The sequence below is a fragment of the Thunnus albacares genome, chromosome 3 (assembly GCF_914725855.1).
Source record: "Thunnus albacares chromosome 3, fThuAlb1.1, whole genome shotgun sequence".
NCBI lineage: Eukaryota > Metazoa > Chordata > Actinopteri > Scombriformes > Scombridae > Thunnus > Thunnus albacares.
This window is the reverse complement of record NC_058108.1, coordinates 3,888,419-4,021,336: the sequence shown is the minus strand read 5'-3', so window position 1 is coordinate 4,021,336 and position 132,918 is coordinate 3,888,419. Positions and strand designations below refer to the sequence as shown.

General features: G+C 40.2%; 7 protein-coding genes and 1 non-coding gene across 16 annotated transcripts in view; 4 read left to right on the top strand and 4 right to left on the bottom strand.

The window, feature by feature from the left end:
- Positions 1–3,594: 3,594 nt before the first annotated feature.
- On the bottom strand, positions 3,595–10,497 carry LOC122979836 (ras guanine nucleotide exchange factor L-like). Of its 2 annotated transcripts, none has more exons than XM_044347600.1 (5): positions 9,966–10,497; positions 8,599–9,258; positions 7,472–7,558; positions 6,952–7,143; positions 3,595–6,012 (listed from the first exon to the last, which is right to left on the bottom strand). In XM_044347600.1, the coding sequence occupies exons 1-5, from the start codon at positions 10,036–10,038 to the stop codon at positions 5,825–5,827; spliced, it is 1,200 nt and encodes a 399-aa protein (XP_044203535.1). In that variant the 5' UTR covers positions 10,039–10,497; the 3' UTR covers positions 3,595–5,824. The 2 variants fall into 2 exon arrangements, with proteins under 2 accessions (XP_044203535.1, XP_044203537.1); XM_044347602.1 differs by having other exon boundaries at positions 8,695–9,258.
- Positions 10,498–12,228: 1,731 nt separating this feature from the next.
- trnar-ccg lies at positions 12,229–12,301 on the bottom strand. The gene has a single exon. It is a non-coding gene; the product is annotated as a tRNA-Arg (tRNA).
- A 278-nt stretch (positions 12,302–12,579) lies between these two features.
- LOC122979150 (importin subunit alpha-1-like) lies at positions 12,580–21,831 on the top strand. Its single transcript, XM_044346380.1, has 11 exons — positions 12,580–12,676; positions 13,029–13,138; positions 13,250–13,390; positions 14,721–14,809; positions 14,967–15,235; positions 15,463–15,557; positions 18,007–18,270; positions 19,012–19,245; positions 19,654–19,836; positions 20,595–20,744; positions 21,576–21,831. Exons 2-11 carry the CDS (start codon positions 13,073–13,075, stop codon positions 21,666–21,668), a joined length of 1,584 nt encoding a protein of 527 aa, XP_044202315.1. The 5' UTR covers positions 12,580–12,676; positions 13,029–13,072; the 3' UTR covers positions 21,669–21,831.
- Positions 21,832–23,591: 1,760 nt separating this feature from the next.
- Positions 23,592–88,946, top strand: LOC122978848 (E3 ubiquitin-protein ligase SMURF2-like). Of its 4 annotated transcripts, XM_044345877.1 has the most exons (21): positions 23,592–23,714; positions 23,815–24,041; positions 50,677–50,715; positions 52,196–52,304; positions 57,554–57,687; positions 61,780–61,845; positions 62,650–62,734; positions 64,203–64,286; positions 66,003–66,214; positions 68,900–68,984; positions 70,457–70,615; positions 72,867–72,923; positions 80,407–80,620; positions 82,776–82,879; positions 82,999–83,113; positions 83,520–83,698; positions 84,180–84,317; positions 84,527–84,647; positions 84,844–85,045; positions 85,210–85,285; positions 85,515–88,946. In XM_044345877.1, exons 2-21 carry the CDS (start codon positions 23,990–23,992, stop codon positions 85,612–85,614), a joined length of 2,331 nt encoding a protein of 776 aa, XP_044201812.1. In that variant the 5' UTR covers positions 23,592–23,714; positions 23,815–23,989; the 3' UTR covers positions 85,615–88,946. The 4 variants fall into 4 exon arrangements, with proteins under 4 accessions (XP_044201812.1, XP_044201813.1, XP_044201811.1 ...); XM_044345878.1 differs by having other exon boundaries at positions 23,592–24,041; positions 72,870–72,923; XM_044345876.1 differs by having other exon boundaries at positions 23,592–24,041.
- Positions 88,947–93,238: 4,292 nt separating this feature from the next.
- Positions 93,239–96,796, top strand: LOC122979266. 2 transcript variants are annotated; one of them, XM_044346588.1, is made up of 4 exons: positions 93,239–93,698; positions 95,641–95,695; positions 96,122–96,167; positions 96,401–96,796. In XM_044346588.1, the coding sequence occupies exons 1-4, from the start codon at positions 93,303–93,305 to the stop codon at positions 96,783–96,785; spliced, it is 882 nt and encodes a 293-aa protein (XP_044202523.1). In that variant the 5' UTR covers positions 93,239–93,302; the 3' UTR covers positions 96,786–96,796. The 2 variants fall into 2 exon arrangements, with proteins under 2 accessions (XP_044202523.1, XP_044202524.1); XM_044346589.1 differs by lacking the exon at positions 93,239–93,698 and adding an exon at positions 94,144–94,576.
- Positions 96,797–98,464: 1,668 nt separating this feature from the next.
- LOC122978843 (centrosomal protein of 95 kDa-like) lies at positions 98,465–119,161 on the top strand. Its single transcript, XM_044345871.1, has 21 exons — positions 98,465–98,676; positions 99,890–100,018; positions 100,616–100,723; positions 100,874–100,984; positions 102,142–102,262; positions 103,397–103,515; positions 103,699–103,931; positions 104,920–104,989; positions 105,171–105,238; positions 105,628–105,827; positions 105,970–106,078; positions 106,310–106,427; positions 106,742–106,947; positions 107,158–107,253; positions 108,133–108,280; positions 115,020–115,189; positions 115,538–115,612; positions 115,697–115,849; positions 116,296–116,442; positions 117,377–117,448; positions 117,894–119,161. The coding sequence occupies exons 1-21, from the start codon at positions 98,652–98,654 to the stop codon at positions 118,068–118,070; spliced, it is 2,655 nt and encodes an 884-aa protein (XP_044201806.1). The 5' UTR covers positions 98,465–98,651; the 3' UTR covers positions 118,071–119,161.
- Positions 108,895–114,578, bottom strand: LOC122978844. 4 transcript variants are annotated; one of them, XR_006402752.1, is made up of 5 exons: positions 114,244–114,578; positions 112,970–113,109; positions 111,347–111,401; positions 110,663–110,708; positions 108,895–110,429 (listed from the first exon to the last, which is right to left on the bottom strand). XR_006402752.1 is itself a non-coding variant. In XM_044345873.1 (4 exons), exons 1-4 carry the CDS (start codon positions 114,316–114,318, stop codon positions 110,063–110,065), a joined length of 543 nt encoding a protein of 180 aa, XP_044201808.1. In that variant the 5' UTR covers positions 114,319–114,563; the 3' UTR covers positions 108,895–110,062. The 4 variants fall into 4 exon arrangements, 2 of the variants coding, with proteins under 2 accessions (XP_044201808.1, XP_044201807.1); XR_006402753.1 differs by lacking the exon at positions 114,244–114,578 and adding an exon at positions 113,356–113,426; XM_044345873.1 differs by lacking the exon at positions 112,970–113,109 and having other exon boundaries at positions 114,244–114,563.
- A 13,362-nt stretch (positions 119,162–132,523) lies between the features above and the next one.
- LOC122979512 (CD209 antigen-like protein E) overlaps positions 132,524–132,918 on the bottom strand; it is a 12,556-nt gene continuing 12,161 nt past the window's right edge. Inside the window, exon 6 of the mRNA XM_044347014.1 lies at positions 132,524–132,918. This exon is cut by the window's right edge and continues 431 nt beyond it. The gene's annotated coding sequence lies outside the window, so the exon portion shown is untranslated.

Below are 132,918 nucleotides of genomic sequence, written 5' to 3'. Positions count from 1 at the left end.
CTACAACTGTCGAGACAGGATGAAATAAAAGCCTGAATAATCATCTCCATCTTGGCTTGAGACATAATGGAACTGAGTTTCACAATAAAAAACAGGAACAAATCAAACACATTACATGGTCAAGTGACACCTGGATTTTTGAGGGAAGATGTAACCACTGAGATTTAAAGAGATTAGGCTGTCAAATAAAATCTGTAGTATGGTAACATTATGAATCTTAAGTGAGATGTATAATTGAATATCATGCATAGCAGTGATGGGAGACACCTTTAAAATGCTCATGGGGAAGCGTATTCAAGGCAAACAGAATAGGATCCAGGACAGAACCTTGGAGCACACCACAATACAGACTAAATGGTGTCTTGCTTACTTTCTATTGGCATCACCAATTCATATCACTTTGCATAAGTAGCACAGTTTAAGATTGTATAATTACAGTATTTTTGCTTCATTCATGTGTTTTTCATTTTTATTCTTAATTTTTGAGAGATCATTTGTCAGGGAATAACTGCATGGTAACAAGGCTAGATTACCAAACAGACAAAGTATGGGATTGCCCCCAGGGTTCCATACCCTCAGGGGGGCTGAAGAGTCCGGGATCACAGTGTGGCCTACTAAGCCATCCACCAACTCTCAAAATACCATCTTTCAAGCACTGGATTGAGTTTGTATATGTGGCTTGTCTGTTTCACATTCTGTCCCTTTTCGAGGCTGGAAATAATCAGATCTTGTCAAAGGAAAAGATTCCCAGAGGAGTTTTCCAGCCTCCGAAAGGGACAGAATGTGAAACGGACAAGCCAAATATACAAACTCAATCCAGTGCTCAAAGATGGTATTTTGAGAGTCAGTGGACAGCTTAGTAGGGCAGCTATGCCTGGAGAGTCAAAGCATCCAGTCATACTGGCCAAAGATCTACATATCTCCAACATCATCCTAAGATAAGTGCATAAGGAAGTAGGTCACAGTGGCAGAACCCACATGATGGCAAGGCTATACCAGGAGTATTGGTTTCCTGGCGCCGGGGTGGCTATAAGAAAGATCTTAGCAAAATGTGTTGTACGTCAACAGGTACAAGGATCTCCAGGCAGCCAACAGATGGCAGATTTGCCATGCAATAGGATATCTCCAGATAAACCACCATTTACCTCAGTGGGAGTAGATTGTTTTGGTCCATTTGATGTGAAATTTGAAAGAAGTCAAGTGGTATGGAGTAATGTTTACATGCTTAGCTTTAAGAGCTGTGCATATCAAAGTAGCAGCATCAGTGGATACTGATTCCTTCATCAATGCCTTTATAGCAAGATGAGGACAAGTCAAAGAACTCCGCTCAGACAATAGGACCAACTTTGTCAGTGCCAATCGAGAGTTGAGGAGGTCTACTGAACAATGGAATCATTCTCAGATCCATGAGGAACTCCTACAGAGAAGTATTAGGTGGACATTTAATCCCCCAACTGGTTCCCATCATGGAGGAGCATGGGAGAGACTAATTCACTCCATTAGGAAGGTCCTCAACTCTATTTTAAGGGTGAAAAACTATTGATGAGGAAGGTCTCCATACAGTGCTCTGTGAAGTAGAAGCTATTCTTAATAGCAGACCAATAACAAAGGCATCCACAGATCCTAGTAACCTAGAGGCTCTGACTCCCAACCACCTTCTGCTTCTGCTGTCCGCAGATGTAGACAAGTGCAGGATATGTCCAATTTGTTTTGGAAGAGATGGATGAGGGAGTACTTACTGCAGCTTCAGGAACATCAAAAGTGGATCAGAGTCAAGCACAATTTAATTCCTGGAGACATTGTACTCATCGTGGATGACTCAACTCTTGGATCATGGGGAGAGTTATTGAAGCTGTTCCAGATAAGAGAGGACTTTTATGGCAAGCAAAGATCAAGACCAGGACAAGCTGTCTGGATGGGCCTGTCAAAAAGATTTGTCTTCTTCAGGAAGCCAGGGAGTCCTGATGGATACTTTCTGACATGACTTGTTTTGACATGACCGACTTTGGATGTGACTTTAAAAGTGGAGGTAAAGATCACTCTCAACTGACTATGTGCTGGTAACTTTTTACCCAGAGAAGCTTGAAGACCTTGGAGTGAAGGACATTGGAATTGAACTGTTCACCTTGATCATATGTACTCTACACAAATTATTCTGTAATTATTGTTAGAATAATTAGGGGCCGGAATGTAGGAGCAAGAGATGTATTTGGGTTGCACACCCACTCACTCACTCAATCACCAATGGTATTTGTGTGTGTGTGTCAACGAGGTGTACCTGCACCTGCTTGTTATCAGTTTAGTTTGTAACAGAGAGAGGGTGAGTAGCTGATATTTTCTATTGACCGCTATCCTTTTTGTCCACTTTTGCCACAACATCTATGCAGAGCATCTTGTATCATAAAAGTATTTTTATATGTTTGTCAATAAACAACAAAAATGCAGCCACGGACTGCTTTTGCTTGGACGCAGCGTGTGAGACAGACCTCCCTACATTAGCCCTCTCAGCGGCTAATTGTTATGTTTTGATAGTTGTTACAACAGGTGATAATTTAATTTAATTTGTTTTTAATACTGTATGCACTCCTAAAGCACATGAATTCTTAAGGCCCGATCTTGTGCATGTACCTTTAATGCCTTTATATCCTGTGCTTACTTGGTGCGTGCAGACACAATGCACAGAGTGAGTCTGGGAGAAAAAAGGGGAATCAATGAGGGCCCACAACTGGTTTTTGCTCCAGGGTCCCTTAGTGAGTTAATCTGGCTGTGCATGGCAAATTGAAATCCGTAGCTTAACTCTCGACAATTATCTGGAGCTTTCAGGAAAGCTACTTGTGAGCATTGAAAGACAAGGTCATGACCCCGACACGCTCATACAAACGCTTACTGTGATCAAATTACCAACAGTACACATAAGAGCCACCATCAAGGTTGACCTTTCACTCTCCTCTCTCAACCCTCTCCGCCCACCTCCCTGTCTTAAACCCCCCGAGAGGAATCCAAAGTGTTTCATGGACGCTGAAAGCACCGCAGAAAAACCCAAAGTGGTTTCAATCCACCACCCTTGTCTCTTTCTGTCTCACTCACCCCTTGTGGCTTGGGGGCTATCACACAGGAAGCAACTTGGAGATATCCCCCCTTCTCTCCCTCCTCCTCCTCCTTTACATCCTCTGCGATGAGGAATGTCCTCCCGCTGCGATAGTACCCAAGATGTGGAGCAGGCTCCTGTTTCCTGCCCGCCTGCATCTGCTCCCTCCAGCGCTGATCCCAGATAGAGGCTTCTTCGAGCCTGGGAACCGAGCAGCCAAGCTGACAGACGGACAAGAGGGGGAAAAAAGAGGCTCAGCCCTGCCCCTGCCTCAACATCCAAGTTCTCAAGTCAGCCTCTCTTCCCAGAGGCCAGATGGAGACCACGGTTGTTAAACTCTAATTAGAGTGTCTTACTTACTTGCAGGCTTTTCTCATGCAATCACTGGGAAAGAAAATGAGGAACAATGTTGAAGATATCCTCCCAGTCTGTGGGCAGATGTATAGTGATAGCGTGAGTGGAGGAGTTGTTTTAAAGACAAATAAATTTCTCACGGGGTCGTTGAGTACAAAACAAATACACATTTTTATTGGGTTCATGAATAGTAAAGCAATGTCAGCGTTCAGTGCAAATCTTTTCCCTTTCATAAAAAGCATGAGCTCAGGGTTGAACTGCAATCAAGCCAGGGATTTCTGATTAAATAAGAAGCTATCCCTTTGGGAACAGAAAGACAGATCCAACACCCCTCTTTTCTCCCTTTGTCATTTTATATAACCCTCTTTAATCCTCGTCCACCTTCCCCCACCTCCCTCTTCCTCTGATTCTGCCTTGAAATTCCCCTTTTCAGCTTTGGCCTTCCCAGAGGACTACGTGTCTGTGTGTAAGCAAGAAAACAAGAGCCATCCCAAAGAGGAGCTATGACGGAGGCACTTTTCCGAGTCATGTATCCAGGTGTGGAGAGGATCAGATTCCTGTGATTAGATTTATGGCTTAGTCCCTACAACAACTCACCCCCTCCTCATTCAGCAAGGCCCCTTTTGATGTCGCAGTCTACTCAGGCAGACATTTCATCGTGGACACATAATTAAAGTTAAAAAAATAAGTCGCTCTCCTGACAAACAAAGGTCCTATGCGTTCTCTCTCTCTCCCTTTTCCTCCTTCCTCCCTCCTCCTCCTCCTCCTCCTCCACTGTGGTTTGTTGCTGCTCCTTTTTCAGACTCTTCATTCCCTCCCTTTGGTCCTTTAAACACTAATAGTGCATTTCCTGCTAACCAACAGCAACCACAGTGACAAAATGCGCCAGACTGGGTGTTGCAAAACAATTCAGTGCAATACAACATTTTGTATTCATATCAATTTAAATGCATCATATATTCATCAAAGGAATCAACTAGATTTAAGATTCTGAATATGTACGATCACAGCGGAGGCTCCCACGTTTCATGAAATTATTTGCGATTATTTCAAAAAGCCAATTTGTTTATACGGAAAATAAGTTTCTCCTCTTTAGTGTGTAAAAGAGCTTCCTGGATTATAGTGCTGATACAGAGGCTGGATCTGACCATGTTTCTGGCTCAGGACAAATATAAGCTTGATTCATGCACATTAATAACTGAATGCTGGTAAATGAAGTGCATTAAACCTGCAGTGCGTAACTTTTGTCTTCCTGACTTCTTCCTGTCTTCTGGCAGTAAGAGTAATTACCAAAACACTATCGTCACGTCACGTACATACGTCATAGGCTCCTCTGTACTCCATCGCTACTGTTGTGGCTGTAAAACCGTGGATAAATTGTTTTGAGCATCACGCAACCCCCTGAAATGACTCATTTCACTATCAAAATTTGATCCTTTCAGTTCAATAACATTTGGAAAGTCTAGAAGAACCGCACGATTTAATTATTTTATTCCTGTTCAAGTTAGCAGAGAGCTAACCAGAAGTTAGTCAGCTTTGCTGGCGGAAGTCTCTGGTGCGCTTGCTCTGCCCATAGAGCATGAGCAGTAAGCATTCATCCCGCCAGTGCAGGAACGTCCAGACTTAAAAACCCTGCTATACTGACAAATACAGATTTATCTGGCAGTGAGGTTTAATCAGTATTGTGTGAACTCATTTGGCGAGGGCTTGAATGTAACGGAAGTTCGTTTATATGTAAAAGTCCCACACTATGGCTTTAACATAGCGCTTTCGTCTCTAAGTGCTTTACAATGTGCCTCTCATTTGCCCATTCACATGCCAATAGCGCTTCTATACAAGGCACTTGCCTAAACATCAGGAGCCACAGCTGCTTAATGCTCATGCAAGATAATAAGATGTTACATTTCTATAAATTAATTTCATGCTAAAAAGAAAAATGTGCTACAGATAAGCCAGATTTCCCTTTTGATGTGTGCCAATTTGATGCCTTTTTAAGGGAATTCATGTACCTGCCATGAATGAATGAACGAATGAGGAGTTCGAGTGGAGTTGTCAATATCAGTGATTTTGAGAAAATGATATTGGACTGAGGAGACACCCTTGTTTGATGCCCCAAACATTACATCAATGGAAACTCCCTTTGTTTTCGATCAAAGAGACCCCAAGATAGGTAGGTTTTTTTTTTGTCAATTTTACAGTTGAGTAAAAAAAGATGAACATGGGTTATGATACATCATCGCAGTCCATATGAAAGTAAATCCATTCCTTTTCGCAAAATGTCTTCCTTCCTGCACAATACTGAGGGGGCTGGTTATGATCAGTTCACATAAGCTGCAATGTCTCTTCCCCTGCAGCAGGGGGCGATATAGTCTCATGTTGGGTTCACCTACACCTGGAGCGGGTGGCCTCCAGGGCTTTCTGATGCCTCCGTTTGTTGAATCTCTTCACGTAGTTGTTGCTTCTCAGGAGTCCATCCCCAGGCTTCAGTTTACCCCCCAGCAGATTCAGGAGATCGTTAGGAAGATGGCGCCTCCGGTGGTAGATCTGACCCATTACGATGTATCTGGTTCCTTGGGAACAAACATAAGGAATGTTGGAGTGAAAATGGGGTAAGTCAAACAATCTCATGTTTGCACAAAATGAGGTAGATGTTACTGCTTCTGCTGATATAAGAATACTTACACAGAGATATTTGTTATAGACTTTATAATTTATAGGTCTTGAGGGCTGTTTGTACGTATTTTATGATTGATTCAACTCTGCATTCATGTCCCATAATATGTAACTTTTGTCTTAAAGGACCAGTGTGTAGAATTTAGTGGCATCTAGTGGTGAGGTTGCAGATTGCAACCAACTGAATACCCCTCCCCTCCCCCTCCCCTTCAAAGCATGTAGGAGAACCTACAGTGGCCACGAAACTCATGAAAAACGTGAAAGGTCCTCTCTAGAGCCAGTGTTTGGTTTGTCCATTCTGTGCTACTGTAGAAACATAGCAGTGTAAATGGCGGCCTCCGTAGAAGGGGACCCACTCTCTATGTAGGTATAAAGGGCTCATTGTGAGGTAATGAAAAACAGTTCTTATTTTCATGGGATTATACACTAATTAAACCAAACTTATGAATATCATATTCCATTTCTGCCAAGTCTGTTCCATTAGATGCCACTAAATTCTACACACTGGTCCTTTAAATAAAATCTTGGAAAGCATCCATAGATGGGTCCAGTGATATTAACAGCTAAACTCTAAAAATATGACCATCGATCAAATTATATTTTTTTCTTTTTATTCATTAATTAACCACACAAGTTAACCAACAACAAAGTAATATAATTAATATGTACACAGTAATTATTATTAGCCATGGAGAGCTAAAACTGCACAACAAAGCCTTCCATGGACTTAACACTCAAAAGTTATTCTTTTACATTCTGTGTTCAAATTGGCAACCTTTAAAATGAAGTCAGATGTTATGTTTTACGAGGCTCCAGAGCTTCACTGCTAAACTCACCCAGTTTGATATCCGGGCAGGGCTTGCTGCATTTGTAGGTGTCCAAGACCAGAAGGCGAACTTTGAAGAAGAAGCTGTCCGGGGTCACATAGAGACGACTCATCTTGTAGAAGCCGTCGCTGCTCACCATCAGTGTAATGAGGCGTATTCCTTTACGCAACATGTCGATGTCATGAACAATCCCATTGACAGCTGTTTGGGGGACATGAAAAACATTGCAGACATCACAATGTTGGAAATTCATTCCATCATAACTGTGGATTTAGAAATAAATGCGATCAATTAAAGTCTGGGTAAACAATTTTTAAGATTTGTGGCTAAAATATGTTCTCAGAACTCTCATAACCCATTATTAGTATTATTATTCAAGTGTTTGCTTGGTTATAAAAGTAAACAATAATGACTTTATTGAGTAAAATGTGTAAAATTGCTATTGAACTTCCATATACATACATACATTACATCAAACTCTAATAATTAATCTTAATCTGTTGATCAGTCTCTCTCATTGGGTACATACCAAACTCACTGTAGCAGTAATACTCTCTCTCCTCCTTCTCCTTCCTGCATTCACTCATGCAGAAGGCATCATGTGTGAAGTCGGGCTCTGCAGAGACGACAAGCAGAGGACAGGATAGAGGGATGAGAAGAAAAGAGAGTGACTGTCTGCTGTGCCCCTACGGAGCCAGACTCTCATTCCAGCGTCATTAGAAAGGACAAGGTTGTCATTACAAAACCTGGGCGTCGCATTCCTCTGCAGGGGACTGGAGGAGGAGTATGTGATGGGATCACATCTCTGTGTTATATTTTCCATCTAAATTCCATCTAAACCATCACTGTCATTATAACTCTCCAATGTAGTGTGTGAACTACTGTGTGTCAGTATATATGATGTCATTGTATGGCTTTTGTGGAGAGTGATGAGATGTGTGAAGAGAGATGAGGGAGGATATGCAACAAGGGCCCCTGTCTGAAGTCGAACCTTCTTAAACCCCTAGGCCAGTGGTTCTCAAAGTGGGTTCTGGGGATCCCCATGGGTCCTTGAGGGGGTTCCAGGGGTTTCCCAGCAAAAAGGGGAATACTTTATCTTCACTATAATTCCATCCATGAGTAACACAATGAGAGGATGCATTCTATCTATTTTGGTCATGGCCTTCATAAACTTTCTATAATAAAACTTCTAAAATCAAAAATCTTATCAGATGGGGGTCTGTGGTCTAATTTGTGTCAGTCCAGGGGTCCTTGGTGTGAAAAAGTTTGAGAACCACTGCCCTAGGCCACCAAGACACCCTTTTAAATTTGACTTTTGAGTAGTTTTTACTTTTTGACTTTGCAGCAAGTACATGTTACATTTGACAAAATTAAATCCAAATGCAGCTTTTTTTTCAGTCTGTAACTAATACAAAAATGTTGTTTTTGTCTCTGTGATTATGTCACATAGTATTTTAAAGGCCACAAAGCACAGATTATTGTACTGTGATACTGAAAGATTTTCCCAGCTGGCCAAACTCTTGCATGATTTCAATCTTATCTGAGATATAGCCTACTGGAGTTTAGAAAATGATACGGCTCAACCATAAAGCTCATTAGTCAATATTAATACGCAGGTCAAATTCCAGGGACAGGATACAACAAATCCTCCCGTACCTCGCCTCAGGATGTCGAACTGGTAAAGCAGGCTGGAGGAGCGCCGGTTGAAGATGACAGATGGGCGGCTGTTGTTCCGGGGTGCTGCACCGATACCTGACTGGTAGAGGCTGGACTTCCCCGGGCGGTTCTCCTCTGGGTCCAGCCGTCGGTTGGGGGGATCTCTGCGTGGAGAAGGGGCCGGCTGGTGTGGCTGAGCAGGCTGCGGGTGTGGTGGACCCCTGGGTCTGGAGTTGGGGTGTCCCTCTGGCTCAGTCTGCTGAGGGGGACTGATGCTCGACTGGGTGTCCTGGCTGGTCCTCTGCACGGTGCGGTTGGCGGCGGTGGCTGTAGCTCCTGTCAGCAGGGTTTTGGGAAGCAGACCAGCAACTTCTCCTCTGGTTTTCTCACTGTTGAGCTCTACCAGACGGTCGCTCTTGAGGCCCTTCTTGCTCTTGTTGTGGGGACTGTGGTGGCGAGGGATGGGAGCCAGGTCACTGTGCTTGGGCCAAACGGCAGAGGGTAGAGGATGGAGGTTGAACTTTGACTCGCCGGTCCTGCTGCTCTTCTCTAGAAGTTCATTGATGGGCAGAGAGGGCTCTTTAACCACCAGCCTGCTCTGGTTGCTCGAAGCTGGATCTACAAAGCTGCTTTGACCCTTTTCTATAAGAGTGTACAACTCTGGAGTTAAAACAAACAAAAAATTGCACTTTAGTTGGACATATTCTACATTTTTATATATTATCTTGCAGTATCAAGCCTCTCTTCTTTTCTACAGTAGGTTGAATCATTTAACTTACATAATAACTGAGGATATTCCTAGAAACTTACATATCTTGGTCAAGGATCTCACTTTTTATTAGTGCCTCAAATGGAGGTTTATCATTGACTTTCATCATGAGAACATGGCACTTTATTCTACAATATGACTCACATTAACTTCAGTATGCGTGGGTTGGAAAATAATAACTTGATAAGAATCTACAGCTTTAAAGTGAACCAAAGTCATAAAAAACCCCAGTCCATCAAAATGACCAACAAGTCAACTGTTACTTAATCATTGTTTTAGCATGTAAAGTTTCCGTATGGGAATTAAGCCAACAAAATAGTTTAGTTTGTGGTTTTTAAAGAAATATGTCAGACACATAACAGAATAAAACTAATATAATAGATATTGTATTAATGAGGGAAAAATCAGAAAATAATAAACTACATCAGAGAATGCTGTAGTGATAATTTCCATCATTTACCTCGTTTAAAAAGCCACAAGTACATTAACAAGTGAGCACGTAGGTGTAGGAAAATCAGCTTTTCCTTCAACACATAAAAATGTCACTGCAATTATTTAAAAAAAAAAAAAAGAAAGAAAGAAAAGTTTTTACACTCACCGTTAACGACATGCTCCTCTGTCTTATAAAGAGGAAACACCAGAAACAAGAGGAAGAGAGTAATCCCAGTCATCCTGGAGGTTTTCTGTGGGGACAAGCTCAGAGGTCTGCTTCAGAACTGGGATCCCTGCGATTTTTATACAGCCCGTATAGGAATGAGATGGGATGGGATGCAGAGGGAGGTGGGACGTCCCAAACACAGAAATAAACACTGTGACATGACACTCCTTTCATTCATAAATGCGTTCTAGATTAAAACAAAGCTCATATTGCTGTTTATAATAAAAGAGGAGGAATGTTGCTCTGTGCAGATATTTTTCTCAAAGTAGGATTTAATGTCTGAACTTCGGTATTTTGTGTCTGACAGACTGTTTAAAATCCTCTGCAGTCATTATAGTTTACTTACTTGGTTTCGGAAATTTGAATTTTTCGTGTAAAATATTTAAGAAAACACAATTCGTCAGGTGTAGCCAAGCGACTGCAGATCAGTTTATCTGCTGATGTGTAAAGTAGATGAACGTATTAAAGAAATCATTCATCTCTACTCTATTTAATCATGAGTCTTCACTGCCATCCAGTGGTCACAGTGACGAACTGCAGCACAACATTCAATTCGTCAAATCAGCGTCAATGCAAATATGACCGCATACTAACACTTCCGGTAAATATTTTAACAAATATAGTCAAGTCAATTTATTTACAGAGCACATCTAAAAACAACAAAAGTCGACCAAAGTGCTTCACTAGACTGAGAAATACGATCAAATAATAACTGATTCAATCAAATAATAATATAGTGACCAGACAGCTCTAAAAACAACAGAAATGAACGTGAAATGATTGTGTTAATTGTTCCTAAGTGGTCTCAGTTTTTATCGTTTATTGCAACAATTAGAACATAAATTGGAACAGCCAGACAACATATATGTAAGTATGATGAATATTACAACTTAAAAACAGTATTCAACATCATAATATTGCAAAGTGTTGAAGAAAGAGAAGAAAATACTTAAAATAAATAGACACAACAAAAACAAAATAAAAATACAACTAGTAGTGACAGGTTGATATTCGTAATAAAACATACTTTTAAAAAACTAAGTACTTTGAGACTACAATGACCAAACTGAAGCAAACAGAAACCCATTGTAGTACAACAGACACACCTTTCATTTTCAGCAATCCATACTGAGGCTTTTATTACTATTATATCTCTTCAGCTTTACATAAAAAACATGAAAGCTTTATGTGCTGGTATGTTGCTGCCCTCTACAGGATTGGAGAGCTGAATCCCCCCAGAATGATGCTGCAGCTGCATTTTTATTTTAATGTAACGTCTTTAGTAGTTTTGCACCATATTTTATGCACCGTATAGTGCAAACAAACCTATAATCCTATAGGATTATAAATTATAATCATTTATAGTCAATCCCATAGGAGTATAACATTTTGGAACTCATGATCCTTTTGGACTTTTATAAGATTTAATCCTATAGGACATTCTTATAGGATTTTTGTAGATTAATCATATATAAATCCGATAGGACTGGTTCCACAATCAAGTAGAATCTTTAATTGAAAATTCCTTTTGCAATCCTATTGGACTTTTTGACGAGGGGCTCCTCTCATTTTTCATTTTGTTTAGACTTTTCCATTTTTTTCCTCACAACAACACAGAATAGGGGAATCAGACAAAACTGCACGCCCTAGAATCGTGACAAAAAGCAGAGACATTGTGTTCTAACCAAATACAATTCATGTATTTTGTGGCTACTCGTACGCAAAATAAGCGCCTTAATAGAAGTTAAACGTCGGACAGAATTGTTCAGCTTTACTGCCGTTTGCGTTTTACTTGACCTCAGTTATCATGGATAGTTGAGACTCAAATCATAAAGAGCCCATTTTGCTTGGCTGTTACACAGACCTTGGACTTTCTGTTCAGGAAGGCTTTGTTATTTTCTTTATGTTGTATGTTACATGTTTTAACGCCGTAGCATGTAGCACATTGAGATTCAGTGCGAATAACAGGTGAAATACAAATTAAATGTTAAATTAAATTATTATTTCACGGTTTCATACATAATAATCCAGCGGGAATGCCGGGTGAAAAAACGCTGCTAAGGTATCTATTCACTTTGTGACCGACACAGTGTAACCAACCTTCACTGCTACCAGAATTTTGCAAGACATTTCAATTATTCATCGTGGACATTTCTTTTGACGACACGACTCCTATTTTGACCCCTGAAAAGGAAGTTAAATGCGACCCAGATGGGACTCGAACCCACAATCCCCAGCTCCGGAGGCTGATGCCTTATCCATTAGGCCACTGGGTCATTACGTCGCTAGAAAAGAAAAACACGTGTTATCACTGTTAAAATCAGTACTAAGCTTCGCATCTACGCATCTTAGATTGAATATATACTTTGTTACGTAAAATAAATGTTCGCCACGGTACAATAGGTGTGTCAAATATACACCAAATCGCCTGAAATGAGAACCAGCCAGCCTACAAGATGTGGTCGTATTATCTCGCGATATTGAAGGCGGTTGCCTTTGACAACGGCTTTGTTGTTTGATGCGTTCTTTTAATGGTGGGCAATGGGGGTGGTGCTTATAGTCCAAGTGACCAATCAAAAGTCAGAGAAAAATAGGGCGGTATATACATGACGTCACGGCTGTTGTAGAAAAAAATACAAGAAATCTGTAAGGTAAGCACGCAGCACATGCTCTGTCGCGAAATGTATATTTGAAACTGATTTTAATTACTGTAATTGTTTCCGGTAATTGTTTTTACTCATCATTTCAGGGTATAGTCTTTGTTTCTATGAGTTTCAGCCGGTTTTTGGGGTGTGGGTTTAACAGACGGGCTCCGGGGAGCCTCCGTGTGCTGTAACGTTATGGGCCACATGGTGTTAGATAACCGGCTTGGCTTCTCGACGAGCGGCCGGTTAACTGAAGCTAATACACCGCCTGCTAGCCAGCTAACATAACATTAACCAGAGAAGGCAGCCGTTGGCTCGACCGTTTTATTCCTAACGTTAAATTATCGTCTTTTTACAGGAATTGTTTATAGTGGAATCGATTGTCTTGCTCAACGGTCAGGAATGTCAGCTGGCAACGACAGCGGAGCTCGACTCAACCAGTTCAAAAACAAGGGGAAAGATGCCAACGTAAGCCCAGGCGTTCACAATACCATTTGCCAGTGTCGACCACCAGGCATTAGAAAAACTGATTGTGTGATTAATTGTGTCTCATGTTTTTATGGGCTTCGACTGTTTCAGGAGCTACGGCGCAGAAGAGCGGAAGTCAACGTGGAGCTCCGGAAAGCAAAGAAGGATGACCAGATCCTCAAGAGGAGAAATGTCCACAGCCTTCTGGACGAGCCGACCTCTCCTCTCCAAGAGCAGGATCCAAACGCACAGGTAACGTTAGACAGCCGCTGATGAGCTCTTGGTCATTTTTCTACTGCCCGTCTCACACACTAGCTACTTTATTTTGGCTGGGGAGAGTAAACAGGACGCACTTGAAAGAAATACATGAAAGAAATACCGGTGGTTTCCATGTGTTTTCCATGCCTAAAACATTTGATCATATAATTTAGTGCTGGTGTAGATGCTGGTGTAGATGAGCTACACCAGCATCTACACCAACACCTGATACTACGTCGAGAGGAAGAGTCAGTCAAATTGAAACCTTAACGCCTATATGAAAGGAGGTCAACTCTGTTTGCATACAGCGGCTGAAGGTCAATGATAAACTTGGGGCAAACTCAAGTGTCTGCCTAGTGATAACAGTTTGAAGGTTTTCAGTTTCAGTTTCAAATACTCATAGATGACTCGACAAAGATTTATCTTCAGTAGACTTTACTACTGTAATGGTGTCTTTGCTGGTCTCGCCAAAAAATTGATCAGACAGCAGCAGCTGATTCAGAACACTGCTGTTCGAATCCTCACTAAGACTAAGAAAGTGTATCATGTCACTCCAGTTCTCAGATCTTTACACTTGCTTCCTGTCTGTCAAAGAAATACTGCTGCTCTCAGAATTCTGCTGTTTAGGGTTTAGGGCTGAAAAACATTTCTGATCTACTGCTACTGCTGCCATCCAGACCTTTTAGGTTGTCTGGGACTGGTCTGCTTTCTGTCCCCAGAGAAAAAACTGAGCATGGAGAAGCAGTTTTCAGTTTTTATGCTCCACATATCTGGAACAAACTCCCAGAAAACTGCAGGTCTGCTGCAAATCTCAGTTCTTTTAAATCACAGCTGAAGACTTTTCTGTTTGCCGCAGCCTTTTATTGAACCAAATTTGAGGGGGTTAACATCTTACACTGCACTGTAGCTTGTATCTAAATGTCTCTTTACATTTCCTTGTGTTGCTTTTATATTCTGTCTATAAAAGATGCCTTTTTATGCTCTCTATAAAGCACTTTGAATTGCCTTGTTGTTGAACTGTGCTACACAAATAAACTTGCCTAGCTCAAGAAGAGTCACTTTATGGGAGTCACAGAATTAATGATCTACCATGTTTTAAAGGCTTTGAATTTGAGTACGTGATAGTCTCAACAACCAGGAAATATTAGGTCAAGTCTGTGTAGAATTTCCTTTTTGCAATTGATCTGCCTTGCCCTGACTCTGTAACTCCCACCTAAATATATTCAAGGTATGTTCCAGTGTTGTGTTGAGTTATTCTTAACTTCTGTTTGACCTTGGTTTGTAAGGCAATTCAAGTAATCCTCTTCTGTTTCCATGTCCGTAGCCTCCTCAGCACTGGTCTGTAGAGGAGATTGTAGCAGGCGTAAACAGCCAGAATATAGATCATCAGCTGCAGGCCACACAGGCAGCCAGGTAAAATAATAATAGTTTTTAATATGTTCATGTAATAAACGTGTTTCATCACACACATTCCGGACAGCCAAAGGTGATGTCACTCTGATTTTCATTCCAGGAAGTTACTTTACCTTCATTAACTTTCCATCTGTGTTTTTCCCCACCTGATATACAGAAAACTCCTCTCCAGAGAAAAGCACCCACCCATTGACAGCATCATTGCTGCCAGCCTTATTCCAAAGTTTGTTAAATTTCTGGCATTGACCGAATGCCCTCCCATCCAGTTTGAGGCAGCTTGGGCTCTAACCAATATCGCGTCAGGCACCTCAGACCAGACCACTGCTGTAGTGGAAGGAGGGGCCATTCCAGCCTTTATCGGCCTGGTCACATCACCCCACCCGCACATTAGCGAGCAAGCCATTTGGGCCCTTGGTAACATTGCAGGTACTGTAGGCTGACAATACTCAATAACTCTGAGTGTGTGAAATACTTTTTAATTTTTCTTTCAACGTAAGGTTACCTCTGAAATGCTCAACCAAATGATACATTTTCATGTTAACCACTTACTAATGTTCTAATGTAATGTTCATGATGTAAAACATTTTGTTGCTATTTACTGTCTCCTGTTCTATAATAGCACTGCTGACAATGTCTTTCTACCCCAAACGTAGGTGATGGATCCAACTACAGAGACCTAGTGATTAAACATGGTGCTCTCCAGCCACTCCTAGCCTTGCTGGCAACCCCTAACCTGTCTGTCTTTCCTGTGAGTTTCCATCAAACATCATTTGCACTGCTGGGTTTAACCTTCCTAATGTTTAGAAAATGGTTTACACCTTTAGTGTTTGCCGGTTAAATTTGACCCGTGTTTGAATTGATTAACAAGCACTGAAAAAAAAACATTAATTATCATCCAGTAGAATGTTTTATCTGCTAAGTGAATTATTATTCATCAATAACCATTTTATATATATATACATATATACTTTCTTTGATATTTTATGCATCTTAGACCACATTTAACTTAAATGTACAAATAGTTTTTAGTTTAAAATAGGCACATCTATTTAACATCTATTTTATTTCTTATGATGAACAGATCAGGCAAGTAAGACCTTGAGATGATCTGATAAACAAAATAATTCCCAAAATAACTTGTTTATATTTTCTTATATGTTAAAAATGAGCAATTATGAGCAATTATTGTTACATCTGTTGTGTTATGGGTAAAAATTGACCGCATATACTCCCTATGAAAAAAGGAGAAAAGTCCATTTGATTTCCAAAAAAATAATTTAATTTGGTCAGTCACACAACAAGTGTCATCTCTGGCATGGTGTGTGTGTGTGTGTGTGTGTGTGTGTGTGTGTGTGTGTATTGTGAGATGTGAGAAATAAAGTACGAGAAAGCTGCAGCCTATATACTGCTATAGAAATTTCAAACTAAAGACCAGGTAATTGGGGATGGCTTGTCCAACAACAGCTGTGTCTCCAGTTGGTAAAAAGCAGATTTTTGGGTCAATGGTTATGGTTAGATTTGTCCCAAAAAGTCACCTAGGTCAACGTGTGTGTGTGTGTGTGTGTGTGTGTGTGTGCCAGGTGTGGGGTGAGATGTGAGAAATAAAGTGCGAGAAAGCCGCAGCCTATATACTGCTGTACAGCTGGGGGACAGGAGATGTGTGTGTGTGTGTGTGTGTGTGTGTGTGTCTGTCTGTCTGTCTGTGTTGTGTTAGTGAAATAGAGAGTGGGTGTGTGTGCATGGGATCATATTTGCTGCGTGCCACTCTACAATTGAATTCAAGTCAATATGCTTTCTTGGCATGAAACATAATTTTAATATTATTACACAATATTATTATACTATTTTTTTAATAGGATTTCATTACTATTATTTTTGTTATTCATGATGGTTTGGCAACATTTATTATGTATTTCTCTGCATAAACAACCCATAATTACAACTGGGTCAAGTTTGACCCATAACACAACAGATGTAACCATTTTTTTATAGGCATTAAAAAACCGAAAAATTATCAAAATGTGTTTTATTGTATTCAGTAGGCCATTGTAGAGGATTTAATGAAGCCTTGTTTTGATCAGATAAAATTAAAAGTATGTTTCACACATCTAAACTTGAAAATGGGTCAAATTTTACCCAAACACAGTGGGAGGGTTAAGAGATGTTTTTATGTGACATGGCACTACAGCCCTGCTAAGACCTAGTATGCTCTATCTGGATACATCCACACTGTCGAGGTCCAGTTGACACCAGTTCACACTTAGCATCAAATTGTGTCTCAGAGTCTCGAGTGTCTATGTTTGATTAGATTTTTCTTCTCTCTAATCATATATTTTAGGGGGACTATAAAGATGTCGGTGTATTACCATGCCTCTAGTACAGACTAGACTTATCTAGTGTACACAAATAAACTGGTTCAAGTTCCTCATTAAATTGCCAACAAGGAAGTGAACATGTATAGCACACTTTGCAACTTAAAAAACCCATTTAAAGATAACAAATATTTTTAAATGTATGATAAAAACATGTAAATTTAGTATTGACAGGATTGTAATGATCATTTACTTTGACTTTAGAATAGGTGTAATAAGCTGCCTAAACCTTTTATGTCTGTAAAAAAAATATTTTGTGCTGTTTGTAGTTTGTTGTGGTTTTATTGAGATTGATAACCTCTCTAGTGGTTTGCTAGTTGCTTTTCCAGTTATCAACAGCCCAAAGTCAATTTCAGTTCAACTGAAACACGTTTTAGCACCAAGTGTCAACAAGGCATATCAGTGTGGAGTGAAGCTATTTACACATTTTGATAAGTTAATGTACTGTTGAGAAGCCTTTTGAACAAAGCAGAGAGGTCGGTACTTTGATTTTGCTTATGCACCTTTTGCAATATCACTCAGTAATTTGGACAGTGCAATTATTTACTAGGGGAACCCTCCATGCACAAATTGCACAATAACTCCCACTGTAAATTTTTTATTGAGAATTTATTTAAAGTGCAGTTGTAGGATTTTTTTTAATTCCAAGTCATTGGTGTTTTAGGGTTAATGTTAAAACTGGTTGAAAACAGAACTCACTCTGTTTGGCTTTCTGTCTTTAAATAAACTTGAGTCTCGTCAGTATCATAGTTACTCTTAACAACTTACATGTTATGACATTTTAATGATCTAAAATAACACTCGACTTTCAATCCACCCTACCAGTCTGGCTACCTGCGTAATATCACCTGGACGCTGTCCAACCTGTGTCGAAACAAGAACCCAGCACCTCCTTTGACAGCGGTGCAACAGCTGCTTCCAGCCCTGGTACGCCTCCTGCACCATGATGACAGGGAGGTCCTGGCTGACACTTGTTGGGCTGTGTCCTACCTGACTGATGGCTCCAATGAGAGGATAGAGGTTGTGGTGCAGGCTGGCCTGGTGCCCCGCCTGGTACAGCTGCTAGCCTGTGGAGAGATTTCCATCGTGGTATGTGGTGATAGATACTTCTATTTGTGACATCTAAAATGTGCATCTAGTGAGGTTTTTACTGTCTCATAGCATAAAATCTATATATGTGCTTGGGCTGATTCTGGACATTGCAACTACCTGTGTGTAATACACCACAATCTACAGTCTACCATCCTCATATTCAGTTAGTACAACATGAACATTTCAAAGGAATCACTAAAGCAGATTACCTTCATCTATCAGGAAGTAGCTGCTCTCTGTTCTATTTTTGCCATCACAATAGAGGTTGATGAAAGTTTTAGTGCCACTTTATATGGTGCTCATTACTGAAATACCCTCTCTCATCAAGACAGTCCTCACACCCCAATCTATCCAACCGTATTAGATTTGTCTAGTTCAGACTTATAAAGTTGAAGGAAAACCTTTCTGCCTCCTCCTCAGGTCTTTCTTTAAACTTTTTGTTCTCTTTACTTTTCTATTATCTAATCTTACATAATAGGAATTAAGGCTTTTAAGAATTTCTTCACTTCTGCACAGCTGGAAATGTGTTGGACAGATGAGTGTTTAAAGGTGGACTGAAAACTGCTGTTGCCCTCATTGTTAGTAGCTTCAGATAGGTGTGCCAAACTGTAACATCAAATGTGGATAATGATGACTTAAATTATCGTCATCATTGTCATTGTTGTCATCTCTTACTATATTATTTTTCTTTAATTGTGAATAATCCAAGTAACTGACCCGCTCTCCCTCACCTCCCAGACGCCATCCCTGCGGTCTCTGGGTAACATCGTGACCGGGACGGACGAGCAGACCCAGTGCGTGCTGAATGCGGGTGCCCTGTCGATGATGCCCGGCCTGCTTCGCCACCACAAAGCCAACATCCAGAAAGAAGCAGCCTGGACTGTGTCCAACATCACTGCTGGCAAGGACTGCCAGATCCAGGAAGTTATCAATGCAGGCCTGATTCCCATCTTGGTGGAGATCCTCCAACAGGTCAGAGCGCAAGAGCTGATAAAATATAGCTGACTTGTTACATGAGTCCAGATAAGATTTATTCATTCATTATAGGTAGAGTTATATTTTATTGATCAGTGTGGGCAATATTGACCTCTTTATTTTGAACAATTGAACAGCCACAGGGCAACACCTGCGCACTGACTTGGGCAAGGGCATATCGCTAATATGGAACATGCACATACCACCATTCAAGGGATTTACAAGCCAGTCATACAAATACAACTAAGCAGCTTCCTTATTTTATGCTAAATTTAAATAATTTTCTGAGGTACTAATCTATGATGATTTTATGCTTTGTTTATTCATGAGCACTTTTATATGTTTTCAGTATCTCTAGTATATCTCTGTACTTTTCTCTGGCCTAAAGATGTATTTTCTGCTTAGGGAGACTACAAGACCCAGAAGGAGGCAGTTTGGGCTGTCACTAATTATACCAGCGGTGGTACCGTGGAGCAGGTGGCTTACCTGGTCCATTGCAATGTGCTGGAGCCTCTACTCAACTTACTGACAGCCAAAGACTGCAAGATCATCCTGGTCATCTTGGATGCAATCTACAATATTTTACAGGTATATCGCCCAGAGTATAAAAAAGTCACAAAATACCGTACGTTATTTAACACTCAAAATGTCTGTATATCTGCTTAAAACTACTTTTCATCAAGCATATGTTAGAAAACTGTTGGCAGTAATATCGCAGAAACAAGCACACCAAATCACTACACTCTGTATTTTTTATCTTGAGATAAGAGAAGACGAGTTTTGAGTCCAAACTGTTCGAGTTCACTCATCAAGTATGACGAGAGACGAGCAAATTGATGAGCGAACCTGAAAAACAGTTATATTAGATTTGAAGTAAATTGGATAAAAAAAATGTGAGAACACTGGCACAGTCTTTTTAGGAACAAAAGGGACAACTGTGGTGAACTGCAAATGTTTTGGCAAGTGAAGGAAAAGACAGTAAAATTCAAACTGTCTCCAGGGAGCCAGGCTGTGTCAGGGTCTAAGAACTAATGGTAGATAATGTCCAAGAACTGCAAGAATGAAAGGAATGTATGAGATTGAAGACAAAATAGCCTTAACATGAACCCTCCCACACTCTTCTACCAGCAGACATCTGTATTTAGTTCACAGGTGAAAAGTGAGATTTATAATGTGGGTTTCTGAGATTAGGGAACATGGTGATGTGCAGAATTTAATCTCTGCAGCATTATACATTAAATTATCTTGACAGTCACGGAGATTAAATTGAATGGTCACAGGTTCATCTCTTGTGCGAGGGAACCATTAGCCTTAATATTTTTTTTTTTTCCTCCCTTTCTCCACAGATGGCGTACAAAACTGGCGAGAGTGAGAAAATGTGCCTAATGATCGAGGAGTTGGGTGGTTTGGACAAGATCGAAGCGCTGCAGTCGCATGATAATGAGGCTGTCTACAAGGCCTCTCTCAACATTATAGACAGATTCTTCTCTGAAGAGGTAAGTGTTACTGATAACAGGGGTCCTTTCACACCAGCCTCACAGAATCCTGCCTAAATTTTGATAGATTAGTCTAATACCTTTTTTAAAAGTAGACCAGTCAGTCAGTGAATGTTGGAGAGAGGCGGAGATGATGAGAGTGATCAGCGCCACAGTTGAAAACACCCTAGAGACTAGAAATTCAAGAACTTGAATTTTAAAAATCTTAAATGACAAAAGTGACTTCATTTGAGGTGTTAAGAGTTCATTTATTTTCTATATCTGTTCATCTTCGCTCGTGTCATCTTCAAAATGTGTGTATGAGCTGAATTTTGACTGTTGTGTGGTGCGATTGGATGTCTTTGTTACAACTGAAATACTAACCACTTCTTTCTGTACGTGTGCTCTGCTTGAGTTGCTGAATAAAGAGTGGCGGAAGTAGTAAGAACATATTGTTAATTATATGAGTCATCCACAGATTAAATGACGGGTCTTTGCAGAGCCAGCAGGGTGGCAGTGTGTGATTACTCCTCTTATCTTTCTACTTACTGTAGCCAAAGAATGAATGTGGGGGTTGCAACACACAGTAGTCTGAGCTAGATGTTGGCTGGTTTCTGCGAGACTACCTTCAGTCTATCGGCCCAATGTTCATTTTAATGTTTAAATATAACATCATTTTCCTTACCGCCTTTGATGTCACTCAATTCACAACAGACTCCATCCTGGCTGACAGAAATGGCCCTAGTCTGCAGAATTTTTCCCTAATCCATGTCTATGAAACCATCCCCGAAACATGCTAAGACTTGGTTAATCCTCTAAAGCGTCTCTCCCTCTGTTCCTTTTGTCTTTCAGAATGAAGATGATGATGAGTCTGTGGTTCCTGAGGCCACTACAGATGGCTATGCCTTCCAGATCCCTGAAAACAAAAGCACTTTCCAGTTTTAACACGTCCAATTTGCTCTTTGTAACATAAAAAAAAAGAAAATTCCTACCTTGTTGATATTTTGTATTTTTTTTTAGTCATTTCATTCTTGTACAAAACAGTACAAAGACAAAATATCCCTGTTTGAAAACAAGATTTGTAAATAAATTTTATTCATACATAAGAGTTTCTTTCTTGATGTTTAAGGTAAAGCTGGACATGAACATGATTTATTTGATGAAATGATATCTATGCAGGAGTTGATGTATGAAGGAGTGGAGAAATGGGATGTGACCACTAGGTGACACTGTGCCTCTTCTGTTTGCTTGTCTTGAGCCTACATGTTGTAGGGACCCCTTTCTATAGAACATTGTAAATATTTTATGAATGAAAGCTGTGTGTAGTAATGCAGTTCAAACTATATGGCCAAGGAGCAGAACTATGCCCGGAGACTTGATATCAGAGTTCTCATTGGAGACCAGCATCTACAATATCTACCCTCAGGGAAAATCATATCACGCTTATTTTGACTTATCGGTTGAACGTCAAGTTTGTAACACGGTTTTTGGCACCTGGTGGCTGTATCGTGTATACTAGAGACACTTTCATGAGTGCAGATTTGCATAGTACAATATCGAAACTGTAGCTGTCGATTCCCTGCTATAACAGTGCGTAAATGAACCCTAATGCTCATTACTGCGTGTCCCCTTCTCCTAAAGGATGCAACTCTTATTGGTTAGTATTAATCCAGTGTGGATAGTCAGTATAGATGTGCATCGACTAGAAATGTGAACCACTCAAAATCTAACTGTATTCACATGAAATGTTTGGCTTGTTCATATCGAAACTAGCTGCATCAAACTATTTAAATTAAGGCCGGAAACAGGCGTCTTAGCTTCAAAATAAAATCACTGGCTCATTTGAACCGCTATAACCGACCAAAAGTATTTTTGTGATCATGTACCTAGTATTGTTTTGTTGCTGGAGATGGATTTTTACCCTACTGGGACCAGCACTGATTAACCAGTTCAACAAATGTTTTGCCCCAGTTATGACATTTGTGGAGGATCTTTAAGAAAACATTTTGTCCAGCCAGTGTAGTATTTGGTAATTTATGTAATTTAGAGATAATGTGCATTCAGGCAGCCTTATAAACAGGCCATATAATCGATAGACCTAAGTGTAGCTGAATATGAATACATATGGATGAGCTTATGAGTGGAGAACAAATGCATTTTTATTTGTAATGGAGTTGTAATTAAACATGTCATGCATATCAACAAGAAATAAGCTGGTAAGTATTTAGAAAAAACAACAACAACAACAAAATATTGTTAAATTCCCCCATCACTCAAAAATATTTTTTTCTTCTTGTTCCTTCAGTTGGATGTTTGAGCTTCATTGTGCAGCTTGATGTCTGTGCAGGGTTTGACACTAGAAGGCTGTTTTCACATTCATCTGCTGAAAGTGGAAAGTTTCTCTGCTCTCACTGAAAATCTGATTTTAAAGGCCTACCAGCATGATCTGAGAAATCACAACTAGTTTGGAAGCCAACACTGGTCCAGTATGCAGTAAAGTAGAAGAGATCTTGTGTCCAACAGTTAAACTTCTGAAATACATTTATAGACTCTGGAATTTTTAATGAGGGAGAAGGAGTTTATGCCATTTTTTAGGATATTAACGAGATAATTACACTTTTTTGTGGAAAAACCATATCAGACACACATTATTGTTCCAAGCAGAGTATTTTATATGTCCTAATACATGTCTGGAGGGGATAATAATAATAATAATAATATCACTCCCATTCTGCCATCAACCTCCTAACTTTTTAACCCGATAATTGACATTCTGGTCTGAGCTGTTTAAATAGTCTGCTGATTTTTATCTTGAAGGTTAGTGGCGGATGTGCTGCTGTATCTTCATCTTTCAGTCGCCTGCCTGCAGTAGCTCAGTCTCATCATCACGACCAACTTCAAGCAGCACGGACAGAGATGGAGGGGAAACCAAACCTCTCACTTGATTTGTGTCAGTGTCCGTGGGTCGCGGCATGAACGGCATTTGGGAATGTAGTTATTTGCATTTTCTTTTAAATGTACGGAACAGGAGCTGAAGAGGGGAGTGTTATTCCAGCGATGTGAAGATTTATGACACCCTTTTCTGTTGCAGAGACCCAGTCAGCGTGATCCGCTCCTGCTATGCTGATACTACGAGCTAACACGAAGCTAGCAGATTTGATTGTTTTGGGAGATACATATTTGAAAAACTCCTACGTTGACACATGAATTAGACACTTTTTGTTGTTGTTGTTGTTAATTTTCATCAAGCTGGAACACAAAGGGGAATGTCTAACCAAGGAGTTAGGAGGAATGGCCCAGTGAAGCTGCGGTTGACAGGTAAGCGAGTTTAAACCTCCTCCTCGGCAAACGTTAGCACGTTAGCCTGCTAGCCAACCAGGCTAACAGACATCTGTAGCGAAAATTTCAACTCATGTTGTCTTAAATTGTGTTTCTGTTTACCTGCTTTTAATTCTAACTGAATGTTACTCTGATTAACGCACTAAGCTGCTCAGCAGGACTAATGCAAGGCAGTCAATGAGCCTCGCTCGTTAGCAAACATTAGCTGTGTCTATGTTTATTAACCTAGCTGGGTAACGTTACTCTTCACAGGTTATCGCTTTAGCATCGTTACTGTCAGGAGTTTCACCTCCTAAAAGTTATCTTAGATAAAATACTTCAGCATGATACCTTGCGCTAATGTCCATCTACTCCTTTTGTGGTTATTTTTAGCCATTGTTTATCAGTGTCGTCATTAAAACACTACTACATTGAATCTAATTTTAATAGGACTTTGACCTCTTTACAGTCATGTTTTAAGTAAATGTGATGAGGTGGAGGACATGCAGTGTGTGGCTTCATACTCGGGCTTATAGCGGATGTGGAGTCACATATCAGAGTTGTTTCAATATACATACGAAAAAGCAAACATCACATGACAAATTATGGTGCTATTACTCACTGGTATTGATGTGTTTGGATAATGTCTTTGAATACGATCTTTAAAGAGGAATTGTGGGACTGTATGCATGACAGATACCACTATACTTATACGTGTTATATGTGCTGTAATATATCCATTCATTTGCAGTGTGTGAATTTTGTGACATTTTGTGGTTCACCCTGAAGAACTGTGGTCTAATTAAGAAAGAGATGGCATTTGTAGCGTTTGTATGTGTCACCTGCATCAATGGATTCATGCAGGAGCCAGACTCCCAGCATTTCATCCCCATCATCTCCTGCTGGCAGCTAAAATAAATTTGATGATGTTCAGCATGCATGACTGTTGAACTGAAGGAAAGATCAGAGAACCCAAGGTTGTCTGATGAAATATTTTTTGTAACTGGTGATAAACCATGATCACAATTCTTGGTTTTTTTGTTGAGACTCACCATAGAGCTGCGTAACTTTGAATTCCCACAGCATAGCATAGCATAATGACAGGTGTTCTGTCATGGTATGAGTTACATGTCTTCTCATTCAGTGTGCTTCAGAAAGGTGGCACAATAGAAAGGTAGAGTAAAACTGTAAATAGAAACAAACTCTCAAATGGCAAAGACCTACCCAGCTGTCTTTCCTGCTCGCCTGCCCTAGGTCTCTCTTTTTTTCCCCCCCTCCATATGGGGAACGGTTTTAAATGGGCTGCAGTAGTCTTCAGACGGAATCCCAGGAATGTGAAACCTCAGAGAGGAAATGTGAGTCTTTGCCGATCATAGACACATCCTCTGTCTGTCCTTCACCAGAGAGAAAGGTCTAAGGAAGACTGAATGTGTGTGAGAGGAGTTGGGGTTCATATGGCGGAGAGCGACCAGAATTGCTGCTAAGGCACTGAGGATCCCTGATGCTGAGTCTACATTTAGACTCGGGCCTTCATTGCAAGTTCTGTGTTTAGTTGTGGCCACACTTGATTTATGTGTCTGAGGATGTGTGCATTTAGACCTAACATTGCATACCAAAGGGAGTCCACTTTTACTCTGTCGGCTCTGTGGTCTCAAAGTTTGCATATATTTTCTGTGTCAGAGAGCAGAGGAATTAGCTAAACCAGAAGCCTGGACCTAAAGAAGTTAAAGTATTTGGAACTTTAGTCATGCTTTATAATTGTTTTTGGTTTGAGTTTTATTTTAATAGAGCAAGTTATTTGATAAGAAACAGGAACAGGCTTATTCTCTCAGCCCAAACTCTACCATACTGGGTTTCATTCCCAATATCTCTACAAAGAATTATTGACAAGAAGAGTTCATATAGTCAGCAGTTATTGGTACTGCTGAAGCAAACTGTAGCTCATTTCTAGTCAATGATTATTCTGGCTGTTTTCCTCACAATAATATAAAATCAGGCTTGTTTTGTTCTTGAAATTCTGCTCCACCTAAATTAAGTTTTTTCTTGATAGGAGCCATAGAGACGACTGAACTTGAATTGTACTTTTAGTTTGCCTCCCTCACTGGGATCTCCTCCTGACACACCCTTGGATTAGTTTGCGTAGGGTGGGCTTACACACCCTGCAGCTTTTGACCGGATTCATCCCCAGTTTTAGTCATCCCACACTGCAGTGAAATCCCACCTTCTAGTTTCTCACAAGTTCTTTTTAGAGCTCCTGCTTACGTCTAGAACATGTATCTGGGACAGCTGTTCTTTGATGCTTAAATTAATAAAAAAAAAAAAAAAAAAACCATCCTAGTTTGAGTTTGCTGGTAGGTGGTGTGTCGTCTTGTCCCTGCAGAGCTTGCTGCCAAGTTTGTAAAGGAGAGCAATCTTGGATTTCGAGAGCTGTTATTTCGCACGCTGCGGGGAGCCGACAATTGGTGTAGTTCCCCCTCTGACTCCGGCGCAGCGAGAGCTGGTGTATGATTTACTGAAATTGAACAAGAACAAGGTGTTTTTTCTTCACTTTCCTTCACTGGATGGAATCTGGAGTTTCTCAAAGGTGAATGACATGAGATGTACGAGGGGATGCATCCATCTCTCATCCCCTTTCAAATATGGCCTCTTGGCTGCACTATGCTGTTGCTGCCTCTGCTGTGAGGGAGGGAGCCTGTCTATGTGATCCATTTCCTCCATTAGCCTCCAGTTGGCATGCAGCAAGCAGGGAAGGACTGGAAGAATCATCTCAGGATTCTTCCTGTTCTGTGTGAGCGTGAGACACTCACGCAAGCAAGGAAACCCACATGTACATTTTTCATCTACTGTCGTGCTTTGTGTGTGTTTGGGGGTGTGTGTGTGTGTGTGTGTATGCCCACCCCCCCTCATTCTAAAATTTTGGGAAGCTGGTGCTGGAGCTTATATGTGTGTTGAAGGGGCCAGAAAAAAGCCAGGAAGCTGGTGATTTAGATAAAGATCCAGCCTCCGTCCCAAGCCCAGCATTAGCACCAGGGCAGAGTGCATTTTAGGGAATTTATCAGGGACCACTGTCTCAGCATTCACTTGTCAGCTCTCAGAAAGTACAGCTGTGTGTGTCAGCTTGTTTGTATGTGCAAGCACAATGTTTGTGTTCTCAAAACAGAAGACACATGCACACAGACGAACTCCTATAAAGTCGAGCTTCCACAGGATGTTCTGTCAGCACGCGATGCCGAGCTAAATTGGGCCTGTCGGCTTCCTAAAGTAAGGAGTTAATGGTACAAAGAGAGCACACAATGGTGATAGTGAGAAACCAACCAGGAGTTACAAATAAAGTTATGATGCTCACATGGGGTTGCAGGATAATTATGCATTACGGATATGCTTTATTTGCATTAAAATGCTATGACAAATTAAATGACAAAACATGTATTTATCTTGTTAAATGGTAAATATTTACTGCCTTTTTGGATTATTTGCTTAAGTGGATAAAGCAGTCTGAATTGAGTGGAAATAGAATTACATTTTGTGGAGATAAAGCTCTGTGTAAGTATGAATCTCTTCATATTTAGTAACTTAAAAACAGTTTCACTACCATTTCTGACTCGCTTTTTCCTCCTAGTGATAATAATAATAATAATATAATAATAGAGTAATTTGGTAGTATTCTTTCTGCTTGCCAGTCTTGCTTGCCTCCCCATATGATTTGAATGAAAGCTGATTACATAGCGACGGTCACATTTGATCAACACATTGTGGGCTGCTGGTACTGCGGCAACTTGGACTATCCATGTGCCGGCGGTGTAATTTATTTTGTTACATCTAAGCTGTTTCATTTCCAAGTGGCTCTTTTTCCCCTTCAAACAATACAGAGGTTTGACAGTTGAAATATGGACCAGAGTTAGTTATTATGAGTCATCAGCACACAATGGATGTGAGTCATACAACGCTTTTGTTACTGTGTGGTTTATGTATCCTTGGCACAAGCTTAATTTAGGAACAAGCAAAGCTCTGGCAGAAAGTGCAGTTTTTGACCCAGTTATAAGGCAATTAAAAGGCACTGCTCAAAATTCCTGATTGCTGCAGAAATCGTCTCAAAAGATACCAGGCTGATTTTCACCAAATATATATATATATATACACATTTTTGATAACCCACACACACACGTGGGAATAAAATGTTTGAAGAATCTGCCTTGAAAATATAGGCTGCAGCAACATAGATAATAGCCTAAGGAATGATGAGAGCGATCTGCAAATGTGATGTAGAGTCTTAAGTCAAAGCATTAGGAATGATCCATGTGTTTATAAGACTAAGCTAACCAGACACTTGGATAAATAAGCCTTAGCTGTTTTGCATGCAGCTATCTTTACTTCACCACACTGTAAAAGCAGTATCTGGTGGTCAGTGGGCAACTTGTCTTTGCATTCCACTGCCTTTCTTGTCTTAGTCTCAGGTTGAATGGCTTTTGCTGTATGATGTGTTCAAGTTTACATGCTCATTTCCATACTGCTTACCTCTGGCTTTCCTCTTTCTGGAATTAGACACTTCCTCTTTGACTTGTCTCCTTGTGTTTTTGTTTTTTTTTTTTTTTTTCTGAGTCCGTCTGTCACTGTAATTTCCGAACATGCAGGGCAAAGCAAAGCAAGTTTATTTATATAGCACATTTCAGCAACAAGGGAATTCAAGGTGCTTTACATAAAACATTGAAAGCATCGAGACAAAGTGCAAAAGACATACACAATAAAAGGACACTTATATACAATTAAAAACAGTCATTAAAAAGCCAAGAGAATATAGAACAAAAACAAACTAAAATAGAATAAGACAGGTATAAAATACAAGAATAAAGCTTGCAGTGCAGCGTAAGAAATGAATTCGATTCAATAAAAGGCAGCAGCAAACAGAAAGGTCTTCAGCTTTGATTTAAAAGAAGTGAGATTTGCAGCAGACCTGCAGTTTTCTGGGAGTTTGTTCCAGATATGTGAAGCATAAAAACTGAAAGCTGCTTCTCCATGTTTAGTTTTGACTCTGGGAACAGAAAGCAGACCAGTCCCAGACGACCTGAGAGGTCTAGATGATTCATAACGTAACAGCATATTAGAAATGTTTTTTGGCCCTAAACCATACAGCGCTTTATAAACCAACAACAGTATTTTGAAATCAATTCTTTGACAGACAGTAAGCCAGTGTAAAGATGTGAGAACTGGAGCGATGTGATCCACTTTCCTGGTCTTAGTGAGAACTCGAGGAGCAGCGTTTTTGAATCAACTGCAGCTGTCTGATCAATTTTTTTTATTTTAGGGAGACCTGTAAAGACACCATTGCTGTAGTCAAGTCTACTGAAGATAAATGCATGGACAAGTTTTCCCAAATCCTGCTGAGACATAAGTCCTTTAATCCTGGATATAGTCTCTAGATGATTTTGTAATTTTCTTAATGTGGATGTTGAAATTCAGGTCTGAGTCCATGACTACACCAAGATCTCTGGCTTGGTTTGAGGTTTTTAAGTCAAGTTGAACGCTGACTTTTGATTGTTCTTTTGGATTCTGGCACATCCAGTCGTTGATTTGTTCAATGCACTTACTCAGCGCTTGTATTGGACCACAGTTATGTAAATTAGTGTGTCGTCTGCATAATTATGGTAACATATTTTGTTGTTTTCCATAATAAGGTAGAGAAGAACAACGTGTTAGTCTTGTGTTGGTGTGCAAGAGTGTATGTGGGCACAGACGTGTGAGTGTAAGAGAATAGATGTGTGTGTGTGTGTGTACATTCTTGCTTGGTGGCCTGTGTGTGTTTATGAGCTTCAGCTCAAACATTTTACATTTGATTTGCTAAGACGAGAGCAGCCCATATGGGGCGGCGCCCCTCTGCTGCTATCAGCCCTTCACTCGTCATCACCTCATCTCATGTTCATTCTTTTCTCATATCTCCTACTCTCTTTCCTCACATTTTCTCCTCTGTTAAAATCCTCTCTCATTCTTTGCCTCCTAGAACATGTCTTTCTCTGTCTCACTACTGCCAAATTTCTTTTTTTCATTATTGCCTCGTTCCCTGTGAAGCACTGACTGCTTATTTTAAAAGTGCCAGCTTTCTGACCGCCTAGATCCGAAGCCCAAGTTGTCAGTCAAAATATTTTGAGTCCTTTCTGTGCATGTAGGTTATGAATGACTTCCATTAAGCTGAAGTCTTTCTAGAGGTTGTCCAGAAGTGGTGCAGTGGAAGTATAAGCTGGATATACTCAAACTGGATTTTTGAGGTAGATATTAATATTTTAGTTTAAAAATGTGTGCCTTATTATGAAACACTTAGTGGAACCTCTTTCAAAATTTATAGTCTATACAAATACATATATACTGATGCAGTTTTACAAAAGCCTAGAAAATGCTCAGAGTTTCATTTTACGTAGATACATAAAAATATGTTGCTTGAATTCATCTTGTAGTTGGATCACCCAGGTTAAAGCATCCAAAATGTTAACAGACAAAAACATGAAAAATCCCCTTCTGGAAAGGTCCACAGGCAGGGTCCCACCGTGTGATGTCCGTTGCTTACAATAAACTGCTGTATATGGTGTCATTTTTGCCCCAGAGTGTAATCTCATCAGCACTGTTAACTTGATAGTTACCCATTTCAACATGCCACTAGTGCTCCCATCTAACTATAAAGGAAGGAGCATCTTCTTGACAACTGTTCATCTAATCTACTTCACACTTGGCTGGTGAAATAGCTGGGGACCCAAGGAAGTGCAGCGTTGGCTGTGAAGTTGTTTGGATGAGAAATGTTAAAGATATCATTAAAAGAAAATATTTAACAGATCTTGACCTCTCCAATATGGCGGCCGTGCAGATGCATAGCTGCAACTTACAGCAGCCAAAGGAGCCTCTGTCTGTCTGTCCGTCTGTCCTTTGGTTTTTTTGACAAACCGTTTATCTGATCGACTTCACGCTTGGCGGGCGTATTGCTGAGGACCCAAGGAAGTGCAGTGTCGAGCGTGAAGTTGTTTGAATGAGCAGTTCTTGAAAGCTGCAGGCAGCAATACTGTAGGCCAAACGATAAGGCATTTGAACAGGCACAATTTGAGCAGGTTCTGCAACTAGTGTTTAGTATTAAAGCGTGCAGCAGATAACTTAGATGCTTAGAAACAGTCGACTTGCAGGAGCGAACCTATCAGCTTCTTGTTCAGCTTAGCATGTCCTAGCAGAGCTGTCAGAGCTGCAGAGCAGTTCATTGTCACCAACCATGATGTTTTATGGAATAGTATTGGATGGATGTATTTAATATGTGTGGATGTGTATGATCAAGGGCTGAAACTAATGATTATTTTCATTATCGATGTGGTCTGCAGAATGTCTGAAAATGGTGAAAAACATCAGTCACTTTTTCCCAAAGCCCAAGGTGACATCCTCAGATACCTTCTTTTGTCCCAGTCCACAGCACAAAGATATTCAGTTTACTATTATAGAAGACCAAAGAAGAAGAAGACTACATTTTAAAAGGTGGAATCAGTAAATTTGGACATTGTTTTCTTAAATGACTTAAAACAATTAATTGAATATCAAAATAGTTTGCCGATCAATTTTCTGGACATCTGAGACAGAAATGTATGCAAGAAAGAATTGTGAAGCAGTTGTAGTTCATTGGCTGCATGAGAAAGAGTGAAACGCGTAGTCTGCAACAAGAGCTAGTTTTAATTTTAACTGGGCTAATAAACAACCTGTGTTTCATCTGTAGTGAGGGACTCATCTGACCACAGATGTTGTGATGATGTGAAACTTCCTCTCACATTATATATTCAGTGCTATAGATTAGTCAGTGTTTACAGTCTTTGTCAGGAAAGAGATGACAGTCCTGTATGTGTGCGCGACGCTTGTGTGTCTGCACGTCTGCACGATGTTGCCTCTAGCAATTGGGGTTACTGTGTTGTGGTTAGGTTTTGTAGTGCAATAAAGAGCTCGATACCCAAACTTCTTCCAGCTCTGTTTAGTCTGCCTCGCTAGCATATACTTCAGTTGACCACACACACACACACACACACTACAAAGGTTATATACACCCATTCAGTGTTCACGTGGCCCCTCCTCATCATATGGAAACGTTCACTTTGTGATGCAACTGTTCCAGCTGTATTTGTTCCAGCTGTATTTATCCCGTCTGTTATCTGTGCATCTAAAAGGAAAATACAGGACACAACAGCTCTCAGATGCAGCAGACCAGACAAAATGACGAGGCTCACATTGCGTAATTTGTGGTCAAAACATGAAACATTCTCGCTGCACATGTGGTAATCCCAAAGAACAAATGACCTAACTAATCAACTCAAAGCTGAATTTACGGTCATGTGCCATTTTACCTCCCCAGGATTAGGGAAACTTTTTTTTTTGTTTGTTTGTTTTCATAATAAACTATGTAAGTATATTGCAATGGAAATACAAACCTTCTGCTGTGGGCTGTCTGGAGAATTTCTGTAGAAATTGTACTTACGTGCTCACTCTCTCTTTCCTGCTATATGATTTTACAGATAAGGTTATCTCGATTCATAGGTCTAGTAGTCTAGACTTTTACATCCTAGTTGCTTTAATGCTGAATTTAACTGTATGTGACACACTGCCTTGACAATACTAATCATCAGAAAATAATGTAAATAATCAATGCATGAGTGTTTATGTTTATGGCTAGGGCACCTTATAAAATTCTACTCGGTGTTGGCTGAATTGCTCAGGCTATAAGTGTTGTGACACTCTCAGCCAACATCCAACTACTTAATTGTTCAGCTGATTGTTAGTTTGCTCAGATACCGCTGTGATGACTGCACATGAAACACTGTCTTTGATTTTTATCTCCGGGTAACAGCAGGTAGAAATTACACCATTATCTCAGTAAGCAACACATTCTTCTTCAATCCGCTGCCCTTTTCATCTAAACTCTGATGGAGCTTTAATGAGTTGTTGAAGATAATTGATTTTTCAACATATGCTGTGTGTTTTGGTATGAAGCTGGAATGATGCCTTCCTGTAAATCTAGAGGAAAAAAAAATCTTTCATCTCTGTGCTGACATTGCTCTTAGAAATGAAAATCCTTTTGCTTCGCCAATTAATGATTGTTTTCTCTAAGTTTTCTTTGACGAGTAGCTTTAGCAATCTCTCTTCAGCGACCTTGAATCCATGGATTAATGGAAGACCACCCTTTTCTCTTTTGCTTACCCTGTTCATCTTCAAATCGCCCCAAGAAATAAAGTTCTCGGTATGCTTTTTTTGTTTTAGACTTTGGCACTAGTGATGCTGATTTATGGGGATGTAATTCCACAATGCGGATGGAAAGGGGACATGAAGCTCCACGCCATTTGTGGTCATCTCATTTCCCCCCTTTGTGCTCATATGTCACGCTGTGGGGGGAACCCCCGGCTTTCTGGTGTGTTGACTTATATCCCGCGCTTTCATTGATACATTTGTTTTCATTTGACTTGCGGATTTTTCCTATTAGTTTTAGCACATTTAACACAACCACAGCAAAGCAGACATCGAGGAGAATCAGAGAGATGGAGATCAGCTGTGCGCAGCCGGTCAATCCTCCGTTAACACGGGATGGATGCTACTTGATATCCGATCGGGTCGTAATGATTTGTTTTGAAACATTGCTTCGAAAAATGACTCATTTAAGCTGGCGTAGCATTTCCAGGCACTGCATGTGTACCTCAACACCGCACTGTGTTTTGGAAGAATTTGGTATGACTATGACTCAGTATGAAATCTCACAGGGCACTGCCAGTCTCATAATTCAGCTGTGCTGTTCTCCACTCATGACCTGAGTTTTACCACGTAACTCACTAGAAGCTTACGTGCTCTCTGCTGGACTAAAACCCTTTTTTGTGCATAGGATTTCTGGCTGAAAACTGAGCTCGGGGAAAACGTATTGTGTCGTTATGGCAACAAACTAGTCCATTACAAAGCATAAGTATGATTGTTAATACATATCTTATCCTTTTTTATAGGTATGTTAATACATCACAAGATGTCCTACAATATTGTTTTTCTCTAGATAGCTTTGTAAAACTTTGTTCGTAGCCTTCGGTTGTTCCAGTCAAACCCTAGTATTATCTGCTTTTCAAATTACTTTTGAACTTGGTGGCATCAGCGTGCTTCTGAGCAGGAAAATGGAAAGACTGAACACCTCAGTATTGCATAACAGCCTCTTACTGGAGAGGAGGTGGGCTTCAATATGCAGAATACATTAAACTTTCCAAGTGCTTCAGGAGGATTTTCCTGCTGAATATGGCGGAGAAATCTCACCTTATTTTTTTTTCTTATGGCTAGAATAAGACTTCAACCAATGATTATTTTCATTAGTGATTAAACTGCAGATTATTTTCTAGATTAATTATTTTGTCTGCACAATATCAGAAAATAGTGAAAAACATTGTTTCCCAAAACCCAAAGTGACATCTTCAAATATCTTGTTTTGTCTGATGACCAATCAAAAAGTCTTTGTTATCATGTATGACAAAGAAAACCAGATTGCTGATTAATTTGCTGTTGATGGACTAGTAGATGAATCATCTTTTTTGGACAAGTAGCTGCAGCTCTTGGCTGGAGCGCAGGTTTCTGATAGCCTTTGAGAATAATTATTGGAGGCAGAAACCTGAGTCTTAAAAACTGAATATGGGACATGTGAAAGTGCAGGTAATTGGTCTACAAATGTGATTTTTCTGTAGTCTTGCTTCTGCACTTTACTGCATCCTGCCTGTCTCTCTTCCTCTCACTGTCTGAACTCTCTACCTCCTCACTACAGCCTCTCATCATGTGTCTCTATATCCTGCATATTTCTCTTCAGTCTCTTACTCTCTCTTTTCTTCTTGAACAGGATGTCCCTCATCTCTCTGTCATTTCTCTTTCTTCCTTCCTCCTTCTCTCACCCCCGGATCTAGTCCAGACAGTTGACAGACGACTCTGCCGGTGCGGCTCCAGCTTGTTGTATTTTTTTGTCTTTATCTGTTCTCAACTTGTGATGAACGCACACGCGCGCGCACACACACACACACACACACACACACACACACACACACACACTTCCTGTCCTGGTCCCTCAACACAGTACAGTACTTAGTGTTTGTCAAAGTGTTGTTTGGGTGCCCTAAGGAGTCTGATAGGGGATTCCAGGGATGCCCAGCAAGAGTAAAACATTTATTCTAATTGACATAAATGCATAAAAACAACTTATTATGATAGTATAATATATAATATAATTTAATACCAAATAAATAATTTATTTTTACATGTTTTGCTCTCCTTGTAGGTTTCTCCTTGATTCTCATAAAAAGGAAAAATGACAACGTGTAATGTTAGAGCGTCCACCGATCTGTCACCGTTGTCAGGCTAGAGTCATAAATATTATCTAGTTTTTGCCAGTGAATAAAGAAAAGACTTTTCACTTTTCCGTTTTTTTTTTGTCTTGTTTTTGTTTTAAAAAACCCAGTAGTAAGCGGGAAGGCAGATTAGACCGTAGGGATCACACTTTTCCTCCCCCTCACTGTTCTCCTGCTACTGTTTCTGTGGTCAGACTGCCCACCACTGTGTGTGTGTGAGTGTGTGTGTGTCTGGTAGACCACTCAGCATGTCTACTGTACGGACACAAACACACACACACGTGCACGCTCACACACACACACACACACTGCCACTCAAATCGCATCCCCCTCTCTCTCTCTCTCTCTCTCTCCGAGACTGTTTTCAGTTTCAGTGTGGGAGAGAGACAGTTGGAGGATGTGAGGGATGCAGTTTTATATTTTTTTTGTCGTCGAGATGAGGATCAAGTAGCTAGGACGGCGCCGGTGTTCCACATCATCCCACTCCGCTCTTAACATAATCACAACAGCAGGACTTCCCACCTGTTCATGATGATTCAGAAGTGAAGAAAGATGATTCCTCTTTTTGCTTACTATAATGCGTTACCAATAAGGAATTTGACCCCTCGTTTTATTAACAACAGACGTGTTTCTGCATGAGAGAGAAAAGTGCTCTCACACTAATTATAAATAGACATCGAGGGTCTGCTTTTGCAGGCCACTTTGAAGTGCATTGTTGCATTATTAAAGGCACTTTGTCATATTAGTGATTGTCAGAGATTTCACAACATTTTGCAGCATATATGGCAATCTAGCTGCTTGATGACAAATTTACTATTTGCATCTGTTTCTCAATATAGCTGTATAAACAACAGCCCAAAGCAGAGTGTTTTATTGAGTGTCCCAGAGACGGCCACAAGGGAAAAGCACTGTGCAACATAACATCATAATGATTGAAAATGAAATCTGGGGGAAAAAAAACTTGTGGAGGTCAATTACTAAGCTCTGATCCATTGGATGAAAATGATAAAAAAGTATAAATACGGTAGTTTTAATCAAACTATGATAACCCACGCTTACTTAACAAGTTAAGGCTGAAACATGCTTCCCTGAGCTTCACGTAGACGTTTGCTTGGCTTTTTCTTATCAACCAATCAGCTCACTTGATGCACCGGTTGACACAACCTATTGTTGAGATTTGGGACATATTAACATGTATTTTTTGCTAAAGCATAAATCCACCATATTGAAGAATCCCAGTAGTTGGTAGATGGCCATTAAGATAAATATGGTCAGTGTCAGGCTCATGCTGTGTTGTTACAGATGCCTCCACCCAAAAACAACAAAAAAAGCCCCAGACTCCACCATCAAAGTCTGCCAGGCTCAACTGAATATCTTTATTAACACAGAGACGAGTGCAGCCTCAAGTAACCTCTCTTGTGTGTCATTCACACTCAGAGCGCCAGAGAACATGGCACTGCCCCGTCTCTCTCTCTCTCTGTTGCTCTTTCTCACTGTCTGTCACTTTTACCTCCGACGTCACAGTAGCTTCCTCTTCTGGCTCTGTAAACACCATAGCTACGTACATAGATAGATGCTTTGTACAACTTGTTATTAAGACATTGACAGAGTCTAATGACTTGGCCTTTACCCAGTGGCCATATTGTCTGTGGGTGGTGGGCCTGTGGGTGACTGGTGACATATGGTCAGTCATATGGCCCCAATGTATAAGAGAAGACGATGGCACATCATTTGTTTGAGATAGAAGACTATTACTGGTTCAGTTTCTTTCCATTGGAGTCTAACTCACAGTTGGGCCATTTTCACACTGTGACTGTTTGTTTGATTTTGAACCAGATTTCAATTCCCCCCCCGCCCACCACCACCACCCCCTTCTGGTCTGCTTTGCACCTGTTCATATTTGTTGTGATTGAACAAAAGAACTTCTGAGAGTGATTATAATTACGGTATATATCTGGTACCTCATCTGACTACGTGCATAATATCACTCTGCTATAACTGCCAAAAATCCTAACATCTGCACCTTACATCAGCATCTGTGGACAACATGGATTTGTGGGTGAATTTTAATTAATTTGATACTTGACAGCTGAAGAATGACTTAATCTGTAAAAGAAGAGGATGATTCAAAGACAGGAAGAGCATGAGCCTTTTTAAAACTAGAGTTTTAGTAACTTGAACAAGTTCCAGTAAATGTTGACAATAAACCAGATTTAACTGTCAGACATAACACAGGATGCTGAAAGGATGCAAAAGGATGTGGTTAAGCAATGGGGATCTTTTTTTTCTGTTGTTGGCAGAGGATAAAATAGCTTTTTAAAACACTATCAAAGCAGGAGTTTGCTTAGATTAATCCAAAAAGTATTTACCGTCCAGTAATAAACAAGAGGTCGTGCCCTCTGCCTTGCATCTAGCCTCATCATTGTGGCATTTCTTGAAATCAAGCTATGAAATCTAACGTCTGTGTCTGTGTGCATGCTGTCCCTTGTCGTCGTCGGGTTTGCTCCTATCTCATCTTTCAGCCTTCTTCTGTCTTATTCGTCTCTATCACCTCATCCATCACTGCAGTTCTCTGTATTGTTCTCCTCTCTTCCTCCTCTTAGTGCTCTCACCACCTCAGCGTTTGAATACTGTGTTCCACTTCATAATCATGGTCGTCATCCCCCTCTGCCCCTGTCTTTTCTCATTCCCTTGTTTCTAACGTCTAATATTTCCTACCGAGAGAGTTAGCAAATGAATTCTGGCGTCCATATTGGGCTGAATACACACACACACACACACCAACACACACAAACAAACAAATGTAGCACGGTCTGTTATTTTCATGCACAGATACACACTGTACTCCTGGAGGACTGATATAGCAGTTTGTTGTTTGAAGCAAGGAGATAAGCTGTGACGCCTGCTAGTAGAGCATCCTCTCAGCTATTGTTGTTTTTAAGATTATGTAATTATCACAAGGACAAAAAAAAAAAAGTTTATTCACTCTGCAAGCCATGTTTCCAACTGGTTGCAAATTAAAACCAAAGCATAAAAAGTTAAGATTAATGTAACCGAGAAACCAAGATGGTCTAAATCGACATTTTAAAATTGTTTGCACCTGTGAACTTTGGTAGGTGAAGAGCTGCAGGCAGTGATTGCAGCTCGGGTGAATATCAAACAAACCTCCAACGCACATAATCACAATACACACGCTTTCCGTGTCATCGCTGTCTTCTCCTGTAACCCTCTCGCAGTCCCAAACCCACACAGTTCGACCTTGTGTGATTCATATTCAAGGATCTCTTACTATCAACCGCTGACAGGAATTGTCGTGCTGCATTCCTGAGACAATTGTTGCATGAATCATATACAGTACGGTCAGTCGGACAAACTTCAATCTGTTAAAACATGTGCAGCTATTGCGCAGCCATAAGTATACCTAATGAGCTATGACTTTGAAGTGGTGTGATATTACACCTGTCTGTACCCGATTCAAGCTGAATGCTTCCTGTGTGAGTATTGCATATACTTTGTGACTCAGTCTTTAGATCAGCTCGACTCCTTCAGACTTATTTCCTCCTCCTTAATGCTTTTATTTCCTTATCCATGCCTGGATCTTTTTCTCTCTGCTCCACGTCACCTTTCTTCCTTACTTTCTTTCCTACCATCCAAACTCTCCTATAATCTGTTCCATTATGTGGCTGCTTGCCTCCACCTTAAAACTCAGCTAGGGCTACACATCACCTCCTATCCATCTCTGGACATTTTTGTTGATACATTCTCAGGATACTATGCCAGCTTCTTAGTCAGTGAGCTGAGGGCAAAGACCGGGCAACTTTGTACATTTTACCCTTGGCTGACGATGTTATTGCTGCCAAGTTTTAAAGGCCCCATTTACGGATGCATATATGTATTTCAGAGAGGCATACGTATTGGTTGATGAGATTGCTTTAGATATTGCAGAGCATGAAAATAATACAAACACAGCTGACCAGAGTTGAAATGGTTGAACTTTTTATGGACAGCAGGTAAATGTCAGCCAGCGAGACACCCTCCTAATAATGCAATCTGGGTGACTGGCGGGCTTGTAAGTGAACTGACAAATGCTAGATTTCCTGTGTGCTCACCATAATTTCCAAACTAAATTCTGGTCTATTTTGTTCATTTGTTGCATCCCCGCTCTTCTCTCCTCTGTCATCTCCTCTTATCTCTCCTCACCATCCCTGCTACTCCTCCCTCAGTGTTTCCAACCGTTGCCAGAACGTCATCACTGTCAAAATTCCCTGGTGCAAATTAACTTCTCCCCTTTCTTTCACTCCCTCCGCTTTCTCATATTTTCTCCCTCTCTCCTCCTCTACTGTCTGCGTTCCACAGATTTGTGACTCTAGATAGACCTCTCTCCTCCCCACCTCACATTCCTCCCTCCTTCTCCATTCCACTGTAGATTTCTGTCTGCAGATGAACATTTCTTCTTTACCTTCTCACCCTCTCCACCACACAACCCTCCTCCCCTGTATAGTGACTACACGCTCCACTCCAGATTCCTGACTCCAGATTGTTGGCGTCTCCTTGGGGAGCGGGAGAGGAGGTAAAGGGGGGGGGGAGTGTCAGCTGTAGACTGCTGGCCTCTCAAATGAATGACATAATTGGCATCCCGAGCATTTACTGGGCTGGAGAGAGAGGGAGGTTGGGAAATCTAGTAATGGCTTTTCAGAGGAAAATGTAGCTTAGATCCCTACTTTGGCAATATTGTCTAGTTTTGGAGGCCCATAAATGCTAATCTATACCACACCATCATTATATTTTGCAGTGTGTAGTTGTTGCAGGAATGTCAAGTTGGTCACGTTGCCTCTGAGTACTCGTGCTTGACATTTTGCCAACACGTAAAGATTGTTTGAGGTACCAGAGGCAATGAAATACGATCTAGGAAGTTGGAGTTACTGATTAATTTGTTTAAGGACTTATCAGAAGAACACCACACAGCAGTTTGTAATACTCACAGACTGGATTTTACAACTCTGGAAAGTTATCACGGCGGCAACTGTTTTATCTTTTCTTATGATGATCATGAGGTAAAAAAAAGCCAAATATATTGTTCATGTCACATACCAAGAATGTGCTGTTACATGCATGTGATTGGTCAATGTGGCTGATGTCAGGTTGCATTCCGGCAAAAGCTGAGCTTGGTTCAACTTTTGGCCGGACATCCGCTGCAGTTTTTTTGCTGAGCCCTACGCAGTCCCCCCCCGCTCCCATTGCGGAAACGCACTGCCCCCGTTCAAATGAATGTGAAGGCTGCCATTTTTCACGCATTGCCTGATTTGGTCTGAACGCAGCCTCGGTGAATGAGGCTGCCAGGGAGGCGTGAGGAAGGGGAGAGGAAGTGTTTTGTTTAATTGTCGAACAATGCTGTGAATGAGACAGCATGGTGCTGTAACAAGATTCATAAGAGGGGCAAAAGCGAAGGATGTCGGCCTTCTTATTTCAATCTGAATGACTCATTAATGACTCTTAGGATGTCAGCGGGTGTATTAGGAGCACTTTTTGCTTTTTTTTTTTTATTAATTGCCAAATCAATTAGTAAAGAGATTTGCTGAAATGTATATGTATACAGAGAAATGTGTATATATTGCAAGGGATTTAACAATTTCAGGCCTTGATATGCTTGGAAACTGCTCAAAGAAAACAGCATTTTTCACATTCTCATCTATATTTCTCTACATTTATCTCGTTACATACATTTCGTTCTTATAGGCCTACATACTAAACATTATTACTTTTAGTTTTTTTCTTCAATACAACCTCCTCTGAGGAATATTTTTCATGTCTCCGCCCAGTTACTGTACCTCCTCAACCCTCACATAGCCAACATGTTTTTCTTGTAAGAACTAGTGTTTTAATGCTGTTCATTGTTTGTGATGTGAAAATGTCAGGTTTCTACACATAGAAATAGAAATAAAATAGGAAGGACATTTTGAATATTGAAATTATAGGACTCCTGTGAAATAGCTCAGAGTGCACATTGGCTGGCATCAGTTGAAGTGTGTGTTAAGGTAAGTGGAATCAATTTCTGGCTTTGGGCCACATGCACATTTCATGACTTGGTAACTTAGATTTTGGAGAAGTAAGGATGTTTCTTTCAAGGATGACTTTTTCTCTGTATTATTAATCTTCCCACTTTGATGGTGTTTTGGTACAATTCTCTGTTAGTAAAACTACCTGAGGTCCAAAACATTGTTATCATAAATAACCGCATACTGCATACTTAGAGAGGCATGTAATTTTTAGGTCATTGCATGCTTCAAGGAAGGAAAGATTCATGTTCAAGATCAACTTGTTCGTAGACAACCACATCCCCCCACTGTCATCCTACACTTCAATGTTGTCAGCTTGTTGTATTGGCTTGATTGCTCTCCATTACAGGGAGCTTTAAAATGATTTAGTTAGATGTAGTCAAACTTGACACCACACCGTCAAAGATGTCTCAAAGGCTCATAACTTACATTTAACACCTTCTTCACTCTGGTTGGGTTGCATTTAATTGCACTCCACCAGGTTATATTCCAGTTCCTGTTACGAGGTGGTGACAGCAAGGTCACTGAACCTTTCTGTTTACTATGGTCTCTTATTGTCTTGTTGCAGATTAGTTTACTCTTATTTGCCTGTCAGAAAGAATTTTAAAAAGAAACAGGTTTTCCAAAACAATTTTCAAGAATCTTTTTTAACTCTTAAAGATGTTGTCCTAAGGGGGGTTTTAGCTGTGAAACTTGAGCCTTTTTCAGGCTTTCTATGCAACCTAACTCACTCTTCACTGTTGAAGATTTACTTTTAAACAACCCTCAACCACACTGTCGGCCATGCTAATATTTGGTAACACTTCACATGTATGAGTGTAATGTTGTATTGATTAAATACCAGCATAACAATTAACAAACATCTTAATTTATTGAATCATGCTAATGATTTGGCTTTGAAACTCACTGCCACTAGAAGGTTGGTTACCTTGTAAGATTCAAAATTGCATCATTATTAACTTGTTCCAAAAGAGGTAAAGGAGCATTTCCTCTTTATGATTCTAAGTAGAAGCAGGATGTGGGTTGAGTAGTTTAATGACACAAAGGTGAAATGTTGACAGATGCAAGCATGCACAGTGTTTTGAACCTTGTTCACTTCAATCTGCTGTGCTTGCAGGTGGAAAATATGAAAAGTGAAAATTGGCTTGTTCCCCCTTACATTAAACGTGTGAATTGAGGTACACGTAATGTTCACTGGAAGCAGCTGCATTGTGTTCATGCTTTGCTGAGCCTGCTGGAGCAGATCACAGCCATCCAATGTACTGTACATATATTTAGTGTATTCATAGATTCAAAGTCCACTAGACATGCAAAGTTATCAGAAGCCTTTTGCAGTGTTTGGCTCATACACTGAGTAAGCACTTTATTAGGTACACCTGTGCAATCCCATTGAACATTTATCACGTAGTTTAAACACATAACTTACTACTTCTTTTATAACTTGTCCTTATGAAATACTTGCCAGACGCACTAGAATCAAATGTGCACTAAAACTGAGGATGAAATAGAAAGATCCTAGGACCAATGCTACTTTAAAACGGTGTTCTTCAAAACAGCATCAGCCCCCAAACCCCAGTAACTGGATGCTGATGCTCTTGTGCGAGTTGACTGTCATGTCCTGGTAGTGCTGCCAGAGAATTAATTGAACCAATGGACCACAAAATGGCTGTACTTGACCATGGAGCTGGCACTGAACAATCGCGCAATCGTCTACTGGAGTTACTGACCCCAAACCCTTCGGTCTAGGGCAGAGCAGCCCAGCTCTGTGGTTTGATAATGTTAACACAGTGCAAGAGGCTAGAGCCACTGTTGTGAAATTAAATACAGCTCACGTCCCTAGTCTTGTTATCCCCTTTCTTTAGAAACAAAATATTAACTTCCCACAATGATTTACAGTGCAAGGATCTTCAGTCAATGATTGTCTTTTGATTGGCTTTTATCCTCACTCAAATCACACTCCTACATTAGCAAACACTATCACAAAAGTAGTTTTTCTAAAAAAATACAATGATTTAAAAAAAAAAAAAAAGTATAAAAAGAGTTCAAGTATACCTTACAATGAAAATTTAGCTGTGAACCTTCTGCTTTTGCTGCAAATGTTTACACAGCTCCCACAGTTCTGATCTCTTAATCAGAGTGAATAAAAGCAAATGAATGAATCACAGATTCATACCACTCAGAGTTAAGTGTCTTCAGAAATGTGCATTTGTTCATTTTGAGCATTGTGCTGCTCTTTTACATCTGTAAAAGCAGTATCAGTCTAAATTACGGTCAGTTTCCAAAGAGAGCTCCCTGTTGGGTTTAAAGGATCCACCCCCCAACCCTTTGTCCCAATGAATAAAGTGATGCTTTAAGCAGCCATTGCAAATGGCAGCTTGGAGACTCCCTTGAGAAAACAAGTGGGATTCCCCTGTCACCCCCTCTCCCCCTGCCTGTTTACAGACTCTCACCTTTTGACCAGAACTAATGCCAACCTTCAGCCTGACCTTTGTATTCAGACAGATGGAGACGTTACAGAGCTCCCGCCACACTAACCGCCGCCCTTTGTTGTCAGAGGCACACTGTGCATGTTTTGTAATGAATAATAAGAGACTAGCTTTATGTAATACACGATGCAATTATTATGTATCACTGATCAGTGATTTATGTAAATTGCACCAGTTGGACTCTGTTTATGTTTAGTATACATTATGTCCTATTGCAGAGTGTTGTTTTTTTTGCACTACAAAACACGAGTGCATAGTATTACACTACATTACATCACATGTATTTAGGGTTAACATTCAGCAACAGGGCAAGCATGGTATCCACACAATAAGATGACTTTTTTTTTTTTTTGAAAAACATTGACACATAATAACTTAAGGTACTGAGACACCAAACCAAAAAAGCAGTGTGTTTACTTTTATATCCTTGTTTTTATGCTCTTCAAATGAAGGTTTGCAAGTTTAATGAAGGTGTAGGTTTAAGTGATATACTGCCAGTTCCCCTGGGGATGAGAAGCTACGGTTGACCTCTGAAACCTAAAAACATATTGTTCACAAAGACAGACCACTGTCTGTCTTCACGTCCCTCAGCCAGACGGTGGTAAAGGTATTATCCCCATATGTTAATTGCTTAGATGGATAGGCTTGGTTTGGTGTGACTGTTAGTTTGATTTATGGCTTGTGTCAGACTGTGGAATGGGGTGTCTCACCTACAAATGGTCCCAAAACAGCAGCTGTTTCAAATCCTTCTAATAAACAATGGAGCACAGTGGACCCCTATTTGACCTTTTAACTACTATCACAGCTTGGTTTAAAATGAGGGCAATTGTGGGTGGTCGAGTGATTAAATCACTTAATATTCACTAAAAAACTGTAATTAATCTGAGTTTTCTTCTCTTCTCGAAGCTGATTTTTGTTTTTGATTAATGCTCACAGCAATGGACTGTGAATATGAGTACTATTAGATTTTGACCAAATACTGAGAAATATGTGGGTTTTATTTAATTAAAGAAATATGTCATTTTATTGTTGCACTAAAACGCCTTATATGTAGGTCTCAGCCTTGATGTTTGAAAATGAGAACATGATGTGAACCTGTGGTAGTTCTGGGCTGGGGTCAGTGCCCTTTTAGCAACAAGCCAGACCCCCTTGTAGCCTCCCTAAGTCAGTCAGGACTCCCCCACTGTACAAAATAGTTATCACTGTCATATTAATAAATCTTCCCAGATTTTTCATTGAGTTTCCTGATATGGAGGAAACAATGCAGTGAGCCTGTACAGTAAATCTGCCACTAGTCGCGTGTGAGAATTTCTTTGTTCTTTGTTTTTAAGCTGTGTTGTATAATGAGCTTAAAGTAACTAGAACACTGTGGGCTTTGTAGGTTACTTTTTGAATGTATGTGTGTATGCATATACTGTAGATAACAGTGTGTAAGTCATGTATTTGATACATGCATTCATACTTGTTGATGTGAACATAAACTTTTAGATCTGTGAGTTGTTTTTAGTCAATATCTCTAACCTGGTGGGTAGATCAGCTACCTAGACCTACCTGTCTGTGGCAAACCACGTTTCAACTGCAGGAACTTACCCCAGGTAGGTACTAAGAGCCTTTTGAAGAACTCAGTTCCTCTACCTGTGTTTCCACTGGAAGGATCAGCGTCTAAATTAAGTTCCAGGAAGATTGTTTTATCCCCCCAAAAAGTCCCCGCTCGGGGGGGGAAGTACTTTGCAAAAGTACAGGAACTTTTGAGGTGGGGCTTTCAGGGATGACGTCACTGATTGGTCAAACACACACAGCACGGCTCCTACATCTTATGTACCGCTTCATTCATAAAACATGGAAGTACTCTTATATCAATTTAGGACCAGTTTAGGACAAGGGGAGGACATTTCTCTTAGTTTTTTAACGTTAAAAGAAAAGTAGGGCATTGTTGTTGGCTTCCCAACTCATTTTTAAAAAAGTGAATGAGACAATAAAATGTTATTTTCTGATTGTTTCACGACAGTTTCGTTTTGAAGAAGAAATGATTAACCTTCAAACATTCAACAGATGTTTTACCGTGGAGACACACGCTCTTAGTTTCAGTTTCATTTTTCTCCTCTGCATTTCTCCTTCTCATTCATTCATTACATCCAACTCATGCAGCAGTAAATAAAAACAACAGGACAAATCTGTGTCTGTTGTTTCCTCATATACTGCATGTCTAATTGCTGTCATCATTTTTAAATTCCTAATGGTTCTAATTTGCATGATTTAGTTTAGTCCCTGAGGTTAGTTCCTCTGGGTCCAAAGTACCTGGAACTTTTGGTGGAAACAGGGCTTTAGTTGTGAGACTATGCCACTTAAGGTTTGCTTGTAATTAGTAACCAACAGATTTGATTTTAACTCTGGGATATGGATCAGCCATATTATTTTAGCCCTTTGGTTTTTGTACAAGATTGTGGTTCACTCACAACAGTCACTCTGACGTTCTCATGAACCTCGTCCATCTAAAACAGGGAATTAATTACCACATTTTTATCTAAGAGTTGTCATTAGAGATAATGGATTGGCAGCATCCCACCCCAAAAATGTTTAGAAGAGTCCCTGGTGATGTAACACCAATTGATGGGGGTTGACATCTGGTTCTCTGGGTATTTGTTTGCACACTGGTGTGCAGCTAGATTTATTGTCCCTACTCTTACTGTTAAAGTGAGGGGTTGTGGTGGGGATGATGATCCATGGACAGCACCGAGGGCAGCTTCACCCCAGGGTTGCCTGATCGTTTACTGATTCCTAGTTGACCTATCTTTCCATGATAGGATCTGAATCAGTCTGGTTCTTTGCCAGCCCTGGGTCACCATGGTCTGCCTGCTCACGTGGCAGCTATTCAACACTGCTGGATCCCCTCAGGGTGCTAAGAGGAGCTTTGATTCCTCAGTGATGCTAGGGTCCACAGTGGTAGAGTCTGCATAAGCCCAGACACGAGTTGAAATGGCTTTACCTTGCGCCTAGCGTCTTTTGTCCACTGAACAGTGTGAGAGAAATACTGAATTTTAATGTGAAACTGCTTTATTCAGTGTTTTTACTGGTTTTAATCACCGGGTTTGTTTGTTTTGGAGAGGAGGAGACCTCTGCAGATAATTTGACTCCCAGTAAAAACCTCCTAAACGATGAACACTGAAAGAATCCTAACCGGGAGAGACTGATTGTTTAACAATGAAGGCAACAACTCCCATGATCCTGCACTACTTCATAATGTCATCAAACTCTTTCGTTTGTCATAGTTTTGATTGAGAGACTCCTCACGGCAGAAGTTACATATTGTGTGTTTAAGTCATTTTTGTCAACTTGTTCAGATCAATTTTGATCACCCTTAGCCCATTCATAGACTTTATTACCTACCTATTACCTACTTTACTTACCAATACCTACTGGTAGTACCTCTGAACCTTTTCATCATCATGTGGCAGCACAGTTGTTGGGAGGCTATTGATAATAGTGAGAGGCTTTTCCCTCTGTGGTCATTGTGGCAGAGACACTGGGGCAGTGTGCAGGTAAATCCCTTAATCTTCATTAGCATAGTTTGTTAACCAGAGTGCCAAGTCTCTGTTAGTGCTCTACATACTTAGTTAAACCTACAAGCAACTTTCCTAAAACAAGTCCAGTTGCTCTTGACTCTTGACTTTCCAGTTTTGCCTCCTCCGCAGTGGAGAGCACCCACTACAAGTCAATTTCTACCAGATGCACATTGTTCAAAACATATTGGAGTAATTTATTAGCATGATTCCAGAGAAACTGCCCCATAAATACACTGGTCTAGGGTAGTTGGTCATTACCCGGAGCCTCTGGTTGTTACAGATTATATCGGAAATGAACTAAAGCCAGGGATAGTTGTGTTCAGTATTAAGAATTAATAAATCCACACCAATAAATAGAAAGAAGTTTGCCACTAAACCTCTACTGCCAATACCCTGGAACACATATGCTTGAAATAGGATTATTCATACATCTTTAAGGCAAGGGTTTAGGCGTAGGATGATGACCCACTTAAACTTTGGTGGCTGACTTTGTCCCCGAGTCGGATTCTCTGTCCACATGCCAGCATTTCAGGCCTCTGTTTCTCCTGTTCTTCTTCTGTCTGCCGACAACATGGTGTCCGTTTGTCCCACAGGAGGCTTTCCTGGATTCCTCTGATTTGGCCTGCTCCCATACTGTCGGTTTTGGCAGTGTAATTTCCCATGACAAGCTGATGGTTAGTGTTCATCCAGTCAGCCCAGTCATTGTAATTTGGTATGTGTTGAGATTGTCCGTTCCCATGTTGTGATTCTGTCTGATTTGTTTGGCCGTGTCATTTTGGTCACTGTCAAGGTCTCCGCATTGAATGGGTGTAATGCTAGGTTGGTTTCCCAGGCCTGTCTATATCTTTTTCGGAAGTGGTGCTTTTTCTCATTCGTGGCGGGTTCACACACTCTGACACAATCTATTGTGTAATCCATGTACATGTCTTGAACACAACACTGTTATGGCATAGGGGTCTTTGTGCTTGAAAGCTGGAGTAATAACCAAACCTCTGATCAAAGCAGATTTTGATGAATTGTCTTTATAAGACACAAAATTTAAATTTGGATAATGCCTTTTACAATGTAGGCTTAAGTAAGATTTCTATTTGCTGACATGTTTCTTTAATGAAGAAGGAGGTCAGTGTTTGACAAAACAAGACATTGTAGGTTGCATCTTGGGCTTTGGGAATGAGTGATCAACATTTTTCACCATTTTCTGACGTTTTATAGATTAAATGACTAATTGGTTTATCAATTAATTGATAATGAAAACAATCATAAGTTGCAGCCCCATTTTTATGCTGGCAGTCAGACTACTTTATCCCTACATCACGATACCTTTCTGTGTTAAACATCTGAAATTGTCCAAAAAAAAAAAAAAAATTGCACCAGCTCTGTTAGTTAACTACACAGGAATTGTCCTTTAAGCTACCCAGTGTGTTCATAGCTGAGGTTATTTTCTAAATGAGCCAAGTGCATGCCTACAGCAACATGCAGCAGCATTTCCACTACAGACTTTACATTTCCATAGATGTTGGACAACATTCCCTTTTTAGGCCTCCTCTGTCTGGTTATCAGTAATAATAGATTGCATCTGAGGCGGGGTAGAGCAGAATATCTAATCTTATGGGATTTATTTCTGCTTTATTAAGCAAAAGTAGAGGGGAAAGTGGCAGAAAATATTGCATCAAAGGACAAAGAAGATGACAAGGATGTGATTTGTATTTATACCTCCAGTTTTCGGGCAGATGTTATATGCCTTTATAGCCCATTGAGCTGCCAGGGCACTGCAGAAGATCTACTTCTTTTGTTTAATTTATACATAAATCTTGTAGTTCCAGATTAAGTGAGGCAGTTGCCCTTGTGCTCAGAGACTAAGGTTGGAAAAGAGAGGTGTCACCTGTATGTGTATTAATGAAGTGAAAGTGACTGTCCATGACCATAAATAGAAAGAAGTGGATACAGATAATGGATGAATGAGTTGGAGGGCTTGCAAAGAAACTTAACAGTGTTTGTGTAAGTTATTACACTGCTTTATTTTTCTGCCTTTTTGCTTAGTGTTAAGCATCATCTACATGGAGAGACGAGTGATTTGGATGTTGGACTGTTCCTTGGTAGTCTGTGATGCTTATTTAACTCCTTTTTTTATGTTCATTTTTGTTTTTACTACATTTATCTTCTTAGTTTTCTCAGTCACTGCTCTTAATTGTTGATGCTTAGCCTGCTTTGTCTCGCACTAGATTGCCACAGGATTGTCTAGCCAGCTCCAAACAAAGCATTGGCCTGCTTCCTTTCACTTTGGCCCTCCAACACACCAGGAGAGAGACTTTTAAGGACAGTTATAAAAAAAAAAAAAAGACAGTGAAAAAAGGAGCACCTCATCAGGACAAAGCCAAACACAGTCCTACTCTCTTAGTTTCTCTGTCTCTGTCGAAAGCTATTGTATGTTGTCTCTGATGCAAACCCCCAAGGACTTGCTTCATACAGGAAAGAGTGCTTGTCTGCTTAATATTTTATGAAGAGAAACTCTTAAAACTGGTCTCCTGGCCTGTAATGGGACAGTGAGGATGGACAAACCATATGTAGGCAATAAGACAGCAGTAATTACTTAAAGGAAACTGTGTCAAGTTTTACAGCTAAGACGGAAATTGATGAATAATGAAGTGTTTGGGTTAGCAAAGCGCTTGCTAAAAGTGTTGAGAGAAGTACAGTTAGCCTAATCAAAATGTTGCTAAATATGCTCACCAACTGTAATTTATAAATGTAGCAAATATTAAATTGTTGAATCTTCGTGATAGTTGGTAATATCACAAGCAGGGTGAGAGATATTAAAGACAAATTAAAGGCTAATGATGCACCAACATTATGCAAAACATATGATGATGATGAGAAAAGACTGAGACAAATTTGCTGCTGTGCTGTGTTTCAAGAATAAATGAAGATGTAAGATCAGCCTCTCTTGGAGCGCTGCTTATGTCTTTGTTAATTTCAATATATCCTATCAGTGACCCTTTGGAAAAATGACTTAAAGCTGACTATACACCATATTTGGTGAAAGCAAAGGTTTTTGTGCAAACAATGATTTGTCCTATTCTTTGTGTATTTATTTTTTCTCTGTTTGTAATTCGTGCCCATCTGGTTTTTAACCTGACATTAACATCTCTTTTGTATTTCTTCTCTTCCAGTCCTGTGTGCAAAGAACCTGGCAAAGAAAGACTTCTTCCGTAAGTAGAGCTTTTTTTGACGTGTTGCTATTCTTGTCCCATTCCCTCCCTCGTGCATTAGAATGGGCTTTGTCTGCAGTGGCAGCTTGCTAGCTTTTGAAGCCTTGCTGTAAATGAAGTCCCTCAGGAGCTGCCTGTCTGTTCTACAGACCAGGAGGCCTGGCACGCACAAGGAGCCACTGCTAACCTAACTTCTAGTAATAGATATTGGGTCCACTAGTACGGAAGCACTAGACTCAATTAAAAACACGTCTTGTAGTCCAGCCCAGGACCAATCCCTAATGGCAGTTACATGAAGAAAAAGTGTAGACAAAAAGACATTTCATCCAGTGATTTTTGCATTTTTCTTGTTAAAATGTGTCACATTTCATATCAAATCATACTAATTTTGTATAGAGGAAAATAAAGAGTTGAATACTTTTATAGGTGGTACAAGCAAACCCTGCCTAGCCATGCTTTATCTTTACTGGGACACAAGCTAATGACACTATATAGAAATTAAAGAGACCCAAACCAGAATAGTGAGATGGGACTTTGAAGGGATAAAACACAAATGCACGTGAACTCTCAGCGGCTGAAATCCTGACTGCTAGAGGGCATTGGAGGGAGGAAGTTGCACAATGTTTTCTCTATGGCTTCTAACTTACTGTTAGTTAACATTTAGCTTTAGGCCTTTTCGTCAACCTCTGTTTAGGCTATCAGGATAGAAAGCCATTCCCTGCCACTAATGTAAGTGGAGATGTATTATTAAGTTCCACTGATGAGACAGTTTTTACAAAAGAATAGCCTTAAGCAGCCCACATCTTTTACCTTAATTGCTGGTTAAAATTACTGAGTTGCATGTGGAGCCAGTAGGTTGGTTCTCCATTAACAGTGAAGTCATCGATACAGACAATAGCTGATTCACATCTTCTAACATGCACACATACACCTAAACACACAACCACAAAGAAGGAAGTCCCAAGAAAGCACAAGAGTGACCTAACAGGTTTGACTTGAGGGAAGTATCGGTGCCCAGAGGTGTATACACTAACAATTGTAAAATACACATACTCTCATGCACAGTCACACAGAGAACGCTTGATAAACACACCGTGAAGAGTCCCTTATCAGATTTCCAGTTGAGTAAGATATGGTGGAAAGACTTGTCTTATACTGTAGCCGTTCCACATATTGCAGCACATGCACTCCCAAGGATTCACATAGTAGAGAGTCTTCTATTTATTTGCCATGTTGTTATTTATTAAAAGAGTTGGAAAAACACTTACAGCTCACAAAACACTTTGTTTAAGCTACCTGACCAGCAAGATAAATAGTATGTATGTATTTTTCTGTCATTTTAAGGTTAAGAGAAATGTGAATGTCATATAAATGGGCCGTCACACAGTTTCCTCCATGAAAGAGGTATCGGTGACCTCACGAGGTTTGTACAGTTGCTAAACAAAACCTTGCATCTGTCTCCTCTGCTTTGGTTTAACAGGGTTGCCGGATCCCTTTGCCAAAGTGGTGGTGGATGGCTCAGGACAATGCCACTCTACAGACACTGTGAGAAATACGCTGGACCCAAAATGGAATCAACATTATGATCTGTAAGTACACAGGAGCGCCGATCTGATGTGTTTTGCCGTGCCCCACTAATGCCTCATTAGGAAACAAATGTTGTATTATTAAATGAGTGTGTGTGTGTGTGTGTGTGTGTGTGTTTAAAATTGATTCTTGTAAGAGGTCATGCACCATCTGAAATTTGAAACCGTGCAGAATCTATTGTTCTTGAAACACTGATATGACAAGTGTTTCAGCAACGTCTCTTCTCGTCTCTTTTCTATGTGCAGAAACGCCCATCTGTAAACCTTTTGAGCTGTTTTACATGGTAACAAAACATCCAGTAGAGTGAGATTTTAGACATTCCATACCACAGGCATCACCAAAGACATATTCACACAGTATGAGATTTTTTTTTTTGGGAGGAGAAAAGAAAACTCACTGATATGAATTCTTGCATTCTCAAATAACAGATTCTGCCTTTTTTGGATATTAGAAGATGGGGTTTGCTAAATAGTTTTGCACACCATGACTTATTTCTGAACAGTGTCCTCTGTGAATTAGAGTTTGTCTAATTCATTATTTTTCTGCCAATCGTGGCTATATAAAGGCTGACACATCATTTAGAGTGTTTCTTTTCTTACTTTACTGTAGTAATCTCTTTCAGGTTTAGCCTTTTGTGAATCTATATAACTTAATTCTTGAAACCTAATTTTCTTTTTTTTTCTATCAAGGACGCTCTCATTCCACTTTCTGTCAGTCTTAGAAATGTAAATGCAAATCATTGGTATTTCAAATAAACTCTATGAATAATGTAATAGTCAAAGAAAACCAAAACGGATGCAGGAAAAAAAAAAAAAGCTCCTCATTTTCTGGCCACATTGCCTAGTAAAGTTACAACAACATATGGTCATTATATTCTCCGTTGACCTCAGAGGCCGTGGACTACAGAAAGACTAGAACAAGATGACCATTACACTCCACAAATGCCCCTATGAAACTATGTGCCTGACTCAGTGGCAGGAGGAGCTGTTTTCACTGGGGCCGTGTGTGTGCTGTGAGTGTTCCCTGTACAGAGGTCTGTGTCGACGGTCTGTTACAAGGAGTGATCACCCCAAAGGACCCTAAGGACCAACTGGCAACCAAGCCATAGGCATTGGTGCAAGATGGAGGGGAAAAGGTGGTAGAAGAAGAAGGAATGAGGGGAAAGAAAGCCTCATTTTAAGAGTTGGGAACAGTAGAGAGAAAGAAAGAAAGCCATGAAGGGGAATGCAGGTAAAAGGGTTGCACTGGAGAATCAGATGATAGTTATATGGTGAAAATATGCATGACAATAGGTATGTTGGCGTAGGGCCACTCTAAGCGGATCAATTACAAAATAAAGTTAGTGTTAATCATTTGGGTGGAAAAAGCAGTAAATATGACATTATAATTGGAGCTGCCACAATAAGTCGATTAACAAATCAGTTCATGGACAGAAATTAAGTACATTGTCAATTAATTAATTAAAATTATCTGGGTTTTTTTTGTCTTTTGTGATGGTAAACTAGAAATCTTTGGGTTTTGGACTGCTGGTCATACAAATCAAGAAATTTTGAAGACGTCACCTTTGAATCTGGGCACTTGTGATGGGCATTTTTCACAATTTTTCTACATTTTGTAGACCAGATAAATGGATAATGAAAATAATTGTTAATTTCAGCTAGTTCATTAGAATTATAATGAAACCCAGTTATGTTTCTGAATTTTGCGAGCGTTCATGCACACGTCGACGGTGCCTTTTATCCTTTGCCGATAACCACAAATACATATGGCCTTTCTAGACGCACGCTTTCATTTTAAAACACACACCTGTTTCCTAATGCGTCTTCAGCCCTGTCAACATCAGCCTCAGATCCCCTCCTTCTTTTACATAATTCTGTTCCCTCTTCTGGATCCCCACCCTCTTGGAGGAGTGTGTTCCCTGCCAGCGACCCCTGGCCTCTTCCTCTGCTTCAGGAAATGGCTAACATGCCACAGAAAGCAGATGGGAGTGTGGGCTTGGCAGAATTCCACCTCGCCACACCCCCATATCCAGCCCCTTCAGCTTTTAGGAGGTGGGGTTTATTCCCACATGACACTGACGCTGCCAGGGGCCACGCTGTCCTATATTACGTATCATAAGAACCTTGAAAACATTATATGTCTGTTTTTAAACTACAAATGATCCTCTGTGATTTATTTTGGTCTCCTGGGCAAAAAACAGTTTAGGACATAAAGACCAAGCCAATTTATTGAGAACATTTTGAAGGGTCGAAAGTTGATGAACTCACAGTAGGACGTAGGTCTGATTTTGGCAAGTTGCCTCCTTTTGCTGGGGCTCCAATTTTCAGCCTTTTTAGTGCAAGATTTCACATTGCTTTGGTTAGAAGGTCAGATTCGCTCTCCGCTCCCTCTGCCTTTATTCTATATTAAATTCTGTACATGTTGGGCTGTCCATACGCTCTCCCCTCATGAGAGCCTGTGATACCTTACTGGTTTTCACACATTCTGCCTGAGCGGGACTTGGTTTGTCCCCAGTAATAAAATGCAGAACATACCGATGGCACTAGCACTGCTACAGCAGTTTTTTTACACTCCTTATGGCCTTCCATATTAAGAATACAATGGCAGTAGTTGCCAAGTTGACTCTTTTCATCCCATTGATCACAAGTCTTGGAGGTCTATATGGCACACGGACCCATCTACGGTATAAACAAACATTGATCGGTAATGGTTTCAACTCTTTGCTTCATTCCTATCTGTAGTGAGTTGGACAGAAAGTACGTTTTTTTTCTCTCTTTGTCTGGAAAGGGGCATAGATTTGGTTGTATATGCAATAAGTTATTTGTCTTTCTCAATCTTGAACTGACAGTAAAGGTTCAGCCATCTTTAAAAAGCACTTATGCCACGTGTGCTTGCACTGCACCCAGAACTTAATGTACTTTGTAAGAGATATTATTGCTTAATTATTCACAATTTTCTATTAAGAGAATGAGGGGAAAAGTCTGTGGAAGAAGACGATGAGGAGAATTGAAGCGGAGTGGTTGGGTCAGAGTAACAGTAAGGTAACTGTATGTTTTGAGGGAATCTAAGAAGAATGCTTTGGCATCGACTCAATATACATAAATCAGATCAGGTTACTTGATATGGTGAGCCAGAGCTGTAGAATCTCCACTCTGATTTATTTTTGTCTTTACAGATGTTGACAACTGAAGGCTGTCCAACATTAATATAAAATATATCCAATCTGGAAAGAAATCTTATTTTTGATTTCCCAATGTAATGTATGTTCCTTGGCAAGAACAGCTTTGGGAAGTCCTGCAGGTCTGGATTTAGTATGTAGCCTGGAAAGCTAATCTGGATTTGACCCAAGAACATTTTTCCCCTCCACTGCTGTTGTCTGTAGGATTAGGAGTGCTAACTCTTATTTTTGTTGTTGCTGTAACCACCTAATTGTGTGTGTGTGCATGTGTTATTGTTTCTAACAGAGTTTAACTCGGTGTTCGACCACCAACGTTTATTAGTTTGCTATACCAGGTGAATCTTTTATAGTGTTCAAGAATAAAATAAATGTATTTCATTCTTAATTAAGAATTAATGTTATCTATTATATCGCATTTTCCTCAAATGTATTATTTTAATGGTTCTTATCACATACTTTAACCATGTTTGACATAATCTTTTTTCATTAATTACAGTATTCTGGCATATTATCGTCATCATTATTGTTGTCATTATGTGGCAGTTATTACGTTATCACTTGAATTAATCTTTATAATTTAAGAAATATAAAAAGAAAATACCATTCATATTTTGTCTTTTCCTTGCAAATGGTTGAGAAATAATAGTGCAGCACATAAAAACAGGTGTGTTTTTATGTGTATTATAAACATTATATTCTACCTGTTCTCTGATCCTCGGACACTCAGCTATTTCAGTTCTTTGCTTCAAGAGTGCCTTGCACATACACCTCTGCATCACATTGCTCTGTTAATCTAACAACACTGTGTGAAGGGAAGAACCAGAGATTAAATTTAGAATGATATACTATACTATTAGTCCTCAGAGAGCCAATTTGTGTTGGACCACAGCGCACAAAACGCAGGGAACCAAAGCGAAACATTAACAGTACATTGCTTTGTACATTTGTTGTTCTAAGATTAGAAGAACATCCCAATAAGGATGAGCTTAGTCAAAAAAACCTCCTCCTTATTTACAACCCAACCTTTATATTCCGATGTGACAGAAGCCTTTTCTAAGACAGAGGGTTTGGAACAGCTTACCTCCAGTGATTTCTTGTCCATCCATCCAGTTCTTGGCAAATAGACTTTTAATTAACTCACAACTCAAAATTTAAACTTTCATAGCAAAAAAACAGTGTATTCTTTCATTCATTTGTCATTTAAAAAGTGTTAAACAGCTGGAGTGAGATCATAATTAATAACCCAAGACACATCAGCACCTGCCCCAAGAGAAACAATTTAAGATGCTAACCACTGCTGCTGCATCCTGATCAGATTTTCAGGTAGTTACTGGAAACTAAATCACTGGACACTTAAAAAAAGATCCATAACCCACAAGGGTTGTAATTTCATTTCAGTGCAACGATGGTTGAGATTTGGCTTCCATACTTAACTTAAACTTTTTGATGTGTTTAGTAGGGAAACCCCTCACCTTGCCAGTGATATACCGCATAATATAGAGCTTGGCATCACAGCTGGCTGCTAGGCTGTAATTAGATGTGTGTGTGTCAGCGATTTGTGATTATGTATTTGAATGTTGAACTCAATGTGAGCGTATGTTTACTGTAAGAGCTGTCTGGAGCTCAGACAGCGGTGGAGCACATCACGGGGACTTCCTCTGTTTCTCGACCACGACTAGACTGGCTTCAGCTGCGCTAAATCTGAACAGACACACACAAGCACATACTCACAGGTTACTTTAAAATCTACTAATCGGCCTCATTACACAGTCTGAAGGTCTACGCCGCGAACACGGTGTGCATTGTTTTCTTTCCGTCAAGGAGAAGTAGTTGGGTGAGATGCAAAATACAAATTTAGTGGGTTTTTTTCTGTGTTAATGACATTTGTGTTTCGGAGAGTTTTCTTGAGTACAAAGATGACTTAACTTCCCCTGAAACGCACGCACAATGTCTCATTGGTTCTTGTGAATTTCGAAGCGTCATGCCAGAATTGTAAACACATTTTCATTATGTCATCATTCCCCTTTTCTGTCTTATGGATCTGTTTTCTTTCACTCTTTCTTCCCCTGTCAGATACATTGGAAAGGCAGATTCCATCACCATCAGTGTATGGAACCACAAGAAGATCCACAAAAAGCAGGGAGCAGGTTTTCTAGGCTGTGTCCGCCTCCTGTCCAACGCCATCAACAGACTCAAAGATACAGGCTGTAAGTACCCGTTTGTGTGTGCAGAAGTGTGTTCTCTGTGTCTCTTAACACACTGAAAACAGGTCACTGGCGTCTGCTCTGTCTGCATGCCTCACAGTGGCCTTACCCTAAGGTACCAGTCTGGTTTGTTAGTGAAGGGTGAAAGGGAGGCCAAACAGTGATTGGGTGAGGCATGTGAGACAGCTAACCTTTTTTCACACATGTATGCACACATATCCTGCACACATAGTCAGACAGGGAAATGTGGGGAACCAGGGTGACTGTCTTTCCTGTCCTTTCCTGTCTTTGCCTGTTTTATCTGGCTGCAGCAGTTAGATAGTTAGCTAGCCTGTCGCTACATGTGGAGCTCTTTCAACAGTGTCACTGTCTCATCTCCAGCTTGCAGCCTGATGCTGCTGCTCCTGTGCTGGCCATTCATTGCCATAGATTTATGGCTATGATACACAGCAGCTCCTTCAGGCAACACATATCAGAAATATTGTCTGCTGTAGACATCTGGCACCTGGGACCAAATCAATAGCCACAATTCATTATACAGCAATGGAGCTTGTCTTGATGTAGGGTCAACTTAAAATGTTTCTGTCAAGGAAACAATTAACTTTTTCCTGGAAGCATAGTCCTGCTGATGTATTTGTTGTCACTGTGTGGAACAAGATGTAAAAAAGAGGAAGAGTTATGCCGTGTGGGGATAGTTGTGTGACATTTAGCCTGAATAGCCCTTTAGTTTACCAGCAAGTAAATCCCACGTTAACATATGAATGAAACTTAAATGTTTTCGCACAGACACACACATTCTCATATAGATAATTTCCCATCAGCTTGGTTTCAGATTGTTGCCCTTGTGTTGTCACCTTTGCTTTACAACAGATTCAGTCTGTGCAGTCCGCATAGCCACATACCCGTTAGCTCTGTATGCCTCGTTGGCAGTACCAGTCAGTTGATACTGACACATGTACGCTTAACCTTAGTCCATACTGTCAAATTAACATTCCTTCCACTCGTTCTCCTTCTCTCTTTCAATCCATCTTCCTGACCTCTCTTGAACACAGACAGTCAGGCAGACATGTATTGGCATCACCACACTGAGTTACATTTTCCCCATTTTTTTTTTTAAGTATCCGGCATTATTATTTCCATTCATCTGATCTAAAGAGTCACACCCCACAACTTGTCTGTCTGAATATAATTGCCATTTATTGCACGCTTTTTTTTTTTTTTATCCAAACTGCATAGTTGGATACTTCCATGAATGCATGCAGTTATAGTTTGGTTGTAACAGCATCTTACGCCAACTCCAAACTGTCAAGCTAAATACTTCACGTAAGAGTTCAGAATAGTGCTAAATGGCACTTTTGGCTCATAAAGTCCACCCCGTAATCAACCGAAAACCACAACATCATCAGTGTTGCCATAAAAGAGACCCTTACAGCTATAGTAGCCCGGTGCCATACTCTACACCACTCTGTGCCAGAGGACATGCCCTTAGATTTACCCACAACTTCTAGAAACAGACAATATAGGCTCCAGTTAGGCTCCAGACTTGCCACTTACTGTTGAGCCAACATGCAGAAATTATACTCTCACAGCCACAGGAAGTGGACAGAGAGACATGATCTATGACAAGACACCAGTCCTCCAAAATTCCCTTTGTCCTTGTCCTGTGTGCAGCAGACTCATGAACTGTGCCCAGTCTGTGGTCTGACCAGGATGCACACAGACACAAACATAAAACACACACACACACACACACACACACACACACACACACACACACACACGACTTTACTGGAATTGTCTTGGTTCCTAGAAGTCATATTCATACACATACATCACTTTGTCATCCAACGCAAACACATATTCGCACAAAGCTGTTTCACTTCTGCACACACACACACACACACACACACACACACACACACACCCACTCTTGCAAACCAAACAGGGACTCAGAGTGATTGTTTTGTATTTGCTAGAAGTCCGTCTGGCTGCACACTGAGCTCCACTTCCTGTAGCATTGCAGACACAAACCTCTAAGTCATCTGCCCCACTTCTGAACCCACAAACTCACTAACACACACACCACCACTTTTTCAAAATGACTTGACTGACTACACATGTTAGTCTGCCTCGCTTTGAACCCAGTCGTTTATTTATACATAGTATTTATAGTGTTGACGTAATTTCTAATCATTTTTACTGATTTGCTGATTGCGATGCTGCTGCAGCATGCATGCATTTTGTACATTTTTCACATATGCATAAAGACATTAACACACACACGGAGAGACGGATGTGCATGAGCTAAATGAACAAATACATAAACACCGTCACTCCTACACTTATCGGTTTACATGCACACAGTGACACACACACATAGTTAGTTTATTGCAACACACATTTTTCATAGCTCTGAGGAATTGAATGGTGCGGTGAGAGCTTGTGGTTTAAGGTCTCTAAATGTTCTGTCTCTCTCTGTTTCCCTCTTATTTAAGAGAAAAATCTGCTTACTATTCCAGCCATGTAAGGCTTAGGCCATCCCTGTTTAGTCTAGACACGTATCCGGAACAGATGCACACACACACACACACACACACACACACACACACAAGTCTGGAAACAAGCTATAGGGTTGTTTAGATCTGCTTAGTCTATACAGACACGCCATGTCATGCGCATACAAATTCATACAGGAAAAGCAAAGACATGACAAATCCAAATCCAGTCTGACTTCAGTTTTAGTTTTAGTGCATGGAAAACTGGGGCATCTCTTCATCTTGCTTTCTCTCTCTCTCTCTCTCTCCCTCTCGCTCTCTCTCTCTCTCTCTCTCTCTGCCTCTTTCTGTCTCTTTGCATATTTCCCTTCCTCTCCCCCCCTCTCGCCTACTGTACAATCACGTTTTATGTCTGATTATGTTTTGTGTTTTTTTTTTTTTTGTGCTTGTTTTGTTTTTTTATATTTAAGTAAGCCAAAGCCCCTGCAGGACTCCAACACACATGCACACACACACACACACACAAATAAACGGGTTGTATTGTTAATAGGTACCGATTAATTTAACTCCCCTGCTGGTCAGCCGGACTGGTCATGCACTAGTTTTCCTGTGGGATTTAGTATGTGTGTGTGAGAGAGAGAGAGAGAGAGAGAGAGAGAGAGAGAGAGAGAGAGAGAGAGAGAGAGAGAGAGAGAGAGAGAGAGAGAGACTGCTGAGTGTGTCTGGATCTTGTTCAGAGTCTTCCTGGGTTATGTTTCTGTGCTGTCTGTGTCTGGCTGCGCTGTCCTGTGCTGAGCAGACAATGAGTCCTTACTTATCCAGAAACAACAAGACTGCTAACAAATTTTATCCAGATTTTGTGATATTTTGTTTCTCCAAATTTAAATCTTTTTTTTTTTTTTTTTTAACACAAAATGGTTGAAGCTGCAGAGCCCTTTCATCTGCAGGGTAGACTGTTGCATTTTACATTTTATAACATGCATACACGGCACACATGCATATACACCTTATTTAGTTATTTGGCTACTTCAGCATGCCTCCTCATGTATAAGAAAAAATAACAGGGGTCCTGTGGGTTTCAGGATTGTGTGAAGAACATTATAAATTGATGAATTTTCAAAAAAAATTATTTATCTCAGCTTGACAATATTGATGTTTTGTACAAAATCCCACTGCTAAATACATGTATACTACTCAAAACACATCTTAAACCTGGCTCCACTTTTGCCACAATGCGATATGAAGTTATCCAGCGATGCCTTGTTTTGGCCTATCAAATATATGTGCACATTCCTGGCGATCATCGCAACGATCACTCTGATAACTTTCCAAGGTTGTGACATCCTCTCATTGTATTATAAACCTCTGTGCAGTGTCTTAGCATCTGATAACCCGTCAATGCAATGTCACGGATCTGTTACTCAAGTCGGCCTTCCTGGATACTGTTTCATCATTTCAACAGCAAGCAACACGCCCAGTCAAACACAGCCCAGTAACTCCCAGTTAACTCTGTGTAAAATTTGAAAGTCACACCTTAGGTTGTTAATGGGAACAGATGCTGAACCAATGGTTGTGTGTTTTATTTCTTTTTTCCCTGCAGATCAGAGACTGGACCTGAATAAACTGGGCCCCAATGATAATGATACTGTGAGAGGACAGATAGTTGGTAAGAAACGCACATACACTCACAGTTTGAAGTTGCATAGATGTACTGTATGTGTGTACACACTTCTGTCAGCCTGTGCCTCGGCTTTAAGTAAAACCACAGTGGCGGTATTGCATTTTAAGCCTCATCGTACTCTAGACAACGTTGAATGTTCAATCACAATTTCTGGTGGACACTTTCAGTCACATCTCAGAGCTTAACTGCACATTTGCTATCTGAAAACACTGAACCAATTAACTGCTGGAAGACAGTGTTGGCACCAGTCCCTAGTGGTTCACTGAATACAGAATATAAATGAATAGAAAATTAATCCTCAATCAACTGTATCCATAGGTAGGAACATACCACACATTTTTCAGCATTTGAAATGATGAGGCCAAATGTTGAACACATCTCTGCATGTCTGGATGTCTCAATGCATTGTGTTACTCAAACTGTAGAAAACACAGCTTGACCCAGACTGCTTCGTCTGTCTCAATACTCTGACTCAGTTCATTACCTAACCACTGAACCACAGAGTGGAATTTTAGTTTTTTTTTTTTCTCTGGCATTATAATACAAAAACACAGGGATATATTTATATATTTAATATCTGTTACCTGAAAACAAAGTCTTTGCAAATTCTTATTTTTGATTTCCTCTGTATTGATGTCATATGAGGATGAAAAAATGGGGGGAAAAAAAAAGCATTGTTGGAACTTGAATCCACATGCCATAGAGCACATTAGTCATCATTATTTGGGCAATATGGATAGTAACATGTCACTGATGTATCATCTTCCTTTGTCTTTATGAACTGTGTAGTAAGTCTTCAGTCCAGGGATCGCATCGGTACAGGAGGACCGGTGGTGGACTGCAGTCGCCTGTTCGACAACGACTTACCTGATGGGTCAGTATCATCGCAGGTTTCCTCCATGAGCTATCCCAGTAGTCCACACGTTACTTTGCTTTTGCTTGAAGTTTCCCATATTTCTAGAGCTATTTTGATCGAACAATGTCAGAGACACAAATAGGGTTGTTGCAATAACCGCAATATTGCAATATTGCAATATTGCGCTATAGACAAGCCAACCGTGGTGGATGGCAAAGAACCGCCACAACCACGCAATATTCATGTTTTTCCTTTTTTTTTTTATGAAGCTAAGCCATTCTTATTTTACACTTAAAAACACATGTAAGTTGGGTGGTCCCCTGGTCCAGCTGCTCCAGAGGATCCCGCCTGCCACATGCAGCATCTTGCACGCTGAGAGCCAGCTAACCTGGTGCCTCGCCCTCATAACAGCCGGGCTCGCAGTGCTGATGCTTGGTAGTTAAAAACACGTCTGTATGAATATTTTGTTTTTTTTTTTATATGTTGGGGTCGGTGCTGAGCAAAACACGATGCCGTGTGTAAAGTGTAAAATTATTAATTGAAAGTGCAGAGCAGCTACAGAGTTGCACCAGAGTCCTGCTTTCTGCTGTAAACACACACAGCTGTTAGTGAGCAGCTGCTCTCATGTCTCGGCAGAAACTCTCCCGCTCTCATTCTGCTCTCTGACGGTAGGTGGGTTGCTCCAGTAGCTGCAGCCTCATCGCCACACAAACGCTCTCTCTCTCTCTCGACTGCAAACTGGCTGCACACTGAGCGATTCCTTACGTTACTTGTAGAACACGTTTTAGTTTAGAAAACATCTTAAAATACATTTTTAAAAATAATCCCTGATGCTTAGGCCTGGCAGGGGGTCAACTCAGGCCGGGCTCATAGTAGACTGGCAGAAACCCTGCAGGTGCGTCCAGCCAGACTTGTTTCATAAATCCCAGGTTTAAGGAGACTCGATACATGATATTAAGTGTTTTCCGAGTTCGTCAGGTACTGCTGCTCCATTCTATTAACACATAATAAGACTAACATAACTTGATTTTCACAATAAAAAAAAAAAAGGTGCTAATCTTCATAGACTGCATGCAGTGCTGTTGAGCCACCCTGAATCACCGCAGGGGAAATTCCTTCACCACGACAACCCTCGACACAAATGGCCTGGGTGAAGAAGCAAAAAAATAATTAGTTTAGAGCTGTGCATTAGGGCAGGGGGCTGGTTTCTCTCTAATGCCTGTGTCCAGTAGTTGTTTGAGACTTCTGTCTGGTTTATTAGGTGAGACCATTAACCTTCTGTTAATTCTTAAATTTTTTTTCCTATGCAATCCTTAATGTGTTGAAAAACATTTAGAAGGGTGCACATATGAAGGATACACTGTTGACAACACTGTAAGATGAGCACCATCAGGTGGATAAAAGTGTATTTTAAATGTTTTATATTGCCTGATGTAAGAAAGATGCATATTTCTTATTTGTTTGTCTTATTTTGTGCATAAAACAGATGGGAAGAGAGGAGGACAGCCTCAGGAAGGATACAGTACCTGAATCACATCACACGCACCACCCAATGGGAGAGACCCACCAGGTACATCTGCACACATACTGCACATATTTTCAATTTCAACATTGAACCATATAGAATTAAAAAAAAAAAAACTGAGCCATGTTAAAATTGAAGCTTTGCCATGATCTTCAATACAACACTGCCTTCCTTTAGCACAGTCATACTGATGTAATGCACAACAAACTTGACCTTTAACAGAAAAGCAGAGGGGAAGGGGGGGGGGGGGGGTCTATTTAAATGGCATTACTTCCCCCCCACTTCTCTTTTTCTGGAAAAAAAAAAAACTTCCACTTAGCTCCATCACACTCACAACACAACAATGACAATCTGTTGGTAATGAGTGAATTGCTGTCAATTTCCTTGACCCCCCCGCCCTCACCCGCCCCCCCCCCCCCCCCCCCCCCGCAACTCACACGCACAGTCACACACACCCATAAATAAACTAGCCAGCCACTCAGGCTGCCAGGTTTTACTTGGCCCCTGTTCCTGCAGGAACAACTGTCGCCTTCCTATTTGGCCCATATCAGTGGAGCCGTTAGGGGAGTAAGCAAACAAATATGACCACAACCCACTGCCTCACCCACTCACCCACTACACTAGTTTCTCTAGTACCCCCCCCCCCCCCCACCCACCCCCAGGCAGCATAGCGAAACGAGGTTAGACGGACAGGAAATGGTGAAGAAAAGGTTAAGTTGTGGAGCATGGAGGGAGGTGGAAATGGTGAGTTGGAGGAGAAAGATGCAGGAGGAAGAGGAAGACAGAGTGATTTAATGAAACGGGTTGATGATGAAGAGGATAAGGTGAGTGGAAAGGAGAAATGGCAGTTAAGAGAGGAAGTGTAGAAAGAGGAATGAGGTAGTTAGATCAATTTTTTTCTCCATTTTTGCTTTCAATATGCAACAGCAGGTGTAGCAAATACCATTTAAGTTTTTTACTTTTTATTTGTAAACTTAAGCACATTTCTTTAACCAGCAAGTATGTTACACATTAACCAAACAAGTTACAAAAAGGAATACTGTAAAATTGTCTGTGTCTCCTCCAGCTCCAGACTTTGGTTGTGGGTGGTATCTTTTCCGAACCTTGTCACCGCTCCCGCCTGGAAATTAATGTAATCTGGTCCATGAGCTAGTCGTGCAAGGACACATTTGAGGAATACTGTAGACGACTGACACTTGGAAGAAGAGTGATACTGTAATGGAAGGACAAGGGAATAAGGAGGGAGAGGTGGTACATAAGTGAGGGGTGGGGGGGAAGAGGAAATGGGAGGGAGGAGGTGGGTTGACAGACGAGGGTCCAAGGTTTTAGATAGCCAAGGCGTCAGTAACTCTGGACAGCCAGACAGCGGTCAGACTTGTTACACACACACACACACACACACATGCAGTAAGTGTCAGTAAGCCAGCCTGTCTGTGTTTGTGTTTGCTTATCAGATATCTGCTTTCAAAGTCCTGCTCTTAAGTAGCACACAAACACACTAAAGAGTCTACTGGAGTGTAGAATCTTTCTGTTTGCTTTTATGCAACCCATAATCCTTCATATCACTTTAATCTTAACCATAACCATGAAATACATTTCTGTTCTTGAGTACTGATGACACAGGCTGGTTTCCAATAATTACACTCCGCATGTGTGTATGTCTAGACATCACTAGAACAAATAAACCTGCTATGCTTAACACTTAACCCATAACACACCTACAGTATAACACATGCAAACTAACTCTCTGCTCTCTTCCAGGCCAGCTTCGGAGTACTCCAGCCCATCAGGGCGTCCTCTGAGCTGCGTGGTGGACGAGAACACGCCGGTGATGACACCCGTTAACGGGGCAGAGGCCAGCGGCCCGCCAGGTGAACAGAGGCTCCAGGAGAGACGGGTTAGATCGCAGCGGCACCGTAACTACATGAGTCGAACACACCTGCATACACCGCCTGACCTGCCTGAGGGTTATGGTGAGAAACAGCAAAGACACACACACACACACACACACACATACACACACACACACACATTCCTTCCGCCAACTGAAGAGCTGTTAGAATTGCACTTTTAAAAGAGTTCAGAATTCAATCTTTAAAAGTAGGAAAATATTATTATTTTTGCATCTATTTTGAGCTCTAAAAATATTGTGGGGAAGAAAAGTGGTCTATGATATCACATGACATCATGCTGTTGTGATCATGAGATTAGCTGCAAGGCGCATGTCTGCTGTTTCAGAGCTAACCGTCTGCTAATGTTTCAGAGGCATGCTAATGTTCATCTGGAATTGGGATTCTCTTTGGATTATTTTGTATATTTAGTGATATTCATCAATGTACTGCATGATGTCTGTAAATAGATAATGCTGCTGTAGATATGTAAAAACACAGCATCGTTGACCCATGTAAAATTAAGTTACTTCATAACAATGCAGGATGAGAAGGAGGAGGAGGAGGAATGGGAGGAGGAAGTAGCCGGGGTGAGTGATGGTTGAAACACTTCCGGGGGGAAAAAACTATAGTGTATTAGTGCCTCCAGCAGCAGGTCAGGCTTTCTAGTCAGGGGATGGTTTACACCTGGGACGCCAGGTGAATGTTGTTAACTCGCTGATAGATTAGATAGCAAGCTGAGGTGAAGTCCCAGCCCACAATAATACAAGATACAGAGATCAAAGGCACGGTGAGCCTGTTGTTGGGCTGAATCTTTTTTTGTAGCCTAGAGGCAGTGATGCTTTGAACGTTTTTATTCCTCCGTGCCAACGACAGCTGTGGCTGAATTAGAGTTATTATTATTATTTTAGAATTTGTATCTTCTTTGCAGCAACATCCATCTCTGAAGCATCGTCTACTGTCATGGCTACAACTTTGTGTTCTATCAGAATCAGCGTTATTGGCCAAGCATGTGAACACATACAAGGAAAACACACTTAATACCTTTATTAAATTCCTTCAAAGTCTTCACTATAAATATTATATGAGTCTGGAAAAACATGGATGTTAACTGCAACTTGATGGCGGAGGCACACAACCACGAGGCTGTATTTCTAGTTTCTCCCTGTGATGAGAATAAAATTCAAATGCCCTTTGTATCACCTTTTCTTGTTTTCACATTCTGTCTGTCTGCCTGCTTTGTCCTTGGGCTCCCTCACACTTTCTCTAATACCCCCCCCCCCCCTCCTCCTGGCTCCCTCCTTTCCACAACACTACATAATGACAACTGCAATCAACACTGGCTGTGTATTAATACCCTTCCTCTCCTCTCGTCTCCTCTCCGCTCCGCACCGCTTCTCTCCTCTCCTCTCCTCTCCTCTCTTGTCCTCTCCTCTTCGCTCCGCTCCGCTTCTCTCCTCTCCTCTCTGCAAATACCTCCCAATGGAATGATTTGGATTTGCTGACTGATATTCCCGCAGTGAAAGGAAGGAGGGAAGCGGGGTATTCATAGCACAGTGTTTAGCTCAGGTTATTGGCTTTAGGTTATAGGCTATTTTTTATGTCTGTAATTCTTTAACTGGCCGGCATGCAAACACAGGAAAATAATGCAGAAGCTGCACAAGTACAGACACACTAAACTTTCCAACATCTGAAAGATTCTTCCAGAAAAAGTACACTTTTCACAGTCGACCATAATGCACCCCACAATACCCACAGAGTCTGTAAAATAAATTATTATTTTAAGTGCGGTGCTGTATGCCAGCGATTTAGAATGGCACTGTTGGACCTGTGCCCCCTTTGAAATGTCCTGCTGCGTCTGAGGCTCGCCGAGGTCGGACAAAGTGAGTCACTGATGCCCAACAACCAGTGGGCTTTCTTCCTCAGCTGAACCCTCTGAACTGCTGGCTGGGTGTGGTGAGAGCGTGAGAGAGAATGAGAGAAAGAAAGAGGGAATGTGTGAGGAGGGGGCGGGGAGGGGGTAAAGGAGAGGGAGAGGTGGGTAGGAAATGAGTTGTGCCAGTAGGAAGCTGGGGTGGGGGTGTAGTGATGGATTAGTGGGTGAATACACACACATACCCGTGCAGCGCACACACTTTGTGCCAACATTCACACACTCGCCCTCCATTCATCCATGAGCTGGATGGAACCGAAGACCCAACAAGCCAGTGACGGATTACAAATGAGAACCACTCTACTCAGATTCCTACTTGGTGTCCTCGGTTCCCTTATTTGTTTACAATATATTATATTAGTGGTTTTGGCATAAGTGACAGCATTTTCCTTTCCATTTCCTCTGGTTTGGGAGATTGATAGGGGTGGATGATTTTCAGAGTACACACCAACCTTTAGGAGAAAACAAGTCAACTAAGATGCAGCGAATAACTCTCTGCAAGGAAAAACACTCATGGAAGTCTTTGATAAATTTCCTTCATATTTTAATTTCCCCATCCTCTTTGGATAGGCCTATTGGAGACTGGAGAGGAACTAATTGATTACATTGGCGCACACCTTAAGAAACTCTTAGGTCAACAGTGTCCCTGCTGTTTGCCTGTCACATCAATTATAAACAGACTTCCCCTTCTCCAAAATACACAAACTCACTATTCGTGCTCTTGCCCACAAGGATTTACAGATCAGCAGTCCCTGCAACAGTTCCAGACTTGTTTCAGTGCTGTTTTTGTGCCTTTTTTGACACATTAATTCTAATTCGTTTTCTTTCTTTTTTAGAGCAAAGAACAACTCAGCAGGGCCAGGTCTACTTCCTCCACACACAGACTGGAGTCAGCACCTGGCATGACCCCCGGGTACCCAGGTAACTCCGTTTTATTTGTATTTTTCCATCTTTATTGTCTATATTTTTAGCTGTTTGCAAAGCATTTTATAAGTCTCTTTTGATAAATGTTAATAGCTATTAATATGATCATAATTACTTTGAATTTAATAGCACATTAACTTAAAGGAATGATAAATGCACTGAAGTGCTGACAGCCTGTATTGTTTTAATCCTAATATAAATCCTGACACATATTCCCAAAGACCAAACAGGACTTGAATGGGTTGAATCAGACCTAATTTCTTATTTAATTGCTCAGAGTTGTGTTCCAAAACAGTCTTATTAGTCAAATTTCAGATTTAAGTTAGGGTCAGCCAAACTAATGACCCCTGAGTCTGATCCGGACTTGGAAGTAAAATTTTTGGACAGATGTTCAGCTGAACACACCAAAGGCCAGTGGTTCTGCACTCAATCATACTGTTTCACCAACTCTCAATAGCCCACTAGTTAATGCATCGGAGACTGCGAGCAGCGCTATTGCGTTACATTTTTGGCTACGTCTCGGTGTAGCTGCCGATCAGTGACGAAACACATGCGTATATCTTCCAACTCACAGCAGCAACCTCTGGGTTTGGTCATTTTGGACAGAGATGCTAAAATGACCCAGTATGTTGTGATGAGTGCAGCGAGGCATGTGTTTGGTGTCCCTGGCTGATGTGTCCTCACTTCACACAAGGACAGAGCATGAACGCGTACAGACAAATACAAGTCGTCCTCAGGCTCTGGTGTCAGGAGACAGGAACGTCAGTGTAAGTGTACAGGAGAGAAGAAGGATCAAGAAATTGGAGCAAGTACTTTTTCAGAGGGATCATGTTAATGTGACGAGGCTCTCGAGAGCCTGTCGAGAGCCCTGGTTGTGTCTTCTGATTGGCCGAGTCTTGTAAAGCTTCTGTATTATAAATAAAGTCCCTGACTACACACTAGTTCATGTAAAGGTTAATGCCAACCTATATTTAATTACTTATACCGGTTATATCTCTGTATTTGTTGATGAAAGGATAACATTTAATTACACTTTAATTAAAAGCAATGACTTACCAAAGAAGTTTAGAAATACAGTTAACAATGCATCACACCTAACAACAGCAGTAAACATGTAAAACCACAGTAGAACAAGGCTTCTTGTTTAATTTTGGGCTTCAGAAAAAAATGTTAACTCCACCAGAGACACAGGTTTAAGCAGCTCTGTTAGGAATCAACACCTAAGGAGTTAATTACATAATTACTCAATTATCCGTGTTAGAAGGAACATTCCTCCCACCTAAAGTGGCCATCAATTACATAGAATTGCTTTATATTCCTAAAATACTTAAGCTAGTCAAAGTGTAATGATCAGAGCTGTTTGGTCTGAAAGTTTGTTTTATGCAGTATGTGTTTATAGTTTAATTTAGAATTTGATTTAATTTGTAGAATCATATTTGCTAATGATTTTTATTTTTTTTTATGTTAAGGGACTTGAGCAATGTGAACTGTGAGGAGCTCGGCCCTCTGCCACCGGGCTGGGAGATCAGAAACACCGCCACCGGCCGCGTCTACTTTGTCGACCACAACAACCGAACGACACAGTTCACAGACCCGCGACTGTCTGCTAACCTGCATCTAGTACTCAAGTAAGTGTATCAATCATTGGTCCAGGTCAGAATATTGAAGGACATTACCTTGGCTGTGCTTTGAATTTGTGTTTTCTTTGTGGTACATTTTTGCCCGCCTTTTCTTACATTGTCAATAAAGGTCAACCAGTAGTAGATTTTTAAAGGCCGATATAATAATAGTTTGGAGTAGGAAATAGCCGATTAATCAGCCAATATCAACCCCATGAAAAAATTTTGCACCGTTGGAAATGAACAATCTTTGACTTTATTAGAAACTGGATAACAGTTGAACTGAACCTCTAAGTCAAAGTAATAAATACCTAAAACCTGCTAATCCTCCCAACGTCAGGGCGAGGCCACTAACCAGCTGTATGTGAGGATTCACACTCTTGTCGACCCGGTTCTTTATCAATACTATTACTGTTTTTTTTTTTTTTTAATTAAATAAATTCAGAACAGGATTGGAATTGATTTCTGCTTTTAAATACAACTAAATGCTGTTTGTAGAGTCACTATATAAACTCAATAATATCTCACTGGAAACAAATCTAAAATGTCAATAAAGTGAATAATATTTCTGAGATCAAAATACTGAATGAAGAACACAGACATCAGTCCCTATCAGTCGTCCGTCCTGTCCTCTGTCCTCTGTCCTCCTCCCTCTGCTGCTGGTGTAGATACAGCTGGTAGAGAGAGGAGGGAGCTGCTGTCTCAGCCAGTAGCTGAGTTTACAAGAATTTGCCAAATTTTAAGATTCATGGCAAAGATAAACACAAACAACTTTCATTTTAGCTTGTTTGTAACGATTCGCTATTAGCTTAACAAGCGCGCTGTGGTTGTGTAAAACATACCGGGAGACAGAGCGAGTGGAAATATCGTAAAATATAATAAAGTACTTATTGGCTTTTTAGTTGCAAAGGTTTTATTGCATTTACAGTAACGAGTGTAGTTGTCATCAACTTGAGTGTCCACCGCAGCCTCTCTGCTCTGCTCTGTGTGTCAAACACAGAGAGCAGAGGAGAGGACAGAGAAAACGTGGTAGAGAACTCTCAGTATAGCTCTTTTCTGTTCATTCAGCTTAAGCGCTGAATGAAAAAACACTAAGACACTGCGCTGAGTCTTATAACGGAAGGGAAAACCCTGATTACCTTGACTTCGTGTATGGAGCCTCCATGTAAATTGGTGACGTACATCCCCTCCTGACCAGTGGAGGCTGCGCAGCCATCGATCGCTATCGGAGCCAAGTTACACAAATTCCAATAGTTTGTAAAACGTCCTATCGACACCGATTAATCGATTGACCTGTAATTGCCGCAGTAGCAGTGTCCTTTAACACAACTGTCAAAATCGTCCAAACCAGAACCAGTCAAATATATTGCTGCATGCAAATTTACAGCTGCTTTGTATTGTGAATGATACCCTCTACCTTGAATACATATACAATAGTTTCAGTGAAACAACACGATCATAAAAGACACAAGACACCCTCAAACAAGCTCAAGCAAATAAAAGAGAACTGGAAAAGAAAATTCCTAAAGGAAGCACAATAAATCATCTATTTTGTCCGTCCAGTGAGCGGCGTTCATGTTATGTCAGTGTAATGCATCTTTTATATGTTACGGCCAGACTTTAAAGTCAAACATGCAGAGCTGAAAAAGAGCGAGATTCGCACACATAACATAACATCCCGTTTCCAGGACTTTTATTTTCTGCTACGTGACGTTTCAAGCACAAGGCTCTTTTATCAGATCGCTCCTGATACGTACAGAGAGCCGCCATTGTTTTATTTCACTAGAGACACACAACTCGGTTACAGAATAAACTTTTGGCTTCATTCATCTCACTTCTCATCATATTCATTCATCTCATCTTATTTTTGTTCTCTTCCTCTTGTCCCTTCCGCCTTGTTTCTGCCAATGGTCTTTTCCCTTCCTCTTCTTTCTCACTGACTCTCCTGTGTTTTCATCCGTTTCCTCTCCTCTGTATTTGTTCATGTTTTGGACCTCGTCACTATTTTTATGTCTCCCTCTTCTGCTTATTTCCTCGTTCTCTTTGTTCTCTCTCGTCCTTTAACTTGTCTCCTCTGTGTTGCTCTTTTTTTCTTTGTCCTATCCGTCCTGTGTCACGGTTCCTTTTTTCATCCTGTCCCCTGTTGTTTTCTATGCTCCAATCCTCTTTTCTGTCATTCACCTTTTCTCTTATGCCCTTTTTTCCCTCCTTTGTCTTTCTCTCTCTCTTTTCCTCCCTTCTCCTCTCCTGTTTTCTCCAGCAGCCCAAGTCCAAATGGTTCCCGTGTGGCCATGGACAGCCAAAACACTAACCTCAGGTAACCCAAATACACACACAAACACTCACACACACACACACACACATACCACATTTGCGCAGACACATGTGCGCCTGCAACATACTTGGATGCAGACATGCATGTGAACAATGCGATCAGCACACGCAGGTTGACGGGACATTTTCATACACTCACCCCAGCTGTTTGTGTAAAGCAGTTTCAGCAGCCAGTCACTCAAAGCTTCACACACAAACACACTGTTACACTATCATAAGAGGAAACGCTGACTGTGATGCTTTTCCACAGGGGGAATGTCCAGTATATATGCGCACGTTTTGTTTAACCTTCCTCAGGGTTGACTTTCATGTGGATGTCATTCAAGTTCAACACACGCTCTGGCTGGCTGTCTGCATCAGGGGGCTGTCAGTCCATCTCTCAGTGTATTTGTGCTCTCTGTCAGCAGTCTGTCTCTGCTGAAGCTCAGATCGTAGCCAGCTAAGCCAGCGGAGAGGCCTGGTGAAGCTGACCCCACACGGGAAAATAATACTAAACACGTGTTAGCACAGCAGCTGTTAGCTTAGCAGGCATTCTCATATCCTTGCTGAGCACACATTGGCTAAACACTACAGTACTGTGTTAGTTCTTCAAACTTAATAACTTAGTGAAAATGATAACAAGGGAAGTTGTCAGTGATATTCATGTGGAAGAAACCTGTGAGTTGTATGAGTCACAAATGAAAACTAGTATGATAAACTGAATTCTAGGATAGTTTTTCAGGTATTTTGGCTGTCTGGTAGCCCTTTACTTGCCAGCCTGTGATGCAGGAATCAATAGAACAAGAGGAACATAGAAAGATGTGGATAGTTTTCCCCTTTGCTTTTTTAGTACAAATTCTCAGTCAGAACTTCTTGCAATAACAGCGGCTGGCACGATAGACATGTTTGGGAAATCAACATCTGGTCATTTGGTCAAATAGTATCCATATGTGTCAGAACAGCCTCTGGTTGTGAGTTGAAGCTTAGCTATGTTATCCAGTCAGCATCATTAGCTGCTTGTCTGACTCCTTATTAGGAGAGATTTTAGAGAGTCCAGACAAAGTTTAAGGACTTTGAGAAGATCAAAATTAACAAGCACTAATTTCTAATACAGCTTCTCGTGATTCGTAGTGATTAATGAAAACAAAATTAAAATACAGTCTATATACAGTTCGTGTCACAGCATTAGATGTGCAGTGCTCGACACTGTCGGAACGTGAGGATAAATATATATAAAGATTAGCAGCACTTGCACTTTATTTGGCTGGTTTCATATGGTCACAGCAGACCTAACCAAATTTGGACTTTTTTGTATAACAGATTCTTGAAATAAGCCCAAGCAGATCAGATTTTTATTTTGGCTTTAAGACTTTAATCAGCCAAATAAGCTGCATTTCAAGCGGTGCAAAAGTAGAACTTGACATGTGATGTTCTACTGGTATGCTGTGTAATTGGGGTCAAAAAAACAATTTTGTTATTTTATCTCAAGAACAATTTTTATCACCCATAACCAAAAAAATGACAACATTTCTTCTGCCTTAATATTCGTCTTTTGTATTATTATCATTGTACCAGCGGAGATAAGTTTCAGTCGCAAGAAAAGTAACTTCAGTTCACTGTCGAAATGACTCTGACAGTGTTACAGCGTGTCTACACAGAAAGCACCTCATCTCACGCGCATCTGATTGTACAGATACACTCATTTGAATCAATGCAACAGTCTACGCAGGCCGTGTATTGGCACTCACACGCTTCACATCTATTTTCTTCCGTTTTATGCGTAGGATTGTGTGTCGGGCTCTTACCGAAACGCAGGTGACCTACGCTTGACGCTGTACTTAATGCATCCGTGCATGTAGACACTGATGGGGGACAGAAGCTGCTGCTTTGCTAATGTGCTGTTTTTGTTCTACAGGCTGTGTAGACATTGTGTTAAAACAGATCAGTGTAGTGATTTTTTTCTGCAAACAAAATTATTTTCATTCCAGCTTCTTCTCAGCTTTGACTATGAAACAATAAATTCTATTGGGTGTGCTAAAAAGCCTCAACAACAGAGACATAATGTTGGATTATTTACTGGGCGACATTAAACTTTAAATGCCCCGAGTGACTGACTACAGGCTCAACAACAACAACAGGCAGAAATACAGAGGCCACATGGTGAAGCACACATACACACATACCCGATGTGTGAGAATCTGATCATTTGACAATTTTTTATGGAGTGTTAACCTCGTTAGACCTTCTTGTCAGGTCTGCCGAAGCCTTTTAGAGAAAAAAGAGAAACCAGTACAACCAGTCAAACCACTCTCATACTCTGCTTTTACTACTATTTCATCTCTCCTCTTTCCCACTGTCCTTGTTCTTTTTTTATCCTCTCATCTGTACACCTCCCCCTCCTGTCATCTCCTCTGTCCTCTGTCCTCACTCACTCTCTCCGCTGCTCCCCGCCCTCTGCTGCGCTCCAAAAACTGTTAAAGTTATCAGCCTCTCTGCTGGCTCAGTGTCAGGACATCTGTCTTTTATCAACGCCAGGATTTAAGAATATTTCACCCAACGTCCTTATAGGTCCACCACACACACACACACACACACACACACACACACACACACACACACACACACACACACACACACACACACACACACACCATGCTATGATGCAGCACTGCATTGACCTGTTTCCATATAGGGAGATTGAAGGTGGTTGGTTGATGGGGTTGCATGTCAGGACCAGCTGAGTGCATGTTACCTCGTGCTGGTGTGTGGGGTTTAAGCAAAAATGCATCTTTGTTTTCTTTAGATATCTACACAGTTGCACAGATAGCGCAAGTCTCTGATTTCTTTCAGTGGAAAGGGGTTGCAAAGGAAAGTATGCATACTGCAGAGAGAGAGTGCAAAGGGAAATTTATCTTGCACGCTGGTTAGAACAGCATTAAGCTGTTGTGGCTCTGTTTCCCTCATACCACTGGAAGATGTTTTCATTATTGTTGGGGTGCATCTTTCTCTCTTTAATATCATGTTCTTTTTTTTTTTCTGGCAGACAGACTGAAAACGAAATACAAAAATAAGATAGAAGTCAGAGATGGTCAGTCAAACAAATTTAATCGCTACAGGGAAGAGACTTGCTTTAATTAAATTGTGAGAGACTGAAAAAAGCCATGTGTTGACTTAACTAAATAAAAACCCGACTGCAAGCCCAGCTGTCAGCCTCGACCTGAAAAGAGAGTGATGACAAATAACAATAAAATAATGAAAGTCTGTTTTCATCAGAGGGGGGAAAAAAAAGAGCTGTCAGACAAGATGGCTGATTTGTGTTTCAGGGTTACATCAAAGTGTGCCTGCTGTTTTGTCAAGCAGTGTTGTCACTATGTCCTAGATTTTTGTTCAAATCAGGCAAAAACTATACCTTTTTGTGTTATTATATCAAATTAAATCGTCATGTCTTTGGGAAATCTTCTGGTTTAGAGTACTTTTAAACAGTAGGTGTTCTCTTTAATGACACCTATGAAACCTCTCAAATTAACGGGTTTGACTACAGCAGCCTCATTTTTTTTTTTTTAAATCACATATCAAGCTTGCAGACTCTTGGCACTATTGTGGCTTGAAATGCAAATGGTATTTTTTTAAAGGCGTTTTTCATAATGTTCCCTCCGGCGACACAAACTGCAGACCCATATTTGTTGGCTTGCTATTGCGGATTTACTCTGCATTTCTACACCCATTAGTTGTTCAGCGGATATATTTTTTTTACCCCAAATATCCAGTTTCTGTGGAGATAAGGGAGCCATGAATAGATTCGATATTACCGCATTGAGAGTTTGTACCTCGGCCGTCTGATGCACCAAGACACATCTCGGTTTAAATGTGACTCAGACGGCCCCGTTGCCGTCGACCTCAGACTGATGAAGGCCTTGAATTGTCAGACAGTCAGACACAGCTACATTACTGTGGTCTGCCACACTGTCTCTCACATACTTAGCTTCCTCACTTGCACCAGCACATAGTATATGTCTGAAAGATTACATCATTGTGTGCCGAAGGTATTTTTAGTCGCCCCTGGATTTAGATTTAGTGGGCATCAGCAGGTATTTTCCAAACCAAGTTATAAATCTTCATGACATTTATGTCAATATTTGCGTTGATGTTTCAAGAAGTGATGATTATATTTGGTACATTGTGTGTGTGCGTGTGCGTATATTTAACCTGTGAAGGATAAATATAAGTGCAGATTATTCGGTTAGCATTAAATCTGATGTATATATCTACAGTATTTGACATTTTCTACTGTGCTTTTCTAGCCGCACATGTGTCTTGATGGTACAAAGAATGCCAGTGGTCTAAACAGTAAACAGTATATAGAAGGGTAAGTGTGTGGTGCATTAAAGGGCTGTCTGTATAGTAGTTAATAGAAGAGGACAGGACCTTGGTCAGGCTGGTGGAAAGCTTAAGTCCATTCAAACAGAAGAATTTCACTCTTACTCTCACTCACTTCTGTTTTATTCACACACACATACGAGGTACAGCACTCTGTAGTCAGCATGTATATATGTATATATGTGCTATATGAAAGCAGAAAGCATTTTTCATGTGTTGCTCTCTGAATATGTTTTCAAATGCAGCATATCTTAGCCAGTGGGCAGTCTCATCGCTGCAGTCTGTCTGTCGCTGGTTTCCTGTGCGTTTTGGAGCAGGTAGAAGCGTGCAGATGTTGCAGCTTTGGCAGGTGGGAAGAAAAGTTAAAGGTCACACTGGCAAAAACACTCCTATCATAAGCAAGTAAATAATTCCGTAAACACACATGCACACACTCGACTCTACGTGCCGCAGAGTCTGTCAGCAGTGGCGTTGTTTGGCCAACCTTTCTGTCCTCTCCCTGCTTTTTAGGCAGTAGGTGTAAAGAGCATGGCCCCAGCTGATACTCATAAAGGGTCCTTTGATTCTCTGGGCTGGGTGGGGGGTAGAATGGGTGTGTTGGGGTGGCTGGTGCGGCTTTAACACCACTACACCTACTCAGCACTCATTACAGCCCACCTGTGCCACACGCCTTGGAAAATAAGCAAGTAGACTTTCTCTTACACACACAAACACACAGACTTGCATTCTTGTGCATGCACTCTCTCACCCAACACACACACACACACACACACACACCCAGTCTGCCTCCCTGCAAACACAGAAAGAGGATGGAGCCCTATCATGACTCTGCAGGTTCAGGTGCAGGTGATCCAGTTCTGGCAAATGTTCATTCCTTCATTTCTTGACTCCAGCTCTTTTCCCCCTGCTCCTTCCACCTTGGAATAACAATAATAAAATCCTTTGGCTCTTATATTGAATTTGAAAGTTTATATTTCTCCCCAATCGTCATATTTCACCCAAGCTGTCACAGCAATAGGAACCATTTCTCTCTTTTGGCTCGGCAGATTTTCAGCTTTGCTGTGCTGGTATTTTCTATATTTACCATCAAATATGCAGAGCTCGCCCCCTTTGGAAACCAGAGACGATGAAATATGTCGAAACGTATTTTTAATTACACTGTGCCCTCAGAAGAAAAAAAAAAAAAGTGAGCTGAAATTATGCTTTATTATATGGTTCTGAAGCCTCCCAGCCAAAAGCAACTCATTCCATTTTGTTTTAAGGCCATCTTTTCTTCCCTTCCTCCTTCCTAAAGTGGTTTTCAGGACTGCTCTGCTGCAGTCTTACCCTTTCTTTGACATGCTAGGAGCCCCAGCGCTTGCCAATAAAATAAATAGCAGCGGACTTGATTATACAGGGATAGACTGGCGAAACACTGCACCCGTTTAGTTTGGAAAGTCCAAATAGATGAGGCCTTTTTCAACCCACTGAACCAGAGAACCCAAGTGTACAAGGAGTGTTGGAATAAGTGGGTGGCTATGTGCTGCTACCTTAGAAGGCCTCCCCTTCCTTTATATACCAATTCAGGCCTCATGGTGCGCCGCCTTTGTTTGACCAGCCTCGACACTCCACTCCCAGTGGAGGACAGTAGCTTCTTTTAAGGAAGCCCTCTGCTGGCTCAGCGTCTCCTCTCAGGAAAATGAGGGCCGCTGTCCTATTGAAGGGAGAGATGGATTATGTTTTTACGAGGCCCACCCAGGCATCCCACCACCAGCACCACAGTGAGGGCTGGAGGAGGTCCAAACTAGAACACTGACCATGGCTCAACTTTGGCAAGATTGTATTTTATAGCGTCTCATCTTTTTTAGAGTATACTGGTCAGACCTTGAATGTCAAAATGGGATGCATGAGTAAAAGGTCAGGGCTTTAATGCATGTTTCCCCGCTCCCACACTTAACCTTGTTGTCCTGAAATGGCAAAACAAGACTGCACTTTGACCAGGCAGACATGAACTTGAAGAGCAGTGTCTGGAGTTCATATTTATTAGAACATCATTTGTAGCCCAGAGAGAAAGACATCTTTAGTGTCGTGTTGACAGAAACAAGACTGGAAGTTTACAGAAATGTTGGTGTGTTTTTTCCTCTCCGCCTCAAAGTGGAAGGGTGGCCGCTCCGGCGGTCAGATGATGGATGTTCCAGTTGTGTTTGGTGGTGGGCAGGGGTACCTACCGGGAATCAACCCCGGCTGTCAGCTTCTTTATGCTTCAGACGGGACATAAAGATGTCTGGGGATGGAAAAGACACAGATACACAGCTGGAGTAATGATTTAGTGGGAATTAGCAAACTGAAAGTGGGAGAGGTTACGCATGGCGAGTGTGGTGGAGGAGGGCAATAAGAACACATCGACTTATCTGTCCAGCTGAGCAAGTCAGAGGCGCCAGCTACTCTTACACCACTCTCTTTTGTATATTTCTTCCTCTCTCTCTCTTTCTCTTCCTCTCTCTCTCTCTCTCTCTCTGCTTACACAGGGTTTATCTCCCTCTCTCTGTCTTTCCTGGTGGCGATATTTACCAAACGTCTGGTCAAAGGCCCAGCCTGTCCGCAGGTCTGGATCAGATTTACTCAGGGCTTAGGGCTCTGTTTAGTGCTCTTTGCTTTGAGAGGAGTGAGGAGGGTGAGGGCTAAAGAGGGAATTTCTTACAAAACTCCTTAGTTCAGCGGTTAGAAGATATTTGAGCTGTAGGGGCTGGGGAATTCCCTACAGGACATATCCCTCTTTCTTCTATCTTCGTATAAATCCGCTGCCTCCACCGTTGTAAAAGCAGTGCACGACAGAAATTACAATCTCCCAATGAGCATATGACAGTAAACAGCTGTAATGCACCAAATGGAAACTCTACTTTGGAAAGAACATCCCCAAGACAAACTGTTCAATGCTGTTGTTTCAGTGAATGATGAATCATGCTGACCTGTGACTCTTCCTTTCTTCTGTCTTTTCCCTTCTGTCCCTTTGTCTTCTCACTCATCTCCCCATTCATACCTTTGTTGATCTCCCTGACTGCGTCTCTCCCCCTCCATCCCTCCTTGACTGTTCATCTTCCACCTCTCCTTCACCCACTTTATCCCTCCAGTCATCCGACTCAGTTGAAGGACCAGGGTGGTCCTGGTGGCCCTCAGCCAGCTCTGTCTCCAGCCCAGTTGCCTGAAGAGGCAGAATGCCTGACGGTGCCCAAATACAAGCGAGACCTGGTGCAGAAGCTGAAGATCCTGCGACAGGAGCTTTCTCAGCAACAACCCCAGGCCGGCCACTGCCGCATCGAGGTCTGCCGTGAGGAGATATTTGAGGTAAACAAACCCAAAATAAAACTAAACACCTAAAGAGAAGATGCACCTTTTATATGCAGATACACGGATGAAAACACATTAATGCACTACTTACCAGCCCAATGCTCGAGAACAGTCATTCTATCGAGTAAATTGCAAAAACACTACCTTCCTTTACGCTCACACATCACCAGAATCTCGCTCCACCTCAGAAGTGCACATACCTGCATGCACCTGTGAGCTGAGACACGCACAACGTTCTCACCTAAAGTTTCTGATGTGCTCTTTAAACGATTAAAGTAAATATTTAGGTGACTGTTAAATGTCATCTGAGCACAGCTGCAAATATACACACACAAACGAATATGCATAACAACACAAGAGTTTACCATGAATTCGAATGATGTGCATTGACCGTGTGTTCATAAAATTCATCATCTGGCTCGCAAAGGATCACGTGCAGACATGCAAACTTAAAACATCCATGAAAACAATAGCAGAATGCTCACAAACCCAGATCTTTGCATTTTACTGGCATTTTTTCACCCTGTTTACGACGTGCACCAGAAAAGGGCCTGGGGCAGTACTCAGAACCGCTTTATGATTTCCAGGGAAAAGCAGACCCAAAAGGCCTTCACGACACCACAAAAAAAAACTCCTTCTCTGTTCCTTTTCTTCTCCTCTTCTGTCTCTCCTTTTCTTGCTCTCCCAATCATTTGTTCTACCAAGGCAAGGCATTCTTTCTGGATGATTTCAGCAGCTAAAGAGATGTGGAGGGTGGGAAGGAGGGGGTGAGGAAAGGAGCTAAGGCAGCAGTGGCAAGTATTCGGGGCCAGACATAACTTCATAACTACAAGTTGAGCAATGAAAAATATGACTTCATCGCCCTTCGACGTGACAGCTGTGGAAGGGGAAAGCTAAGTGCGAAACACCAGCACTGCTTAAGGTTTTCATGCAGAAACCAACGCTGTAGTTACCCGTGGCAGTGAGTGCACGTGAGTGTGCGTGTAGTCACAATGGTTCTAGTGTGATTTCCTATTTATACGTGTTCTGTGCCATGATTTGACATACAGTACCAGTCAAAAGTTTGGGAACACCTTCCCGTTCCCTTGAATGAGAAAGTGTGTCCAAACTTTTGACTGGTACTGTTTGATTTACACAAATATTATGTCTCACTACTCCATCATAAATGCTACTGAGGTTTGCAATGTTCTGCACCATTTGGAAGGGTCAAGGAGACATTTATCTGCACCCTTAAGACTCCGTTACTTGAGTCTTGAAACCTTTGAATCATGCACTAAAAGGCCCAAATTAACTATTTAAAATGCGTGATTGTTTAATAGCAGCTTACAGTCCTCTGTGTGCAGCCCGGCTCTGTCACGCTGTCACGTCGCAGCAGTGCTGTTGCTGTGGCAGATTGTTTACTGTGGCACAGCCTCTGAGTCTCTGGACTCCTCTGAGGACAGACAGAGAGCTGACTCTTATGTAATGTAAAAAGGCAACACACTCACTATTTGTTTAAATAAAACTGGGGGGGAGAGGTACAATGAATTATCAAGATTATTTTTTAAGGATACTTAACAGTAAAATTGAAGTAGTATTAGTAGTATTCATAGTATTTTATGCCTGAACCTGCCCCAAACCTACAGTACGCACATGAAAACGAAGCCCTTACCAGGTCTGCGTATGTCAGTATCCTCACAACCAGTCTGGCTAGAGCTGAGTATCATTTCTCACCACTTTCTAGAAACGTATTGTTGTATTAGTCATTTTCTCCCAACATGCTAATCCTTGATTATGAAGAGGAAATCTCTCTTATGTCTCCACTGAATACATTAATTCCTTCATGTTGCATTACTTAAGCTTAATACTTCCCCTAACTTGATCTAACATAAGTGCAGTGACACTGCACACACAGCCAAGAGTTGTCTCTGAAGGTGTGTGTTGGTCCCATGACAATGTTTGGTTTGTCAAAGTTACAGTACTTCACACACACACACACACACACACACACACACACACACCAGCAAGCCAAAGCCTCCAAAGCTATTATTTACTATTTTTCCATTCAGCAAAGGAAACAGTGCTGCCCCTCTGGTTATATTTTGTGATATTAAAGCCACTCTTGTTTTGTGTACTTTCTCATATTAAATTTGCTGTCTGTGTTGAACTACAGGAGTCGTACCGACAGGTGATGAAGATGCGTCCAAAAGATCTCTGGAAAAGACTGATGATCAAATTCAGAGGAGAAGAGGGACTGGACTACGGTGGGGTAGCCAGGTAATTTGCTTATTTTTCCGTTTTCTTTTTTTCATTCACATTCAGTTAATTTATACTTGTATAATAATTTATTGAAGCACGTTTTCAGCATGCTTTGTGTATTTGTGTGTGTTTGTTAGGGAGTGGTTGTACCTGCTGTCCCATGAGATGCTGAACCCCTACTACGGCCTGTTCCAGTACTCCAGAGATGACATCTACACTTTACAGATTAACCCGGACTCTGCCGTCAACCCTGTAGGAATGATTTTATTTTACCGAGTCCTACCAGTCACAGATGCAAAGATAGAAAACATGAAGTTTACAAGGATGCAGAAATAGAGAAAATATTATGGAGCAGCAAGTAAAGATTGTTTCCAGTCACACGGCGCTGGTGATATAATTGTGATGTCATTTGATGTGATTTTGAGTTTGACGTGCATACAAGAGACTTAAATGTTAAATGATGATTTCACAATGATATAACTTTGTATGCAGTAAATTATGATGAGGTTTGTCCAGCGACAGAGCAATGCACTGTCATTATGGTATAATAAAAGTGCTTTTAACACCAGCCTGGAAAGATTCAGGTTGTAAATTAGTTTAAAAAAAAAAACAGTTGGAATGAAAGTCTTAATATTAATATCCTCTGTTTAATCTGCAGGAGCACCTGTCATACTTCCACTTCGTGGGTCGTATCATGGGCATGGCGGTGTTCCACGGCCACTACATCGATGGAGGCTTCACCCTGCCCTTCTACAAACAGCTGCTGGGAAAACCGATCACGCTGGATGACATGGAGTCTGTGGACCCGGACCTCCACAACAGCCTCGTCTGGATCCTGTAAGATTTTTTTTTTTTTTCTTGACAGGCGACCCATTATTCTCTAAATGCTCTACACTAGCGAGCCAAAGATAAAGAGAAAACACAAATTACAATCCTGATAAAACATATCTGTAACTTTATACTGGTTTTCTGATTGTACCAGTGGAGCAATAAAGCAGGTTTTTACAGATGATAGATATACAGGGATTAGAAAACAAAATGTATTCATACACAAAAAGCAATAAAAAACAGGACAGAGCGCGCACACACACACACACACACACACACACACACTCGACCAGTCTGTCCTCAACTCTTTTTGCAAAAGTGAAACCAATTCAAACGATTGTGGCGCCCCCTGCTGCCAGTTAAGCTGAATGTCTTAACTCCAAAATGAACATCCTTGCTGTTTACACTCCGGTGAAATATATTTTCACATGCAGATGTTCCTCGATCTTCTCTTGAGAGCTCATACCTTTCCTCTCTCCTCTCTCCTCAGGGACAACGACATCACTGGCGTTCTGGACCACACCTTCTGTGTAGAGCACAACGCCTACGGAGAAATCATCCAACACGAGCTCAAACCCAACGGCAAGAGTATCCCCGTCTCAGAGGACACCAAGAAGGAGTATGTCAGGTATGGAGAAGGCGTTTTTTTTTTTAAAGCATCTTCGTAAACTAATATTAGAAAGATATTTACCTTCTTAATTAAAAAGGCAACACAGGAGGTCAGAGGTTGTCTCAGCTTTAATTTCAGAACATACTGTTGCAGTGTCATTAATTCAGTGTGAAGATGATGATCCCTTTGTGTTTCCTCTCCTCCCTCCTCTCTTTTATCCTCTGCAGGTTGTATGTGAACTGGCGTTTCCTGCATGGCATCGAGGCTCAGTTTCTGGCCCTGCAGAAAGGCTTTAATGAGGTTATCCCGCAGCATCTGCTCAAAGCCTTCGACGAGAAGGAACTCGAGGTACTTGAGAAAACTATTTCAAAATCAAAGTGACCCAAATATAGTACAGTTGTCATCAGCATCCCTTCTTTACATACACACTCATCATTTTTATTTTTCCTGTTTGGTGCTAAAAATATCTTCCATCGTACACTACCGCAGTACGCTAACTTCACGTTAAAGTTTGTCTCCACTTCTCCTCCTCCTCCTCCTCCAGCTGATTGTGTGTGGCCTGGGAAAGATCGACATCTCCGACTGGAAGTCCAACACTCGTCTGAAGCACTGCACCCCCGACAGCAACATCGTTAAGTGGTTTTGGAAAGCAGTGGAGTCGTTTGACGAGGAGAGGAGGGCCCGGCTACTGCAGTTTGTTACCGGCTCATCCAGAGTTCCGCTGCAAGGCTTCAAGGCTTTACAGGGTACTTACCTGACTCTATGTGACTATCAAACTGTTTCCAGTCCTAATAGTTTCCCTTTCACTGCTCATAAAAGGTGTCTTTGATCATTCTTTGTGAAAACTAAGAACTATGTCAGGATTTTGATGCTGAACTGCGATTAAATCCCGTTTGTGTTCTGACTGCAGGTGCTGCAGGGCCCAGACTCTTCACCATTCACCAGATCGATGCCAACACCAACAATCTGCCCAAAGCCCATACCTGGTGTGTCTCACATGCAACTGCAGACACAAATGCATTTGCACACACACACACAACATGCACAAAAGCTTTTATTGTTGTTATTCATTTTTGTAATTGAAAAGGATTCTTTTCAGTGTGACAATGAGCCAACACACACAATAACAGAACCATGAAATTCAGCCACCATTAGTTTTATTATTTACATCTGTAAATACCTTTATTCACGTGGACTTTCTCTTTCTTCCTCCAGCTTCAATCGGATCGACATTCCGCCCTACGAGAGCTACGACAAACTATACGACAAGCTGCTGACTGCGATCGAGGAGACCTGTGGCTTCGCGGTGGAATGAGAGACACATCGGAGAGTGTGTTTGTGCGTGTTTGTACATGTGTAACTGTGTGCAGGACTCTCAGACTATTACTGTCACTGCGACGTGCCGACACGCTCGCTCAGAGCCTTCGACCAGCCTGCAGTCTTCCTCTTTTCTCACCGCTGTCCACATTCTTCCCTTATCAATATCTGTTTGAACAGCTGCTAGAGAGACATCCCGTCATTCTTTTTTTTTTTTTTTTGGTTCTGTTTTGGTGTAGTTCATGTGACTAATGGTTAAATACAGAGAAATCAAGTTAAGAGCTGCAGCGTAACTGTTTTTGTATTGTATCATCGTTGTGAGTGGGAGTTTCTTTTGATTTTTGTCAGCTCCTCTTTGCAGTCAGAAGTAGAAATGGTGAAAAGATCGGCACCGCCTGGTCATCTCCTCTTAAATCAAATCAATTCAGGAAGCAGATTATCAACTTATTGCTCAACATCTTGCAAAATCCCAGGCATTAGCGAACAGTTAGTCACTATTTTGTTTTGCAATTTGAACCGATTTAATTGCTCTTTGTCATGCTACTGAATTTTTAACACACGTATTCTGCAGGTAGCCATATCTTGCCCTTGGTAGCCATCTTTATCCTCAAGCCTTTACGTCCACCCCCCTCCACCCCCCCATTGGCTGCAGCGTTCGTGTGTTTCACCTTGTTGGAGCGCCACAAATTCATCCTACCTCAGTGTAATGCTTTGATATTTGAAGGGTTTCATTCCAAAATGGTATGTAACAGATTTAGTTTGAATCCATAATAAAAGTGATCAGTTTTTACAGTGATACTACATAATGAGTACAATTTTCATACCAGCTCTCATTTAGTAAATATATCATTTTGAAATGAAACTCTGACTTGGACGTAGGTCTGATGTTTTGTGGCGTTTTTGAGTCGAGCTTGTCGTGTGGTCTTTAAAAAAAAAAAAAAAAAAAAAAAAAAAAAAGGGGGACAAACGGACTCTGGTGAAGAAGAAGGTATGAATCTCGTTGTTTAATCTGGATCGCTGCACAGTGTGTCCACAGCTCTTGTAAACGTGTGCGTCTCCGTGTTGCTGCATGTGTATACGAACGTACGCTTGTATGCGAGGAAGTTTTAGACATTTTGTAGATGAATCCCACTTAGCACAGTATCCCGTATCCGATGCTGCAGAGCTGATCGAAACCTCACCGCTGAGCCCGGTTTGTCTTCCTCTTCTCTCAGTCACAACATTTGTCTCCAGCAGAAATAAGTATGCATGTTTTTTTTGTGTTTTTTTTTTTTTCTTTTTTTATCCAGTCCTGCACACTTCCTGTCAGATCACATGTGAATAGGGCACAACTGTCCACGGGACCAGGCTTGATAAAAAGCTATTCAAGGCAGACGTCTATTTTCAGTCATCGGTTAAAAAAAAAAAAGGCAGAAATATTTCTTTCTCTCTCTTTCGTGACTTTAGAGCACTTTACAAACTGAGCAGTGATGGCAGGAGTGCTTTCTTCTCGTTAGATTAAAATATATCATGTTTCATTTGCTATACAACTACATTAGAAATATACAGAGTAAAAAGTATCTATACACCTGTAATTTTTGAGTATATATGTACAAATACATAGCTATTTTGTATATTGTTGCTTGTTCTTTCTGTTCAATGTAAATGCAAGCATGTTGATGTCTGTCACAGACCTCTTTGCATTCTCAGGTGAAGTTGTCCTTTGTTGTTTTTTTTTTTAAGGTTTTTTTTTATTATTATTTTACATTTATTAGGCTAGTATGTGAGGAGGGATAAACTGGTTTTGATGGAAACTATATTTCAGAGGCCCTGTCTTTAAACCCATGATAGAGTGTCAGTTTAAAGTGATGTTTTCCTTTGGTCGATCACTTTCACTTTTTGGCACGTACACCTTAACAGGAGAACATGATTGAGCGTTTGCTGCTTTGGATGTCTGGATTTCATATTTATATGAACAGTCTGTATGCAACATGATTTATTAAAAGCAATGAAATGGACTGAATGCTGTTGGCGGCTTCAGATATGTTGACTGCTGCTGGACTCCTGAGTGTGCTACACGGTGAAAATGTTCAACCAAAATGAAACGTCACTTGAAAAAAAAACAGCGAGAAGCGTCTTTTATCAGCAGAGCCTCTCCATCTAAAACCTCTGCGTGAATGGATGCTCAAGAAATAAAGCCTATTTATTTGCATAAGTATTACTCTTAGAAAACGTTTTGACTTGGAAAAATTAGTTAAATGTTTTTTTTTTTTTTTTTTGAACATGTATACTGCCTGCATTTATTTGCAACCATGAACAGTTTGTTAGCCGATACTCTGAAACCTTGTGTGTTTTATTTCGTGGTCATCATGGGACAAAACAAAAAAGAGTACATCAAAATTGTCGTCTTTGTACAGTTGCAGAGAATTTATTTGATTTTACCTTTAATAACAGGACTCAGTGGCAGAATAGAAATAAATGCATTACAAGTTCTTTTGCACACATTTATGCATACTTGGGCTCCAAGTTATAATCGGACACTTCCTTCTATTTACCAAATAGTTAATGGACTGATTGATTTTTATGTAGATACACACATATATATATATACACACACATGTTCTTGATATGCACACATGTATGTTTGTCCAGTGTACACAATCCACTTCTGCTCTTTGTTACTTTTTGTTGGCACCAAGTTTTCTGGCTGGTTCAGTCTTCAGTGCAAAAGTTGTGGGGATTGAGTGTTTCCAGACGAGGTGAAATCAAAACTTTCTCCTTTAGCCATCACCGTCGGACATTGTTGACTATTTTGAAGATCACTGTTCATTTTTTGTAGATTTCAAAGCGATGATGTGAGGCGATTTTAGTGTAATCTGATTGATTTTGATGAATCTAATTACATAAAATGGCCAAATGAGCGCCAGACCTTTAAAAATGATGTAAGATCAGATGTTCATTTAACAGTTTGATCTGTTACAATCCACAATGAGTCGTGTAATGTTCAACAATCTCTCTCCCCACACTTTGAAATACACATTTACAGGTTTATTGTGCAAATTCTCGGGTGTGTGTAAATTACTTTTGATTCAGTACAAAACAGGAATTTTTTTTTTTTTTTTTTTTTTTACTGCACCATGTTTTTGTTTCTTTTATTTCCTATCTGGTTTTGTATTTATTATTACAGTATATGTGTTCATAGTTTTTCACATCAGCTGCTCTGTGAGCTTGTATCTGACACCTGTACATAAGGACAATAAAGAAGCAAAATAATAAACTTCTTGTACCCTTGCAGAAAGCTGAGCAATAAAACTATGCTGTTTGGACCTCACAGCATTATGTTTTATAGAACTACATGTGTCGCTTTCTTTTTTACTGCAGCAATATTACTAATATAATAATATAATATAAAAACATTGATAAAAGAAAAAAATGGAATAGAAATACAATAATATAACACGAGATGATCTTTTTGAGATTGGGTAAACATTGTATCTATCTTTAGCTTTTTTTTCTGTTAATCCCTCTCCAAAGTGGACAAAAACTGTAAAATGTAGGAAATATATCAATTGATTTTGTCTTTTATCTCATGTAGAGCTAATAGTTGGTTTATTGTTAGACAGAATATATATATATACACCATCATCCTTAATGGTAATTTTCTGTTTTAATTTCTTACATGTCATTTGTGAAGTCTATTTTTTGTTAAAAAAAAAAAAAAAATAGACTAGACATTAATTAACACCACTTGATTGAAGAGGGATAACTACATTTTGCACTTAAAAAAACATTTCATGTATTTAAATATATAATGTAGTTTGTTTTTACTGTTTTTTTGTTATTTTTAATTGACATAAAAAACAGTTACAGTTTCCTTCTCCACACAGTGATCATATACAGAATAGCAAAATATTCATTTTACGCTTTGCAGAAGAAAAGTTAAAAAATAAAATAAAATAAATAAACTGAGCTGGGGGGAGTTACATTTCATATAAAGATAAATAATTTATTTATAAATAAATCAAATTTTAATTGACGATGGATGTTGGCTCAGTAACCATTGCTCTGTTATGTGACACAATAAAGTTTAAACAAAACAAAACAAAAAAAACGTTGACATACGGCAAGACTGAGGGACCAAGAGGTCAAAACAAGAAAAATGGAGAAGTTGAAACATTTATGAGTTGAAAGTGTCATAATTTGGCTAATTTGGCTTGTGCCCGGTCTTCTAACCATCTGGGTGAAAGCATTTTCCGCCGGCTGCACCATAAAAACACAAACATCGTAAATTAATTATCTTTAGGAGAATCTGATGGTCAATACATGAGAGGCACATGCTGAGGCTACTGTATGTGAAGTGTGCTTCAGGGAAAATGTGATGTAAAGACATGCGATCAGTCTCCATGTTTCCATATACTGTGTGTATCCATATTGATTAACCAGCCAACTCACTGCCAGTAGTGGAAGAAGTATTCAGATCATTACTCCAGTAAAAGTAGAAATACTGTGGTCTAAAAACACTCCATTACAAGTAAAAATCCTGAATTCAAAATGTTACTTAATTAAAAGTACAAGAGTATTATCAGCAAAATGTACTTAAAGTATGAAGAGTGAAACTACTCGTTATGTAGACTAACTTCCTTCAGAGTGTTATATTATAATTAGTTGTAGGAGCCAATTAACGCTCAAGTCTATAAATAGGAACCTTTGCCCTGTTAGGTGTTTCCGCCCGGACGATGCACAGTTTTACACCACATAGTGGGGCAGCTTGTTGCTGCCGGAGTTGCCCGTCGTTCTGGATGTAACTGCCTGTTTATTGGAAACATGATCAAGTTTATTGGACACTAATGAAGAAGGTAAAAAGACATAAATGACGGAGTGTTAAACTGGACGGTTTGACTTTAATTAGCGCGTCAATGACGTCATCCGCGGTACAGCAGCGCAGTGGCTTGAAGCCTCTACAATGTTATATTGTGTGTTTTTTATCACTAACAAATACATGTAAGAGCATTTTAATGTTGTAGTTTATCGTTGTGGAGCCAATTTTAGATACGTTGGGTAGGTTAATAGTAATAATACTGCATTATATTATTTAAGTGTATCATGTTTTTTTACAATAATACATTTTATTTATATAGCACCTTTCACACAAAGTGCATAACGATTTTAAACAGAAAAGAGCAGATAGTTCAAACAACAGTTATATAACATCAAAATATTTTATGTAAAATCTTAATTTTGAAGTAACTAATAACTACAAGTAGCAAATAAATGTAGTGAAGTAAAAAGTACAATATTTCCCTCTGAAACGTAGTGGAGTACAAGTACAAAGCAGCATAAAGTAAAGTACAAGTATGTGAGATTTGTACTTAAGTACAGTACTTAAGTAAATGTACTTAGTTACATTCCACCACTGCTAACTGCCACGTTTAATGATTGTAGTTATCGTCGGACTAAGTCTTCAGAGAATCGACCTGAACAGCCACTGAAGAGGAGCTCTTCATCTGAAACCTGGTGAGAGGGTCTATGTGTAAATTTAAGTTTTATTTCTAGACCACTTCTTCATAGTGGTGATTGAATCTGAAAACATTCACATTGCAAGTTTTATTTGACTTTGTATGCTTTTTGAACTGTGTAGTAATTATGATGAATAACAGTTAAAAAAAAAGTCCTTATTGGTGTGGAAGAGCCTCACAAGCTGCCTAAATACACATGTGAACTTGCTTTACACCCTTGTGCTCTTGTGTTGTCTGTTTATTTAGTGAAAGTGTGCATGATTGATACCCGCTGATGATGAGTTCACCAGTCCAGTCATCTGAAAACGGAATGGTACGATTAATTGTTTGACAGAAAATGAATATTATAATCCTTTAATTGTAATGTTCTGTTTGTGTCCTAAATGTAATTTGTGAAGGTCTTGTGTGTTAAATGAGTGAGACTGTTTCCACTAAGCTGTGCTGACAGGTTGCTGTTCATGTCCAATTTCAAGGAGTCAGGGAAAGAATATGCTGCTGTTCAGAAAAATCCAGACAAGCAGACGGCAACACAACAGTCAGAAAATAAAGAAAATCGAGGTGAGTCACTTTCACATTAGAAAAGTCTCTCTCAAGCTCAAAACCTGCAAGCAAATTGTTAAGCAAGAGAAGTAAAAGTAATAACTGACTGGGTCCACACACAGATATTCAAGAAGATGAGGATCAAGAATTCAGCACATCATTAAGTGTAGGAGACGGACGCTTCCTGGTGGATTTGGGGAGGTAAGCTGATGTTAATCCAGTCTGAGGCAATGGGGTCTTCTGGCTTTTGTTAAGATTTCCTCTGTCTTTCTTCCTACCCACACCATCTCCAGTTTTTAATGTTACTTCTTCTGTGATCTGTTTTACTTAACACATTGAAAAGGAAACTAACAACTCCTGTCCATGTGAGTAACTGCTGCATCTTTTCTTTTCCCTTCAGCTCGTCAGAGTTCATCATTGATGAAGAGTGCATCCTTCAGCTTTTCAAGTCATGTCGGGAATGCAACAGACAATGTACAGTTAGAAAAACTGTCAAAGGACTAAAGCTTGTTATTTCCCAGGCATGTTGTTACTGTCACAGCCGCTGTAAATGGACCAACCTGCCAAGTGATGACGACGATGACGATGAACATTTTCAGTTGAATCAAAAAGATTCAGCAAGTTGAAAAACCAACACAGCACCATCACCTAGCAGTAATACTAGTTGAGATAGTTTCATGTCTGAAACGACGCTCCATGTGGACAGTGGTTGGACTGGGATTATGTTGATCCAGGAATATTTTCCAGTGTTTTGGAGCTCACTTGTTTACTGACGCCATTCACACACACATCAAACAACCATCTGATGCTAGAAGGTGGTTGTCACAGCTTGTCATATATGTCCATTGACATCATCAAACCACAGCCACAGAGAATACTTGAGAATACTATTTAGTTTTCAAGCAATATTGAACATTGTTGACCATGACTCATTGTGTTGGTGGTTAAACTCAAACTTACCTTGAAGTGCTCCTACACTCAAAAACGTTTCTTATTGTTGCTGTGCAGAGTTTGACACTATAGGACTGTTTTCACATTCATCCGCTGAAGGGGGAAAGTTTCTCTGTGCCCTTACCTACAAGAGTTTGTGACATCATAACTAGTTAGTCAGTACAGGTATCACAGGAAACAGCTGTGTTTTTTCCCTCAGATATAAATATATATTTTATCTTCAATTTAAATCGTTACGTCTCTTGGATTTGGACTTTCACCCTTCATCCACATGGAGCTGCCTCATTATCGGATTTGTTCACTGTTTATTTTTTTACACTTTAAGAACACTTTTACACTTTAGAATTAAAATAAAACCCTAAAACAATAACCTGCACCTCATGCAAATGACTTATAACGGGGGGTTGGGGGTCCTAAGCGTTTAATTATACAATTATTTAAATATTTATATATTTAGTTTCTACACACATCCACTCCATGGATGTATAAAGAGGACTATTAGTTGTAGTTCTGTCTATACATCCATGGCCACTGATTTATTTCCGGGGGGAGGGGGGTTCGATTTTGTTGAACCAATCACTAGAGACCAACGTATCCACCCTGAGTACACGTCATTTTAAGTCGACGCTGATGCGTAGCCATGCCAACAGTTTTGCCGGGGTTTCAAGAGTGCAGCGGAGCAAAGTGAAAACAAACTACGATGTCGGGCGATATTGAGAAGACATGCCGTATATGTAAAATAAATTTGGTAATCAAGGGGGTGATAACAAATTCAAGAATATTATTCAAAAGCACAAACAAGAACGAGAGGCCATTATGGGAACGTTTCCGAGATGTCGGGATACTTCTCCCATGTAGACCCGGTGTCTCTTCTGGGAGGATTTGTCTCAAATGTTTTCGACAACTTGTCAGGGTTGAAGATTCGCAAATTATTCTAAAGAAATGGAAAACGGAGCTTGACGTCACTCATACAAACGAGGGAGGCTCGAGAGGAGAAGAGAAGAGGGATCGTGATACGCTAACAAATAACATTACGCCACAGGAAAAGACGCTATGCCAGAGTCTCAACCCGGCGTCTCATAGCAGTACGACAGAGGTAAATTAACACGCTGACACGCTGAAACATGGGAAAACAATAATAAAAGGTTCATACATTTGATAATGGCCTGAGCTGAAATAATAGGGGATTCATTACTAATGCATGCACCCCTTAACACTCAGTATGGACACTTCAAATCAAAGTTTGACAGGAATCAAATGGTTTCATCAGCTCATACTTTATTTGATTGACTTTGACAGTGAATTTGACATACCCACACTGATTTCTACGCATTTAATAATCTCATTTTAGTATAACTATCTGAAATCCTATGCCGAGTTCTGCCCATAGACTGTATTTTTTACATCTATAGGCAGAACCCGATATTGGTTAGTCCCGCCCATAGCTCTGATTGGCTAATCATTGCCCCCCCCCGCAGCGCTCATTGGATAATCGCTTTTCAACGGAGACACTGCTTTTATATGGGAAACAACAGCAAACACGTGTGAGACAGGGGTCACTGCACATGCGTATTGTGAACAATCGCCATTTCACCGCGTCTTTTCCAACTTGTATTAGGACTGTGTTGGGAAATGAAGTGCTCTGTGCCTGGTTGTGGAAATGTCCGGAAAACTGTAGTATGCTTGCAACTCAAATTCCACTGTTTCCCTTTGGACCCCGAGTTACGCGGCCGGTGGCTGGAGGCAATAAAGAATCCAAATGAAGCAAAGAGTGCAAGTTTAGATCGCAAACGTGCATCGGTGCTGAAAAACAAGCCTTTCAGTCTGCGTGTGTGCAGTGACCACTTCACAGATGATGCCTATATAGGAGGGATACGAACTTATTACGCTGCATTGAAGCGAGGTGCTGTTCCAACTATTTTCCCTTGGTCAGCTACAGATTCAGACAGTGTACAGGCGCAGTCACATCCACAGGTACTGTTTTATTACAAGTACAGTTCAGTCAATCTCATGTGACGTATGTTCATCGACATTGTAGATTATGGAGCTGCAGTGCTCATATTCTTCGTAATGAAGCAACATGTCATCCAGCGCAATGTAGTTGATGTTCCCTGAAGATTAAAAATGTGGGTGTGCAGGGGACGGAACGGTTAGAAGAGAGGATTACACATTGTATGTGTTGCTATGAGCAACGTGGAGGGGAATGGGGGTGTTTTAGATTACTGGCACAATTACTTCCTGCATTTGTATACTGAATAAAATATAAACAATGCTTTCGTTTTTGTTGAAATAATAGATGTAAGACTCTTTCTATGCACACAAAAGGCTTATTTCTCTCAAATTTGTTTAAATCTGTGTTAGTGAGCACTTCCCTCTTGCTAAGATAATGCATCCACCTGACAGGTGTGGCATATCAAGATGTTGATTAAACAGCATGATTATTGCACAGGTGTGTCTTGGGCTGGTCACAATAAAAGGCCACTCTAAAATATACGGTGTCATCACACAACACAATGGCACAGATGTGCCAAGTTTTGAGGGAGTGTGCAAATGGCATGCTGACTGCAGGAATGTCCACCAGAGCTGTTGCATGTGAATTCAATGTTCATTTCACTACCATAAGTCGTCTCCAATATGGCCTGCATACTCACCAGACATATCACCCATTGAGCATGTTTGGGGTGCCTGGGATCGACATGTACGACAGCGTGTTCCAGACAGTGTGTGCACACCTGTGCAACAATCGTGCTGTTTAATCAGCATCTTGATATGCCACACCTATTAGGTTGATGGATTATCTTGGCAAAGGGGAAGTGCTCACTAGCACGGATTTAAACAAATTTGTGTATAAAATTTGAGATAAATAAGCCTTTTGTGTGCATAGAAAAAGTCGTAGATAATTTATTTCAACTTATGAAAAATGGGAGCAAAAAACAAAAGTGTTGCGTCTATATTTTTGTTCAGTATAGTAGTGAAATACTTGAAGTCATTGTTTGTCAGGTGTTTGGATTGTGTCTATGTTGTGTGGTATTTTACAGCTGCAAGACAACCAGGCAGTGATGGACAGACCACGAGGCCAGAGCAGAAGCATAGGTGAGTCTGTGAATGAGCTTCATTATTCTATGTAGTTTACAGGTGCAAATGTGATGCAGATAAGTAATCACACTTATCTGACTGCTGTTGTGTTCATGAGGGGACCCTGTCACTCCACATTTTGAAAAAAAAGGCAAAATCAATTAACATCTATATCTTCACAAGTCGTCATTCATACGCTACCAAAATTGATGCAGACATTATCTAGATGGTAGATATCAAGTTTTTCAAGTGGTGTTCAGATCTGTCGGTGAGTCTGCGGTGATATTCAGCATCTTGCTGTAATTTGCACTGTATGCACAACACACTTTCTGTTTCATCATGACAATACACCCAAAATCAGCAAAATGGTGTGTGATTTTTTTTTTTTTTTTTTTTTTACCTAAAAAGATCCTTTTGACCGACAACCACAATATTAATTCACAGGTATTCAAGTAAATACACCTGAGACGTGCGCTGCGACCATTGAGAAGTAAGTCAAGTAACTTTGATCATGTTTTTCTCACGTTCCAAGTAAATCATGTAGCTTAAAAGAAAGCAGACGACTCTATGGTGCAATATGTTAATTCAGAGCTCAGTTACAGCTCATTCAGTTACAGTGATGCAGGTAAAACCCCTTTCTCACTGTTGCACCTGTGACAAACATGTAGTTATGTTAAGTGTATCATTATGATTTCTCAGCTCTCTTTTCCTGCCTCATTACAGACCAGCTCTGCAGCACATCGTTGATGAGGAGGCCATCATGCAGCTGATGAAGACCTGTCCGATGTGCGACAGACAGTGCCGCTGTCACAAATACTCTCGTGGTCCTTACTTCATAGTTTTCCAGAAGTGTTACTTCTGTGATTTTCAACGCAAGTGGGCAAGCCAGCCTGAAGCTCTAAATGCTGATGCTTATAAAGCATACATACCTCCCAGGAAGAAACTGAAGTCAAATGACACAGTTACTGTAGAGGGTGAGGCTCAGTCATCACAACGTAATAAGACAAACATTTCTGAATCCTCAGTCTCAGAGTCCAATCGGACATTACAGTGCCGTGTAACAGTGTCAAAGCTGTCTTTAGATATGATTAACATGCATAATAAATGATCTGGATTTGAGCAGTTTGGTGCCTTAATGCTTCAAAATGACAACATGACAATGCTCAGTGTAAACCTGTAGGGTTGTAGCACTTTGTCACACTTCCAGTGTTAACAACTACATACTCACCACCTGATTAGCATTAGTATGGATTTGGAACACACCTGAATTCACCTTTTAGGTAAATAATGATTTACTTTGATTTACATGCCGTGGGACTTTTCATGGTCAAAGATGCTGCAGGATGTCTTTCTCACCCCCGACTGGAGTTCTACGTAGCAGCAGTGCGGTCAGTGCTAAACAGACTGCATCTGAGCAACTTTCCTGTTGTGAGCAGGAAGACGTTCCACACCAATTTTGATTTTACCTGTTATGTGTTGGCTTCAATAGGTCTTTTTTTTCTCCAATTAAAACATTTTGAAATGTCACAATAGGAACAGCTAAGGAGTATTAAGCTACTAAAGGGTAAATAATTAAATTGATTGCTGAATTCCATTTAGCTGGCTCAGGGTCCTGGTGCTTTGCATGCTGGCTCTTTGTCACACTGTCATGGCTTACTGGGACACCTACATGGAACAGAGCCATAACCTCAAATTATAACAGTAAAATTAGACTTAAAGTACCCACAGACCTGTTTCTCCTATATTCAAACTGATGTAAAGGTTTGTATTTCACATCACTTCCATCTGCACACAATACAAGATATGATACGCAATACAGATAAACATATACACAATAATTTACCTGGTGGTGTTAGAATTTATCATACTCTATATTAGTTTTATAATAGTCTTAACCTATGAAGGTGTTGAGATACATTCTGTGACAAGATGATGTGAAGGTTTCTAGTCTTTATGTTATTAGCTGAGTTCTTTTAAGAGCTTGAATAAAAAAAATGGTGGAAAAAAGAGCAAAGGCATAGAAAGAATGCATTGTTTTAGTGTTGGTTTAAACACTTGCTATGAATGCTTGAACAGCTTAGTATTAAGCACGTATATATGGGTGCTTTGATGCAGTCAGTTGCAGTTTACATGTGGTTTTAAAGGACAGGTTCACAACTTTTCAAGTCTGTCTTAGAACAACAGTCAGGTGGCCAAATAGGTTTTTCTTGCCATAATCATTCTTTCTCTTCATACTGGCCATGAGAAGATTCCTTCATAATGCACTTATTAATCTAAGTTATAGGGGTCAAATCTGTATTTAAAAGTTTATCTGAAGCTGAAATGAAGCGTCTTTTTAGTGCCAAATTCCCTCTTCGTTACTATACTTCACCTGCAGCTCAACAGTGAAACACTGTCTGAGGAAACACAAAGAGGGAATTTGATGCTAAAAAGACTGTTAATGTGGCAGATATCCACTTGATATAAGCTTCAGATACATTTTTAAATGCATTTTTGTACAAAATGATGGATTTTGGCCACCATCACTTACATTGAAAGTGCATTTTAAGGGATCTTTTAATAGCTAATATGAACAGGAGGAATGACTACAGCGAGGAAAACCTCGGTCAGTCTTCACATGGACACTAGAGTGTTGTTTTAAGCCAGACTTGAAAAATTATGAACCTATCCTTTAAATGAAAGTTTTTTCCATCTGCACACTAGTGCTGCCTGCGCTGTAACCACAGTAACCAGCAGGGGGCGGTACGCAGCCACCGAGAGGCCCTTCCGGAAACAAAGAAGCGTCCAATCAAACAAGACTTCAATTTTAAACGAGAGCCGATAGTTTCTTCTCCCTGCTGCTACTGAAACCACAACAACACCACAACTGACCCCAACTGTCCAGGCCGGGACCGGGGCCCCGAGTTAAAGAAGACTCTTTTACGGACATTTAGTTGATTTTAAGCTCCAGCTGCCTCTCGCCGACAGCTGTTTGATGGGAACCCCGGAGGGAGAGAGAGGTAAGGCGGCCGAGACTGTGAGCTCCAGTACGGAGAGAGACAGCTAACGACGCTAACTTAACTCACAGCTAACGATAGCTACCTGGTCATTATTGTTGCTTTGACTGACATCACCTGAATAAACGCAAATATGTAAAGATGATTTAAGATAAACGATTAGAGGCCACAGTTTAACGGTAATGTTCAGGCTAAACAAATCAGACGAAATTAGCAACGTTAGACGACGCTGAAGTTAGCTTCCGATTCGGTGAACTATAACTTACTTGGACTTGTTTAACGTTAATCTTAATAATAATAATAATCTAATCCAGTTTTGACAAGTCTAAGTATAGTGGTTTTTGATCTGGACCTAGTCTGATGTGGTCTGGATGGAGAAATATCAGTGAAATCGCCCCTTTTTTGTGTTTTCATAAGCAAAATAAAGGTTTCACAAATCTGAAAGTGGGTTTAAACAGCGTTAAGGCTTTTAACTACGATGTGTAACGCTTTTTCACAAGTGTAAGAACTGAAAAAACGGAGAATCTGCCGCTAAATATCAATATTTATGTTTCCCGTAACTCCGAATCGGAAGCTTACTTCAGCGTCGTCAACGTCATCTCGCTGCTATTATGAGTCAACTAACCGGTGGCAGGTAACCACAGACACACTGTCAGCCTAATTCACAGCCTCCGGCTCCGATTACTATGAAGTGGATGTTTATCATTCATACTGATCTGATCTTTCAAGTTGGAGAGAGAGAGAGAGAGAGAGAGACAGAGAGAGACACAGAGAGAGAGAGAGAGAGAGAGAGAGGGAGAGATCCCCGCTCTCCAGCTTCAGTTTGCCGCGGATGGACAAATAATGATTGAATTATCGTTATCTCCTCTAGAGGAGACATCAAACCTGTTTTGTTAATAAATATCTTTCGATTTTCACTAATGACATGATTGCTATCAGTACTCTTCATACATGTAACACCGATGCCTCTTTTATTAAGGAAGTATTTCACTTATATTTTAAGATAGGCTTAAAAACCTTTTTATTCAGGGAGGCTTTTTCATCTTTAAGCACTTTGAGATTCACTGCAAATGAAAAGTCTGGTGCAAATCAATGCATTATTAGTACTATATATCATTAAGATGCAGGATTTGGCTTCTACAATAATCTCTTTCATTACTGTTTATCTTCTAGTTATCTAGATATGAATTTAATATTATTTCTTTTTTTTCTACAGATTGGGTAGATGTGGCAAATGATCTGCTCAGCAAGTGTCACATAAACCTGAGGCTGAGGAAACTGACAGATTGTGATGCAAACGTTTTTATTGCTCTCTATGAGACCATCTTTGGGGAGAAAGTTCCAGGTAATAACGAGCTGCCTATCAACCAGAGCCCACAACAAGTGATTAATCGATAAACACAAAAACAATATGCAACTATTCTGATCACGACATTTAGTTTTTTGATCACTTTTTTAACAAAGCCAGTTTTTCAGGTGTGAATATTTGCTGTTTTTCTTTGTCTTATGTGACAATAGACTGAATATCTTAATGGTCGAGCAAAACAGGCAATTTGATGACATCACCCGACATTTTTTAAACCAATTAATAAAGAAAATAATCAGCAGGTTAAAGTTGAAACATTGGCATTTAAATTCCGATCATGAGGCCACAAACACTGAAGGTAAACAAGCTGTGCGTTTGTGGTTGAGAGCATGATCTCCTGATCGTGCTTAGTATGTCAGGAATGCTTCCTAAGACCATCAAACATGCTGTCATGAGAGTGTTAATGTCGCTGAGCTCTTTCCAGCGTTGTTACTATGGCTAAAGTGTACAAGGAAATGTTTATGAATGCGTTCTTTTGTAAGTTTGGCATTGCTGAACAAGAACATTTCCCTATCTGTGTTCTCTCATACATCCAGACTTAAATTATTCACCTTTTTGTTTGTGTTTATGTGTCAGATTATATTGCAGCATCATGCAGTCAAGAGGATGACATCCATAATGTCCAGTCTGTGATCGATTCACTGTCCTTGGATTACCTTCAGATCAGCCTCTCCCATATAACAGGTATAAGAAATGTTGATTGACAACTGTTCACCTGTGTAACTTTCACTTGGATTGACTGAAGATTTTGAGCTGTATGGCATATGGATGTTAAACAATAATGAACAATAAAAAAAAAACTGATGAGTATAATGATGAATTGTGTGTTTGCAGGAGAAAATGTTGTCAGAGGGAACAAAGAGTCTGTCAAGAACCTCCTGGAAATCTTTGATGGCCTACTGGAATATCTCAATGAGGAGATAAGCGAGGAGTCACAGAATGATGGTAGACAGATTCGTTTCTCACTTTTGCCTCAACTTGACAGTAATATGCATTTTTGTGTTAAACATAGGAGTTTGTGAAAGTATGGATCACACATAAGTGCCTTTATCATTTTTTATTACATATTTTAAGACTTCATAATGTATCAACACAAAAAAAAATATGCATTTTAGTAAGATTTCTGCTTTAGGAACTCAGAAAGCTGGTGCCATGTTAATATTAATTACATCGCACAACAAAATATTTGTTTTCTCTGCAATAACAAGTATCGGCAAAAGTATCACAACTGGTATCAAATTTCAATCATCTAAACATATTATAACTTTTCCATTTCTATGGATAACTTCCAGTTCTCATCATTAAACAGCTTTTGCAGAACACACACACACACAAGTCTTTATCGAGACGAGCTTGTGTTCCTCCTCTAGCATGAACTGGACATAATGTGTCCTAAAATTAGTTTAAGTGCAGGGCTTTAACAGGGAACAGACAATCCTGTTCACTTGGCAGAACTGAGCATGGCTTTGTGTGACCGGCATGTCCGTCCCTCAGACCACTGCCAAACAGCAATTAGCAGTTAATGACTGTGTCTGCATTTACAAATGATGTGAGAATTTAAAAGGCCCATTGAAATGTCCTGGATGTGAAATGCAGAGGGAATTGGGATCCAGTAGAAGCTAACAGTGGTCTGTTTATTTTGAGGTGAATGCAGAATTCTTTTGAGGTTTTTTTTGGTGCCTGAAATGTTTATTAATCTTAGTTTTGGTGATGTTGGTGTAGAAGAATCTTCAATGTCTCACATTGACAAATTGCACTTCTGCATTTAGTACTTAGTTTAGTTAGTAGTTGCTTTATTTTTTTGTGCTAAAAAAACCTCCAACATGACTTTAGATGTCTGTCAGATGTTTTTTTTGGCTGTTAGTCTTTAAGGTTTGTCTTCATCTTTTTGAACTGTGAATTTTCACATCAATGTATCTGACATTTTGTGAGTCAGTTTGATGAATTAAAGGTCATATGAGTTTGTTCCTCTTTAAAATTCCACGGAGGTCATTACCATGTTGTAATGACAAGTACTGCTTTCTCTTTGTCGTTGGTTCTGCTTTTTCTTCGGTTTCTGTCTCTCTTTCTTGGTTAAATGTGCTATTCATGTCTTTTTTCAGAGGACCTGAATGACAGTCTAAATGAGGATGTACCCGGTGAAACCAAGGAGCCGACAGGCTGCGATGGCACAGAGCAGGAGGAGACCAAACTGGAGGGAGCCTGTTTGTCTTCTAGTGGAGAGTAAGAACTTCTAGATGCACTACATTCATTTTCCAAACAGTAATCCCTTACTCAGCATTCACTCCACCTGCATTGGACCTGTTCATATGAGACGGCTGTCACCCTGCTTTTCTCACTGTTGCAGAGACTCCGGTAGTTCTATACATCTCACTGGTGAACCTGTGAATCACACCGAATTAATTATCAGATTAAGGTTAAGTCTCAGTTTCACCTCTCTTGTCTGTTCATACTTCCTCTCTCTCTCTCTCTCTCTTGATCGCCAGCACTTTCCTTCCTTTTCTCTTTCTTTCTCTCTCTCTTTTAAGTAAGTTGGTTAAATTCCATTTAAACGTAGGTATGATTTGTATCTGTTACAGCTCATGCCAACCACAAAGTTCTTCTGTTTATCATAAACATACCACTGCTGTACATGTCAGTCTGGTATTTATTTTATTACTTTAAATGGCATGGGTTACTGTTTGTTTTTAGTAGTACAACAGTACAACTTTATATGAACAACAAATGGTAATAATAAGATATCTATTATATATTCATGACAGCTTGAGTTTTACTAAGAAGGTCTCAACACATACTTCTGTATGTGTTGAGCTCTTCTATAATGCTCCACATGACTTGGGTCATTCAGCTTTAGTGCAGTTCCGGGCGGTACATCCTGTTGACACAACAGCCAGCCAGGCTACCTTCCTGGCACTACTGTAAATATTAATGGTTGCTTGTCAAACATGAACTCAAACAGGAGCATCACTGCAATTCTAGTCTAGTCCATCATTGGTTTTAATTTCTGTATTTAATCGGGTGCACTACCAGTGTGTGTAACACAGTTGAAATATGTAAATAACATTTGTGTTGTTGGGGTACTGTGAGTAACAGATGAACCACTGATGTAGCTGAATAACACTGCAACGGTTAAGTAATCTTAATTCGGTGATTTGATGCTGCTTTGATGATATTTTAACATGCAAGATGTTTTATGTCTTTGCTGCTCTGCACTCATTGATATTGTTTCAAAATCAATCTATTCCATGTTTAAATACAGTTCATTTCAGAGCAAATAAATCAAAGAAAACCTCCAGTAATTTGATACAGAGTACTTGTGTGAACAACTGGTAGATCATATTGTGTCTCATCATTCAGGTCCACTGTCCAGTCCAGTAAACATTCCCTCCATTCCTGGAACGCTGAAGAGATGGGATCAACCAGTGAGCTCATTGGGCTTGGGGTGTCGGCACGCACGTTCACAACCAAACAAGAAGGTAAGACAAAAAAAACAGCCCGTTTTTACTTGTGCCAATGACACAAAGGATTGAAAAAGAACAATCACGTATGTTCCATCACATCAAGCTGCCTCCAACTAGAATATTTCGCTTAATGTATTATTATTAAAGATTTTAACATGCACTGGAAATAACCCTTTTCGATAAATTTCCCTCTGCAAGGACCGGCCCTTCCTCCCCAAATCTCAGACGCAGTCACCACCTCTGTCCCTCTGGACGCCCAGGACGCTCCACTGACTGAACCGCCGCACTCAGCCATCGCTCTTCAACCACCGAACCAGAGCAACACTCCCCACAGACCCGACACAGACCCACACTCACTCAGCCAATCCCCCACAGCTGCTGGCCTTAGCCACGGGCAAGCAGAGGAGGAAGCCAGGCCTGTCACTACAGAGGTAGCCTGCCTTTTAAAATACAGCTATGATGAAGATTAATTGTTCAGGCCATTTACCTGTTATTTGCATGTAATTTTAAAGGACGTGCAGACTTATCTTCTCAAAAAGCAATGAGATATGTTACTGTAGCGCCAGCATGCAAGACTTTTTCCTCTCTCTTCCCCTTCTCCCCCACACACACACACACTTCATATTTTATTGATACAGGACGATACAGGAAGGATAAGAATATGCTGACTTGGCTTGACTCATTCAAAAGTGCTGAGACAAGGAGTTACTTCAAACAAACCAAACAACAAAAGTCCTGTATTGTAACTTTTTAGATGCTCAAAATAGGTGTAGCCTGTGTGCTGCATCACACTAAACCACAGTTCACTGATCAGTAAATGGGATAGAATCAAAGAAAAAGTCTACAGCCAAGGAAGAGTAATCCTTCATTCTAGATGATATGTGCTGATTTTAAATCTTCTCTCTCTTTTAGTCACATTTTAATTCAAATAAATGTACTATGTTAAGGAAAACACTCCCTCTCTAATCTAGACATGTATACACGTATTTCACACTTCTTAAGGACGTCAGTGGAACCAGGAAGTGACTGATACCTCAGCACGTTTTGTAGGATTGCCTACACTAGCACGTCCGGACATGACCTGACTGATTGCACACAGGCAGCTTAACCTATGACCTGCTTCTATAACTGAGAGTACACAACAATAACAGCCAAACTTAGAGAGGTTTTTCTTCCTCTTTCTTCAGAGCGCCTCACATGTACTTTGACCCATCACCAGTGTCAGTACGTTTTGTTCTAAAAACAAAACGTCTGATGTCTGTTGGCCTTTTTTTTTTACCAGTATGGATGAGAAAATGTGACTTTTGTGAGCAGATTATGTTCAGTATTATATCGGTCCCTCTAGTCAATGTTATTGACCTCTGCTCTCTTTCCTCTCGCTCTTCATCCCTCTCATTTTCTCACATCTTCGTCACACAGACCTCTAGACCGGTAGCTGAAACAGTCGTCACCAACGGACTGCAGTCTCCTCCCCTTCGCCACTCTCCCGGTGAGTCAAAGCACATGTAAATTTGAGATTTATGATTTATTGTCGGAGTTGGAGCACAAGTATAGCCAGCATATTATACTGTTTTATCTGCTTCACCGCTGTGACTGCCAACAAGTGAAAATCCTCCATCAGAGCGAAGTGTCACTTAAGTCTTGATGTCATGTCTTGCTTGGATTTTCAGCTGTGAGCGAGAAGTCTTTGTCCAGCCAGCAAAGAGCCGGGACAGAAGTGGAGGGAGAGACGCTAGAGGTAAAAGAGCAACATGCCATCACTTGTACCAGTTTTACAGCAACCTCTGAGCCGTGCAGACGTGTCGTGTGTTGTGCAGGTTGCTCTATTAAAAACACACACTGGACGATTAATTATCTTTTTACAGTGACTTGTTGAACAGCTTTTCTGTGCTTAAGTCAGTGTAACCTAATGTAAAGATGAATGTGAAATTTGTTGCATCAGTCGAACTCTTGTTTATTCATCTGTTTTCCGATCCAAGCCCATGTTATTAAAGGAGAATGTAATGTTTTTTTTAATACACAAATATCACACATTTCTGCTGCTTTCCCTATTTTTTGTTTTGATTTAAAATTTTGTGTTATTTCAAATTAACTTGATTCTCTTTTGTTTTTTTTTTCTCATCTCAGCCAACTAACGGGGGTCCCAGGAGGGTTTTATTCCGCACCCAGCCAGATGTGCTCTTCCTCACCCTGCAGGATGAGATGGCGGCCACGACCCCTTCTCCACCAGACACAGAAGAAGAAGAAGAAGAAGAGGAGGAAGATCTGAGTTATACACAAAGACGACAGGAGAGAAGGATGGGTCGCACAGATAAGACAGGCTTCAGGTAAGAGAGGTGGAGCTACAGAGGACAGTAGGAAGCTATAGAATATCCTCAGAGAAATTGTTATTTTATGTGGGTACAATGTAGTAATGCTATTTTTTTGATCTCTCCTGTATGATGTCTTTGTTACTGTCTGACTGATCAGTGGTTTTGAGGAGCCTCTGTCTTATCGCAGACAGAGGAACAGGAAAGCAGAAGAGGAGCTGCATCACATATCTGAGAAACTCTCCCATCGACTTGAGGAGCTTGATCAGGTGTGTGTGTTTATTGTGTAACAGGTCACAGCACATTGTCATAAATGTTTTGTATCCAAACAAAAGGGATTTTGGTCTGTTTTGCATGTATTTGTTTCCCATGGCAGACATGACTTGTTATTTGCAGTGACATTATGACCACCAGATGTATTTTGTGTGCTTTTTTTTTTTTTTTTTTTTTTTGGTATTATGATTCGTAACTGTGTGTGATGTGTTGTTTAATTCCTGTAGATGCTTAAACGAGTTCTGGATGAAAGCGGAGAGCCCAGTGAGGTCAGAGAAGAGGACAAGCAGTCCCACCACAGCGACAGCATCATGGAGTGTCGTAGGACTTCCAGACAGCATACAGGTACAAATACATTATGGCTAAAATGCATCAAGAACATTAAACTCTAAATTTTTTAAGTTTTAGCCCATTAACTGCATTTTTGCTGAGATTATTTCCAACCAAAGCAAACCACCACTAAGTTTTGATATTAATTTTTAAACGTTAAATTAACAACTGCAGGAAAATCAATCAACATTAATTTGTAGTTGATGAGTCAAAACATACAAGACCACTGGTATGGTCCTATTTAATGAAACGGTCATATGGATTTGATTAGTGCTTTGTGCTGATACCAAAATTAACTGTATTGAATTGTAACATTTGAATAATTTCAGGAACTCCCGATCCTGAATCAGCCCACCGGACACGCTCTCTATCACCCTCCCCTCCACGAGTTCGTCGCTCTCTGCAGGTACAGTTAGAGGACGCCATGAAAGAGGCCTTGAGTCTGGATGATGGGAGACAAAGCAACCTCACAGCTTCTGATCATACGCGGAGAGGAGAGCTACGCCATAGAGCATCACACAGAAAACATAGCAAGGTATTAACGAAACGAAAAAAGATACATCAAGATCATTTGTATTTGCTTGATTGTTATTTTTTTAGCCATTTCTGTTCTTATGTCTGTCAAACTCTTTCAAATCTCAGTTCAAAAATGAATAGCGTTCAGATTAAATTAATATCCTGTTATTTTTGGTTCTAGCCATCATGTCATATTCCTAAACAATTAAATGAATCTTTCTCTTTACAGTATCTGGAGAATTCAGCCTATGAGGAGGAGTTGAAAAGATATGAAGACAAAAAACGGACAGATCTAGACAAGGCACGCCTCAAAGCTCAGGAAGCTGTGAGTCATTAGTATGATTTCTACTTTAGTATGAGATTTATAAAGAACCCTCTTTGCGCTCTTCCCATCTTTCTCTACTTCACATCCCTGTTTATGACACTGAAGCAGAATCTTGTCTTGCTGCTGTTTGTGACTGCGACTAGCTCTATGTTTGGCTATAGTCACTCAGGTCTTTGTGACTCCCACACTACATGAGGGAGATGACATTGATCGGTTTCATCTTACTGTAACCAGATATTATTATAGGTACAAATTGCACCAGTTACCTAATTATCAAACTATTTACTTCATGATGAGAATTAAATTGTGAATATTATAAAACAAAGTACCACAAACGAGTCAGAACGTTGAGATAGCTGCTCTGTGCATTTACACAGTATGTTGCACTAAAATAATGAAAACAAGTGGTGGAATCACATTTTTATTCTGATAGAATGCAAAGTTTTAATGTATTTACAGAAAAACACAGTCATCACACAGTTAAGACTTCAGGACATGTCAAAAAATATGCATTTAAACAAAAGTAAGACATCTCTTCAATATTCAGCTTTTACTATAAAATATAAATTGTACATTATGTGTTTGCATGTTCTACGGAAAACTGACGGAGAATAATTCTCTCACAATCTCAATCTGTAAACACCAATTTATCTCCAGAGTTTCTCTTGGTATAAAATAGCAAAGAGGAAACATCAGCTCCTGTTTTGTAGACAACTAAACAAGCAACAATGTATTAATGTTAATAACAAAGGCTTTGGCTTGGCGGAAGATGAGCAAAATGGAAAATATCAATGTGGTTTATTACTGAGTGTTTGTGACTGTTTGGCAATTTGTCCAGAATTTTTACTGAACTGTGTGTGTCTATGTGTATGTGTAAAGGAGCGAGAGTACAGAGAGGCCATACTGAGGGATGTTTCCCAAGCCCCCAGACTGTCCCCAGCTAAAACGAAGGCCCAGCATAAGACACAACGTAACACACAAACTACACCAGGACGAAGGAAGGAAACCCCCAGGAAAGCTCCACCAAGTAAGTTAAGACTTGTACTGAAAGGTCCAAATGGTAAATGTTAAAGTCCATTGTCTTATATGTTAAACAAGTCTTTGCAATCATTCATGCTTGCACACGCTTTCATATATATATATGTAACATAACATGTTATATATATGAAAGCATAACATAACTCTGTATGTTGCACTGCAGGATTATGGCAAAAAATAAAATCACTATTTTTCAAAATGATTTTTCCCAGAACACAATGCCAGAAACTGTGGCACCTTATTATATTTTCACTTTTTAAGTGCAGAACTCAGTCCCTCCAGGATTTCTGAGTTTTTTTTGTGATTACTGCGGCCAAAAATGCTTAATTTGCAGTGGCTTTTTTCAAAAATTGCGATGCAATTTGCAATATTTTATGTGCTTTTTTCGCGGTAAAATTGTGGGAAATGGGAGAAATTGCAAGCAAAGGAAAATAATGTGATTTTTAAAAAACTCCCAATAGTCATATGTAATCACTTCCTTCAATAAAAAGCATTCTGCATGTCACAGAAACAACTACTTCAGTACTAATTTTTAAATTCATTTTCTGAGCATGAGAGACACGGGCTCAAAGTTTTATAAAAAAGAAAATACTGTACTTGAGCTCCATTTGTACGCCTTTATTAAATAAACACTCACCTTAATAATAGCAGCAAATAAAATAAGTCACTAATGCCATTAACGCATAAATTCTCGCTAAATGTGTGCTGCGATGACACACAAGCAATTGGTCCAAATCACAAGTGATCTTTTCATTTGGTCATTTCATGTGGAAAGTTGTGGTAATTTAGGGAAATTGAAAACTCTCGCAAATCTTGCATAGATTTCTTGAATTTGCGTTATTTGTTGGGATTGCAAAATCACATTTTGCTGAACAGACTGAATACTTCTAAATATTAGCGAGCTAAACTATGCTTAACTCCTCTTAATGTTTTACTTTTAAAGGTAAAAAAATGTATAAATTCAGATGGAGCTGCTCAATTACTTTGGGCAGGAGCTACAACCCTGCAGGTTTACACTGAACATTGACATGTTATTTTGAAGAGGGGCCAAGTGTGCGCACATTAAAGGCAAATTATTCAAGTGCAAGACAAAAAAAAAATTTAATTGCAGGGTACAAAGGAGTGAGGTCTGCACACTCTTAAGCCCCCAATAAACAATTTTATTCTCTTTTTTTGAGGCAACGTTTTTATCTGTAAGATCTTCCTCAGGCAAATGTAAAAGAGAGAAACAGACCTTTCTTGTAGAAGCAGCAATCACATCAAATTATTATCACCTGCTGGTCAGCAAGCAGCAGGGAAAACAAACACCACAATATTGGCAAAATAGCTCACAACAGGCAGTAAGCTATTTTGTCTGCCTGTTAACATTTGTATTCAAGCCTCTGTGGCATCTGACTTAATATATAATTAGACACCATATAGTTTTAAATGCTGTCATATCAACATTGTATTTCAAAAACATTCTGGGAGTTTCTGGAGTACTCCCATCATAAACACTCTCGTGACTGCCATCTTGTGTTCGTTTTCCGTGCTGCTTGCTGACCAGCAGGTGATACCGGTTTGATTTGATTGCTGCCTCTACAAGAAAGTCCTGTCTCTCTCTTTTACATTTGCCTGAGGAAGATCTTACAGGCTGAAATGTTGCCTTAAAAAAAAAGAGAATAAATTATTTACTGGGAGCATAACAGTGTGCAGATCTCACTCCTTTGTACCTTGCAATATTGTCATTTTGAAACAATAAGGCACTAAATTGATCAAGCCCAGATCTCATTTATTTATGTACATCAATAATATCTAAAGACAGCGTTGAGGCTGTTACACAGCTCTTTAACGGCTGGTTGGATTCAGAAATGTTTGTCTTATTACGTTGTGATGACTGAGCCTCAGTCTCTACAGTAACTGTGTCATTTGACTTCAGTTTCTTCCTGGACGGTATGTATGCTTTATAAGCGTTGGCATTTAGAGCTTCAGGCTGGCTGGCCCACTTGCGTTGAAAATCGCAGAAGTAACAGTTCTGATAGACTATGAAATAAGGACCACGAGTGTGTTTGGAACAGCGGCACTGTCTGTCGCACATCGGACAGGTCTTCATCAGCTGCATGATGGCCTCCTCATCAACGATGTACTGTGGAGCTGGTCTGTAATGAGGCAGGAAAAGAGAGCTGAGAAATGACAATGATACACTTAACATAACTACATGTTTGTCACAGGTGCAACAGTGAGAAAGAGGTTTTACCTGCATCACTGTAATTGAATGAGCTGTAACTGAGCTCTGAATTAACATATTGCACCATAGAGTCGTCTGCTTTCTTTTAAGCTACATGATTTACTTGGAACGTGAGAAAAACATGATCAAAGTTACTTGACTTACTTCTCAATGGTCGCAGCGCACGTCTCAGGTGTATTTACTTGAATGCCTGTGAATTAATATTGTGGTTGTCAGTCAAAAGGATCTTTTTAGGTGAAAGTTGGAAAACAAACATTTTAAGACAGAAAATTTAAGAAATTTTCAAACCAATTAAAAACATATATTAAATATTTTAAAGTAAGCTCTATGAGGAGTATACAGAGAGAAAACTGGATTGTTTATTCATTGATTCAATTTCCCCACATGTCCCTGTAAAGCACAATGCAAAACTGGGAGCCTTAATGATAATTATTGATACTAATAATTGGTTCACAACATATAAACAGCAGATTTGTGTCATTTGATGTATCTTTTGTAAGACTGAACTGAATCTTCAAAAACAAGTGGAGAACTTTGAAGCTAAATTTTTTCTCTTGTTGTCAAATCAATTAATTTCTTGCTGCCACTTGGGAACGGTCTGCTGTCTGACATTCAGCAGGCAGATGAAGGGCTCAGCCTGAAACATTTGTGCAGTTATGTCTACTCTTAAATTTTTAGACATGTAAACAAAAATATCAGCAAAGAACAAAAGCAGGTTACTGTGTTTCCTCATGAACACCACAGCAGACAGATAAGTTTGATTACTTATCTACATCACATTTACAGCTGTAAACTACAAAGAATAATGAAGATCATTCACAGACTCACCTATGCTTCTGCTCTGGCCTCGTGGTCTGTCCATCACTGCCTGGTTGTCTTGCAGCTGTAAAATATCACACAACACAGACACAATCCAAACACCTGATTGCAGACAATGGATTCAAAGTATTTCACTACTACAAATGCAGAAAGTAGTTGTGCCAGTGAATTAAAATAGCCCATCTCCCCTCCATGTTCCTCATAGCAACTATTATACAACATGTAATCCTTTCTTCTAACCGTGCCGTCTCCTGCATACCCACATTTTTAATCTTCAGGAAACATCAACACGTGGGCTTCATTGTTGATCTGGTGCATCTTATTCATTGGTGCCATAGAAGCTCCTTTGTTGTCCAAAAACTATTAAAAACACCGTTGAACTGGGTGACATGTTGCTTCATTATGAAGAATACGAGCACCGCAGCTCCACAATCTACAATGTCGATGAATAAATGTCTGACGCACAAGAAGAAGTGAATGTTAGGATGTGATGGATTGATTTAACTGTACTTGTAATAAAACAACAAACAAAGAAAAGGAACACTAATATATAGATGGACAATAGATTAACTGATGGTTCATTTCAGCACTAATATACTGTATATTATTTTTGATGGGAGGGAATTTGTTTGTACGTAGTCTGCTTCTATCTGTTTTATGAATGAAGGAACATGTAACCCAGTAATGGAGCTCTATTGCACAGAGGAATTACATATATCCTGCATTGGATAAACAACACTCATTAGTTTGGTCAGTTCATTGTTGGTTTGGGTCTTGTTATAGGATTTGTTGACAATAACAACAATATAGAAAATCGGCCTTATTCTTTATCTGCACAGTCTTAAAGGGAAACGTCAGTATTTTTCAACCTGGATTTTATTTTCCCATCATTTTGTGTCTAATTGACTTATGGGGACATCAATTTTAAATGGGTCCAGTATTGAGAACCAGGACTGGCTGCAGTGGAGTCCTTTGGGGCAATGGCGCACTATTAATGTATGTCCACTGAAAGTGTTTGTTTTACCACTGACAGGCTCAGATTGTTATTCTAAGTGTCTGACAACATTATGGAAAGGACCCTACAGAGGTAGACCTTTTTGTTTACCTTTCACTTCTTCCGGTCTGTTTGTTATTGTACTGCCAAGTGTCTAACCTGAAACAGAAGTCTTACGCTGAAATCTCGCAGGAGGTGAGTTGTTGCGGAAGAGTCTTTCAATGTGTACATTATAACAGACCTTCTTTAGGGGCTCATCCAATAACTACCATCATCATTCATTGCCAGTAAGTATCTCTATGATCTCTCCTATTGTAAAGGATGTGCATATGTAGGCATAAAAATGGTCTTATAGGTTTAATTGGTAAGCATAAATGACATATTTACACCACGCACACACACTTTGGCAACAATATTACCCAGATTATGTCAGCTTGTTGACATCACTTATTCTATTATTATGAATGTCAACTGCTGAAAAGGGGCGATTAACCTGTATAGATATTTTATGAGTCATGACTCAGTTGATAATGTGCACATATTACTGGCTTATAGAATGATTGCGTTTGATGTTATCCTGCCATGCTTTCGTGTGTACTGATGTCAGGACAACACAGTAACTTCAGCTGATAACATACCTCCACCGTGTCTGCAGCGGGTCTCTCCACTCTTGGAACAGCATTTTTCTTTAGGAAAAAGTGCTTTGGTATAGGATTTCTTCTCTTCTTTGGCTGGCAGTAGTCATCCCGTTCAAAATGGTCACTGCAGACCCGATAGTCTGCAAGGCGCAGTGTATGGACAGGAGTGTTAGCATCCATTTGTAGCACAACTAGCCACAACTTCAGCGTATCCCTATCCAACAAAGGTAGTCTATGAAAGCTGCGCGAAGTGTTTGGCGACATTTTGTTGGTACAATTCGGAAATGCGCAAACGCGAACCATTGGTTAATTTATCTTTCAGGTAACACTAAGCTATGCTCTCTCTACTCCAACACAACAAACTCCTCTCTCCAACTCTCACTTACGTTTCCGCCATTGTCTTCCTGCAACAAGTCACCTCTCGCGAGATTTCAGAGCGAGACTTCTGTTTTGGGTAACCGTTACACTTATGGTCATAATAACAAACAGACCGGAAGAAGCGAAACGTAAACAAAAAGGTCTACCACTGTAAAGACCCTTTCCGTAATGTTGTCAGGCACTTATAATAACAATCGGAGCTTGTCAAGGGCAGAAACAAACACTTTCAGTGGACGTACACTGACGGGGCGCTATTGCCCCACAGGACTATATTACAGCCTGTTTCACGACTGCCGGCTGCAGTGCTGTCACTCAATACTGGACCAATTTCAAAAATTGTTGTGTCCATTAGTCACTTTGACAGGAAATGATGGGAAAATAGGGTACCGTTTGAAAAATAACTAAGTTTCCCTTTAACACCTTACCTGGCGTGTGGATGCTGTATTTTGGATGTCCAATTGTAAACTCAGTCTGAGCATGTGTGTGGAGTGCACCAGTAAGGGAACAATTAAATCTGCATTTCACCTTTTTAGCAAATCTAACAGGGCTTCTACAGCTTTAATGTCTTAAAAGACATAAATTTAACAGTGGAGTCAGTTTCCTACTTTTCTTTAGTGTTTCACCCAACTTTAGGTTGTATTTACTACCACTTTATGGACATGAGTTCCCGTATCCTACATAAAATCAACTTTTCCGTCTAAATCACTGATTGTCCTTTGTGCCATAAGAGCCAAATCACTGTAACCTTGCCACCTACACATGGTAAAATTAGCACAAACACGTGGGACAATGTATATGTCACGGTAGCTGATATTAGCATTGAGTTTAGCTAACAGTCAGTATTGCATACTGCCACCAGCTGTTTTTAACGATAATAATTGTGTCCAAAGCCTTACCGTCGCTGTCACTCCGGCTTTACTGTCTCTGGGAACAGCTGTGGACTTCAGATAGCAGTGTTTTGGTGCTTTCATCCCCTGTCGAAATGTTCACTACACACACGATGGTCCGCCTCACTCGTTGATACTCGTGTTGGGTCCATTTGTAAAACACGCAGCCACAAAGTGAGTCTCTTTTTATCGTACAATGGCAGTCGATGAAAACTGCACGGTGTGACTCTCATCATTTTATTTTGGCATTTCAGAAAAATGCAGACGCGAACCATCTTCACATGTTTGTTTCTCGGTACTTCTCGCGACGCTGGACTCAGCTTCCTGTCAGGGGGTTGAGGGGAAATATAAATGACAATATTTAGTGGCTCATGCTCCGTTTCTGCACTACTTGTAGGTATAGGAAAATGTGTTCACACCGTAAAAGAAGTGTCTTAAAACCCACTTTCAGATTTGTGAAATCTTTATGGCTTTATGTTTCTCCATCCAGACAACAATAGACCAGGTCTAGTTTCCTGAATAGTTTCCTCCTCTTAAAAATAATCCACCAGTTTAGAAAAGATTCAACGTCTGATAATAAACACGTCTTGTTGTGATACTTGTACTCACTTTCTTCTTTGCATCTGTACCATTGCCACCAGTTGTATCTTTTCCCCAAGGACTAGGGACATATGCCGTATGTGTGCTATATTAAATTTACTGTCAGAATGAAGGAACGACAATATGATATTAATGTAGTCTGATCATACCAGTAACGTTCTGGTGTCATGTCTCCTCCTCTCCAGTGAAGGTGAAGGAGAATGAGCTCCTCCCTGTGCTCCTGGACGAGTTGCCCCATCTTCACATCTCCCCCCACGCCCTGGGCCGGATGTGGGAGCAGCAGATGCAGCAGGTGGACAGACTCCATGCCATCTCGTCCTCTCACAGCCAGCGTCGCAGCAAACTCTCTAGCCAGGTATGACGGTGGCCATTAAAAGTCACAAGGGAAGGGGTCTTATGGCATTTTAGGTGTCAGATATCAGCAAATGAGATCAGCCGTGACTAACTAACATTAACTCTGTAATGGATAAAATGAGAATGGAAGTCTCTCATTAATGTGTTTTCTGTTGTGTCTTACCAACAATCTTTGGCTGGATACGGTCATTTTAAACAGACAGTTGGCTAAAAATGAGAAACCTGCTACTTGCAGTGTATCTTTTGCAATGCTCTGTGCTAATGATAAAGGACAAGTCAGAGCCAAATCTGTGCCTGTAAAACCAACTAAGGGAACGGTTGAATATGTTAACGCCTGCTTGTCTTCCAGGTGGAGGAAGCCCAGAGGAAACATGACCTGCTGGTGCAAATTGTCCACAAAGACCAGGACCACAAGAAACGTTTGGTGAGCATGAACACACCTTTAGAACGTGATCACATTTTCTTACACTTAACCTGTCGGTGACAAACTGATGTGTCGATCCTCCAGAGGGACTTCAAAGAGCGCATCCAGCAGCAGAAGTCAACCCAGAACAGACTGAGAGAACAGAGGCAGCAGACAGCCCGTGCCAAGAAGTACCACAACGACTACCATGTCCAGCACCGTGCTCGTCTGATGAGGGCACGTACCAAGGAGGAGAGGGTGGGTAGTGACGGCAGTTCACAGCTTTGTACTCAAAATCTAGGACGAAGGCCACGACTAATGATCTCTCTCAATATTGATATATATATACAACTCATATACAAGAAAATCAGCAAATCATCCCATTTTAGCAGCTGTAGCTAGCAAATGTCTCCCATCAATCTCTTAGGGTCCCTGAAATTGGTTAAGCAAGTTACATTCCTGTTTTTAAAGTGTCATTGCATCTAACCTTTTCTCATTTCTTCTGTATTGCCTTTTGCTTCACTCGCTCTGCTGTGTGTCTCATTGCTGGTACTAAACATGTACGTCTGAATATTTGTGGGTGTTTGTTGCAGAAGATTCATATCAAATATGAAGTAATTACACTGTCAAGTTTAACATGAGATTACAGATCATGTGATATCATGATGACCCGTGTGTGTGTGTGTGTGTGTGTATGTGTGTAGATGTTTCGGCAGCTGTTTGAGGAGGGGTTGGAGCTACAGAAGGTCCGGTTGAGAGAGCAGAGAGCCTACGCCAGGGAGCAGCGGCTGGAACACCAGAGACGACACCAGGACCAGATCAAGTCCTTGGAGAACTACTACAAAGACCAAGTAGGACATAAAATCACACACACAAAGGACCTCATGCAAAAACCACTTGTGCGAACAGATTTGTTCATAAAATGCATGTACCAGTGACATGTCAAGAACAGATCATCTCTGCCTTCCTTCACTGGGGAGAAACAGTACAATTTACCACAAAGTTACAATTATAATGTCCTAATCTGAATTGATTTGGAATTTAAAAATAGAAATGACCAAAAATTAAATATATTACTAAAACAAACTTAATGCAAAATTAATATCCTGTTTACCATATTATCATCATCATGGCTGCCAATTTACTGAAAGGTTTTTTATATTTTATGATTTTTATTGGCATATTTTGGTGCATTGTTTTTTAGCATGCAACTTCACGTCAAAGCATTCCCTCTTTATTTCCGTCAGAGTGCATCGCTGCTCTGACGACACGTCGTTGGCAACTGGATTCGTATTTTCTAATTGTTTTGGGTCTCTGACTACTGACACTTCTAAATTTGTTATCGGTTTGTCTTCAAGTCTCTGAAAGTAGGGCTTGAAGCTGCGCAGTGATTTTACTCTTAGGGAAATTTTTGTGAATCAAACTCGCCCACAAACAGAGCGGAACATGCAGCCCTATATGGACATTTTAGGGGTGCGGATTATGCTAATGATCACATCTCACAAACGTTCACCTCCTCATGAACAGGTGATGTTCATCAGGCTGACACGAGCGATTTACGTCAAGTCCAGGCAGTTAAGGGAGCTTGTTGAATCTTGGAACGCTTATACAAGCGAACCTCACAGAGATTTAGGATAAAAATATAAAAATGTTCTTGTGTGTTGCCCGTTGACCTACATAAGAATCAGGAAGTCACACACACACACACACACACACAGACACACACACCAATTCAACACCCTTCACATTGGTGAACTGAGGTATAACCTGCTTTCTCTCTTTCAGTTTTCACTACTGGCTGAAAAACTTGCACAAGAGCGGCAGGAGATCCAGGTTCGGAAAAAAGCTCAAGAAAAGGTAAAGTTTTTACTGTGCATGTTCAATGCCATAAGACAGAAGATAATTACATATTATATGATTATTTTCCGGTCTGAAATCAATGACCTCCAGGAAACTTTTACTTTTGCTAAGCTTTTATATCACGGCACTTTTACCACAGTGCTGCAGTCACGAGGAGGTCAGTCAGAGCTCAGACTGTAGATGTGATAACATTGTCAGAAATCATCAGGTTTACTGTATATCCCTCGAGGATATGATTTTTATACAAATCAAGCCCTTTATTTTTATATCTTGAAAGTTTTAATCCTCTAATCAGTGATGCTGCAGACAGACCCCCCCCCAACACATGGGGTCTGGTCTACAAATGTTTTACTGGAAAATCAAATTGGAATGAGCACGGGGAAACACTGTACTTTACTTTTTACTTAAGTGAAGGACGTTCAACTCTCCCATTTGATTGCAGGCTCTGCTGAAGATGAAGCGAGAGCTGCGTTCCAGGATGGAGCGTGAGATCGGCGAACTGCAGAAGATCATCATCCAGAACGATGAGGACGACTATTTCCAGGACCTGGAGGTGCAGAGGCTGCGCAATCGGGTCCAGGTGGCTTCCTTCCAGTACAACACTAGCTATCTGCACTAACCAGGCGGAGCGAGACACATGGTTGTTTTAAGCTCCACGCAATCAAGGCTGGATTAATATCAGAGGAACATGCTGTGAGACACGTTGTTTCTGCCACTCACAGCTAAGGGTACGACATTCTGACGGCTGAACACGACTGTCTCGTCAAAGATTTGCACACGAAGAGGAAATTCACATTGTAAGAACTAAAACAAGTCCTGATTATATAGAAAATACAGGCGTATTTGGACAGAATGTGTTATGGAACAAATGTTTGATGAACTGAACACACTCCGGCAAAATGTAGCTATTAGCTAATTTATCTAACTCTTCCTCTCACCTCTGCTGCTATACCTGAACTTAATGACACCTTGGACCAAGTCCCCTTCTTCCATGGGTTTTAGTACTTGATAAGTAAGAATGTTTTAAAGTGACTCCCTCACTGTGCTGTTATTGTAGCAGACAACTAGTAAAAAATGTTCTTCCCTTTGCCAAATGGGGACCACAGATGCAAAGTTAATAAGTATGAATGTCACACACTGACAAGATTTTTTAACTTTTTTTTTTTTTTTTTTTCCTTTTCTGTGCGATGTCTTCCCTTTAATGTTTTAACCATGCCAGTGGACTATTTATTTTTTAACTTTAATGTCTTTCGGTTTTTAACTAACCTGCAGTTGTGCTTTCTTATCACCAGGGGCAATGATAATCAGTCTTTAAATGACTTTTCCTTTTCCTCAGCTCCATTGCGTTTGTTTGTAATTCTCAGCCAGAACTTAAAGGGGATTTCCGGTGATTTTGCACATCGAAGTCTGTTTACAGGTCTTTGTGAGCACTACTGCGTATGTGGAAAAAGTTGTATAAAGTCTTTTTGTGGCTCCAGAAGTTTGATAAATTACCTCAAGAGTTGAAATTTGAGGCAGTGTTGTAGTAGCCCTCAACACCTGTAAACAGACTATGATAAGTGAAATTGCTGGAGTTCCTCTTTAAGACATGGTAGTTTTGAATCAATACAATGTTAAAACACTGTCTACTGATATTGTGCATTGTATCTAATGAGCACACAGATGCCCTCAACTATTGATGTTAATCTATTAAATTTGTGGGCTCACTCATCTCCTCTGGTTCAATATCACACAGTTAAAGGTTTAAGTTATTTACATGGGGTGCAGGTTACTGATTTAGTCTCATTTTATTTCAAAAACAGTTGAGTATAAAAAAGTATAAAAAAAATAAACAGTGAACAAATCCTATAATGAGGCAGCTCCATGTGGATGAAGGGTGAAAGTCCAAATCCAAGAGTCTTAAATTGAAGAGATATATCACAGCTGTTTCCTGTGATACCTGTACTGACTAACTAGTTATGATGTCACAAACTCTTGTAGGTAAGGGCACAGAGAAACTTTCCCGCTTCAGCAGATGAATGTGAAAACAGTCTTATAGTGTCAAACTCTGCACAGCAACAATAAGAAACGTTTTTGAGTGTAGGGGGACTTCAAGGTAAGTTTGAGTTTAACCACCAACACAATGAGTCATGGCCAACAATGTTCAATATTGCTTGAAAACTAAATAGTATTCTCAAGTATTCTCTGTGGCTGTGGTTTGATGATGTCAACGGACATATATGACAAGCTGTGACAACCACCTTCTAGCATCAGATGGTTGTTTGATGTGTGTGTGAATGGCGTCAGTAAACAAGTGAGCTCCAAAACACTGGAACATATTCCTGGATCAACATAATCCCAGTACAACCACTGTCCACATGGAGCGTCGTTTCAGACATGACACTATCTCAACTAGTATTACTGCTCGGTGACGGTGCTGTGTTGGTCTGTCAACTTGCTGAATCTTTTTGATTCAACTGAAAATGTTCATCGTCATCGTCGTCATCATCACTTGGTAGGTTGGTCCATTTACAGCGGCTGTGACAGTAACAACATGCCTGGGAAATAACAAGCTTTAGTCTGAAGGATGCACTCTTCATCAATGATGAACTCTGACGAGCTGAAGGGAAAAGAAAAGATGCAGCAGTTACTCACATGGACAGGAATTGTTAGTTTCCTTTTCAATGTGTTAAGTAAAACAGATCACAGAAGAAGTAACATTAAAAACTGGAGATGGTGTGGGTGGGAAGAAAGACCGAGGAAATCTTAACAAAAGCCTGAAGAGCCCATTGCCTCAGACTGGATTAACATCAGCTTACCTCCCCAAATCCACCAGGAAGCGTCCGTCTCCTACACTTAATGATGTGCTGAATTCTTGATCCTCATCTTCTTGAATATCTGTGTGCGGACCCAGTCAGTTATTACTTTTACTTCTCTTGCTTAACAATTTGCTTGCAGGTTTTGAGCTTGAGAGAGACTTTTCTAATGTGAAAGTGACTCACCTCGATTTTCTTTATTTTCTGACTGTTGTGTTGCCGTCTGCTTGTCTGGATTTTTCTGAACAGCAGCATATTCTTTCCCTGACTCCTTGAAATTGGACATGAACAGCAACCTGTCAGCACAGCTTAGTGGAAACAGTCTCACACATTTAACACACAAGAGCTTCACAAATTATATTTATGACATACAAACAGAACATTACAATTAAAGGATTATAATATTAATTTTCTGTCAAACAATTAATCGTTTCAGCTCTACATGAGAGATGTGTGAGTCACATTTACCATTCCGTTTTCAGATGACTGGACAGAATTTTCTTGCTCAACTCTGTTTGGTGAACTCATCATCAGCGGGTATCGATCCTGCACACTTTCACTAAATAAACAGACAACACAAGAGCACAAGGGTGTAAAGCAAGTTCACATGTGTATTTAGGCAGCTTGTGAGGCTCTTCCACACCAATAAAGATTTTTTTAAAACTATTATTCATCATAATTACTACACAGTTCAAAAAGCATACAAAGTCAAATAAAACTTGCAATGTGAATGTTTTCAGATTCAATCACCACTATGAAGAAGTGGTCTAGAAATAAAACTTAAATTTACACATAGACCCTCTCAACAGGTTTCAGATGAAGAGCTTCTCTTCAGTGGCTGTTCAGGTCGATTCTCTGAAGACTTAGTCTGACGATAACTACAATCATTAAACGTGGCAGTTAGCAGTGGTGGAAGGTAACTAAGTACATTTACTCAAGTACTGTACTTAAGTACAAATCTCACATACTTGTACTTTACTTTATTCTACTTTGTTCTTGCACTCCACTACATTTCAGAGGGAAATATTGTACTTTTTACTTTACATTTATTTGCTACTTGTAGTTACTAGTTACTTTTAGATTAAGATTTTACATAAAATAATATATTTTGATGTCATATAACTGTTGTTTGAACTGTCTGCTCTTTTCTGTTTAAAATTGTTAGGCACTTTGTGTGAAAGGTGCTATATAAATAAAATGTATTATTATTGTAATTGTATCGTATTAACATTAGCTAGTGTTGCACTCTGTTGGTGCTGTTAACGCAATTTTTTCCTAGGATGATTAAGTCATGACCCACTCTACTCTGCCTCTAATTGGTTAGTACTCGTTACCTTTGTTGGTTGTATAGACTGTATATAAAGATATATATATATATATACACAGTCTATGGTTGGTTGGGGTTCTTAGGTTTGGCATGAAGAATAAGATTTGTTAGGGTTACAGTAAGAATATTAAAGCTGCAAGCAGCGATGATCGGGCCCTCGCACCGCAGCGCATGTCGAAGTGACGCTCAGTCGAAGGGCTTTTGTCAGTGACTTGTTGTGAAAAGTTTGAGGCAGATCCAACCGTGTACACTCAAGTTATATCAATTTCCTCTGTCATGGCGAAACATCAAAACTCAACGCCACGCCACGGCCAAACCATCATGATCATACACTAGTCTAGATGACACACACTGATTTTTAAGTCCTTACCATGGATTCTGTAGGAGGAGTTCTTTAAAATACAAGGTATGCGAAATGGCCAAGAAAAGGCGAAAATGTACCATTTTTTTCAAGATGGCCGACTTCCTGTTCCACTTACAATAAGGCTTCAAGAGGCTTTTTTGTGCGTGTTGACATTATACATGTGCCCTGTGAATTTCATCTTTCTACGTTAATCTGGAAGGCGGGGCTGCAATTTTGAAATTTTAAAGGGGGCGCTGTTGAGCCATTTTGCCACGCCCATTCAAAGCGACCACATAGGATTTTAGCTGACATCACTCTAGACATGTGTGTCAAGTTTCATGACTGTAGAGCAATCCCTTCTCCCTGAAAAACAGTATCATATTTCATGGCGAAGGATGTGTCGCCATGGTAACAGCATTCAGTTTTGGGTCATGAGCTGCCAAATGTAGCATCACCAAGGTCTTGTTTATTAGCTGACTTAATTTCAGGTGCATCAGCCAAATTTCCTAGGAGTAATTAGACAAAGTACGACGCATGATACTTCCTGTTGCCAGTAGGTGGCGCTATGACTTTCGCTAAATATGAGACTGAACATGTGTTCAGATAGGGACTCTTAACAAGCATATGAAATGTGGAAAAGATCAGACCACGTGGAGTCAAGTTATAAGGCATTGAAATTTCATGGCGTCACAGCGAAATTCGCCGCGTCGCCATGGCAACACCTTTCAACGAAGGGTCACCAACTTCATAATATAAGATCTCCAAGGTCTTGAGGCTATTCTCAGTAAATTTCAGCTGGATTCCATCACCGTGCTGCCCACAGGGCGTCAGAGCGTAAAACATGTAACTTCCTGTTGCCAGGAGGTGGCGCTATGACTCATATCCTGTATTGTCACATGGACCCGTTCAGGGCGGGACTCTTATGAAGCACAAAAGGTTTGGCTCTCTTAGGATCATGTATGCCGGAGTTATAGCCGTTTCATTTTTTAAAGGGGGCGCTGTTGAGCCATTTTGCCACGCCCATTCAAAGTGACCACATAGGATTTTAGCTGACATCACTCTAGACATGTGTGTCAAGTTTCATGACTGTAGAGCAATCCCTTCTCCCTGAAAAACAGTATCATATTTCATGGCGAAGGATGTGTCGCCATGGTAACAGCATTCAGTTTTGGGTCATGAGCTGCCAAATGTAGCATCACCAAGGTCTTGTTTATTAGCTGACTTAATTTCAGGTGCATCAGCCAAATTTCCTAGGAGTAATTAGACAAAGTACGACGCATGATACTTCCTGTTGCCAGTAGGTGGCGCTATGACTTTCGCTAAATATGAGACTGAACATGTGTTCAGATCGGGACTCTTAACAAGCATATGAAATTTGGAAAAGATCAGACCACGTGGAGTCAAGTTATAAGGCATTGAAATTTCATGGCGTCACATCGAAATTCGCCGCGTCGCCATGGCAACACCTTTCGACGAAGGGTCACCAACTTCATAATATAAGATCTCCAAGGTCTTGAGGCTATTCTCAGTAAATTTCAGCTGGATTCCATCACCGTGCTGCCCACAGGGCGTCAGAGCGTAAAACATGTAACTTCCTGTTGCCAGGAGGTGGCGCTATGACTCATATCCTGTATTGTCACATGGACCCGTTCAGGGCGGGACTCTTATGAAGCACAAAAGGTTTGGCTCTCTTAGGATCATGTATGCCGGAGTTATAGCCGTTTCATTTTTTAAAGGGGGCGCTGTTGAGCCATTTTGCCACGCCCATTCAAAGTGACCACATAGGATTTTAGCTGACATCACTCTAGACATGTGTGTCAAGTTTCATGACTGTAGAGCAATCCCTTCTCCCTGAAAAACAGTATCGTATTTCATGGCGAAGGATGTGTCGCCATGGTAACAGCATTCAGTTTTGGGTCATGAGCTGCCAAATGTAGCATCACCAAGGTCTTGTTTATTAGCTGACTTAATTTCAGGTGCATCAGCCAAATTTCCTAGGAGTAATTAGACAAAGTACGACGCATGATACTTCCTGTTGCCAGTAGGTGGCGCTATGACTTTCGCTAAATATGAGACTGAACATGTGTTCAGATCGGGACTCTTAACAAGCATATGAAATTTGGAAAAGATCAGACCACGTGGAGTCAAGTTATAAGGCATTGAAATTTCATGGCGTCACATCGAAATTCGCCGCGTCGTCATGGCAACACCTTTCAACGAAGGGTCACCAACTTCATAATATAAGATCTCCAAGGTCTTGAGGCTATTCTCAGTAAATTTCAGCTGGATTCCATCACCGTGCTGCCCACAGGGCGTCAGAGCGTAAAACATGTAACTTCCTGTTGCCAGGAGGTGGCGCTATGACTCATATCCTGTATTGTCACATGGACCCGTTCAGGGCGGGACTCTTATGAAGCACAAAAGGTTTGGCTCTCTTAGGATCATGTATGCCGGAGTTATAGCCGTTTCATTTTTCATGGCGAAGGATCGAAATTCGCCGCCCAGCCACGCCCCCTAGGAAAGACTAATGAGAATTGTTTTAATAACTTTTAATCTCCTATGCCTGTAGATGATACGGACCGAATTTGAAAGTCCTGGGGTCAAATCTCTAGGAGGAGTTCGTTAAAGTATGCGGGCTGGAAATGACAAAATCGGTGCAAAATTTCAACTTTGATACAAAATGGCCGACTTCCTGTTGGAGTTAGGCTATGTGTCCTTGAGACTTTTTGGTGCGTCTGGTCATGATACATATGCATACCGAATTTCGTTCTCCTACGACAATCTGTATCGAGGGGCTCAATTTTCTTGACTTTCTAGGTGGCGCTGTCGAGCCATTTTGTCCCGCTTTATTTCGAGACCCATAAAATATCGCAATTTTCGCCAGTCTTGACATCTGTGCAAATTTTCATGAGTTTTCGTGCATGTTTAGGCCCTCAAAAATGCGTTTGTTTCGGAGGAATAATAATAATAATAATAATAATAATAATAATAATAATAATAATAATAATAATAACTCCTTCAGTTTCAATAGGGCTTCGCACCGGTCGGTGCTCGGGCCCTAATTAGGGTAAGCCAATCAGAAGCACAGTAGGGCGGGTCATGACTTCGCCATCATAGGAAAAAAAGATATTGCGGACAGGAGGCAAAATTTCTATTCCCAGGATGGTGAAGTCATGAGCCACCCTACTCTGCCTCCGATTGGCTAGTACTCGGTGTCTTCGTTGGTTGGGTTTGTTAGGTTTAGACATGATGAGTGAGATTGGTTAGGGTTGGATTTTCCCGCCAAAACTGTCCCAAGTCCACATACTGTCTGTATCTCATAATTTTACACAGTGGTGGTCGTCAGTTCCACTTTCTGGTGTTATAATATTCAGATGGTGAAGTACTTCAGGGACGACACAGGTTTAAAGTACAGACACAATCTGAAACAACTCAGAGAGCCAGATGAAGGGAAATGTTGAGAGAAGCTTGTTGGAGACACAGGAGTCCAATTTTTTTTGACAGTTTTTCTTATTTTTGTTGACTGAGTCAACAGCATACTGCTTGAGTAAAACTCAAGAGTAGGTTTATCCACAGTGTCAGAACTGGCAGACTGTGCAATAGATTTAAATACTACATAGCAGCTGGATCAGGAGGATTTTTGAAAGTAGTTTGGAGACAATTGAGACCAAGTTGAGTGGTTATGTGACAGTTACATTTTTACTGTCTAAAACATCTCTGATTTATAGACATAATGATGCTAACTAATATCATTATGTGGGCTAGTTACAGTATATTACTGTCATTGGTCGAAACAGAGCTTCCAAATTTGAAACAAAAAAAGATACGTCAAGATAATTTGTATTTGCTTGATTGTTTTTTTAGCCATTTCTGTTCTTACGTCTGTTCTTACGTCTGTCTCAGCTTTCTTAAAGCTGCCAGCTTGCTTGTGTGACGTCATTTAGAGCCAGAGTCTGCGCAGTAGAGTTGGACAGAGGTTTGAAAACAGCTGTCACAGTTGTCAATCATGACGTCACACCTCCTGTTGATATTGTCAAATAACTAAGTAAAAGCACTTATCAGAAAAATGAGCACTTGGACAAACATCAAACAACAACATTGATTTTTTCGTTTGGCACATGTCCCATCCACTAACATGGAAGGGGCGGGTCTTTTGAACTATACTGCAGCCAGCCACCAGGGGGCGATCCAGATGTTTTGGCTTCTCTTTTGGGGAGCTGTCATGACGTCCATACGGCCAATGGTAATAACACATTTCAATCAGAGCTCAAGGCAAAGTTTCAATTAGCGTTAGTTTATAACGTTACAGCCGAGTCTTACCTCCTGGCAGTAGACGTACAGGCAGTTTGTTCTTCAATCTACGATAGCAGAGCACTTGTAAACCATCTCAGTACTAAATGGAGCAGACACAATATGGAATTTTAGCTATGCATTAAATGTAACTAACGTCAGCTAAAAACAGCTTACCTCTATTAGTCATCGCTTCTTCTCCCTCCCTCACCACGGCTGATATCGCTTCCACGGAGATTGGGCACAGTGGATGTCTTCAGCAGTTTCTTGATGGAGCCTCCCATCATCTCTGACTGCATGTCCCTGTTGTAGTCATCTGCTGCAAAATGCAAAGAGCAAACCCGAAGATTTCCCAGTACTGATGTCGGTGTGTTCTCGTCATATTTAGGGTTTTCTATCGCTCGGGGTCATTCTTTGCACCGTTCAACGTCTGTTGGTAGTCGGTGGTAGCTTACGGTTGCTCCCTCATCTCTCTTCTTTCTGTAGTTGTCGCATCTTGGCGCCATACAATGAGCGGGCATGTTTGTTGTTGATAAAACTAGTCCTTTTCAATTCATGTCGTTTTTTCGGTTTTCTGATTGAAGAGCAAAGTATTTGAGACGCCTCTAACTATTTGTACACAGAGCCGTTGAGCGTCAGAAGCCCGCACGCAATGCATCCTGGTACATGTAGGCAATGCCGGCACGACATCGAGTGCAGGAAATCTCAGCTTTCTCGGCATTGCTTTCTTGATCTTCATACTGATACAATATATACAGAAACCATTTAGAGTAACTGATTATTATACCTTGTAACTGTAATTGCTCGGACTGTGTGGGTATCCAGTTTCACACACAATCAGATAATACATTTCAATGTTTGTGGAAACACTGGGTGAAAGTAGAGACACATTTAACTCACAGAGAGTCAGACGCAGGGAAATGTTGAGACCAGCTTGTAGGATACACAGGAGTCTAGAGCTTACAGCAATATACCTGTACAGGTGTCCCCACATCAAACAGAAACACCATTACTATTATTGCTATACAGCCATGCCGTGATGTATGGACGAAAACTAATCAAAAACCTGATTTTGCTTTATATATTAAAAAAAAATAGTTGCTTCTCTGTGTATGCTTATATATATGAAAACGTATATGATTTTAAGTTTATATATGTGAGACTAAGCACATATGTTTCATATGTATGCATTTTCTTTCTTTTCCTTATTAAAATCGGGGGGGGGGGGGGGGGGGGGGATCCCCTGTAACCCTCTAGAGGATAAGCGGTAAAAAAAAAATGGATGTATGGATGAATGACGTGGGTGTGGAGGCTTTGGAGTTGTTTGAAATTGGGAAAGACCATGGTCATAGTTGAGACTACAAACAGATTGCCTTAATTGTCTCCAATGTCACGTAAAACCCCACACTTAGTATGCTCATCTCTTTTTTTTCTGGCACGTCATACTTTTTCTACCTCATCAGTCACACAACCACAAGAGGTCACAACGAGAAAACTCTTCAGTGTTGGGAGACCAATGCTGTTGTTTTTCTGGTGTCAAATTTTGGCTTGTTGCTGTCTTTGTCACCAGGGAGCTTTTTAGAGGGCAACAATTTGACCTGATAGTGGTGCTAAAAAACAACACGTGGAGCATCCAAAATGCATATTGTATTTTTTATTTAAGCGAAATTTGACACAATGTTGGAAAATTATATATTTTTTGTCATTTATGACAGATAAACATCACACTGCAAATAACATGAATTTCTCTGCATTAAACTATAATCACAGGCCTCCTTAAGGTTCTGTCCCTACTTGTGTAAACAGCATAACAGGAAATATTTTAATCAAACAGCTTAGCCAGCAAGAAGCAACCAGTAAATAATATACAATACTTAAATTCACACAAATTCATGCTGTTTTTTAAGGTAACATGGGGCAACTGTTACGAACTGACAATAAACATGTGGAGGAATTAAAGGTTTTCTTACATTGTTCAGCGGTGTTAGATGTAATATATCCATTACATGATTAATAAAATAAAACCATGTTCATGCCACCTTGGTTATAAACAACAGTTCACTTCTTTTTAAGCAAATCAGACCAGTCTCTCATAGTCTCCAGAGTCCAGACTTGAATTGTCATCGCATACTGTACATGCACTGCTATAACATTATAAACGTAGTATCAATGCTATAATATTATAAGAGCCTCTGAGTCATAAAATAATGAATTCACCATTATCTGCAAACAAATATGAGCATTTTCTTCTGATGAAGCAAATCAGTAAAAACAACATAGACTTATATGATCAGTTGTGTTTGCTGTTGATAATCAGCAGGTCTGCGCCTCTTTGCAGACAGTCATTTCTGCTATCTTGCCAGGATTTCTCCCATTTAGAATTAAATAGAAACTTTGGTTGAAATAAACCCATCCTTGTTGATAATGTTGCTCATAATAATCAGCTGTTAAAGGATAACAACAAAAGCATCTCATTAATTAATAAAACAAAGACCTGCAGTGTCAAACTTCTACACAGAAGGTACACAGGTGGCTCTGGCCTTGATAAGTTTCTTTCATTACCTTATATTGAATATTTCAACATAAGGTAATGAAAGCTTGTACTTTCAAACATGGAAACTTTCTGTTTTTAACAACACTGTTGTACAGGATGTGGTTACTAGCTATGTACAAACCTATAATTAGAGTAAATAAATGTGCTGAATTTCTTCTTACATGGAAGCTGCCTTTCACCCACTAGATGTTATCACAGCGGAAGCCAACACTTCCTTATCTCTCTCTCTGCTGACACTGGCCAAGAAACAGTCCAGCAATTAACTCACTGTTAAAACAACACAACTTGTTGTTTTTACACTTACATACAGGTTTTTAGCTATAGTATATGGCCAATACTCAATCTGCTTAAGTCAGTCCCAATACTTATGGAATTTGTACATCTATGAAACCAAAGCAAAAACAGATAATAATTATTGTGGAAATTTAAAGATGAATTCACAGAGAGCAAGCTGTCTTTCAGAGTTTTATTGTGATAATTAGTTCACATTTGCAAATGCAGCTCCCCTAGTTTACTAGGCTGAAGAGATACTGTAAAAGTTCAGTGTCAGTATTTGTACATATAGCTGCGTGCGTCACAAACATCCCATATTTGTCACCCTAATAGGTTTCTTTGAATTAATTCATCATGTCTCTAGGGAGTTTCTCTGGGTCTTCTGAGAATTAAGATTTATCTGCCTTTCCTCCCTGGACGTTCCCTCTCTGCCTCTGTCTAATGAGAAGTAAAGTTATACACAGCTCACGTTTGATGCTACCTGTTAGGAACATCTTCACACAGGAAGCAGAGAGACAAAGTCTTACAATTTGCTTTTGGCTATAAAGGCAGTATAAGATAATAACTTAAGATAATTACATAAGGGTTTAAGTTTCCGTTTCAATAATATTTAATATTTATTACAGGTGTGTTTAGTTTCATCCTCATACTTACTAAAGATAGTCAGCTTTCTCTTCAGCTCGTCTCTCTCTTTCGTCACATTTTTTAAAATGGCCTCAGTATCTGATGTTTCATCTTCAGTAGTGTCTGAGAGAGAGCAGAAAGATTTACACATTTCAGTTTATTACTGTAGTTGAACACTGAGGCTGTCTCAGGTTACCATCTTGGAAATGTCAGTGTACCAGGGGAGAGAAAACCCACACTGACATCATTTAACCTTTGGAAACTTAGCAGCAAACAAAATGTCAGGACATAAAACATAACAAGACACATTTTTTAATACTTTTGTGGAATTCTTTGACAACAGCTACTTTGGTCCAATTTTTAACACTTGTATAAGATATTTGTATATTTTAAAAAGGAATTACAAGAGAAACATTTGCATTAAAGTATAGAATTAACATGGACATGTTTATATTAGCAACACGTTAGCAACGTGATTTATCTAATAATGTAAATGTAAAAGTTGGACTCATTGAAAAGTTCATCCAAATTGGCAGATGCCTTTACTGAATTTTAAAATAGCAGTTCAAGTGCCCATTATTATTTTTATTTTTTATATTTTATTATTATTATACAAATCAAAACATTTTATATCTTAACGTATAATAAAGTGTATGATGTCAATTTTAACTTTGCTTGTATGTTTTTTTTAACAGCCAGGTTGTGCCATGCAATTTATAATCAGTTCAAATTAGTAACTATAATTATACAATTTGCTCTGTACTTTGGATTGTACTTTGATATTGTTGAATGAAACACTTTGTATGAAATTGTACCGATAGTCCTGACAACTCAGAGGTCCAAATCGGAAAGCTGAGATGATATCTGTAGCCCACTGGACAACAAATACGTTTACAAGCCCAAAAAATATAAAAATGTACATTTTCAGCATGAACTCTTTTTTGTTATTTTGCCTTTTTTGGACAGAGAAAGAGACAGACAGGAAACATGGGGAGAGACAGAGGGGTATGAAATGCAACCTAAGTCCCCTGCTGGAACTGAACCAGGGACACTGTGGTTACAACAAATGATTGTATGTACCTAAACCTTCAGGATACCAGGCACTCCATCATCTTATGTCTTATGTAAAACATCTTATGTGTTTTAATCAACAAAGTTATCCAGATGACTCAGTAAACCTGCTTCTTTTAAAAGACCTTTAAATATACAGTTTGGTACATTTGGTATTGATGGTGCGTCTTCCTCCTTACACTCAGTATGTACTGTAAACAGTGTGGTTTTCTGTTTTATCTCCAATATCTATGACACATTTGTGGTTTTCAGTCTGTAATTAGAGAACTTTGAGTCATTTTTGGGGTTATGATCTGTTTTGTTGGATTCTGTTATAATCTGCATGTATTTCATCTCTATAAAAAGTGTTTTGGTGGCATTTGTCAATATCAATCAAGATCCTTTTTAACATATCAATAACTGATGGTGATCACTCAGAAGTCTGAGGACACTCAGGTTAGAAGATGCTGTTGTTTAAAACACATGTAGGAAAAATATTTATTCATATATAAAGAGGAATACAAGGGTAAAACGATCATAGAGGCTGTAATGTTAACAGAAATTAGTACATTTGACAAGCTTTGGAAATAATAATATTACATATAATATAATAAGTATAATAAGTATTATATTATATATATATATTATATAATAAGTATAATAAGTACCACATAAAAGGAGTGAACACAACAATGTTTAGACACAAAGAAATAAAACTGGATCTGTATCAACAGATTAAAAATAGATAAAAGCAATAGAAGGTAGATTATGAGATAGCAAGCACCAGCAAAAATTCAGTCACCCTTTGAGCTTAACCTGGAGTCTGGACTGTGGGAAGATACCAGAGACCCAAAGAAACCCACACAGACACACTGAGAATGTACAAAGTCCACAACGAAAGGCGACAGTGTTTAAAACTGAATCAACCTTGTATATAATTAGCAAGATTTTATTTTTATTTTTAAATGGATTTTGAAAGAAAACGACAACCAGTGCAAAGACGTTAAAGTCACATTGTCCTCTACATTTGTATCAACGATGGTAGACTAAATATTACAAACACTTTTCACAATAATGCAATACAATTCAACAGGGACACAACCTACAAAATGACCATGATGTTGAGTCAACACCTCTCAAAAACAGCTTCAACACAAACTAAACATTATAACCTTCATGTAGGGTGGATTTGTTGCTGGGCTGCTGTATTACTGTATAAGTTTCAGCTTTAGGTGGACCTAATACACTTTTAGCCATGATCGTGGTTCCTGGATTTTATGGCACCTGGACTCCTGCATCAATACTGTCTTTACATCAGGGACCACAATGGAAACAAGTCTCCTCCTGTCCACACTGACTGTGAAAAGATCCCTTCTTGACACATTTCCAATGTAAGCAATGGGAGACAAAATCCACACGTCCTCGTACTTTGTAAAAATTCATTCTTAAATTCAGCTGAAGTTAATATGAGCCACTGATCCTTTGCTAATCTGCAGTTTAGGGACAGTAACACAAAGAAAGAATGTCTTACTAAAAGATTGTAACTTTGGAAGATACTCACTTGCTGCAGATTACACAGGATTTTGTGGATTTTGTCCCTTATTATCTTACATTGAAATCACGTTAGGAAGAGATCTCCTCGGGGCCGTTACAGACAGGAGGAACGATGATGGCAAGTAAAAACTGTTTCAACGTAGCCACAAACACACACACCTGACTACTGATTTAAGATAGGCTTGAAAAATTGGTGGTTGGTTTCCCATCTGAAATAATTATTTTTAATTCTCTTTTTTAATCTATAGAATCAGACTGATTGAGATGGAGAAATTTATCAATATTTTTTTCTGGTAGAAAATCGATTTTAAAATTGAACTTCTTCTCAGGATAAATTTCTTTAGTTCAATGCTTTTTTATCCGCCTCCTGTTGGAGAAACTTCATTGCATAATCTCACTATATTTATGGAAAGAGAAAAGGTCAAGAATTATATTATTATTATTATATTAATTATACTTTCAGGCCTTCCAGTTTGTTTGATAATAAACTGGTTCAATTCTTCAAAAGTTTATATATGTGAGACTAAGCACATATGTTTCACATGTACACATTTTCTTTCTTCTCTTTATCAAAATTGAAAAAAAGAAAAGAGATTTTAAAAATTGTGGACCTATCCTTTAAGATATAGTGCAGTGTGGGAGGTGACAGAATGAAGT

Coding starts and splice junctions, on each gene's coding strand:
- LOC122978848 (XM_044345877.1), top strand. CDS start 23,990: ATGTCTAACCAAGGAGTTAGGAGGAATGGCCCAGTGAAGCTGCGGTTG. Junction 62,735..64,202: donor GACAACGACTTACCTGATGG/GTCAGTATCATC, acceptor TGCATAAAACAG/ATGGGAAGAGAGGAGGACAG. Junction 68,985..70,456: donor CATGACCCCCGGGTACCCAG/GTAACTCCGTTT, acceptor TTTTATGTTAAG/GGACTTGAGCAATGTGAACT.
- LOC122978843 (XM_044345871.1), top strand. CDS start 98,652: ATGGGAACCCCGGAGGGAGAGAGAG. Junction 103,516..103,698: donor GTTCACAACCAAACAAGAAG/GTAAGACAAAAA, acceptor TCCCTCTGCAAG/GACCGGCCCTTCCTCCCCAA. Junction 105,239..105,627: donor TGGAGGGAGAGACGCTAGAG/GTAAAAGAGCAA, acceptor TTCTCATCTCAG/CCAACTAACGGGGGTCCCAG.
- LOC122979266 (XM_044346588.1), top strand. CDS start 93,303: ATGTCGGGCGATATTGAGAAGACATGCCGTATATGTAAAATAAATTTG. Junction 93,699..95,640: donor CTCATAGCAGTACGACAGAG/GTAAATTAACAC, acceptor GGTATTTTACAG/CTGCAAGACAACCAGGCAGT. Junction 96,168..96,400: donor TGCGCTGCGACCATTGAGAA/GTAAGTCAAGTA, acceptor GCCTCATTACAG/ACCAGCTCTGCAGCACATCG.
- LOC122978844 (XM_044345872.1), bottom strand. CDS start 113,272: ATGGTTCGCGTTTGCGCATTTCCGAATTGTACCAACAAAATGTCGCCA. Junction 111,402..112,969: donor CCGCTGCAGACACGGTGGAG/GTATGTTATCAG, acceptor GATATTTTACAG/CTGCAAGACAACCAGGCAGT. Junction 110,430..110,662: donor TGCGCTGCGACCATTGAGAA/GTAAGTCAAGTA, acceptor GCCTCATTACAG/ACCAGCTCCACAGTACATCG.
- LOC122979836 (XM_044347600.1), bottom strand. CDS start 10,038: ATGACTGGGATTACTCTCTTCCTCTTGTTTCTGGTGTTTCCTCTTTAT. Junction 9,259..9,965: donor AGAGGAGCATGTCGTTAACG/GTGAGTGTAAAA, acceptor TTTTAACTCCAG/AGTTGTACACTCTTATAGAA. Junction 7,559..8,598: donor GTTCGACATCCTGAGGCGAG/GTACGGGAGGAT, acceptor TCGTCTCTGCAG/AGCCCGACTTCACACATGAT.
- LOC122979150 (XM_044346380.1), top strand. CDS start 13,073: ATGTCAGCTGGCAACGACAGCGGAGCTCGACTCAACCAGTTCAAAAAC. Junction 18,271..19,011: donor GTGGAGAGATTTCCATCGTG/GTATGTGGTGAT, acceptor CTCACCTCCCAG/ACGCCATCCCTGCGGTCTCT. Junction 20,745..21,575: donor ACAGATTCTTCTCTGAAGAG/GTAAGTGTTACT, acceptor TTTGTCTTTCAG/AATGAAGATGATGATGAGTC.